At 45.0% G+C, this 144179-nt stretch overlaps 3 protein-coding genes, 2 long non-coding RNA genes and 1 other non-coding gene across 11 annotated transcripts in view; 3 read left to right on the forward strand and 3 right to left on the reverse strand.

The window, feature by feature from the left end:
* The window catches only part of LOC119378020 (uncharacterized), a 7185-nt gene extending 180 nt beyond the window's left edge, over nucleotides 1-7005 (reverse strand). The window contains exons 1-10 of the mRNA XM_049411968.1: nucleotides 6326-7005; nucleotides 5638-5706; nucleotides 5427-5543; nucleotides 5261-5357; nucleotides 4825-5059; nucleotides 4065-4431; nucleotides 2958-3128; nucleotides 2647-2833; nucleotides 2025-2168; nucleotides 1376-1474 (exon numbers count right to left, since the gene is read on the reverse strand). Of these exons, the coding sequence (XP_049267925.1) occupies nucleotides 1376-1474; nucleotides 2025-2168; nucleotides 2647-2833; nucleotides 2958-3128; nucleotides 4065-4431; nucleotides 4825-5059; nucleotides 5261-5357; nucleotides 5427-5543; nucleotides 5638-5706; nucleotides 6326-6646 (1807 nt within the window). The 5' untranslated portion in view covers nucleotides 6647-7005. The remainder of the gene's footprint in view (nucleotides 1-1375; nucleotides 1475-2024; nucleotides 2169-2646; nucleotides 2834-2957; nucleotides 3129-4064; nucleotides 4432-4824; nucleotides 5060-5260; nucleotides 5358-5426; nucleotides 5544-5637; nucleotides 5707-6325) is intronic.
* A 2176-nt stretch (nucleotides 7006-9181) lies between these two features.
* On the forward strand, nucleotides 9182-15729 carry LOC119386458 (uncharacterized). 2 transcript variants are annotated; one of them, XR_005182278.1, is made up of 4 exons: nucleotides 9182-9308; nucleotides 9642-9772; nucleotides 14510-14662; nucleotides 15638-15729. It is a non-coding gene; the product is annotated as an uncharacterized LOC119386458 (long non-coding RNA). The 2 variants fall into 2 exon arrangements; XR_005182274.1 differs by lacking the exons at nucleotides 14510-14662; nucleotides 15638-15729 and adding an exon at nucleotides 13625-13662.
* Nucleotides 15730-37870: 22141 nt separating this feature from the next.
* Nucleotides 37871-96626, forward strand: LOC119394939 (polycystin-2). Its single transcript, XM_037662238.2, has 16 exons — nucleotides 37871-38188; nucleotides 58528-58641; nucleotides 64504-64634; nucleotides 67527-67777; nucleotides 68868-69092; nucleotides 71576-71738; nucleotides 72439-72504; nucleotides 74134-74364; nucleotides 75318-75439; nucleotides 77050-77170; nucleotides 78039-78137; nucleotides 80381-80511; nucleotides 82173-82412; nucleotides 85350-85497; nucleotides 88022-88126; nucleotides 91104-96626. The coding sequence occupies exons 1-16, from the start codon at nucleotides 37942-37944 to the stop codon at nucleotides 91122-91124; spliced, it is 2415 nt and encodes an 804-aa protein (XP_037518166.1). The 5' UTR covers nucleotides 37871-37941; the 3' UTR covers nucleotides 91125-96626.
* On the reverse strand, nucleotides 47471-48280 carry LOC119394946 (uncharacterized). The gene is made up of 3 exons (XR_005184205.2): nucleotides 48241-48280; nucleotides 47919-48129; nucleotides 47471-47615 (listed from the first exon to the last, which is right to left on the reverse strand). It is a non-coding gene; the product is annotated as an uncharacterized LOC119394946 (long non-coding RNA).
* Nucleotides 96627-126628: 30002 nt separating the features above from the next.
* Trnas-gga (transfer RNA serine (anticodon GGA)) lies at nucleotides 126629-126702 on the forward strand. Its single transcript has one exon. It is a non-coding gene; the product is annotated as a tRNA-Ser (tRNA).
* Nucleotides 126703-139092: 12390 nt separating this feature from the next.
* LOC119378124 (potassium channel subfamily T member 1) overlaps nucleotides 139093-144179 on the reverse strand; it is a 613885-nt gene continuing 608798 nt past the window's right edge. For all 5 annotated transcript variants that reach the window (XM_049415516.1, XM_049415515.1, XM_049415514.1 and 2 more), the window contains exon 28: nucleotides 139093-144179. This exon is cut by the window's right edge. The gene's annotated coding sequence lies outside the window, so the exon portion shown is untranslated.

The following is a 144179-nucleotide window of genomic DNA, read 5'->3' on the forward strand; positions in this document are numbered from 1 at the left end:
TTGCCATCACATATCAATCCTAAAGAAGCACCTGCACAATTAAAAACTTGCGGATATTGTTTTGTGTTTATTTTGAATACTTCTACGAAAGAATACGACGGCTATTTATGAAATTTACTGCGCGCGGAAAAGAGCGTTTGCAGGCGGGTTAACTAGATGGCACCACCATATCAACACTCGCGAGTACGGGAGTGTGTGCTTGCGTCCGATTGCGCCGGTTTGCGCGTCGTGTCAAAGCCCCTGAAACTTCGTTCGCGACGTGTATCTCGTAGTTGTCATAGTGTCCCATTGTGTGCGTCTTCTGTCGCCGCATACCACTGGACTTCATGTGACAGCCCTTTTTTTTCTTTCGAGCTGGAAACTTCAGTGCATCAGTGCAAACCAGGACGGACGGCAAAGAAGAGATGAGACAAGCCCTGAATGTACGAACTAGTCGCAACCGATTTTTTTATACTTTTTAACGGCGATAAAGCTTCGTGGGCCGTGTAACTTTAGTTTCGATTGAAGCTTTCGGGAGATGTCTCACTCACATTCGCCGCTGCATGCTGCAATCGACATTGTTCTGCTTTACGGCTCTCTGCGCTGAAGTACGGCAGCAATGAGCTGAAAAAGAACGTTGATACAGGTGTCTCGCCATTGCAAGTCGAATCAGCGCGCGACCACGGCCTACGGACTTTGCTTCGAGCTGCGAATCTGTCGAGTGACCTTTGTGCCAGCGAACGGAGAAGCTTTCGTAGGGAGTGCCTAGTAAAAACCATGCACAAACAGGTGGAAATTTTAACTGTTATCAACCGGACCAGCTGCACAGACAACCGTACACTAACACACGGCTTCACGCATCAAAACACAGCTGATGTTCTCTGAACAGCGCGTAGCTGGCTTAGGTTGGTAGATTAAAACTGATTACCACCGTCAAATATAGCGAGCGTCTCAGGGTCTGGCAACGCTGGCAACGATCGTTTTGTTCCATCATGGCGGAACCCATGCGGTTATAGGTTCCAATGCATGGGCCCTATGGGGAGCTTTTCCTCTAGAGTCAGTATATTAACTCTATGAGTTCAGGCACCCTGACAGTCAAATCAAGCACGAACTCAACAATATGTTCTGATCAAATTGGGAAAACATTGCACGCAAGTGACACACACCTTGCACGCATCATCATGGTGCTGAATGCGACAGACTTCGGGGCAAATCTTATTAGGAGACTGTGATACGATTCAAGTCCATAAGTTTGTCCAGAAGAGGAAAGCTTCCTTATATCCTTCAGTAGCCCCTGTTCTGTAGCTATGCTCACGAGACGTGCGTAAGCCGGGGTGCCTAAAAAGATGTGCTTTCATGAGTGTCTCGCCAAACCACACACAAAGTATACACTTACCTGGTGTCAACCACTTTCCATTTTGCACATCCCCGTGCAGACACCTCGGATAAGGGCTGTCATGGCCAGCGTGCATGTTTATGACGTGGTTCAGCATGCCTGGAAAGCCATTAAAGTTCCCAAATAGGTTGTGCATTTGCCTGATAATGCGGAAGCTTTTTCAAAGTAAACTCATTTACTGCGTGTAAACAATTGTGGAATGCTTTACTTAGAGTAAGAAGTAACTACAGTTGACACCACGAGCTCAGGACCGTTTTTCTCTAAGTCAGGACCGTTTTTCTCTAAACTACCATGAAAATAGTTTGACCAAAAACAGCAGGCATATTTATCACATAAGTTTCTGTACTTATGGAGTCACAATACAAATTGTATTGGCAGGAAATGTTCAACATTAGTTTCCTGCTTACCTTATTGAATTATGCCACCTATTAAAAAATTTGGAAGTATGAAAGTGAGTTCACAAAGAAATCCTTCAGGAGTGTGACGTACGCGTTAAGATAACTACAGCAATCGACAGAAAGCAAAAGGTTACAAAAAGAGGTAAAAGGGCTTTGATAAATGAGATAATACCTCATTTACAGTATTAGCAGCGAAATCGACAAACATTGTTATGTTTAAGAAATGGTTTGGTAAAATCACGTTCACTTACTCTTCCACATGGCTACCAGTAGATCCCAGTCACCTTCACTAACGGCAACACACCAGTACAGATGGTTGACCACTGGCTGTATCCAATCTTTCAAGGCAGCACAAGCAGATTTCTTGGCTGCAACTGTGAGCTTTTTCTTGACACCTGTATTTTAAAACAGTAGACTGCGTATTATTGTGTCACATAACACCAGCAACTTAGCACTTTACTAGCTGGATAATAAAATGCTTACAAGAGGGGAAAAACATTGCAAAATAATGAACTCAGACTTTTTACTGTACACTATGGTGCACTTGTGTGTGGAGAGTGCTAGGCAGTATGGAAAGTACAAGAGTAAACAAAAAAAGATCCATGCTCCTTCCCCGACTATACTTCCTATTGGTAATGTTCAGATAAATTATCCATCAGTTGAAGCTGGGCTCGAAAGCTACCCAAATTTAAATGAATTTGTGCTACCGTTGTTCTTATGGGCCACCCAAGCTGCACATATATTTACGAAAGGTCATAACAAGCTCATGTATACTTGTATGTGAAAATGCTGCTTTCCAGGGCCCATAAAAATTAATGCAACACCATTTGGCTTTCTAAGGGCACAAAAAGTTTGCCAAGTGACCTTGCTTACCTTTACCAACATGCCACGCGTCGTAGGTATGTTCAATACCCGGCTCACATGTCCTCATGTACTTTTTGATGCCCACGTGCCTGTCAGTAGTTAATGAACAAATAGTGACGTTCTGGTCCTTTAGCTCCCCAAGTCCCTTCTTCAGGCCAAATTTTTCCATGGCATTGCTGGATCTCACCTCGCTGTTCTAAAGTGTGCAATAAAGGCATATTTTACAGTGCATTAATAGAACATCTAGTGCAGTGCTAGTGCTGCAACTACATATTAAAACAGCAAGAATGCACAGCAAAGTCACAACTAACTAAACTCACCTCTCCAAGCTGCACCTGAACGAAATGGATGATTTTACTAGTTTGAATGGCCATGAAAGTGTAAGTCATGAACTTCGCAGAAAACCCGGGAGAGTCGCACCGGCCGTCACCAGCTAATGCTACTGGTCCATGAAGGCTTTCGATTACAGCCTCTCGTTCAGTGTCCCAAACCTATAACACAAGCACACCAAGCTTCTAAGAAAAGTTGAAAATGGCAGCATTTATTCATACGTGATCTCTTTTCTCATGAAAACAGTACCACTGCTTGACACAGCACAAGTAGTAGCCCATAATCATGGTAATAGACTTTATGTTGGTGCTGTTTTCATCTGGAGTGAGCCAACTAAATGAACTGTCAGCTACGTTTTCTGACTGATTAGCTGCTATGCACACTCAGCAGCTATGCATTGTCCTGCTGGGAATAGAGTTATGGGTTTCATTTTCTGCAGTAGCAACAAAAATAATCATAATATTGCTCTACTGATCCTAAAAATTGAAGTGCCTGAAATGTGCTCACCACTGAACCTCACCGAAACTGACTTTGATGAAAAGCTGTGCTACATTTGTAGCAGTCAAGGAAGCACCTTGTAGATAATCTTCAACCGATTCACTGCGCATTTCCTATTCTTAAATGGAATGTATTGCAATACTAAGTGTGACAAAATGCTGGCTGAATTAGCTATATCATGCCATGGCAGTGTCTTCAGCAAGGCGATCCTCTGCAGCGTTATGCAGTGCAGTGAAGTTAAATGAACGCTAGTTGTCCACTTGGGAAGCGTGTACAAATGTGTATGTCGTGGTTCAAGCTGGTTGAGGCAACACACATTGTGTGAGAAGCCCCTAAAATTAGTTATGTGTAATTGTACACATAAGCGTGCGCAGGGTTCCCCTTCAGGGGGGGCGAAGGTTCGTCGCAGCGCCCCCCTCCCTATTATGTCAATGTATGCGGCTGCCTTTGCGCCCCTCTTCTCGCCCCCCCTACAATGTATAGGGCTGACTTTGCGCCCCCCCTTCTCGCCCCCTTGGCCCCCCCCTGTGCACGCCTATGATTTTACACACAGCCGCTGAAAGTGATACTGTACAAATTATAGTGCGCTTGGTACCTACACGTTGTATGGCGGGCTGGAACAGTGCACCTTGGTAGCTGTAGTAGGTCCTCGTAGATGGCACTTGAATATTGGCTTGCTTCAGCAGCCTCAGAACTTTCTCAGGACTCGCGCCTGAGAAGCATATAGCGGCACACAAAAGCATGCCACCCAAAGCCCTATTAGAAACTTTTGGTTGGCTCAACCAACAACTCTTGTGCCCACAAGCACAGGTGGTCTCAACTTGTAGAAGGGAGCCATAGAGTGTAGTTTCAGCTTTACACGATGCTTGGCAAACTGTGCACATGCTGAATAGCTCCATCAAGCAGCTTTCAAAAACGATGTACTGTTTTTCAGCGCTAGGTGGCACAGAATCACAACCACTTGGTCTGCAAAAAAACAGCATAAGACAAAAATAACTACTTGTAGGGAAGATTACATTTGAATAGGTGGGAACAGCACAGCAACCAGTAAAGAAAATATGTCTACAACAGTAACGTCATGGATCTCATGTTTCATCACTGATCTCTAGGTGGCAGTTGCGACATTGGCCACAGCATGTGCACTTCACTGCGCACGATGTGCAAAAATACTTGTTCACATGCATTTATATGTTTGTTCAAAAACACCAGTTGGCCAAAATTATTCTGCCATTCCTCACTACAGTATGCTTCATGAGAAGGCTGTAATGCTTGCACAAATATTTACAATTGTTTCAATAACAAATTTAACTGTTCCCTGGACAAATGCTATTGAAAGTACATCAACGCATGAAGCCTTACAGATGTGAGTCATGAAATGATGGCTCATATGTTTCGTCGAGATCCTTTGCCGATGGCAGTGGTGTCGAGCATCTTATTGGAGATGATGGAAGCGGTGCTCTTATACGGTGACCTGATGAGTCAAGTATCTCTGCAGTGTCTTCCAATTCATCCCCACATCCCGCAGTTGACCAAGCCTGGAAGTCCGTCTGTGTCCCTTCGGAACGAACTTTTGGAGTAGTTGCCACCTGCACACCTGAAGCAGAATGCTGGCTTTTTAGTGCCCTCCTACAGCCACATAACTCAACACGTCATTTGGAGTGGCATGTCTCATCACTAAACAAACTTGACTTTTTGGAATGTGTAGAAAGCTTAGAATGCAGGAATTTTCACCACGTTGAAATATAACTACAAAGTGCGTATATTTTTCAAGCAGCTATGTTAGCATTTAGCATACCTTTCGACACCATGTGTGTAGCTTGCACCCCATCAGTTTGCACAGCAAAATGACGCATTCTGCAGTAACTGTGGTCACTTCTGGCACTCTCTTTAGGCTGCAAACAGCAATAACAAAACGCCGTCAACATGTTTACTTCAAGTCTCCGAGAGTTAATTCTGCATACCTTGCAACCGGCAGTCAGATGAGTGAGGGACATGTCACCGCATGCTCCGGTGTCTGTGCCAACTTCTGCATTGCAGCCAATGGCGAAGTCCGACTCCACGAAATGAATGCTGTTATCCTGTTCAGAAAGGTTAAAACAGCACAATTCTTGCAGCTACTTCCAGTTTTCAAGAAGAGTTCACATGTGAATACACAGCAGGTAAAAAGCCTACCGATGTGTTGGTGAGTGCTGAAGGATTGTGTTCCACTGTCCATGATGCTTCCATAGGGCATACAAGCATCTGCAAGATTAAAAGATAGGCTGTGATTCTGCACAGTAATTCATAACCTTGGCCAACGATTCGTCATACAACAATCTCACAGCCATGCTCCAGCTGCCTCATCTAGAACTGCATAACTGGGTGGTCAGGCTTTGTGTTCTGCGGATATGCGCACACTCAAGAGATCGAAGTTTGACGGTTGCACAGTGGCAACAAATGCAAGCGGTTGCATACGCAACAACGTCGCAGGCTGTGCCTAGTGTTATGTCGAAATTTAACGATGAACAGTTGCAAAAGTTACGTTACATTTGTTAACATTATTCATCACCCGGCGTGACGGTTCTTTTTTTTGCGAATAAGTTTGAAGTACAGGCTCTATAGTACTCGCGGCAGCGTAAGTACGATAGTGCCTGAGCCTCTGTGGTAAATATACTCGACTGCGCGCAGGGTGCCTGGTTTCAAATCCTGCAAGAACCAGGGTTTTTTCCTCTCATTTTGCGTGATTGCGGTTACGAAACAACGGCAGTAGCGGCGCGGAAAACTACGCCACAAAAAAAAAAAAAAAGGCTCTTGTCATATGTTAACAGCTTTCGCGGTAAAAACTGACTAACCACACGGCAGTTCACAAATTTGTACTCACGGCAGCGTCTGTTCCTGTGCGCTCTTCAGTAATAGCACGTCCAACCCCAGCAGCAGATGCGCTGCCTTTCGGAACTGCGTCGGGGCACAGCCGCCGTCGCTTCATACCACGTTGAGTCTCGGAGCCAACACGTGTGAAGGCGCGCTCGTCGAAATGCAGCGAGCATACCCGGCGTGCCAGTGTACTTCCACTGCTTCCACAGCCTAGCGCCTCCAACCACATTTTCCGTCGATCATCGGCCGTGGGAAAAGAATGAAACGACAGTCCCCCAGTTTCGCTGCTGCTTGCGCAGCCGGTTACCGCGCACTTATATCGAACCATGAGGAACGTGCACACAATCAAGTTTACTCAACACAATGCTGGCAGGTGACAAATACCAAAGACGACACCAGCAGTTGATGGTAGGTACGCAAACACACCTAGACACCTCGAGCACATGGAAAATCTGTGTAAGAAAGAAATGCAAAGCACAGTGTATTGATGAAGGCTGCGCCGGCTGCGCCTTGAGTAGGCCGTTCGGCAGCGCCATCTGTGTCGCAGTTTCTGATAAGTTAAAATCGATGCACAAATTGGTGTTCTTTTCGCAGCTGTAACGAGCATTAAACACAGTAAAATGAGTAAATTCCACATACTCAGTGTGTCGCAAGCGTGTACTATATATTATTTATTTCCCACCAATCAAAACGAACAGCATAAGTCACGCACGCTACCTCACTTCCTGTAACAGAAATTGTCGTTGTACGACGCTGCAATCGGCGCGGAAACCCATTTCGGAAGCAAATTAAAATATCAAACGCTTCGTTCTCGCCGCTTTCGTTGGTGCCACAGCCGTCACCAAGACCCATAGAAAGCAAACGGCCGATAAAAACAACGTGCGTAATTGAGGGTGCAGGGCCCCTTTAAGATGACTAGACACAGCAGTTACGGCAGTAATTAAGTAAAGTTAATTAATTAACTTCTTAATTAGCGGAGGCAGGCGGTCGGGTCAAATGGGAGAATTGCTGTCCTTCCTGCGAAGAGGCCATTGCTGCTTTGATATTTTAGAAATAGGCCACTGGTAATTACTGCGGAGCAATGGAATTCAACCAAATTCACCGGCGAAACCGAAACGCCAGCTCCGAAAGATGGCATTCTTCAGCTGTGTCCCTGTCACACATGGAAAAATTGAAAAAAAAAAACTCCTTCCCAAGCGATCACCATTCGCGAACAATCACGCAAGGAAGCAAGTGAGCACGGAGAAACGCGGCATTCATCGCGAGCGGCTACTCCTTGCATAGATTCCTCGCGCGTCTCTGCTCGCGACGGCACGTGCCTGGCCTCCGCGATTATCTCCGGCAACGCGCCTTTGCTCAACGGCGCGTTGCCGATAATCGCGGAGGCCACGGAAGGTGAAGCAAAATGGAACTATGAAGCTGCGCCATAAGTTCACGCGTTGGCCGCGTTTGCCGGCTAGCGAGCGGATCTGCGATACTGAATTGGTTCTAAAAACGTTGCTACAGAGCACCAGCTGTACTATTCGAAGGCAGTGGGAGACATAAATGCAGACGTTGTCGCAGGTGACGCGGTTGTCCATACTCTGCAAACGGTGCGAAAAAGACCATGTGGGGGCCCATGGGAACCCTATCATAGGTGTGCGCGAATAGTGAATTTTACAACCGAATCGAATATGAATCGAAAAGAGATGACACTTAGAATAACACAGAGCTGAGCTAGTTGGTAAGTATTCATGCTAAAAAGACAGAGCGTGCGAACACGGACACAAGAAAGAAGTCAGCACACCACAAACGCCGTTTGTGGTGTCCTGACTTCTTTCTTGTGTCCATGTTTGCACGCCCTGTCTTTTTAGAAACAGATGACACCGAATTGAATACCAATATGAATAGATACTATTCGAATAGTTTTCGATTAGTAAGGCAACAGTTTTAAAAGCAGCCCTAGAATGGTAATGTAACCATTTTCTAAACAGCCCAAGAGTTCCAAGGCATTTCATTCGAAACAGGCATTCACAAGCTTTATCAAATGAACATTACGATTACGTTTAACCGACAAAAAATACCAAAATTATGTAAACTGCAGTCGCAAGCTTGTATACAGCATCAGCTAGAGCCTTAGAAATATTTTGTAACTGCAGGTTGAAATACAGAAGTGACTACAGTATTCAGCGTGACACTTTGTCAACAGATTTTAAATAAAACTCAGATATAAATATCAAACAATATTCATGAGTCATCATTATCATTAATGTCACGCTGAATGAAGATAGTGGATCGATCACTTTGCCGCTTGGGCGACACTGAAGTTATAAGAAGAAAAAACACCTTCGTTCTGTGATCACTCTAGCACCTGTAGTCCCGTAAAACCTTGGGCTGCATGCATTTTGTAATTCTTACGATTAAAACAAGAACTGTTACGCCTCTCTGTTCCAACTTTTCGTTCTTTTGAGGTTTTTTTCATCGATGCTTATCATTATAAAAAAAAATATTCGAAAAGTATTCGGTTTTTCTAATATACCCTCTTCGATTCGAGTACCGAATCGAATAGAACGCTATTCGATTCGTCATTAGAAATTTTCGAATATTCGCACATCCCTATTATTTCACGTTACAGTCAATTTCACGTGCGAGTGCAGCGCCACTACATTTCGCGGGTCAAAATATCATTTCATGAAAATCGTTTTTTACTATCATCTTTTCATGGAAAATTTTGTAAAAGCATGGGCAATGTCGCCGTATTATTAATTTTACTGTAAGTTTTGATATCATCTTCGCGTAAGTGGTAATCATAATAAGGTTTTTTGCTGACAAGTTGCGAACTTTTTCTTCACTTCGCGCGAGCATCCTGGGGCTCGCGGTTCACGCGCACGTAACTAAAAGAAGAAAAGGAACCGTTCCATTCGCGAGCGCCATTGACTGTGGAAGACTCAAGCTCGCATCGAAGTAGCCTTCATTCATATGGAGCATATGAACGTCTGCGAAAGATTGTTGTAAGTATTTCGGCGCTCAAGTTTTCCTTATTTTGGCATCTCTGGCTTCTTCCTTGTGCCTGAACACCTTATTTGTTACTCGAAGGTCTTATTTGTTATTTTCCGAAACAACCTCGCGATGGCTACACGTGCCGTGTTCATTTCGTGTCTCAGCCAATCTATGCCGGTTTAGAAACGTGAACGAAGAGGTCCTTTGCTTGTCATCAAAGCGCATTGCGGCAATTTTCTGCCGCTCGTGTGGCTTCACTTCATTTACGTAAGGGCCTCTGATACGGTGCTGCCGTTAATTGTTGTCTTTCCGCTTTTCCACATGGGTCCGGCTTTCCTTTGCAGTGTGGAGCGAGTGGGGAAAAAAGGGTTTTTTACGAAGCTGTGTCTAACAACAAGCAGCGCAAAAGAAGCTCCATCCAACAAATATGATCTCTGGAAAACAAATTCACCTCGGACGGGCGAAGCTTGTTACCGTAAGTGAAAACACCTCCAATCTTTTTTTTTTTTTACGCAAGGAATTTAATCACATGTACGAGATATGTTTGCTTTTCATGAGAGTTTATATCAATAGAAGCCTTAGCGATTTAGTGTGAATCACACCTACACGGAGGTGTAAATTGACCGATTATATTTCTTAATTATTATTTAAATACGCCTGATAAATTTAATTAATTTACAGAAGTAAGTGGTACTATAAAGTGCGTCGGCAGTTATGCAATTCAGAATATAATTTTTAAAGAGGAGGAAAGGAGTTGTCAATAGCTGATTTGATTGAACTTTGATTATTGATCATAGGTATGTTCGTGTTGAAGCTGTTACAGTTCATTTATGTTATGCAAATATATGACCCGTGAAGCAACTTAGTGCGGGAAAGGGGAATACCCACTTCATTGGAATGATCAGTAAGATACATAAGGGGGGACCAGAAATCAGCTCGTCTTTGAAGTGGCCCTTATGACATTTATTTTGTAAAGCAAGGCAAGGCAAGACCCATGCGAAGAAGAGTTAGGTTAATGGTGAATTTCATAGAAGTTACAACTGATGCGCGACGATCTGCCATAAGAATAAAGTGGCGCTGCTTGAATTTTGGATGGACTAAATGATACCAGCGAAGCAATCAAGACCCGAATCTCGGATAGCAGATATTGAAGTTTCCAGCGAATCAGGGTTTTGTAGAGAAGATTTAGTGATGTTGGAGCGACGTAGAAAATTGTTCTGAGCAAACAACAAAGCGAGCGGTTAGCGTCCTTTTTCCATGTGCAGTGATGCCTGATACTCGATCGAATAAGGAGCCTAGCATCTACCCCCAAGTAGCTGTCGTGCAAGCTCACGCCGTCCACATAACAGCTCGCCAATCAACCACTCTACACAGAAATGTGACTGTCATTTTATTCTGCTGATCAGTGCATTTCATGAAGGGGCCCAACAACACTTCTCCAAGTTATCAAAGAAAGACTCGCTAAAGTATTTTTATTCCTTCACGAATCTCCTTTCGTCTTACGATTGTTTTGAGGACGAGGATATATGCATCCGAAGCACTGTCGTAGCGGGCTTAGTACGATACAAGTAACCGGCTCAGGCACGTAGTATTTAAGCTAGCACGGCTGTAGCACGCGGATGCCTTATCACATGACTGTAGCATAAAATACAACATTATGCAGACAGCCATCGGTCGAGACCAGAAACACAGAGGTGAGGTTTTGTTTTGTTTCCTTAGAGGGCACTTAAGGGAAATATTAAGCTGAGCTAGACTGAAACGTTACGCTTTCATAATAACAAGTTTGCTATTCTTAACGAGAAGAGAGCATTTGTAAGCGTTAACACGACAAAACTGAGAAATCTTTGGTGCGGCTGTTGTGCACTGTGGTACTTCAAAAAATTACATCAGAGCCTCTGTTCTGATTACACAGCTGCAGCCACATGTTCCAGGCGAAACTCAATAAGGTTGATATTTTTTTTTTTTAAATCGGCAGATACCACGCGTTGTGGGAATCGATTTCACGCGAAGCAGTCAGCGACTATTTCTATGCTGTACTTTATGGCTTTGAGCCAAGCGTTACGAGGTGGATCGACGTGTTTTTGTAAGAGTAGTAGCTATGTGCAAATCGTGGGCCTACCAGGCATGTCGACAACACTAGCGTTTAGATGGTAACTTATGGTGCGACGTAACGTCAGCCCTGACGTTAGAGACATGCATACGTCAGTATTATCGAAACCAAGTGCACTTTATGGTGCAATCATGTGAATATCACATGTAAATTTAGTTAATGTATTCCCCCGGGGTTGAGCAATGCTTCAATATAGCTTCCTGAACCATAGGAATACAAATGTAATGTTTATTAAACTGCTAAAAAGCGGAGCCAACACTGGAACCACAGACGTTAATCTGATATGACGCCTGTATCGTAGGATTTCTTATGTAGTGTTTATTGCTTTCCTGTAAAATTAGATAGCCGGCACCACAAACGCAACTGACGTTGCGCCAACATTACGCCTGCATAGGTTGTTTTTCCAAACCCGTTTATAGACCTGGCGTGACTCTGTGGTGGAATACCTGATTGTCATGTGGAATGCTTGGGTCGAATCCTGCTGGGATCCTAATTCTTATTCTTTCCATTCCTCGGGTCTACGCTGCCGATATCAATTTTTCTTAACGCTCTCTCATTTAAATTACCAATGTCTGTTCTCGCCGTTCCTGGGTCGATATAAACTGTCAATCACCTGTGGCGCTTACCCGTACACTGCGGCCCGTGGTAAACGTAGGCGGCTAGACAGACAGACAGACAGACAGACAGACAGGCAGACAGACAGACAGACAGACAGACAGACAGACAGACAGACAGACAGATAGATAGATAGATAGATAGATAGATAGATAGATAGATAGATAGATAGATAGATAGATAGATAGATAGATAGATAGATAGATAGATAGATAGATAGATAGATAGATAGATAGATAGATAGATAGATAGATAGATAGATAGATAGATAGATAGATAGATAGATAGATAGAAACGCTTAAACTGCCAAAGGTTCGCTAAGAAATGCTTCGCATGTAATAAAACAATACGCAGTATGTGAGAGTTAGTTATGGCTTCTTATGCACAGCACTCGAGCTGACCGCACAGGAGGTTTTGATTTCGGTCAGCAGAGCTGACCGAGCTTGCACTCTCGCATGGTTAATGGCAATGTTTTCATTTTGAGTTGTGCAGGGCTGTCGGTGCTGTGTCACGGAAGCTCAGTGTCAATTTTAGTTACCACTTGTCAGCGGCGAAATGGAGGCTTCATATGACGTCGTTGGGTGCCCAAATGATCCACGTCATCAGAACAAGAATAGTGAAAGCCGCAAACTGTAGCGCTTCCTCTCGGACCCGCTGACTCACCGAATGCAGTAGGACAGGTGGTGACATCAGCTCCTCGTTTTTTTTTTTTTTTTTTGTGCGGCTGATTCGAATTGAACGGTGGCACCAGGAACTCTCGGTGGCAGTTTTTTGACACAACAAAATCATTTAGTGGCGCTCAGTGAGCGGTGATAGCTTCCTAAAAAGATAATGTATCAGTCTAATTAAACCTAACATTTCCATTGACATAAACATAACTCTTCATTCATTTATCTTGAAACATACAAAAAAGGTATTACAGAGGATACTTTCGCGATCACGAAAATAGCCAGTGCCCGTGACAGTCCCGCCAGCAGCGTAGTTTGCCAAAGGAATAGAAAGGTGTTTTTTTTTTTTTTTTTTTGCTGCCTTTGATACGAAATTTCAATTCTCTGCTGCATGCAGAGTGATATTTGGCTCGGACTTTACAGCATATTCACTAGAGTTTGGCGGCGTTTTATTAATAATCACAAAAAAGGGCGGGCATGTAAGCACGAACACAGCGGAAGCGAACGAGACAAAGCAAACGCCGTTCTCTTCAACTGTGTCCGAGCTTGAACGCCCCCCCCCCCCCCTCTTGCGTGACGAATGCTTAACAACTACATCAACACCTTATCGTTCTTGGATTCTTTTCCGACAATGTCCAAAAAGTGTTGCAGCATCGCTTTACATGAGTAATTCTTTCTGGTCCTTTCTAGCTCTGTTTCATTTCAGTTGACTAAGCAAGTGCACTGTTTTCAGACAGTATCATGAGAAACTAATTAATGAATTTCGTGTGTATATTAGATAACGCAAAGTTATGCGCAACTTTGCTATAAGTCTTAGTATCTTCTGATGCAGCGCGGAGCAATAGCTTTCTCATTGCTGTCTCTAATGTTGTTCATTTCCATGTTTAAATTTTACCAACACCTCGCGACCTGCTGTACTTCTCTTATTTTTTAGCTTCCTAGAAATAGTGCACGGCCATTTGACATCGTAACCAACAACTGTCAACCTATTGAAGAATTAATGCTCATTAGGGCAGTACTACAGGTTCACTGATACAGGTAAGAGCTCACTTTTTTTTTTATTTCCCCATGTATTGTGAATATTTGCGACAGATAAATTGCTAGGAACTCTTTCTCAGGTCCAATACCTCTTGGCTTTTCACGTGCTGCAAGTTAGCTTTCAGCTTTGACTTGTTCACTGGCATTTAGCCAAGGAGCGAAAAAAAAAAAAAACTTAGTAGGGAGCGTGCCTAGAGTCCACAAGCCAACCTCCTCCGAAGCTGCTCCCTCCACGTGCTCACTGCTCACGGCGCAATTCCGAGACCGCTCTTGTTTCTTTTGTTTCTTTTCTTTTGGCTTTTAGGGGCGGAAACCCAAAGGAAAGAGCAGGGTGCCTTCTGTTGCTTGCACGGTTTTCGTCGTCGTTTTCTTTTTTGTCTTATTATTTTTGTCAGTACGTATATTGTCCTTATTGCCCATGGGGCTGGAACTGAATACGAAGAAACACACTTGAATGGAATCCTATCGCCACAATATCACAAGAGCAGCTGCCAGAAATGCAGGTGATATGTGAGACACAACTTTGGGTAAATGGCATAGCTCGATTTGCATACAGTTGACTAAGCAAATGCACTGTTTTCAGACAATATTCAGAGATCGTCTGGTCATATCAAACAACACAGTTAGCGCACCTTTTACTGTAAATCCTAGACCCTTACGACGCAGCGCGGAGTAACGGCTTTCGCATTCTTGTTACTAATGTTGTTCATTAGCTTGTCTACGATTTAGCAACAACCCGTGACCTGCTGTTTCTGTCTTTCTTATTTGTTTTCACGCGTAGAAATATTTCAAGGCCCTGCAATCTAGTCAGAAACAATTGTCAATGAAGTTATCCTCTGTGAGGCCAACGGCTATCACCTATGCCTTTTAAGATGTGACGAGTATTCCATCGAACAAGGGTTCATACGGGCATTCCACTGATTCATTTACTCAGGTAAGAGCTTGCTTCTTTTTATTTCTGCATGCATTGTGCATTGTTGCTTCTGATAAATTGTCAGCAACAATTTCTGAGGTCCAATACCTCTTGGTTTTCCACGTCCTACAAGTTAGTCTTCAGCTATGACCTGTTCGTGGCATGGAGCAAATCAAGGACGTGGTGATTTTGCTAATCATTAAGTCTCGTCTACAGCTTCGCAACACTTGCGAAAGTGAAAACGCAATCGCAAGGCCATTAGTCTTGTAGGCCACGTGTTGAGTGGTACAATGGCGTGATTCTGTAACCAAAAGAAAATTAGTACATGGTTCCCTTCTTTTCAGCGCACACTGCTCGTCGGCGTTTACTTTTGTTTCTAATTATTTTGACAACACATATAGTTTCGTTTTTGTCATGGCGCTGGAATTAAATACGAAGAAAAACACCCGATTTGAATCGTAGTAACAATGTAACTTAAGAACGGCAGTCAGAAATGCAGTGGATGTAAGTAAAATACAGCGTTGGGCGCATGGCACAGAGCGATTTGCATACAGTTGCACATGAAACACTACGATCTGCAACACGGGTTATGCTCTATATGTTTTCACAACATGTGAAACTACCAGGAAAATATCAAATCACCTGCGTCACAATTAGAAATACGGCAGAAATCTCAGCTAGTTTATAAGGATTCGTCATAAAAGAAGGTAAGGCTTGCGAACAAAGACACAAGAGAATAGAACAAGACAACATAAATGGCGTTTCTGTTGTTTTGTTCTCTTTTGTCTTTGTTTGCGCGCCTTATATTCTTTTCTTACAAAAACAGTGTGTGTACAACAAACAAAGCTTCAAACAATTCATAAATTACAATTCTGATTGTTTCCTGCTCGCAAGGCGAGATTTGTTAGATGATGTGGAATAATACGAATGATGAGTGAATGAGGAACCCACGATATTAATGTCTGAGTGTCTTTTTTCTTCCTTTTTTTGATGCAGGAAGTACAGTGGAAAAAGCGTTTGGGTACATTTACAGGACGCAAATCTTTGAGCAGCGATATTCTTCAAGTGGGAACAGCCAGAGATCACAGACTATTTTTAATAATATACTGACAGTATTTTGGGACCAATAAAGGTTCTCTTTCCTTAGTTTTGCTGTATTGCTGGTTCATTCAACTCGGAGGTTTCTTGGGTCTCTGGTGAACCTAATATTACTTGAATTCACTGTTATTTCTCGCAGGGAACTGAAGTACAACCTATTTGCCGCATTTCGCACATTTCTTGAAGTGTATCACACCACACTCGCTGCTTTTACGTGTCTTGATTCCTTTGTTGGTGCCTTGTTTTACTGTGGTGTCAGCAGGCGTCATTTGTTTTTGAATATTTATACTCAGCAAAGTGGTTGCTCAGGCTTGTTAGTGAGGAATCTTCGAGGGTGTACATCGCAACGGCAACAACACGGTCTTAGCTTTATAAGGTTTCTTCGAGACAACAGCCACTTTTCACTTTGCATATATTTGAATGTGTCCAATAATAAATATCGCACGGAAGTCAACGTTCGTCTGCGTCTCTGTTTCGTGTGTACACCATCGAAGAAGCTTACACCGACCTTCCTCACAGAGTAAGTGACATTGTCGGTGTTGAAGGGAACTTACCTTTGCAGCTAAGTTGATTCGTCTCGATAGTGTACCAGGCCCTGTTGCAAATTTTTGTTATTCGAGCACACTCCATTGATCCTTCCTGTGAAGTTTCTATTTGCGTTCGCCGCCGTGCACAATGCGATCAGAAGAGGGACATGGAGGCGCCCCTCGGATTTCTTCGTGAACCTCTTCAGTTTTAGATGCGAAGCAGCTTATGAACCAGGACTGTCCCCCCGGCGTGACCTGTGCCCCGCGTGCCACTAGCTGTATGGAAGAAAGAAGAGAACGAAGTGCTGGCACGAAGGAGAGCTCGCTCATGGTTTGCAGAAAGCAACGTTTGCCTGAGAAAACGGTGCCACTAGATATACGGAAGAAAGAAGAGAACAAAGTTTTCGCAGGAGCGGAGAGCTCGCGCATGGTGTGCAGAAAGGAATGTTTGCCTGACATATGGACGTGCGATAGAGCGCTCGCTTCACTGCGGCGCGTGCTCTAGTATAAATCATGCAAGGTACCCACTACGCCATAATCATGCAAGGTACCCACTTCGCCATAAATCATCGTCATTCATGCAAGGTACCCACTACGCCATAAATCATCGTCATTCATGCAAGGTACCCACTACGCCATAAATCATCGTCATTCATGCAAGGTACCCACTACGCCATAAATCATGCAAGGTACCCTTAGATGCGAAGCAGCTTATGAACGAGGCCCGTCTCCCCAGCGTCGCGTCGACGTAGCCAGTGCCCCAGCCTATCCTGAGTGGCAGGCTCGCGAAGCCGAAGCGAAACGGGCGCGTTGACATCGCATTCTCAAACTTCAAGCTGCATAGGCGGAGAGTACGGGGGGGGGGGGCTGGGGAGCTTGCCCCCCCCCCCCCCCCCCCTCGGACAGTCTCAGGGGGGGCAAAGCCCCCTCTGGCGCCGGCCCAGGATATTTTTTAAGAGCTTGGCTTAGGTCCCCGTTCATTTACAACATACTGTTGGCCGTCGTCTGGAAGCTATTTCACATGAAGCTGTTTATGCCCGCTTCTTTTTCATTTCAGGCATTTAAAGTTCGGTTCATAGGCCAGTGACAAGTCAAACATTCAGTGAAAAATGCCCCTCAAGCGGATTTGTACGTGCAGAATATGTTGTGTTGATGAACGACTGAAGCGACTACTTAAGATATGACATTAAAAAATTCACCGACGATTACGATACTGCCTAATTCGCTGAACGCAGCTTCGTGTTCGGGCAACGCCAGCTGTGTTTGAAGTTTTGACTATCCGAAGTTGTAGCAATGTAAATTCGTTACATATTGCCACAGAAACTGCCAGCGCTCGAGTGATACGCACACTACTCTGTGCATTGCAGGTGTCGCGAACCAAGTGAAACGCCGACAACCCCGTTACGACAAGCGAAGCCAGCCGCAGTGCACGTGCCAGCCCTGCATGCGCACGAACTCCGACCGAGGGGCCGGCGCGCGCGACGGAGGAAGAAAGCGAGGTTAGAGGCCATTATCTCGTGATATCGACAGACTCCGCGTTCGCTCTCTTTCGTCCTCGTTCGTGCTATCGGTTACGCCGCCGACGCCAATGGCGATGCCGCTCAACGCAGGAACGGACGCCTAAGAGCTGCGCTCTAATTGTCTTGAACTCCGTAGCGAATGGTTTTGAGAACACAAAAATGCCACTGAGAATACGAAGCAATCCCGACAGAGTCAGTCAGTGAATGCTTTCGCACAAGCTTACTCGCCAATAAAAAACGGATAATTTCTTGGTTGCCTACAAATTGGAACCCTTCGACACGCCTGCCTATAAAAGTGCCGAGAAAAGATGGTACGTATTTTTTATTTATCAGTAAAGGGTTTTACTAAAAGTTCGGTAACCAATGAGCAACTCCATTACTCGTCCAGAAAAGAACCTTTGGCGGAAAGATCCGTAACCGCAGCTTCGCGCAAAGTGTAGTGGTAGCAAATGGTATTTGCTACCATCTGAGAATTACTTTCGGCCACCTTGAATTGAATTCACTGGCATAATTAAAGCTTCCCGTGCCAGCGTTAGCCTACTCTCTCCTGTCTGGTGCATGTTTTAACAAAGTAAAGCCTATTAATAAAGAAAATTCCGCAGATCCCACGCATTGCGGGAATCGATTTAACGCGATGCAGTCAACGAGTGTTCTCAGCCTACGCGACCTTTTTCGCTTTGAGATAAGAGTTACGAGGTGGATCGATGTCTTTGTGTAAATTGAAAAAAAAATATGACTGATCCCTCTGTCATAGGAATCGGTATAACACGAAAGTGAAACGTGCCTTCACAGACGTAGTTGAGCGTTTGTTGGGCATTCTTTCACCCCAAAGGCGAAGGAATGAATGCTGACAAATTGTAATGTCACACGAAGAACGGCAAGCAGCTCTAAACTTGCAACGCGCTGCTCAAGCAGAAAGGACGCACGGAACGAACATACACATGCAAGATGAGCGCGAACTGTCACAGTTGTAACTGATTTCTGTGTGAGCAGCGCGCTCCTTTCGCAAAAGCGGCCGCTGCAGTGAGCGAAGTGACCTTCGTGCTCTCAGCGCAAATTTGCGGTGAGAGCACAAGACGTACAAACTACCGCCACCACGAGATAAGCGCGTGCACAAGCGACCACGCCCTGTAGAGACGTGCGCTCATCGCGACGCGTGGGGCGGCGACCTTTAAAGCGCGCTCTTCGAGTCATTCGCGCCATTTCGCTAGTGATAACGAAAACACGCTGATGTACCACCAATCTCTGAGTACCGCCACCGGCAAATGGTCTATATAAATAGCTCGCTGTTAGCATGGCGCAGAACGTGCCATCTGTGGCCTAATCGTTTAGCGCCGCGCGCTGCGGAGCGAGGAGTCGTAAGTTCGACTCCGGGTGACGAAACTTTTTCTTCTAGTTTTTGTCTTTGCCATCTGTTAGTCTTTATATTTTACAACGTCATATCCGTGGCGGAAATACGTCAGTGGAGCTGTAGTGGACCCCGGCATAAAACACTTTCGTGTTAAAATAAATCTGTAGTCTCCCACTTACAGATCTTCATTATGATATCGCGGTGTCGGCACCAAGAGACTAAAGTTGCATTAAATGCTTGAATTTGGTAGTTGGACTCCCCTTCTCTCTCTCTCTCTCTCTCTCTCTCTCTCTATAAGATATATATATATATATATATATATATATATATATATATATATATATATATATATAGATATATATGTGTGTGTGTGTGTGTGTGTGTGTGTGTGTGTGTGTGTGTGTGTGTGTGTGTGTGTGTGTGTGTGTGTGACGCTATGAATGAGAGACGTCCAGCGGCACAGACGCCATACTTTTATTCTATCCACGCGCCACTTCTTCATCGTCGGCTTCTACCAGCCATCCCTGCATGTCTGCTTACGTCACAGGATTCCCCCTCCCCCCGGAAGAATGCGCGAGTTACGAACAACAAAGCATGAACAAGCAGTCCTAGAAGCAAAAAAATGTCGAAATGCGCAGTAGTTCCATGTCACAACGAAGTTCCGTTAACTCGCACAAAACTCGCAGAAGAGGGCAGCAGTCCGGTGATATGTAGAAAAGCTCTGGTGGGCGAGGCTGGCTGTTGCGTTCAGGAAAGCTCAAGCATGCCTTGCACATGGAGAGTGACGATGACTGGGTTTGTGGAAATGTCACAACTGAGTAATAACGGAACTTGAAGCATCGGAAGCTCGGATGTGGTGGACGTCGCATTCCTTGTCCTGACTGGCACACAGGCAGTGCTTTCAGTTTCCGTGCTCGTTGACGGAGGTGAATCGGACGATGCTCGAGTCCTTGCGAGGGACAAGGGGTGATTACTTGTCTTTCTCGGTGTCTTCTGAGATGTGGGTGGTGTAATCGCAGGCGCAGTCTTGATCTCTTGTGCAGAACGCGTCTCTGACGACGGTCCTTTATGCGAAGATGCCTTGCATTTTGAATTTGTCTTTGCTTTAAAAGGCTTGCTTTACGACGTCGTCCTTTCAGCTGTGATTGTGCTTTCGAGGAAGTTTTTGTTGGTTGTTGTGCTTGTCGGAGGATGGATTGTAGTCCTTGAGGTTCGTCGACTTGTCTGTGCTGGTCTTGCTGATGGCGCTGTGGAAATTGCGGATGGTCATCATCGTTGAATGAGCATACACTGGTGGTTGTCTCAGCGTAATTTATAGGTGGGATACAAGCATGTTTCGTGCCAACGAAAGTAGCAGCTGCCTTTTCGTTTTTATTGAGACTTGTGTTGAATGATGACTTCATACTGTTTCGACTTTCGATTGGGCCAACACCTGAGAATGAGATCGCTGCAAACATGGCTTGAACTGCTTCTGATTCCGAATGACTGTCGCTTTGCGAATGAATTGAGCTAAGTTCTCCTGAAGCATGACCTCTTTTGGTATGGCAGTGGCTTGGCAGTGTATTTTCCCGATATTTCAGTTGGTCTGTCGCGTATGTAGCGATCTCGTGAGGCGCGCGGTTAGAGTGACGAGCACAAGAAGAGCTACTTGACGGAAAACCAGGTGGTGGCCTACGTAAGCAAGATGAAGAATCAAGTCCATTGGGTGGGTGAATAATGGCTTGATCTTTGTACTGCAGTGAAGAGGTAAGCGCTGGCGATATTAGCGCGGACGGGAAACCAGGTGGAATGTTGGATCTTGTAGGAAAACGGCCGGGATGTCTTTCCGTAAGCAGATGGCTGACTTCGTCTGACGGGAGTCGTAAATTTATGCTCTGTACTCGAATGCGCGAAGGCTGCTTGTGACTGTCGCGACTGAGTTCGAATGTATCGAGATGGCGGGTTATAATCGTGCCTTCATTATATTCTTTAAATCGGACGATCATTTCCTCTTTGATTTTTTCCCATGATTCGTTGTTTTCGAATATGTGTGTCAGGTAAAATTTGAATGCCTCACCGGTGACGTATTCGTTGAAGTTGGTGATCATCTCTCGTTCGACCATGATGCAGTGGTAGCGTGGACCTCGAAAAGGTGGAACCAGTCCTCTACGGGTCCATCGTCCGCCGATCCTGTGTACTTCGGGATGTCGAGGTCTGCTGATGATGCTGTCATGAAGCTGGTCACTGTATGCAGCGATGATCTGCGTAGATGGTCCGTATGTGGTCAGGGCGTCTAGTTGAGAACGTTCATAATGCGTGGCTGATGAAGTGGCTGCCAGGTCCTCATCATGTCGACTTGTGTGACGCTATGAATGAGAGACGTCCAGCGGCACAGTTGGTTGGTTGGTTGGTTGGTCCTCAGTTACTTGGCGCACAGACGCCATACTTTTTTTCTATCCACGCGCCACTTCATCGTCGGCTTCTACCAGCCATCCCTGCATGTCTGCTTACGTCACACACACACACTAGTGATGCAGAACTATCGATGGTACTATCGATACTATCGATAGCTGAGTCACTATCGAACTATCGATAGTGAAAGATACTATCGATAGCGCTATCGATAGCAAAATTTCGATGGTACTATCGATAGTATAAAATCAACAGCGCGGACTCACTGCAGAATAAACTTTGGTTTTCCGCGCGCGTGGTACATAGTGGAGCCGGAAGAGCAGGCTGAAGGGCAAGAAAGTTGACATCATTGCGTTCTTCACCAGAGTGCTTTGCTGACACATTATCATAAAGTCAAACTGTTAAGCTATAGCGGAAAGGAAGCCTTTGCATGTGGTAGGACTGCGCGGCTTCAAAGTGATATTGCATTTTATGATTTCAAAATAAAAAAATACCAAGAAGTTAATTGTAAGGTGCAACTGGATACGAATTTATTGATGCACATATTCCGCCATTTTGACTGCGGAAATAGTTAATTGCTCTGCCAAAAATTGCTCATAAATTAAGCGAAGCACAAATATTTTGGCAATATGGCCGGCCAGCAACCGCATTATTATTCACACTACTATCGATAGTATTGTCACGTGGTTGTGACGGTGAAGAATGCTGCAGCAAGACTGGGAAATACGGAGCTCTTTCTTTGGGCGAACTTGTGTCCAGAAAATCAAAACTCAAAATACAAGCGATACATGCTGCGCACTGATAGTGGCGGGAGCAGTCGTCAGCCGTTGAGTAATCTGATCATCGGTGGAACGCGTCGTCCTTTATACATCAGTCATCAAACCTTCCAGCGTTATCGCTGGTGCTCGCGTAAGCTCTCGAATAAACTTGACTATTCGCGTCCGGCGCGTAATCTTAACAGAATGATTTCAAGCAATTGTGAAGCTTCTCACACATTACGGCGCGGCCTGTGTCAAATGTTGCTAACAGTCTTTGTGGGTGAAACCCGAATACGTCAAAACAAAGCAATAAACACGCGTGGCAGTAATATCATAATATCGCTATAGTAATATTAACGATGGTACTACCGATTGCACTATCGATAGTCTGTCGATAGTAGCACTATCGATAGTTTGTTTACACTATCGATAGTTTAAAAAAAACTATCGATACTATCGATAGTCAATTTACCGATAGTTCTGCATCACTAACACACACACACACTAACACACACACACACACACACACACACACACACACACACACACATCACACACACACATATATATATATATATATATATATATATATATATATATATATATATATATATGGGGGAGAGGGAGAGAAATGTGGAAGAGCAAGTCGGGCCCCCGCCCCCTCCGGTAAAATCAAAACTCTCCGCCTATGTCAAGCTGCAACCTTTGCAGCAAGAGCCGTTAACTTTATACTTTATGGACCACAAGGCCGTTATACTCAAGGGAAAACGTTCCCCTGAGCTTGAAGTCATATATGACGAGTAACAACATCAGGGGAGCCGTTCCCCTGAGCTTAAAGTCATATATGACGAGTAACAACATCAGGGGAACCTCAAATAGAAGGACCATGAACAGTGATGAAGAAAATAAAACATTTACAGAAATCTAGGTCGACTCATGGCTGCTTCGCATACTACTCAAGCTACCCTTTACGGGGAGGTGGCGGGATTTTTCCTTCATGTTGATTGGATGATGCGGAACTCCGGCTGCACTGTGCTACTTTTCATTTTTAGAGATGTTACAAAGGAAGACTATTGGATTCATTTTTTTTTTGGTAAATATATCTGGTGGGACTTCCCTACCAACGGTATACAAGAAAATGGAAGAAAAAAGAAAAAGTGCTCAAGGTCATGGCACGCGCTGACGAAGGGACGCATCTTCTTGACCCTTGTCATCCCTATCCCTGCGTAGCTTTCAGCGCGTAGTCCGAAATGAGAGAGAGAGAGAGAAAGCGTTTTAACCGTGCGACAAATCCCTGTAGCTCCGCTCGTAGTTGACGGATTCTAAAAATTTTTGCGGCAGTCGATTCGCAAGCAATAAGCTCTTGTAATGAAGCCGTCCGACGATTACTTGGAAAAGTGTTGCAGGGCCCCTTTAAATGCCGGAAAGACTCCACATACTGATGACCGTGCACTGAAACCAATATTGGCTGGAACTAATGGATTTAAAAAGCTTTAATTCAAAGGCAATTTTCGACAGGAACGCTCTTCGTAAATCAGTTTTTGAAGATGCTGTTTTGAAAAGGCATTGGAACATATGCTGTTTTATTCAGTTTTTTTTTCGTTTGTTTCAAAGCATGTATTACATATAAGTACTACAGATATGCGTGTTACAAATGTGTATGTCCGAGTGAATCTGTTTAAGGAAAGTTTTGGTGAGTATGAGTGAGCCCGCGTATCAGTGCGAGTGAGCCCTAAGCGCGAAATATATTTCTTAAGCGAGTCTCAGTGACTCACTTAAGTGGAGCGGCTCCACTTTTTTTTTTTGCCTACCTATGCTAACCAGCCCTCTCCTCAGCTTGTTAAGTTCAGTCGTTGCGACCAGAGATATACTTCTAACCGCTTTAAATTCATTCAACTCCGCAAGCGCAAGCATTGCATGCGCTAGCCGCATCAGCAACGAACACAAGTTTTAGCCAAGACGATATACGTATTAACAACAACGACTTCCACTGATTGGTGATCTCTGGTGGCCAAAGATGCGGCAGATACAGTACTCCGTAGCAATGGATGCTAACACTGCCAGGTCCATAAATTTCATTTCAATATTTAACGCTATAGCGTTAAAGAGCTCGTTTTGAAGAAATTTTGGTGTCGGCGTCGGCGTCATTTGTTGTGAGCGAAAAATCATCATCTTGTCCGTGACAGAAAAATCGAGAAAGATGCAAATAAAATAAATAATAAAAATCTTTGGTTCGAGTGAGAATCGAACCCTGGCCGTCGGCGTGGCAAGTAGGTGGTCTACCACAGAGCACGCTATTGCTTGAAACTGTTTCGAAAAAAAAAAAAACACTATATGAATTTCATGGCGTGAGAAGAGTCTCCTTAACGCATGTAATATTGCGTGGCAGAAGCGTGGAATCGCGCCAGGCGTCAAAACATGCGGATTGCGCAACGAGTGGGTGTTTTATAGACCCAATCATTAAAAAACGCTCGGACATTTTTAATGTCTTAATTTCGTGGAGGGGAGGGGGGGGTGTACCTGGGCCTGTCCTTGGCCTGTCACAAATATACTAGACACTCGTGTCCTGCTTCTTTGATGTATAACATAAAATTCCTAGATACTTCGCCTGACGTTTAGCATAATCATAATGCGCAGCAAACTTTAAATTTCGGGCGAATACAGAGAATTTTGAGGGTGATCATAAGGGGCTTTCAGGAGTGTTTACAACGAGAATTGCTTTCTGGCGTCCTGGAAGAAGGGTACCTGGCCGAGTTCGCAGTTTGTGTAAATGAGGAGAGTGCTAGAAGCCAAAGTTTATAGTGACTAAATAGTTATTAATTTGATTTTGCTATACACATTTTCATAAGCCCCGCCACGGTGGTCTAGTGGTTATGGCGCTCGACTGCTGACCCGAAGGTCCCGGCATCGAATCCCGGCCGCGGCGACTGCATTTTCGATGGAGGCCCGTGTACTTAGATTTAGGTGCACACTAAAGAACCGCAGGTTGTTGCGATTTCCGGAGCCCCCCACTACGGCGTCCCTCATAATCATATCGTGGTTTTGGGGTACGTTAAACCCATAATTATTATTACATTTTCATAAACAGACAAAGCAGTCTCGGATAAAAGGTGTAACTCGGCAGCTTGACAAGCCCACAACCTCATTACATGTTCACAGCAGCACAAAGCACGAACATGCGAATACAGGATATTTGCTTACTTATTTAACAATATAGAACGGAACAGCTAGACAGGGAAAAGTGTAAACAAATCACAGCTCACTATTTACATTTACGTCATTATATTGTGAAAACAACTAATAGACTAAGATATGCCCGAAGAATGTGTACGTAATCAGTATACAGGCGGAATGGTTGGCAATTGCCGACTTATTTCCTCCCGCGCACCAGGGCCCCAATCTTTTGGCGTATGCGCACTATAATTACGGGTAAAAATGTGGTTCACCAATGACATTACCGTGCCTATGATTGCCTGTTTATTTCACTTGTGTCTAGATGTGCCGATTTCTACTTTTAGCATATGAAATGCTTCTTCGGGGTGGTCTTTTTCGAACGCACATTCGGTTACTTATTTCCAGGAAGAACGGCAGCATTGTTCGACAGAAATGCGCCTCGCAGTGTGGCCTGGCGAATTAAAGCTAGTGTTGTCCACGTTAGCTGACCTTTTGCAGGCCCCCTATCTGACTGACACTCGTAATCAGGACCAGAGCAAAATACCTCGAAGTCTTCCTCTTCGGCTTTGCACCCTCAACTCTGTGTTACACTGAAGGCTGATGTTTAAAATTGACATCAGGGTGCTGAATTTTGAGAAAATTCGTGTGCTGTAGACTGCAGTGGCTGCTGCGTTATGGAATTTTGTTCGGGGATGTCTAGAAGAATGTCTGTTCATTTCGGGACAAACATGCTGTTCACCGTCATCGGGATCACGCCCTCGACCATGCTGTGTATTGAGGTGAAGCGACAGTCTCAGAGTGTGTCCATTTTTATTCTGTTTTATTTAGTGATGCGTCACTGCATGCGTCATGGCGGGAAATTCGGATTCCTTAATGCCAGTACTCGACGTAATGGCGGAAATAAGAAGACTGAACGATGTGTCCTGAAATCCCATTAAAATTAGATCGACTCCTTTTCATTCGTGCGCCACGGATAGAAGACACGGTAGAACGCCAGGCCAGCCTTGTGTCAAAGTTTCCGCGCTCTGATTTATCATAAGTTGGCACTAACTCGCCTAAAGCTATAGACCTTGCCATTATTTCTTGCCTATATATGGAAGCCCATTTCGTTCCCTTCACATGCGTGCAGCTTGCTTCAGTGAGTGTTGTGATCGCGTCCAATTATACACGCAGGTCAAGTCAGCACTCTGCGTCGTCGTGATACTCTGCATGCATGCGGGTGTTGCTTCGCGCCACGCGCACATGCGCTTGGCCGAATCGATGCTGCAGCTACTCGACCTGCGCCACTCTGGTGCGATGACGCACGCCTGGTGCGTCAGCCAGCGAGGCGAGTCGCACTTGACCTTCAGCTCGCCGCGGCCAGTTTTTTGGTGGTCACCTCCAAGCGTTTCCTCTGGGAATTGCACTGCGCGTGAGAGCCTATCATATCCGCGGACTCTACGAACCGCGCATGCCAATGCACAAAGCTCGAGACCTCCACCCACACTCGGCCACGGGTCGGATCTCAAGCGTGCTACGCTTCGGCGAACGCCACGTCCTGCGGGGCAGCGGTCCACCACACGACGTATACCTGCAGTCGCCGTTGTCGTGGCAGTCGAAGCGTTGGTGTGCAACACGAAGGCGGAGCGGCTGTGCGGCATTGAATTGACGAGCTAGCGCATTGCGCGCGTGGTCACTTCTTTTTTGCTTCCTGCAAATCGAAACTTGCCGGCTGTCCGGTCATCACAAAACGAGAACGCCGGTTAGAAAAGTTATCAATTTTTAAGGCAGTCTTAATTGTAATTGTGCGAACAAAAACAAGCCTGGGTCTACCTCACTCCTTCTTCTTCGCCAATTTTAAACCTATCAAGAGCTGCGTATTTGATCACGCTGCTCATTATTACTTTTCTGCAGACGACTTCCCTGAGCGACGTGTGTATAGAGAAGGAAAAAAAGTTGTCCTGGGAGTAAAAGGATCCGGTTGCAATGGTAATTTATACCCACGGTAAGAAGGTGCAAGAATCATCATTCATCACAGTCGTTTCATCCCCTTGTGCCCTGTGACGCTGCGATTGTTTGGAGACCAAGGTTCACTGTATTCCGCTCGCGACACACGCCTGTGGGATGGCGCTAAAATGTGGCATTTCTGTAGAAACCGAGGTGGTGCTGCAGAGAAGTTAGAAAAAAAATAAGGGCTGGGGTGAATATGACACCGTCTTAATTGCTCTAGGGTCCTTAGACTAGTGTTCCTGCCCATAGCTTCCCCATGTGGTTACTCAAGACCGTTGAAGGGAAACTTGTGCGCAAAAACCAGACAATTCACAAGACGAGAGTGACAGGACGGGCGCTACACTGAAAAGGGCCTTCATGTTGTGAATTGTCTGGTTTTTGCGCACAAGTTTCCCTTCAGCTATGCACCATCTCGCCGAATTTCAAGTTTTGTTAAACTCAAGACCGTGATGACTCGGACCCGCTAGATGGGATCGGTAAGACATGGACTTTAGATTTTACAGGCAGGTTTCATATACTTGACGTCAATAGTATGGCAACCTCTCGCCCCACTGGGAGAATAAATAATCCCTAAGTGAGCACTCCGTACAGATGGTTAACCAGCGAAACAGAAACGTGCGACCCGGTGTTCATCACATGGGTTAATCCCGATGGTTCATTAAAGTATTTCTCAATTATTGGTTACGTCTGACCAGAAACCTTAATTGGCGCTTTGCCGTCCGTGTGTTCCCTTCATTTTTAGTGGACCAGTGGTAGCCTAAGTAGTGGGATTTGACCAACAACTGTGGCACATACGATTTTGCCGCGGATGACTTCTTCATTTTTAATGGTGAGTAGTGGGGTCTTCCCAATTTCAATAGCACCTACGCGCAAGGAGTTTTTGTGTACATAGGACGTAGGCATTTTGGTTTCACCGCCATATATAGCTTCGCTGTAAAACGAAAAGGAAAGATGGTGGCGAGGGAGGGAGGATGTCAGCGCCGATGAAATGAAAAACCTGTCACCTACAGCATTTTATTGTCTGTTTGCAGCTGCGTTTACATTGTTTACACGAGAAAAGGAGACTGTTACGGCTTCGAGAAGCAAAATGCATCTTGTAGTTTTATAACACTATCACCGAACACCCTGTGTTGACAGGCCATACATACGTATACTGTATAGTCCTGTAACTTCCTAGAAGATAGGTGTTTAAATAGGCGAGAAGTTTTGTAGCGTTAGCTACGCTTGCCTAGCCGGAGCCGATTTCGCGTGGATCCTCATGAGCCGTGCTGCGCATGCGCGAGGATCAGTGATGTCACACAGCTGACTCACCGCTCTCCACGCTCTCCGCCACCGCGCTCTCTCCGCCACCGCGAACTCACGTGCTCTCCGCCACCGCCGCGCGCGACTCGCCGCTGCTGGTGTGCGCACTCGAGAGGAGTGACGTCGTAGTCATGGTAGACACATTGGCGCCAGCGCGTGCGCAGCTATTCGCCTTCGCTGTGCAGTCGCCGTCTCACACTGCGCTAGAGCCGATTGATAGCGCCTCTGACTGGCGTTTGCAGGTGGGTAACGCCATGGAGAAGGAGAGCGCAAATGCTGCTCAACGGCGCAGAAGAGGCGAGAAGCTTATCTCATCGGATCCCGAAGTAGTTGCCTGGCAATTAGCGGTTCAGCGTACTAAGAATGAACAGAAGAAGGCTAATAATCCTAGACAACCTGGAAAGCTCAGAATAATCAGCTGAACCTTTGCTAACGCTACGTGTATCCTGGCATAGCCGAGCTAAGCCACTGCAATTTATTTTTAACAAGGAATGTCGCCGAATACAGTGCAAGCTAAGGGTAGGCTGCCAAACTTTGGTTTTAACGACATTCTTCATTCGAAAACGACTCATTTATTTCCGATGAGAAAGTGACATTATTACGCATAACACGTTACCTTATTTATCAATAATATTTAATTTTTGCCAGATGATGGCTGGTGTATGTGGCGCCGGGTACGCCTTTTCCCACAAAACATTTTTAGTTCGCATTCTAACGGCATGACAGCAGTTCGGACGCTTATATCAGGTGTCGGCATTTAAGGGGCCCTGCATCACTTTTCCAAGTAATCATCGAATGACTTCATTAAGGGAGTTTATTGCCTCACGAATCAACTGTCGCCCAAATTTTTAGAATCCGTCAAGTACGAGCGCAGTTACAGGGATTTGTCGCACGCTTTAAGCGCTTTCTCTCTCCTCTCGTACCAGCGAGCGCACTGAAAGCTACGCAGGCGTACAGGATGACAATGGGGAAAGAAGCTACGTCCGTTCGTCAGCGCGCGTCATGACCTTGAGCAGTTTCTTTTTCTTTTTTTCTTCGAACGCGCGACTTACTTTCAGTATAGAGGTAAGTAATGACACCTCTTGAATTTCGCCCATTGTGAATCATTGAAAGTACAGTGGGTGGAATATATGGCAGAATCTCGTACACGGTCAGAGTTTGTTCTGTTTTCTAACGTTCAGTATGAGCTGACGTATTTGGCCAGAAGCTAACGTCGAACAGCTGGCTTTGGGCGAATCACGTGAGCGGTCACCAGTCCTCTGAAAACCGGACAAACACCCGACGGACGTGCACAAGATCCTGCCTGTATTCAGTGCTTGCTGGGCCACCATTTAAAAACACAGTGATTTTAAGATGAGATTGAGGCTTCTTCGAAACCAGCCACTTAAATATCATAAGAGTTTTAAAGCTTACTCGTATATCTATGCATTAACTGCCATAGGCGTGCGCAGAGGGGGGTGGGGGCAGAGGGGCAGACCCCCCCCCCCCTAGTCACCTAAGAAGAGGGGGGCGCGAAGTCCGCCCCATACATTGACTTAATAGGGAGGGGGGCGTCGCGATGAACCTTCGCCCCCCCCCCCTGAAGGGGAACCCTGCGCACGCCTACGTAAACTGCTAGAAATGCATCTATTAAGCACTTGCATGCTCTGGTGCTAATCATTCGAATTTCTCGAAAGTTGCACGAGAACACGTATACCGTTATCAAGAACTGCACCAGCAAGGATGTTTTAGTGCTCCGACGCTTCAGTGCTTCACAACGTTGTAAGCCACGCCGCAAGTCTTCACTATCCGCAGATAGACACTTTTGTTCTAAGGCATCATTCCAGTTACTGGCACTCGTACACAGCGGTACATGAAGGATGCCTGCCTTAAGACACTTTGCATATGAATGTTATATTCCCAAGCGAAGCTCTCTTTGTGGATTCGAATGAGGTGCAGTGGTTGCACCCGGTTGCGTGCACTTACTTAGATTGCTTCGGAATAAGAGAAGTGAGAAGTTAGCTATACCCTTGCGCGCGAGCTCGAGGTCCACAAGGTGGAGGAGGATTCATGAACAAGAATAATTATCATGCTCCTATTGGAATGCTTTACATTAGGGGACTTAAGAAGTTTGCGCAGTCAAGCGGAACGCTATCGTTGTGTGCTCCTTTAAAACGGTTTATTAAGAAATGTGTGCAGAGCGATGACATGTCCTTATTTCATCTGACATGGTGAAATAGGCCCTCTGGATGCGCAGAGTTTACGGGACGAAAGGAGCCAAATTCCTTACCAACAGGAATGGCTGACACCCTCAGCTGGCGCAACGAGGCAGAAAAAAAATCCTTTAGAGGAGACAAGGTTAGACGAAGAAAAAAAATGCCACATAACCCCGACAAAGCGCGCAGGAACTCTTATAGTATAGAGCCTGTTAAGCACAAGCACACAGAAATTTGTTTACAACTCAGTTCTCCTGAGCGTGCGCGATCAGGATATTTTACCCCGAAAATAAGCGATTAGCAGTATTGTTAATGCGGTTTAGGAGCTCCTTTATCGCCTACCGTAGCGAGGCATTCAGGAGGCGCGCGTCTCCTCCCAGCCACAGAAGTCACACTTTGGCAAAGAGATCGAATGTTTAATAAAGCGTCTATAACCCAAGCGGCAGCGAATTTGGTTTATGTCGTCTTATAAACAATGACAGGCAGTTACGTCACGTATATATGATGGAATGGCATACCGTTAATCTCAGACTAACTTTTACTGATCGTTTGCTCTAATTCAAACACCTCATCAAAGAACTCTTTGTGAATGGGCTAAATAGGCAGTAGATATTACTTTGTATCCGCCTGCTTTTTTTTTTTTTTACGTCTACTTGCTTATGTGTGTCATTTTTCTTTGTTCTTGAATTCATGCTAATCGTGTATATGATCCTTGTATATGTTCATATCTGTTGGCTTATAAGCCTCGTTTTGCATTTCAATGTATTACTTTTTATCCATCTTTTTTTCAGTTTGTCCCCCTTGTAAATAGAAACAAAAATAATGTGGGGATAACCCCCCCCCTCCTCTGACCCCCCCGTGCCACGTCTATACTCTCAAGGAAATAACGTACGATACTCTAGTGAGGACCTTTCTGCGCATGTGCATACTGCGGGACGTCCGGTCCAGGCACGGCGGTCATCACGAACACACTCATTCCTGAGCGGCAAGAGAAGGCGGGTCCAAATAACAAGTAAACGATTCCCTTGTAGTGACGGGCTAAAACTGCGTTTTCTCCCCCCCCCCCCCCCCCCCCCCTCCCCCCTGGTTTCTGGCAGCAGGAACTACTGTTGCACTTCTTGTTTTTGATATATATATGTATTCCTGCGCGCTCAGGCACCAGACGTGGCTTTCCAAATGGACTTCACGTCGACCGCAATCGCGCCTAATCTACTTCGCGCTCCGGGCTGTACACGGACTCGCGGTCTGGTCGCGCGCGCGCGCTGCTTGGCTTGTCATGCGCCCTGGGTCGATCCATTAGCGGAAATGGCGCAGCCAACGGACCCTGCGCCGCAGCGACCACGGCTTTGCACTCCAGCCGCGGGGAGCTGGTGCATAAGCCTCCACTGTGCCAGGATAGCCTGTTAGTTTGCCTCACTCGTTGTCCCTCAGGTGGAACGGTCACCTTGGGCCTGCTGGTGTTGCCGCCGTGGCGTGGCACTTCTTTCTTTCTTTCTTTCTTTCTTTCTTTCTTTCTTTCTTTCTTTCTTTCTTTCTTTCTTTCTTCGACCACGTTGCGTTTTCTCTATTCGTGTAAACTATGCGAACCCCGTCCTCCTCCCACCCCTTCTTCACCCTCGTCCTGCCCCCTTTCACGCCCCCAGCTCAACTCGCAAGCGGTTCTCGAAGTGTGCGCAATGAAAGGCGTATACGTGTACACAAACGGACACAGTTCACTTCCCGCGCTGTTGGAACAGAAAATGGAGGCGGGCTTGCGGTAATATTCGTTAAAAGTGGAGCCAGATGCGCCATTGGGGATATTATGCTATAGCGGACTTGTTTGATCTCTTTAAAACGAGTGCACCTGACACTTGTTTTAAGTTTTTTTTTTTTTTTAAGCCAGGAAGGCTATCATTTGGCACCCTCTTGTCGCGCGTCGCTGCGTCACAATTATTATCTTGTTTCTTCCTCTCGCCACGACCAGACCCCCATTTGTGCTATTTAGTACAGAGATGGCGTTCACTCCGTACAGTGGCTTTTTTTTTTTATTCTGTTTTATAGAGGCAATGTTGACGGTTTCCTTTTCGTTTTTTTTTTCTTTTTGCTCAGCGTTCAACATTTAGCTTATAACACAAACTTGCGGTTGCACTTATAACTAACAGGTGTCAGGAAAGATATTCCAGGTCGTGCACAAATTAAGTACACGGGACTCCTTGTTACTAACGCACATTCTACGCAATACAGCGGGCGCCGACGTTGGCACAGTCACAATACCTGAAAGAGCAGGTCCGTATTTACAAAGCATTTCGTTACAGGCACTGTTGAATCGTGACAGTGGACGTGCACATAGGCACTTCGCATATGGACGAAAAGTTCAGTGAATTCGTCGCTTTTGCCTGCATAGTTGCAAGTCTTGAGAAGCCTGTAGTGTCGAAGCATATGATATATACCAAACTCGCCCGCATTCGTTCGTGTGTTCTTATTTATTTATTTACTTTCTTTTTCGTCTTCCAGCTCCTGCACTCCCCTCGTTGTCGACTTCGGCGCAGTGTCCGCGATTGCTTAAGTGAGAAAGCGGTCATTTAATGTAGCATTTGATTCAACGTTTCCCCTCCCGGCTGACACAAGGTTGAGGACACGTTAGACTTTCTACACGCGAAATCACATCCCCTTCACTCCTTAACAAATCTTCAATATTTGATACCGTCGGGCGAACAGGTATTTGTGCAGATATCTCAGTGAAATACCGACTCCTGAAACACCAGCGCGACGCGCTGTATCTTGGAAAGGCGGAGAGTGGATGAACTAATTGTCCAAGCAACGTAAATTAACTTGAGCGGTTTAATGTCCTAAAATGGTTCAGAGTGATATGAGGGACACCGCAAGGATACGTCATCATTCATCGCACCTGGGTTTTTTTGACGTACTTACTGCACGAGTATTTTTGCATTACACTTTCCCATCGAAGCGCGCCCTCCACAGCGGGCATCGAACCCTCGACCTCAGCCGCGCGACGTCATCGACCACTGAGCTATTGCGGCGCCAGCACCTCAAGGAGGACACGGTTGGGAAAGCGTTGTCCGTGGTACATTTTATTACAGAAACTAATTTGATGAAGTATGTCGAAATAGTTCTTGTTTTTTTTTCCTTTTTGCTTCTTGCGGAATCTGTCCCATGAAGTTTACAAACGAAATCTTGACGCATTTGCAGAAACGCGCGATTTTTGATTGATTACTTCAATTATACCGAAGCCATTGATGACTGCATATATACGCAAGTTTATGCTTTGCTTTTCCTTTTGTAAGATACCCATGTACCGCGTGTCTAAAAAAATAATGGTTATCACAGTTTGGGCTACATACTACTCATATGTGATGAACATTTGCGTGTCCTCCCGCCAGTTCGACACTCCCTGTTCCATCATATTTAGGCTACAGACAATAATTAAGATTGGGCGCGCAATGAGCGCGGCACGGCATACTACTTCTCTAACAAAGGGCAGGATACACTCTTAACAAAAAGAAACATATCCACGGGGTGAATGATGATGAGTGGGGCGAAGCTACGGAGGGAATCATCTGTAAACCGTGAAACTCTTCCGTGAAATGCGCCCAGTACATTATATAAAGAGTGTGAAACATCGTGTATATATTAAACATCAAACTTTTATTGTACTGTTGGTTTACGTGGTCCCTTCATTATCACATGTGATCGGTGAAATGCAAGGAAGAAGTCCGCTCCCGAGCGAAAGAGCGCCAAGAGCGACCGCATTCCCCGCTCGCCCTGTGCGAATTAAAGGCAAGGCTAGAGGGAAGACAGGACGCGCGTTCCACGACGCGAGGTCGGTAGCATGCCCAACGAAAGCCAACGGAACGCGATCGTGCAAGTGCACCGGCTTCGCATCGCCTCATGGTTCCATTTAGCGTCCCAAAACCAAACATATTGCTCAAGGTGTGCCTTGCGTTTTTCGTAGAAATAATTTCTTTATCATGTACATTAAGACGAAAAGTTGAAAGCTCACTAGAGTGTATCGCCCGCAAAGTATGTCTTTTAGTGTGATTTAACTCTCGTACGGCAGGGTCCTCGCGCCGTTGCCGGTCCACCTCGCCCGTTGACGATCGGGCGAGGTGGACTACTACTACTACTACACTTTAAGAAAAACATCTGGCGTTCTTTCGTTCTGCTTTTGCAAAACATCTGGCGTCTTTCGTTGGTTTATTTCATCAATCAACGGCGTTTTGAACAAAATTTTTATTGTTTAATCACGCACAGGAGAAATCTCACCAGGCACTACCTTGGAGGTAAACAATGGCTGCTAATGGCAATGAGAGACAGAAGAAGTCGGCTTTTAGCTAACACTTACACTTCTACTTCTACTAACGTTTCCTACTGGAACATGCCAATGGCTGCTAATGGGGAATGAGAGACAGAAGAATTCGGCTTTTAGTTAACGCGCACGCTGCGATTTTTTTTTGTTCAACAACGCACAGGAGAAATCTCCCACCGGCACCACCTTGGAGGTCAAAGCGTAAGACTTGTTACTCACTACTACGACCACGACGACTACGAGGGACGAACGGGTGCCGCCTTAAGGAGCTTCGCCCCTAAAAGGGTAGTAACTGCAGCATTTACTACCCCCTTGGAACGTTCACTACTTTTCGCTAAGGTTTTCTCCTTCAGAGGCAGTAAATATTGCCGTTACTACTTAGCGTGTCAGGGTTAGTAGAGGTTACTACTTGCGTACGGGACGGGTTAGTAAACGTCACTACCCCTTTCGGCTGCGATATGCTATGCTGTAATTGTGAGAGTGTTATGAAAAATATAGCCAAACTATGATTTTCCTAATTTTGTTGGAATAACAGTTTTATAGTACGTCATGACACACATACATGCAAGTAATAAAGTATAGCAATCCGGTTCCAAAACATCAAATGTAAGTCTGAGTTCATGGTCAGGTCACTTGTACAACGTATGCTACCTAAAGTATATCCTTCGGGTTGCTGAGAGTGTGTGTCGCGTGAAGCCTTCGTATTCTGCGCGTCCCCATATGTGTGCGTGTTGTTTATGGTTTGTTCATGCCTCTACGTACAAATTGGTATCTGAGGACGTCATTGTGGTGCTTATTTACCAGGTCACAAGAAGAGAAAATACCATGCGGTCCCACTTTTTTATTTGAACTCGTCAGGGTAGCAAAGTTACTAACTTTGTATTACTACTTCCCTGTAGGTTGTAAGTGTAAGTAGTAAATGTCATGGTAGTAAATTGACTAATTTGAGAGTTACTACCTTCCGTTGCTACGTAGGTAGTAAATATTGTGACAAGCGCTTACTACCTGAAAGTTAGTAAGTATCACTACTTTTTTAAGAGCGTAAAAAATTGTAATGCTTGGATGCTTTCAATTCTTTTTGAAGTTATTATGTCGACTTCTTCTTCGGACAGGTTCTTATATCGCTCGCCGTTTTAATTCCACGGCAATAAATGAAATTCCGTCGAAGCTTAGCGACAACAAAAAATTTTAAACACCACTGCACCACCTGTGGCCTTTAAAACAGGTACAGAGTTACGCAGCCCTTTTAGTACAGGTCAAAACGTGCCCTTAAAAAAGTACCCATATTATGTTAAAATGTGCCCCTAAAATATGGGGCACAATTTTTGCTTTCAAGATAGACCACCATTTATCCTGCATGAAAAAAAAAAGAACAAAAAAACTTTGTCTATTACCAACAGCGAGGCTTCATAGAGAAGCGTTTGTCACTTTCAACAATTTTGAGAAAATAGCAATATAGGTATCTTAGGTATTTTATCTTAGCTTAGGCAACATGTTAGGTATTTTTGGCAGGGCAGTTGGAACTGTTGTGTAACTACTAGCAGTGGCTCAGTTATTCTGCTGCGCGATGAGGTCGTCAGTTCGATTACCTACCGAGGCGGCCACATTCCGATAGAGCCAGACGATATAAGCGATGTTTTAGCGTGCTCGGGTAAAAACGAAAAATTATGATGCTGTTGCTACAAAACATTTCCGGAGCTCTGCACTTCGGCGTCCTTCAGTAAATCCTTCTAATTTCATTGTGACCAGTGAAATCTGAACACGCATGAAAAAACAAAATCTTCAGGGGCGTATAGCCAGAAATTTTTTTCGGGGGGGGGGGGGGGTTCAACCATACTTTCTGTATGTTCGTGCGTGCGTTTGTATGTGTGCGCGTGTATATATGCAAGCAAAACTGAACAATTTCGGGGGGGGTCGAACCCCCCCACCCCCCCCTGACTACGCCCCTGAAAATCTTGTCATACGTTACATAACTGAGGACCATTCGCTGCGACCAGCAGCGAGGATATGTTTGCGCAGCAACAAAGTACTTGCGATCATAAGCGTGCGCAGGGTTGCCCTTCAGGGGGGGCGAAGGTTCGTCGCAGCGCCCCCCCTCCCTATTATGTCAATGTATGCGGCTGCCTTTGCGCCCCCCCTATCGCCCCCCCTACAATGTATAGGGCTGACTTTGCGCCCCCCCTTCTCGCCCCCTTTGCCCCCCCCCCCCCCTGCGCACGCCTATGCTTGCGATGCTACGGAACCGACGTCAAATCGATTCCAACAAAACACAAAACGAAGCGCAGCTCAACCTTTCCCCTCACTCAGCCGGCGAAATAACAAGACCCCCAGCCCTAAGCGTGCAGAAAAAAACTCTCGCACTCTGACTAAATGGACTCGGGTCGTGATCCCACTCCCTAACAAACAACCCCGAACACCGTCAACCACTCTCTCGAATGACGTCACCACAATCCTGGCCAATCGCTCGTCGAGGGCAGCCAACCTCGGAGGAGCGAATGTTGGGCGCTCTCTACCCCCACCTTTCGTTTTTCGGTTTCAGTACTCGTTGCTCTTCTGACTCGACACGAGTTGCGCCGGCGGAGCCGAGAGCAGGGCTTCTTCTAAGATTAGGGGACGTTCGGTCTCGATCACTGAGTTACCTTCGCGTCGCACGGAGATCGACAGTTATTAGCCGGCGTTAAAACGGGGTATGAGCAACCCAGCGAGTAATCTGACCGACTCATCTCGGCCGAACAGCGGGCGGAGGCCGCGCAGCTCCGTCCGACCTACCAGCGCCGGTCGGCCGGCCTGGAACACGGCGCAACTGACGCGCGAAGAGTCGCGAGACCTAGAAGCCTTCGGCGCCAACGACCAGTTCGAAATCGTCGACGACAGCGAAGTCGTTACCGTTCCCGAGCAGAAAGGATGCCTCGTGAGCTGCTTGAGAGGCCTCCGAGGTGAGTGCTGCACGTTCGCTCTCTTCCCTGCGGCTGCCGTACGCCCCGGCCAAGAAGCAAACGGTCGTTCGCTTCTTGGCCTTTTTGAGCGGCGATAATACGCTGACTAGTCCCCAGAATTTCCGCTTTCTGTAAGAACGAAAGCTGTGCGACAGTGGTGCGACCGTAGCGCAGTTCAAAGCGGCGCGCTTCCATTGCTGCAATTTACTCGAGGTCCGCGGTTCAGCTATTGGCTGGCGCCGTGTCAGTGACGCCCAATCATAGCAAGCGGCGCGAATTTCGAAAGGGGAGAAAAGCGGGTTAGATGACGCGCCAATCGAGAACGGAGAACGCTGCGGTCATTCGTGCAGTTATGCATAATGGCTGTTGCACTCAGTGTGGCTTCAACAAGCAAGATGGCATGCAGGTCTTGTCTGATTATGTGTATTGTAACCGGAAAGCAGAGGATTCGCAGCAGGAGCTCCCCTTCGTCAGTTTCTAGTATGTACACAAGTCTCGATCGCCATTGTCGCTCTACATCTATAGTATGAACACGACAACAGGAAGGCTGCTGTTGTCGAATGGACTTCAATCTTATCATATACTGGAGCGTACGGGACAAAGGGGTAAAAATGAACGTGCGTGTGAAATTTTAGTCAAGTTTATTTTATCCGTAGGATAAAGGTTTATCCAGAATTATGAAGCATCGCTGATATCTTGGATCGGTGACCAAGAAACTACAATATATTCATCAGGACTTGAACGTGTTAGATAAGTGGAGCACAAAGACGGCTAATCGCAGCGTTATACGGTGGCCGCTTCGTCTGCGCACGCGGCCACGCGCTCTATATTTAATGTTCGCAAGAGATCGCAAGTCGTGAGATAGGGCTTGCGGCATTGCAAAACAAAAACAAAACTCGGCATCTGGTGCGATACTCTACCAGATACCAAAACTTGTCTGTTTTTTGCAATGACCAAAACTATAGGCGGATACAACCCATTTACTCCTGAAAGGCGGATGCACACAGGCCTGCACCAGTGGGCGCGCACTGCAGACTGACGTCATGAGCTGGAAGGCCGGTGACTTTTAGCTTAGCCTTAGCTAGTGCATGGGCAGGTCTATTTCTTTAGTCGCGGAGGCTATCCGCTGCCGCGCTTCGGTCATGTGGGTGGGGCCTCTCCAGACTTCTTAAGTTGTGGCAAACTATAAGTTACATCAATGAGAGGAGGGAAACCGCGCATTAGGGACGGGGCGAGGCTGAATGAGATATTGTTTATTCACCTGTAGTATAGGGCCTAACATCAAACCCGATCAATTTATAATTTAGGCCCGTATTCACAAAAAGCTCTTACGCCAGCATTGTTTGTAAGAAAATATTTCAGCCAGTCCTGACGCTGGATATATCATTAGCGAAGGCCGCGGGCAAATCGCAAAGATCAATTGCGAACAGAAAGTCTCGCGAATTCGATCCCAGTTTCGGGCTTCTTCCTGCTTGTCAAGACCACGATCTTAATTATTATCAGGGACGCCGTGCTGAGCTCAGACTCTTGATTGAGTTGGTCACCTGGTGTTCCTCAACGTAAGCACATGGGTGTTTTTTTTTTTTTTTTTTTTGCATTCTGCTCCTGTAGAAATGCCAGGGACGGGATGGGGACTGCGACCTTTCGCACAGCAGCACTGTTCACGTAACCGCAAAGTATACAATTTGTATGTTCCCAAAGAACTCTGGCCATTTATATAGCAATTTTACGTCTTTTTCCCCCCTGCTAACGCTTAGATATAAAAAATAAAGAACGGTCGTATCGTGCATTAGTGCATGCAGTATTCGCGAAATGTCTTTTTTTAATGCGATAGTGTTAAAGAGCTCATTTCGCAGAAATTCCTATATCGGCGTCGTTGGTTGTGAGCGAAAAATCAGCGTTGTCTGTGAGCGAAAACTCGAGGTAGATACAAATAAATAAATAAAAAGTTTCCCCTTCGAGTTGGAAGCGAACCCAGGTCTCCTGCGTGGCAAGCACTTCTTCTACCACAGAGCCACGCCCATGCTCGAAATCGCTTCGGAAAAAAAAAAAAAAACACCATATGAATGTTAAGTAGCGCGAGGAGTGTCATTAACACATGTAATATTACTTGGCAGAAGCGTAGAATTTCACCGGGCGTCAAAACATATGAGCTGCGCAACGAGTGGGTGTTTAAAGTTCTACCCATGACAAAGCTCTCAGGCATAATTAATCTTCATCAGCAGCAGCACCAGCATCAACAAAGCGACCAGATGCGCAGGTGCTGCCTTACGGACGTGGGTTAGTGGGTGCTTTGCTAATTGGCAAAAGGAAGAATTATGGCGTAGTGGGCGATTCGCGACTGTACTTGCAGTAGGCATTCTAGGATAGCTTGAAAGGGCCAATGTTACGCGCGCAGACTTTCCTTTCCTTGCGGCTGAGGTGTCCACCGAGGAGCGAAGCCGCGCTAGCGATTGAGAAGGAGGTGCGAACGTGGCCCAGTTACGCTATCGCGTCGTACTCTTGAAGGCGAAGCTCAAAATTCCCCCAAATTTTTCATGCATCCCGCGATTTCGGGAACTGCAGGCACTGTGCAAGCCGTTCTGCCGACGTCGTCGTCGCTTGCATCTTTGAGATTTTCCCCGCGTGCATTTGGTTTACTCATTGATGGTCTCGCTCGCATCCCTCATTTTGAGGGATATATGCCGAAAACATTAAGGCAGCGTCGCACTACATGGGTGCCGAGCCTGAAGGAAGTGCGGAGCTGGGCAGCCTTCTGTGTTTCTCTTCGGTTTTCTAGATCTTTCCTCTTATGTTTCTTTCTTTTCCGCATTTTTCTGTCTTTTTTTCTCTCTTTATTTTTATTAATTTCTTTCTCTTTCTTTATCTATTTCTTTGGATGGGACTGTAAAAACTTTATTTCATCTATTTCTTTCTCTTTCTACTTCCTATTTTTCCCCTTTTCTTTCTCGCTCTTTCTATTTCTCTCTTGCTTCCTCTTTTTTTTCTATTTTAATACGGGGTTTTGCCTGCGTTACGCCAAGCGATGACAGCATACGACAGCCCGGGCCCCTAAAGTGCTCCGCACTTATCATCATCAAGGCGCTCCAAGAACAGGAGGAAGAAGACTTCCCCTTGGCGCGAGAGCGCGCTCATTTATCATCATCAAGGCACTCGAAGAACAAGAGGAAGAATACTTCTCCTTGGCGCGAACGCACGCTCATTATGCTACATACGGCTATGCTATTTGTGGTTTTTCCTGCGTTACGCCAAGCTGCGACAGCATACGATGGCAGCATACTATGACAGCATACGACAGCCCGGGCCCCTAAAGAGCTCCGCGCTGAAAATACAGTCTGCATATAATGGGAAGGGATAAGTATATATAGGTTGTAAGGCACGTCCGTTGTCTCCCCTGTTATTCATGCTGTAGATGGTGAGGATGGAAATGGCGTTAGAAAGTATAGCAACATTGGTTTTAATTTGTCACACAAACAGGCCGGCGTGGTGAGATAGCAGCAGCACCCAGGTTTATTTTATGGTTACGATTTATTGTATTATTTGCGGACAGCCGAGATGATATACAGCGTCTGGCTGCGGACATGAAAGTGAAGCTCTAGAACTTGGATTTAGTGTTAAAAAATGTGAATTTATGGTGTTCATTGATCGCAATGATCAGGTGGTATCAATACAGGGCCAGCAAATACCGAGGGTAAGAGAATACAAGTACCTCGGTATATGGGTAAATGAGGACGATATATATACGGAGGGGCAGGAAAAAGCCACCGCAGCAAAGAAAAGTAGTAATGCTGCAATAATGAAGCACGGCACGTTATGGGGATACAATATATGTTGCGTTTTCTTTCTTTTTTTTTTTCAAAAAGAGCCAAATGCAGGAACCGAAACTGGACTAGGGAGCGTAAAGCGCGCCTAAGTATCTTTAACTTCTAAAAGAGTTGGAATCAAAATGGGGCAGTTCCTGATTGTAAAGTGAACACAAAAAGGCAGTTTGTAATAAAAAATGTGCCAAATCCTGCATCAGTTTCAATCAAACCGAGCCACATTCATTAAACCAACGATGCGTCAACAATAGTGACCAAAACAACCAACATGGTCTTATCCAATATGTTTCATTTGTGTTCCTAGTGCTTTGCTATCGTGTTTACGTTCCACAATTAGTTTTTCTAGGGCGAGTTGGCACTTACTGAAGGGCATGATGTTGTAGGGCAAAACTCGAATGTAAAGAGTAAGAGGCCGACTTTACTACTTCTTTTTGCCTCTTTGTTTCTTTTCGAGTTTAGCGCATGTCCTTCTTTCGCTCCAAGACGGTATATTTGAAATAAGACATATGAAATGAAGATATTGGGCACCGATCTATTCCTTGAAGAAGAAGTGATCCGAAACAGCACGACATTAGCTCAGAAGAAGAAGGCACAAGGGTCTAATCCTCAATGAATATGCAGATGCACTTGCGGTGGCATCACATAATGGTCCCATAATCTCGATATTGCCGACGGTGGCGTTCGTGTCAGCAGCACGATTTGAAAAGTTTGCAACGTCGGATACCTTTGCCAAATCGGCTTTGGCAACATCTGAGTTTCCACACCTTAAGTATCCATGGAGAAATCGTTGGTGCTGCACTAGAAGGGAAGAAGTATCAATTACCAGGATACGATGCCGCGTTCCCCCACTGAACTTCTACCTACACAGGTCGGGTCTGGTACAGTCACCCTTATGCCTCCACTGCAACGAGAGTGAATCTCTGCATCATTTCTTTTTAACATGCAGATTGTTCACAAATCAAAGAAAACGATTGCTAGATCAACCTCTCCGAAGGATGGGCTTAAATTTATCCCTTCCGGTGATTCTTTCCTTTGGTGCAACTGAAATGGGCTTTAGCCACAGGAACGTTTGCGCAGCCGTGTGCGAGTTTTTACGGGCAACAAAAAGAATAGAATGTTAAGTTTATGCACCATTTCACTGTTTCAACCTATTCAAATGTTTTTTTTTTTTTTAACATCTGGATTGTACCAGTGAATCTAATTTTTTAAAACATTCATTCCTAAACTTATTCGTATTGTAAAACAATTTAATTTCTAAAATAAGGTACCGCCTGTTTCATGGCCGATCCCGCGTGGTGGGTTGCGCCAAGTAACTGAGGACCAACCAACCAACCAAGAAGAAGAAGAGCTTGCGGGTATGAGCCGAATAACAAGCAAGCAATCAAGCAAACAAGAAGAGCTGGAGCACTTTTCAAGGCCTTCAATTAGATGCCAAGAACAAGAAAACGCTGCCGTTCAGAATAGTGCGCCTTTTGCCAGGAAGGACCACTCGCTCTTCAAGTCTAGTCGTCGCCATTACGCCCATGCGACGAAGGACGGCACCAACGGAAGCACAAGGATGATGTTAATTTGATCGCAAGATATTGCTATACCGTACATTCTAATCCTTTTAGACTTCTTAGTTCCGAGCTAATTCAAGCCCAAATGAAATGTTCCAGTCTATAAGAGCCAAATACAAATTTTACTCCTGAATACCGACGATAGTGGGCTATAAGATTTTAGCCGCAATATAGATTCAGGGGACAGGAACACACTGGCAAAAAATTGTTGGAGCAGGCCCGACCATATTTTCAGTAGCAAAAAAGTGCGTTTTTCTCAGTTTCAGTTAAAGTGCGCTTGGCTCTTTCTGGAAAAAAAAAAAAAAACGCCACATATATTCGTATGAGGTGCTTCGAGGTTTGTGGAAAGGTGTGGTGGTTCAAGCGCTTAGATTTGGGAACTCATTGGTGCGCATGAAGTCATAGGTGCAATAAGTCCTGGACGTGAAACAAAGGCCGGTGAGCCGCCTCGCATTTGATACTTACGGGAAAACGACAAAGTGGCGATATTGGACGGCCAAGCCTTGAAGCGAGAGGAGGTCAGAGCGAAATTGGGCAGGGCAAGTGTACGGATATAGAAAAAGCGTTGACTGTCAGTAAAGAAAAAGAACTAGGAGGCTCACCAGCAAGTATGCACGGTAGGCAGTGTAAGCGATATGGCAACAAAGAGCGTTAAGCGAAAAGTTAGGGACGCGAAGAAGATTTATTGGATAGCAGCAATAAAAAAAAAACGGCTTTGAGTAACTAGCGAAAGGGCAAAGATAAAATAAGGAGCGAGGCATCTTATAATAATTCAAGGGGAAGCGCTTTACTGTTTGAAGCGAGGTCGCGTTGCCTAGAACACGTAGTTATAAAGCGAGATTCAGTAAAGAAGAAGATAAATGTAATTGCTGTGGCTGAGCTAGGGAAATGACGGAGCGAATATATCAGACAGTCTATATGTGAATATATCAAACAGGGTGTACGTTTGGGCTCTAGCTTACAGAAGCCTTGGGTTTTGCGGACAGCACTGTAAAGGTAAATATAGGTCCACGATAGAAATAAGTAAAAAATGGTTGGAGGATTGGCAGCGGAAAAGTAGGAACAAAGAATGCCCCTTTGTTCCTTTTGTATTTTTTCCTCTGGTGGTGGTCCTGCGTAATGATTATTCAAAGTATACTAACTACCCCAGCAACGCTTTCTGCTAAAGACAAAATGAAATAGTGGGGAAGACTAAGGTTACTTTGCCAGAAAGTTGGGATGTGAACTTATAGGTTTTTTTTTTCTAATGAAGAGAAAATTAATTGAGGAGGACTCCACACTAGGTCAATAATACTAAAACGTTAATTGTTTTCTAAAGCTTAGTGGCGGACAGGTCACCGCCCCTTTATAAAGGGGACGCTCATAGTATCCAGCCATACACTCATAGCAAATGTAGAAAGACGAACATCAGCAACCGCCGTTGAACGCGATTGGTTACTGGCCTAGCAACGCGTCTGGACGTCTGCCGCATGCGGCGTCCTAGCTTGCGATAGATAACCCCGCAAAGCAGCTAGCATTTCCCGTTCGGGTTTTTGACAGCGGAGCTGTTTAAGCCGGAGGTTAGGCCCGTTCTGTGTGTGCAGAAAAACTTCGCCGAGCGATGACGTCACCATGCGTCGGCTAGCAACGCGTTGGAGGAAGCAAAAGAGGAGAAGAAGAGTGGAGTGGAGGAGGAGAAGTATTAAAACGAAATAAATCCTCTTAGCGAGGCGGGATTTGAACCCGGGTACCCACGGTCTGAAGACGAGCGCCGTAACCACTCGGCTATCCAGGCAAGCTAGCAGAACAGACATTTATGGGAACCATATGACCGCATTAATTTGCTGTGGTCGAGAGAACGAGAAAAATACAGAGAGAAGGAGAAAGAAAAACAGAGAGAGAGAGAGCCTCATCTTGGCTTTCCTGCTCAACTTGGCTTTCCCAGACTTAGCTGACCCTCTCTATGCTCATGTTAGGGTGGCTAGCCACCCTACTTACGTGTATACACCTGGCTATCTCTAGGCTATCCGCCTCGTGCGCTGCTGCTTTCAGTTGTACTGGTGGCGCCACCAACGGCGAACAGTGGCGAAAGGTGGATAAGCCGTGGGCAAAGCGCCCGTTACTCGCCGTTTTTCTATTCATTTTTCATTCTGGTTTGATATTTGTACTGCCGACGCTGCTCCACCAGACAACCATGCCGTCTGTTACGTCGATTGTTCTATATTATTTGTTTTAAAATGACAGGCCCGCTTTTTATGCGTGCGCGCGATGCACTGCGTACGTTTCTTACGTGCATGTGTCCAAGTTGTTTGCGTGATCGGTTAACACAGATGAAATAAAAACTGTTGCAGTACAAAACAGCATTCTTGTTTTATTGAACACCCAAAACAGTACAACAACAATGACTATTGCGGCTGTATGGCTGCTTAAGAAACGCACATAAGACACGCGTTTTTATCTTCGCCCAACACTCGTAGCACTCAACTAGGCCAAGAAAACCAAAATCTAACTTGCTCAACGTTTTAACAGCCGTCACACAGCTGCATAATAATGCGTGAAAGTACTTTAGCAAATGACCAACAAACATTCAAACAGCGTTTTTTTTTCTTTTTTTTTGTTCACAGACCGCGTTAACATATGAGAAAGTTCTAACTGCATTGCAATCACATATCTCGGAATATCTAATCACTTTCACCATTGAAGCCACAATCCTCTAACACATGCGCTTTAAATTGAGCATGGCATTACTCAGACGTATATAGGAAATGCGCACGCGTGGCATTACTCAGATTTATACAGGAAATGCGCACGCGTGTAATGTATCTCGTTTGCTAGATTCTCCTTTGGTACGTGCAGCTCAACATAAAATGCGATTCTGGAAGTAACGTTCGTGGAGTAGCGAGCATATAGAAGGGCAACTACTTACAGCTTCACTTACCTTTGCAAAAACGGTATTCCAATTGCAATTCAATATTAACCGACGCAACAACGATAACAACACACTTGTTGCACACAGGCGTACCAGGTTGACGCGCGAGGCCATGGCAAGCGCGGTATTTTAAGTGTAGCACAATCGTGCGCGTACAGTACGCTAGAATATTCTGGCACAATGTCGTCAAGCTTGCAGTCACTTCAGCGGTTCCCACGATGTAGCACCAGTTGACGTCCTCGCGTCATCAAACTGCTACGACGCCGAGAACTACACACACAGCTGACTTGGAAAAACGCGGTCTTGCAGGAGGCCATCTTGTCCAGCAACCAACGGACAAAAGTACACAGCTGAGGCGTCTGAAACATTGCTGTTGATGAGATGGCAGCTGAACGAAATCAGGGCTCATCGTCCGACGTGTGGCCACCACCTTAACACAATATTAACGTTGCAACGTTCAAGGAAGACGCGACGAAAGCGACGAGCCCAGCCGGTCTTGTCGGGTGCGCTACTGCCATAGCTACTGCACAGTGCAGAGCGCGCGCTCACGGCCACCGAAAGAAATGAAAGAAAGTGGAGAGAGGAGTTAGCTTGGAGCATGGCCAGTCGGTGGAAGCAAGAGGACGTGTTGCGTCGTCGGTGTGGCGTATTGTCGACCCTAGCAAAAATTCTGATAGAAAAACTGATAGGCTATCAGTTTATTGACAGGTGTATAAGTCTATAGTTGTATCAGTCTATAAGTGTATCAGTCTATAGGTGGATCGGTCTATAGGTGTACCAGTGTATAGGTGTATCAGTGTATAGGTGTATCAGTCTATAGGTGTATCAGTCTATGGGTGCACCAGTCTATAGGTGTATCAGTCTATGGGTGTACCAGTCTAGTACCATTCTACTGCATATAAGCCCACAAGTGAATCGGTGCTTAGCCGACTGGCAGGTGGGCCACTGCATTAGAGCAAGCAGGACACAGATGAACACAGAAATCAAACAAAATCTTTTATTTGATGTTCCATTGACTTCTTAATCTTTTGATTTCATCAAATCGTTAATTTTGTTTGCGAGCGCCTTATTTAGTATCTTCTTCTTTTGCTCGACCTCTCCAATTGGAAAATTGCTTTTCAAAAAATGGTTGAAGAAATCTGCATGATCAAAAACAAAGCAAATTATGAGCACTTGTTAGGTGACAATTATATGCACTCGAAACAGAGGAGTTAATATGACAAGGAAATAAATACGAGTGCTATCAGTCTGTTTTTTTTTAATTAGTTTGTTGATACTTGCATAAGTGTCCAGCTCCAGTAGACAAAAATACGAGGCTTGAAGCCTTAGTAAGTAGTTATAACACAAGTTGGCAGTGGAATCTCGGCTAATCTTACTATTATGCACAAAAATGCAGCCAACTACTTTCATAAACTCCAGTCAGACTGGGAAATTTTACCTACCAGAAAGCACAGCGTATTTTTCTTTATCCAAGGGAGGTTTTGCCTCTCCCTTTGTCTGGTTAGAGGCTGTTCCAATTACACTCCGCCCAACCAAGCCTGCCGTTGAATAAATGGCAACGGCCGCCTCACGAACAAAGCGGGTTTCGCTTTTTGTGCTCATGAGGCGGCTGTACAGGCCCTCAGGAATGGTGATCCCTTTGCCCAGATGCACCTATAAAACAAGTTAAAGATGATGTGCACACAACAATATGTCAATGCACATTTTCTCATTACAGCAAAGCATTATACCTTTAATACAAAGCACACTAGAGTTTTACAATACCTCTCCGTCAGTGGGCACGTAATCGGCCTCCCTCGCATTTGTCTGGGCCACTTCAGGGCTGCCCGGGGTCGCTGTGGTGGTGCGCAGTGGCTGCACGGTAGCGGTGCGCGGCGGCTGCATGGTGGTGGTGCGTGGCAGCTGCACCATGGCAGCACATGGTGATGGCAAAGGCGCAACTTGTTGTTCTAGCTTGCGGCTGCAGCCCTCGCACAGAACGAGGTTTTTTTCTGCAATAAAAAAGTGTATGCAGAAACGTATGCAGCAAAAGAAAGTTAATCGCACCCTTAATTGTCACAGTAGCTTCCTAGGTCTCAGACTGAAGAGAGACCAGGGTGTGCAAGGCCAAATAACATAAAATAGAGCATGCAGTTGAGATATATGCTATGAAAGTACAATAATAGGTTGGGTGTCACATTTCAAAACCATGATGTGATACGGGGGACGCCGCAGTGGAGGGCTCAAGAAATTTTGACCATCTGGTGTTCTTTAATATGAGCACCATGCTGTGACAGCATGGAGAAGCATACTTACAAGTGATTAGAAAAACATGCCCGCATCACTTCTACGTATGATATATGAGCTTACATTGCATTCTGCTTTCAGCAAAATTGTACGCTATAAGAAAAGTGCAACTTACTGATATATACAACACTAGCAGCAGTGCATGACAATAGTTTATAAGGAAATAATAATCAAACCTGTTTTGAAAATTTTGCTGCATAGGGCCTTTTCGAGCATTCTTATTTGGTCCAAGAGTTTTGAATTTTCGGCCTTCAGCATATTCACTTCTTCTTTGAGAAGTTCTTTCTCGGTCTTTTTTCCTCCCTCAGCATCACCAAACAGGAGGTCTCGCTGCTTCTTCTTAAAATGGCTGCTCACATCCTTCATTTTCTGTTTAACAGCAGCTTGACGCTGCGTTTCCTGCAAGTGCATAGACAATTAACCCAACATTATAATTTCACAGCTTATAGCTTGTTCGCAACTAAAAACAGGGCGTATTTGCGTCTTGAAGGAAGTTTCAACAGCGCGGGAATAAACACGAATGCACGAAGAGAGAGAGCTGACTCGGACAAGCGCTTGTCTGTGTCAGCTCTCCCATCCGCGCTAGCAAAAATAATTCTGAACCAGTAACTTGTACAGAAAAAATGACTATAGGCTGCGCTCATACAAAGATATAAGAATAAAATAAATAGCTCTTCGGCATATTGCACCTTTACCCCCACCTGCAATAGCAAATACGACCGCACCGACGTCCGTGCGGTAGTGGAGCAGCGATGTTCTGATATATCTCCAATGGGGGGTATATCAGAGGAATGCCTCGTAGGAGGCATTGATCAAAGCATCGCTGCACCATGTGTGATACGGCACCACGTGCAGATCAAAATTGGCTGTCGGTAATAATTAGGCCGCAAAGTAGCACATCAGCTGCAATGTGAGCGATTGCAACTGACTGCACTTACTTCTTCAAACGATCCATCCACTTCGTTTTTCGGTAGCCTTCCTTGCATCGTCCTCGGTAGCTAAAAAAACATGACGCGTGGATAATTTCAGAATGACTGCTTCCTCATCTTTGTTTTTGTATTTGGAAAACAAAGAGGCGGTCATGCACTTACCGTAAAGCCTAATCACTTGAGCGTGGTAGTGGTCGCAGTGTGTTTCATCTTTCTAGAAGACTTTGTACCATTTGCGAGGATTAAAATCGCTCGTATCGTTCGGCTTGAGGTGTTTACATGCAGCCACTGGGACGATTCGCTTTGCGTTGTCGTCGCGGAAACGAACGTATGCGAACATGCTGCCGAAGAAATGCACATGGACGCACGCTACCACTCAGCAACACCGGCAACACACACAACAAAAACGTACGTACCTGCGCGCTGTTCATGACGATGGCGGTACCATTTATGGGTCTCAACAAAATGCAATTTCGTTTTTAAAAAACTAAGAAAATTTGCTTCATGATTTTACAAGTTTACACGGTAATTTTTTTTAACTCACCGTAAATAAAAAATAAACAACAATGAACATAGTGTCGCCTGGTTAGGGTGGCTAGCCTGGTGTCGCTCGCGTTGGTCCGTTGGTCGCATCATCATCATCATCATGGCCATCATGGCCATAATGGCAATCGAGTGTGACCTGAGGAGCCCTACCTCGTTGCACGTTATCTCCGATGTTACATCATAGTTTATCATCGTTTCCGCGCCGCGCACCATCTTCAAGGCACGGCAAGCAGGGTGTGAATGTGAAGCCTCGGTCTATATATCTTGGACCCGCTTAGATTGTTCATCGCGGCCTCACTTTGCGTGGACTCCATGAAGCGCGCTATTTGAAGTTCGCGTTCAGTTCGACGAAAGATGGATTCAGCTCAACCCCAGCCTGGATCGCATTATGTAGTACCTCGGTCAACGAGCCTATATCAAAAAGCGGCGGAGGCGCAATCTGCCAGCTAGCCACGCTCTAGCAAGAACATTCCTCAGTCTTTAGCTGGTAACGGTGGTTCTGGAGTAGCGGTGTTCGACACTCGAAGTCTCAGTGATGCACACGGTGACAGCGATGGAAATCCTGATCCCGACGACACGTACGACTTCGAGGAGAGTTCGCTCTCAAGCGATTCCGACCAAACTGCAGATTCGGCTCGCGACGATGCAAGTATGAGCGACCCACGAAGTCTCACTTATGCACATGGTGATAGCGAAAAAAAGTTGTTCTTCTACCGGAGGATGTGGAGTGCGTGCACATGAATGTTGGACGAGTTTGCTATGTTGCTGATGTACCAAACTTGTTTGAAAGAGACTGATTACTGGGTGTCAGTGACAAATGTGGTCAGTCTAATTTGAGTGTAACATGGTAGGGCAATCAAAAGTTGACTTTTCTTGACCATTTCTATCGCTGTTCTCTTCACAATTGAACTTTTACTATGGTAGGCAGTTTCTTGTGTTTTTTGCGGTCAAGTGCTTTGGCCTTTATTAGTACATGCTTTTTGATGTTCATAAATCTTGGCAAGATTACATGCAAGTATTAAACAGGTCTGTACCAGCCCTTGGTGAAAAGACATCCTGTGGATAACAGACGCTGCTATAAACATCTCACCCAAATCTTGCAGCTGTGCACGGCAAGGAGAGTTTGAAAAGCGGAATGCGATGTTGCGAATTTCTCAGGTGCCCTCTTTTCATATATATATAGATGCCTGTGCTCACTTTCTTCGGACTTTCGGATGCCTGCTGTATGGTGTAAAACAACAGATAGCAACAGATAGATATTGGCCTATAGCCAACATAAATCAAGAGCCACAGGGTGCTGCCACATGCTGGCACTGCTGTCCATAATCTGCTAACATTACATAGTCACACTCGTGCATGGGAACTGCAACAGGAAAAAGCAGTCGTGCTTCATCAAACAAGCTCTAGGTCACGATGTGTGCTGACATCACGTATTTCCTCAGTGCCATTCCTCCCTATAGCTTCCAACACACCTTGTCGGGATGGCCGAGAGAAAAGAGAAAGCGCTTAAAGTGCACAACAAACCCTTGTAATTCCGCTCGCTTTGAAATTTTTGTGGCAGTGGATTTGCGAGGCAATAAACTTCGACCCTGAGGTCATTCAATTATTACTTGGAAAAGCGGTTCATCCCCCCTTTAAAGGATTTCATCCAGTATGGATTATGGCACAGATGTAGTGCCTCATCATTAAAGGCAAAGCACTATGTGGGGGAGGCAGCTAGGGCTAGCTTGGGTCGTGAAAGCAAGAAACCGCAGCACCCAGACACCGAGGCTTTCAACTCCGCACCGTTTCAAAAAATTATTGCATTAGCATGCTCATTTCACACTAGGACACAATTGTACTCTAAATATGAAGTTTAGTGTCCTGGGACGTTTACTGGCCCTATAAGCTAAAAATTTAAAAGTTATGTTGGTATTGCTGTGTGATGAGAAGTTTTGTTTGCATTTTTGTTTTAAGTTGTGTTTGTACTGCTGTGTGATGAGAAGTTTTGTTTGTATTGTTGTTTTAAGTTGTGTTTGTACTGCTCTATGATAAGTTTTGTATACCTAGTGTCTTAAAATTCCTAAGATACCTGAATGTCAGAATAAACTGTGTTGCTATCTGGCACCTGCAACCCCATTTGTACATAGAATAAGAGATGTTCATCTAGCCTGAAACCTGCTTTGCAAAGCTCAGTGTGTTCATTATGCTTAACACCACCATGAAGCATTATACATCATTATTCTACGCATTCAAAAGCTACCAGTGGCACTCATTGAATGATGGTAATATGTCATACGATGGTCGCCAAGTGTTCAATAGAAAACACTGATACACCAATATGCATGCAGAAATGACCAATCATATATATGTGACCAGTGTGTTTAAAAAAAAGAATAACTGTTAAAATGACACTACTGCATTTTATGAAGATCCCATAAACCAACAAAGGACTAAAAACCTATAGACTAATATACACCATAGAAATGGCCAATCAGACTGATTGAAAAACTGTTAGCACTGGTGAGACCCTGTATCAGTCTGATACAAGACTGGTAACACTGACAAGAAACTGTATCAGACTGATACGGATGTCTATCAGAACTGATAGGACTTTGTATCAGTCTTATACAAGACTGGTACAACTGATAGGAAACTGTATCAGACTGATACAGACCTCTATCAGAATTTTTGCTAGGGTAGCGCTAGTTTGTTTTTGCGCAACGGAATCGCAAACTTCATTCAAAATGCATGGGATCCTATGGGGGTTTGTGAGAGGGCACAACCGCCTGAGCCGAGCGGTGGCGCCACCATACCGATGCACGAGGCGGTGTTCATTCAGCTTAGAACCACCAGTGCGAAGCTGCCATAATTCTGTGGCCTGCTACCAAAACGCCGGATTCGTGATTGCGATAACCTAGGTTCGATTCTCGCGTTGGTGGAGCTTTTTAAAAAAGTATTATTGCAATATATTAATCAGGCGAGAATCCACATTTTCCCTGCTTAATATAATATCTGGTGTTTTACTACAGTAACATTTGCTGGCCCAAACCATGCCCTGTAACGTCCAATATGCGCCGTTTCGGTTTCAAATACCAATAGGGTGGTTAGCCAGAAATTTTTGTCGGGGGAGGTGGGAGGGGGGGGTGCAACCATACATTATGTATGTTCGTGCGTACGTTTGCATGTGTGCATGTATGCAAGCAACACTTAAAATATGGGGGGGGGGGGGGTAGCCAATGGCCAGGTACACCCCCCCCCCTTTCTCGGGCCCCTCCCCTGAAACTCTGTGGGGACCCGGAATAGAGTTTTAGTACGGGGCCCCAAAGGGTTCAACCTCCCTCCCCCCCTCCCCCCCGTGCACGCACACATACAAACGCACGTACGAACATACATAAAGTATGGTTAACCCCCCCCCCTCGAAAAACATTTATTTCTGGCTACGCCTCTGACGTGTTTCGCGTCCCCCAGCGTTGGCTTTATTTATCGGACTGACGAAATGTGACGTGGTTCACGAACATCATACTGGAATTCCGTTCGCATCAAAAGTCACTGAAGTAATCTTCAGGTATAAATTCATAGCCTAATTGGGATGTTAGACGAGCGAGCGTGCTTTTCCCAGAAATAATAATAAATGTTGCGGTTTTACGTCCGAAAACTGCCAAAACCACGACATGATTATGAGTTTAAGAACAGCGCAACAGACAAAGACTAATGAACACACGTACACATATCGCTGTGTGTGTCATCTTCGGACGCCGCAGTGGAGAGCTACGGAAATTTTGACTACCTGGGGTTCTTTAACTCGCGCCTAAATCAAACGCACGGATTTCTAGCATTTTTCCGGCATCGAAATGCGGCCGCCGACGCCGGGATTCCATCCCGCGACTCCGCGATTTCACCGAGGTCGTCGGTTGGGCAAACTGTGACTTGAGGACTCTCGCTCTGCATCTGTGCCTGCATGCGCCGAGGCAGGATCAAGAAAGCTTAAATTTCCCGCGTGATGCTGTTCTACCGTACCGCTAAATTTGGCGAAGTTTGCTGTGGCGAGCAGCTGATGCTGTGGACATTATTGTAAGAAACTCTATGCTGTGGACAGTGGGATGAGTGCACGGACGGAAAGCGCGGCATAAATGATGCTGCCAATGCTGCCCTTCGGAACATCACGCAACTCGATATACGGCGCGTTTCTTGATCGTGTGTAAGTAGGGATCGCCGTGATATGGGCAATGAACGCGAAGGGAAGCATGGGATAAACGCTGCTCACTCTCACTGGAAACGTGCGCGGGACGTCATTGTGCTGTGATCAGAAGTGATCCACGGGAGCGCGGAGTTGAAATCTGGGATAATGCAACAATTGTTCCGCCTACGTTATCTCGGGGACCGACCAGTCGTGAGCGATGTGTGATAAAGGAATATCCTGGGAGCAGAAAAGAAAGAAACGCTTATCGTGTGAATGAGCGACTCGAGAGTGTTATTACCGCGACCACTGAAGAAGCATCTGCAGCAACCCGCCTTGCCCCTCTTTACGATCGGGGTTTTCGAATAGCGTACGCAAAGCTTTGCGTTGGCTTTTCGCGCAACTGCGCATGCGTGCTCGCGGGCTCCCGTACGGAAATAGCGGGCCGCAAACGCCAACTTAGCGTACGCTATTCGAAAGCCCCCTACTAATAGGCAAGCAGTTACGAAAAACCCAAGACAAGGGGACTTGTCTGATTGTCTGACAGCGAACATTTGCACAAGTCCCCTTGTCAAAATGTTGTCTGCAGGACATACTCCTGGCTGAATTCTGCTGTTCACTCACTGCAGATCATGTGTAGCCTCCATGTTGCTGTCGCCCCTTTGTTTTATTTGAACACATTGCTCCTTTTGATGCACCTATAACGCCTATAGTTTCAGTACTAGCCTCAGAATGAAACCTGCAGTGTCCATGCCTTATTTACATGCCCTTGCTTCTTGTTGCAGCAGGTTGTTGGCAACGATAGGTCGGTCTATCGGAACGTTGGCCAGCCTGTCTGAGGCACCTATTCCTGTTCATTCAACCATCATAGCACACCATGTTTCCTTCCCTCGGCGCCCACCTTTATTTGTGTACAGCTGTAATGAAACAGCCTGATGCACATAATCACAGATTAAATATTTCAAAATTAGCACACTGCACTAGAACAAGAGGCTATGAAATCATTGATAGGCTTGGGATAGTTTTTTATATGTACCAATAAGTGATGAGAGAAACCTGCTGATTTCAATTTTAACAATTAGGTTTATACTGAAATATTCCAAATATTCCAAATCTAAGAATTCGTAATGGCTGGCCAAATTGGCCAGACCCTCAAGAATGTGTTTGCACGTGCTCAGTCAGCACAAAAGCTTACCTGTGTTTAAAGCTGGGCTCTCTTGCCAAACATAGGTCTTTGCCCAAGCATAAGCCTCACCAATTGTGTCATGATTAAAGGTGATTGAATTACTTTGCTTTTTGTACTTGACGGTCCATTTGTTCCCATGCTTCCCATGCGTCTGTATCAGCTTGCATGCAGACATATCTGGCTGTGGAAAAAGCAGTTATTGTTGTTAGAAAAAATAATGCATGCAGCTAACACTTAATTCTGAACACAGGCCACCAGTTGAATGAGGTAATGGGGTTTTTAAAAAGTGAACAGAATTGGTGAAAGTCTAGAAAAATAATAGTGGGGGAAGACAATACTGCATTCAATCCAGTGATTACAATAGGGCCTATTATTATGCCTCCCATGCAGGATATAGCATCAATACTTACCCAGTTCCCTCCCAGTGCATGTGGTATTTAAAATCCTGTATTACTATGTTTATTTTTTGTGTATTGCCACTCTTGGGCTTGTAAGATATTTTTTAATAAAATGAATAAACATGGGCTAAGGGATACAAATAGGGTGAGCATACAACCAAAGAGCTATATATCAAGAGCCGTATATACAGGACTGGCTATTGTGGCCAGTGTCAAGATGCTTTAATGTAGACACACAACTTTTTCACCCCAAGTGCTTATGTTGATACTTGGTTGTGCGAAGTTCATGTGTCTTCCTGCATGAAATGCACATGACAAACACTTACTACTTATAAGAAAGGAAAGAAACACTAAATTGAAGTGGTTCTGGGACGCAATTTTGTGTGTGTTCTGTGAACAAATGGACATTTTCGCCGCACGAAATTGGTTGAGGCTCACGCAGACGTCACGAATGAAGGGCGTATGCTCAAGCCTCAAGCACTTGCGTGCAGCAAAAACATTCGTTCACCTCTAGAACACGTGCAAAATTGTGCCCTAGTCCTCGGAACCTGTCAATCCAGAGTGTTGAGGTATAAAGACCTTTTTCGCAGAGTGTATGTAGAGCCTTCTGTTTTTGGGTTTTAGGTATGTCTAAATACAAAGGTACAAAGGGACAGGATGTTTGCTGTTTGCTCAAAGTTCAGGATTTCTCTAGTGACTTTCACAGACAATTAAAACAGGTGATCTTCTTTTGGATACACTAACTATTAGAAAAGTGAAGCCGCTCACAGAAAATATAATGAAAAAGAGAACTGCTCAATGTCATGTGGTGAACTTAAATATGGAAATCTTTTTTGGCAGTCATTATTAACACTTTTTAACCAAATCATATAAATGAAAACAAATAGACACCATGCCAGGCAATTCCTCTCTCAATTTGTTCTATGCTTTTCATTGACAAAGCTAAAATATAGGAAAATCAATTGTGCACACAGATACACTTCTAAGGAGATGTATTGCTTGCAATTACAAGTTCTAGTCAACACTGGCGTAGCTGGGGGGGGGGGGCTTTAAATTTGGCATATGTGTATATAGTACATGCACACATACAAATGTACACATGAACATACATAAAGGATGGTTGACCCCCCGCACCCCCCCATCCTCAAAAAAAATTTCTGGCTATGCCTCTGCTAGTCGAGGTACATTTTCATTTGAATTTTGGTCATTTCATTGCCCACTCGAGGCCTATCAGGGCTTTGAATATATTTTGGTTGGGAAAACATCCTCTCAACATCACCGCAACCCTTTACAATGCGGTGTTCACTAGCTCTGGGGGGTGGTGTTCTGTCTGTAGGCCAGCATGTGAATGCTGTTCTCGAGGCTTCGTTCCAAAAAAATTCTTTATACTCACACTTCAGAAAATATGCTTCGTGGTGACCTCCAAGGAGAAGTCGCATTTAATATAAATTTCATAAAGCTATTGTGTGTTTTACCCCAAAACAATGGACCCTAATTATATATTGCATACAGTGCAAGACCAAGTCATCCATTCTATTCCGAAAAATGCACCACTGTATAGGGTAACGCCTCTTGGATGCAGCTTTTTAAATTTTTATCTTTTTCCTTGTGCAGTGTTCATCCTTTGTCCAATTGTGAATGATAAATTTCTCAGCATGTTACACACTCTGTAACACTTGAAGGCAAAAGCCTGCTGCACACTTGGTAATGCATTAAGTTATGCAGTCAAGGACAAGACTTCCTGCTAGAGGTAATGCACAGGGCGAAAGATACGCAATAAATTACATTGACATTTTCAGTCGATTCCAATGTTCCTCCTCCCTCTACTGTAGCTTTCTGCACCTCAGCTGGTGTTGCACTGCCTCTGAGATTGGCCCAGCTCTGACCGATCGATGTCAATTGATGACATCATCATGTGAAGTCATGTGACGTCATGATGACATCACAAATTGTGGCAATCTATGATGTCATGATATGACATCATCGCTATCTTGTAGGTCACAGGGTTTTTTGGACTCAGTCTTGTGATACCTTATGAGACCTTACAAGACCTTTGCGAGCCCTTAGAGTCTCACAAAGTTGCACAAGTCTCACGGAGAGGAGGGCCAACATAGCCACCGTTGCCTTAAAATAAAGGATGGCTGGCTCACTTAGAGAATCCTTAGATGAACATGTATCTGCATGCATTTTAACGTATTTCAACTGAAATAACTTTGTCTCGCTGCCTTTATGGAAATAAAGCTTCCTCATTCTACTGTTTCTTTCCCAGTATGAATATGTGCTAGCAGCTTTTGAAAGACGTGCCTAAAAGGTAGCACAGTAAAAAAAAGAAGAGGGATTAATAAGCAACAAATTTCTGTAGGTGGAAAATAAATTCCTGCCAAATTTAAACAAAAGTAGATGCCAAAAAGTGCAGCCATAAATTATAGTTATTATTCAGCTGTATGTTCTCATCTTCATCAACTGAGGAAATATTTTTCTATGTTTGGGCTAGCTTAGCCTTAACCATTGTATTTTTCTCCCTCTCTTTCCTCCTTTTCTTTGCAGGACTGTGGTCCACCCGTCAACTTGGCGGGGCCAAAGCAGACCGAGAATGGTACATTCGAACGACCCTGCGAGAACTGTTGATTTATGTTGTCTTCCTCGTAGTGCTCTGCATATGTAAGTTACACCTATTGGCTCTTGAATAAGTTGTTCACAAGATGTTTATTTTAGGAAGTGTTCATGGGACATTATCCTACTATGTAGAGCTGTTTTCATAACTTTTCGTGTCTGGGCGATGGAAGCTTCAGGTCGTGTGTCAGTGAAACTAAAATTCCCACGAGAGAGAAATGCTGAGGTTCACATTGTTTTTTATTTTTCTATTTAGGTACTTTTTGCAGTACACAGCAGACAAGTCTTTTGTCATACAATGTCTGCTCATCTGTTTGATCTTACTGTGGTATACTAGTTATGTAGAGTAGGGGTCTCAAACTCACATCAGCTACCAGGCCACAGTCACGAAATTTAGTCCCACAAAGGGCCGGGACACTGAAGAACATGGCAGCCGGTGGGGGGGAACAAAATGTCAGCTAACGTTGCCATTTGAAAGAAGGCATTTCGCATATCTCATATATGGGTCATTTCTGAAGAGGACTTGGCATCGGTACTTGAGAAATATATTTATACTGATCTCCGCAATGACTAAAATCTGGATGCCAATTTTGAAGTATAGAGTTTGTGTTCCACTGTAATGTGCCAACACAAGGTGACCGCATGGGGTGCCTCACAAAAAAAAATGTTTAGGGCCAGTCACGTCTGTGTAGCTTACCTGAACAAAGCGTTATCAATCACGATAGGCATAAAGTAATGTGAGCACCACTTAGCATTGTCACAAACAGTCACAAACATTGGTGTAAATCATGGGGGCATCAAAGGGGTCCTGACCCCCCTTGTGTTCGGGCTGGGGGGACACACCTTGCAAATGTCCCCCCTTGAGATTTAGCTTTAGAACATCACATATTTGAATTACTTGACAGTTAAGTATAGCGCATTCAACTTTTTTTAGTGGCTGATTATTTTTTAGTGTGTAACTGTGTTCAGTACCCCTCAGCCGTGTCAGACTATAAAAATCACAAAAGCCGCTCAACTCGTTCAAAGAAGACTATATATAATGCAGTTGCTGGAGTTGGGACCCCATGCTTGTTTTTTTTTTTTTTATTTCAGATCATGGTTTAATGCTTATGTAAATAAAAATATGACCCATACGTATAAAAACAAAATGGCCACCACTGTCTGATGTGTTCCCCCTCGTGATTTTTTGGGATTTACGCTGCTGGTCACAAAGTCTTAAAAAAATATGGGACGAAAACTGTCGTGCCGGGCTGCAGGTCGGTGGGCTGCGTGTTTGAGACCCCTGATGTAGGGAAAATATTTAATTTGAATCGCAAGCTTCTGGCTTAATTACTGTTGAAACTCGATTTAACGAAGTGATGACAGCGCTCAAATTATTTTGTTAAATTGGGAAGTTCGTAAAATCGAAAAGGAATTTTTTGGTACTTAGAAATCTAAAATTGTAACATAGCGACACCTGAAAAGTACCACAGCATTGTTTTTGCTGCCAATCCACTCCTGCGCTTGCAAAAAGTTCATGAGGGCAGACTGAAAGCGGCCCCTACATGGAGCCTCCCATGTCGCCCGGACATAAGGGGCACCATGTACAGGCGATGCAGGTCAGGTAGGCGGTGACGTGACGCTATGACAGGCTATCGGTGTGCTAAGACAGAGAACGAATGCAGTGATTGTGTGAGGAGGCCGAGCGAGAAAGTTTCAAGGAGAGGATCTGTGCTATTAAACCATTAAAGAGGCCCTGCAACACTTTTTCAGCATGGTCAGAAAACGCTGCCGATCGGTAGTTGAGGCTCTTGAGAACACTCGAGCCTAGCATTTTAGTGCAGCACACAGCCTGGAATTTACAATTAATTCTCAAAGTCAGCTAGAAATGGTTCTCTCTTCTTTCTACAATTGATGCCATATACCAAAATGACCGTGACATATACTGAATTTCACGGCCATTGGCTGATTTGAGTATCATCAGCTGCCTAGTTACAGCAACTGCTGCAGGAGGCCGCCACGTGTCTGTGTGCGCGCTCGCTATTACACTGAAAGTGAGCCGCGCAATCAAAGAAAAAAAAAACAAACAAGTGCTAAAAGTCATGACGTGTGCGTGACATAACTTCTTTCGCCCGTACCACCCCTCCCTGCTTAGCTTCCAGCGCGCTCATTGGGACGAGAGAAGAGAGAAAACAATTACAGCGTGCAACAAATCTCTGTAACTGCGCTCGTACTTTACGAATTCTAAATATTTTTGCAGCGGTCGATTTGTGAGGCAATAAACTCCTTTAACGAAGCCATTCGATGGTTACTTGGAAAAGTGTTGCAGGGCCCCCTTTAAGTAGCAAAAGCAACCACCGTCGCCCCTAACACCATCTGGTATACGTGAGAGAGCTACCAACTACCAAGTCCATTGTCCTGTGCATGAGTGCAGCGTGTAGCCTCGTCAAAATAAAGCTGGGGCTGTGACTAGGGCACCTAGATCTTTTAATACGATGGTGTTACAGCATATGCTCAAAGAAAAACCCATCTCTGTCAAAATTAGAAGCAAATTGCAGACTTTTTTACTGCACCTTTTCAGGCAAAACTTTGTTAAAATAGGTAGGCAAGTTAGTTCATTAAATCGAGTTGAGGACGACACTGAACCGTATGGGTATTTGCCACGGAATGGAAATTTCTTCGTTAGATCACGAACTTCATAAAATTGGGTTTTGTTGGATCGAGTTTTAACTGTATATCTCGTATGAGCTCGACTGTAACAGTGAGCACTTTCTGTTCAGGATTTTATCGCTAAGCTACACTGTGTATCGTTGGCTGTTGTCATTGTGCAATAGTTAGCGATTAAAAATAAATGTCCCATTTGAAACCTTCACTGCAATATCCGATTTAAGAATTAAATTGGTACTCATATAGTCCATAAAATAAAATCAGTTCAGTGTACTTTTAGTTCAGATGCCTTCAAACCAGTGATACCATTGTGTAGAGAGAGAAAAAAAAAGTTGGGTGGTTTTTGTTCATTCTCTTTCTGCTTGGGGAAAGGCAGAGAAAAAAAAAATTAAGGATGGAAAGAAATGTGCTAGTGGCATATCAACATAAGGGAACTACCAATTTTTGTTATAAAGTGCTCAGAGACGCAAGATTCGCAATTCACAAAAGCAGCTTTAAATGATATCTGTCAGGCATGCTTGTATATATAGTTATGTGGATCTAAATATCAGACAATTGAGCTGTCTACACTTGTTGACGCACTAGGTAAGTTCTCAAGTGCTCTTGAGAGAACTGAGGTGGGCTCGTTTCTTAATAAGCTTGGTCACCATACTTCGAGCACCTATCGTAAAATCCTGAGCAAGCGCCCCGACTCGAGCAAGCGCCCCCTTGCCCTTTTTCAGAATATTTGAAATATGCGCCAATGACCGAGCAAGCCCCCCTCGTTTCCCACCACCATATTATTACACGATAGCGTTAAAAAGCTCGTTTTGCAGAAATTCCGGTGTCGGCGTTGTTGGTTGTGAGCGAAAAATCATTCTGTCCGTGACCGAAAAATTGAGAAAGATGCAAATAAAATATATAACAAAAATCTTCGGGTTCGAATGAGAATCGAACCCAGGCCGTCTGCATGGCAAGCAGGCGTTCTACCACAGAGCCACGCTATTTCTTGAAACTGCTTCGGAAGAAATTACTAGATGAATAATCGAGAAAGATGCAAATAAAATAAACAATAAAAATCTTCGGGTTCGAGTGAGAATCGAACCCAGGCCGTTTGCGTGGCAAACAGGTGTTATACCAAAGAGTTACGCTATTTCTTGAAACTGCTTCGGAAAAACTCTGTATGAATGTCATGTAGTGGAAGGAGTCTCCTTAACGCATGTAATATTGTGTGGCAGAAGCATCAACAAAGTGAACAGCTGCGTAGGTTTGCATGTTGCCTTACGGTTGCATAGTGGGCCCTTCACTGATTTGCAAAAGGAATAATTATGGCGTAGTGGGCACTCAACAACTGTACTTGCAGTAGGCATACAAGGATAGTTTGAAACAGCCAATGTTACGTGCACAGTTGAGGCATGCACCGAGAACCAAAGCTAGGCTAGCAATGGAGGTGATGCGCACGAGGCCCGATTAAGCTGTGGCGTTCTACTCTTGAAGGCGAAGCTCAAGCGTCTTCCATGTTTTACTGCGAAAGCTGTTATGAGGTCATTTCGCCGGCCGTTTTTGGCACCGTAGTTGTCCGCCGCCGCCGTCGGTGTCCGTAACCAGTATCGCTCGAAATAAGAAAAAAAACGAAATAAGAAAAAAATTCCAGGATGGAACGAGGTTCAAACCTGGGCCCTCTGCGTGAGAGCCCAGTATTCAACCTCTGAGCCATGCCGGTGCTTGAAACTGCTTTGCAAAAAGGTCCTATACAGGCTTCATGTCGGGAAGGAACCACATTAGCATATGCAATATAGCGTGGTAGAAGAGTAAAATAAGCACCAAGCGTCGCACAACGCGAATTCTGTAACCAGGCGTCACACAATGGGAATTGCGCAACGAGTAGGTTGTTGAATGCTTCCAACCCATTACAAAGGGCTCTGCCATAATTTTTCATCGTCATCAGGCACAGCATCAACAAAGTGCGCATAATGCCTTACATGCGTTTAGCAGGTACGACGACTCTCCGCAGAATGACGAAAAATGGCACAGTGCCTGCTGCCCTACTTCTCAAAAATTACAATGATTTATAGCGTAGTGGGTTCCTCTCAAGTGCACTTGTATTGGTTGCCAAGGAAGCCCATAAGCGCATGATCCATTTCCTCGGGGTCTCAGTAAAATTACAATGATTTATAGCGTAGTGGGTTCCTCGCAAATGCACTTTTATTGGTTGCCTAGGAAGCAAATAAGCGCATGATCCATTTCCTCGGGGTCTCAGTAAAGTTCTTCGCCCCCCCGTCTCTCTCCCACGTCAACGTATGTTATACAGCATGACGGGAGAGGGAAATAGCAACCGGGCGTCACCCAATGCAAATTAAATAACTGGTGGGCCGTTTAAAGCTTCCAACCCATTACAAAGGGCTGAGCCATAATTCTTCATCGTCATCAGTCGTCGCGTCAACAAAGTGCACACAATGCCTTACAGACGTGTAGCTGGTGCCTCGCTTCTCCGCAGAATGACGAATAATGGCTTAGTAGGTGCTTCCCAACTTCACAAAAATTGTGATTTATGGCGTAGTGGGTACCTTTCTAGTGTACTTGTATTGTAGCCCCAAGAGAGCTTACAACAGGCTCTAGAAATGCCGCTCTTCCAGCTTTCGCTGTGACTGTGCTGCGGTTTTAGCGCAGGCCTGGTGTTTTTTTCCAACCTGTTCTCCGCTACAGAATTCTGCAGCAGAGGTTCCTAGGAACCAAAGTTCTGAGAGTCTTTAGATAAGTGCACGATTTCTAAGTACTTTTATAGTGTGGTGCCTCGGGATTGCATTCCGAGTTGTCACAAATTGTCGGAGCATTTGAAGAATGATTTCCCTCTTGTCATAACACATGAAATTTCACACGAGGATTCTCTCCAGTTCAGTAAAAGCACTGAATGCATGAGTATTCAATAAAGTGATTCGAAACACAGGTGTGCATTCTTCTTAGAGGCTATTCCGCCACCGTCTTGAATTTTGGTCCACGACTGAGCAAGGGCCCCCCCCTCCAAATCTTGTCCGATTATCTTTCACCGCAAGGGGGGCGCTTGCTCGGGATTTGATGGTAGATTGCTTCATGCAACTTATTCATCAAAGATGTCTGCTTATTGTTTCATTCACTATTAGTACAGGACGAGGTCATGGAGTTACAAAACTGTCGAGGGACCTTTTGTGAATATCACCTACATTGCCAGTATCATTACCATGTTAATTGTGGCGTAACACCATTCACACCATGTTATATATAGATGCTGATTATTCCTCTTTGCAGTGACCTTTGGCATGATGAGCCCTACTATGTACTACCAAACAAAAGTTATGAGCGACCTCTTCTTGGATTCTACCTACAAAGACAACACCAGCAACCTCCGTGGCTCAACCAGCCTTGATAATTTTTGGTCGGTACGTACGCTCTCATGCATTGTCATGAATAAAACAGTGCAACACATAGGACAGGAGGCACAGCATAGGCTTTGTGGGGTAACACGGGCCACGTTTGGGCCGATTGGTTGTAGTTCGTAGACCCCTGACCTAAACCAACCTACGAACTAAAATGAAAGCTTAGACTGAATAAAAAGTCTAGTTTCCAAATGTATCAAATAACTTCCATGAAAAACTTTATTTCTATAATATGAGTAGGGCTCCATGTTTTCAGATAAATCCAAAAAGATCCGCTAAACACTCGCTGGCAAAATTTTTGACAGTTAGGATTTATCCGGTAAACTCCGATTTCAACGGCCAATATTACCCTGTTCTGTTCTTTATCGAAAGGGCATGTTCTAAGCAGTTATTGATACATCGGCCGGTTTGGCTGATATCACCTTTACCTCGCGTCAACAGTATCTCGTAGACCACACCCATTGCACATTTAAGAAAAGGCTTGTCACGGACGGAGCAACGTCAACATATATGTTGACGTCTCTCGTTACATATATGTAGGGACGCCGGGAGAGTGAGACGACATCTTGATATACAGTCCAATGGCGGCGCTGGGGTGTGCCAGACGACATTGAATATACGATTCCTGGAAGCTGCGCCGTAATTTGGTCTTGTGTGCATGGCCATGGACATGACCATCAAGTTGCTGAACACTGTATGTCCATGTAGGTGGTTCTCTTTTCATGGAGCTTTAGAAGATGTTCTGGACTATTGACGTGTCTTTCTTGAGAAGCGATGAAGGCCAAAGAAATGAAGTGTGAGGAGCTCCAAACTCTTGTTTCATCGCCTGAAATTGTGCATGACATGCTGATTAAGCTGAGGTGCCTTAAGACGAATTCGTGTTGTGTGCTTTCAGTCATTAAAGAACTTGAGGCAGAGAGTGCCCTGGTACATCAGTTTTACCCTATACTGGGTTTCGTTTGCACGTGCGCTTCAGTGAATGACGTGAGCCATCTGAGGTCTTCACATCAGATGTCGCAAATTTGTTGGATCTCCTTGACGAGAATGACCACTCAACGACTGTCGCAGGCCTTCGTGGATACTATGCTGCTGTCGCAAAAAAGTGGAGACAGACAGTTGAGGGGAACCTTTGCGATGCACTGCATGCAGCACAGCGGTGAATCGTTTTGGTACAGTGTTCAAATTGTGAATACAAATGTGAAGCATGAACTACCCCGCTCGTTTGAAACCCATGCGCTGATTTCTATGTTAGTGTTTCTTGAAACTGACGACATGGCTCAGCTCATGAGTGATTTTGCGAACTATCAGAGCTATAATATCTGTAACGTTGTTCAATCCCTGTCGGTTTGGATTGTCGATTGGCCAGCGCACCAAGTGTTCTGGCTCTCCCTGTTTCTAGCGCAAACTTTGCAAGGGCATTTTCAAAGCTGAGAGTCATCATCCGAAAGGAATGCACTTCCATCAATGACAGAAACCTCATAAAGCATATTGCTTATGTCTTTTACAACAGGCTTTAAGGCTGTAATGCGCACAAACGTAGGTGTTTCGTATTCAAGTATTTGTGCTTGTGTGTATATGTGTTTGTGCATTGAAACCTTTCAGACAACTAAAATACTTTTCGTGTCTTCTGATGTTTTCGTATTAAGATATGATTTGATCTAAGATTTTGGAGTGTTGAGAATAATTTAAACTCCGAATTTCAGAGAATTGGGGATTTCCGAGCAATAAACTCCAAAAAAACGCCGAATTTCTGCAAGAAAATAAAGAGCTCTGAAAAAGACCCTTCGAATTTCAAGAAAAACTACGAAAACACGGATCCCTAAATATGAACAGATACATCACAAAAAGCTGGCAGCAATACTAGATGTTTTTGGTACGAAAAAAAAAGAAAAAAGATGCTGCCATTATATCTCGTGAAAAATGACACAGAACCTGGAATGTTCACAGTTCAGCACCACTCTTGTTCACTGCCTCCAAGATCTAGCAGCATTTGTGGTGGGCTGAAAATCACCGATGCCATGTTCTGGGATCCAAGTCATATCCACTAACTACCCACTACCCATATTGATTGCTAAGATGCTACAATACTAATTTTTTCTAACTACACAAGTACCTGCCTTGCAGTTTTCCTAAGGTACTATATATAACCAATTTAGCAAAAGGGAAATGTCATTCCAGTTAGTCTTTGAGGACCCTGAGTAAGCTAATAATCTTATATGCACTTTCTGTGGAACAGTAGCAGACTGTGGTACTATGCCATAACCTGAGTCATGGGCCTTTTTGCAGGCTCATCCAATGAAATGAGCGCACCCTGACAGCCCTTATTGCATTAACCAGGTGCTACACAGTGTCATGCTGTTGCTAACCTTTGAAGTAAAAATAAATGCTGCCTGCATTAAAAGAGAGCGTGATTAATTAATCATCATATGCAAGTGTAACTGAGGTGACATACAATGATTTATGGGTCAATAGCTACTGAGTGAGGTAGGAGAAACTAAACTCTCTAAAACGTTTGTGCTGGTTCTCCTCTAAGGTGAATCCAGAAAGGCATCATATTGGACATTGTGCGGGCCTCAAGAGGTACTGGAAAGCTCTGGTGTTGTGCATGTATTTCATCTGGAAACAACTTAGGTTGCAGAATTTACATTTCCTTTAAGGTGCCAAAATAGTAGTTGTTTACTGGCATAGAATTAACACTTAGTGAAAAGTGAGCAGTGCTGTAGCACTGGAAGAGCTTTGTTCATTAGAACGCCGATTCGGACCTTTGGTGCTTGCTTGTATAACAAAGGAAATGACTTTTGAACAAGACAAAAAGTTAGATGGCACACGTGGGCACTGATGTTCTTGGTTTGGCTGAATTAATTTTTTCCTTGTCTGTCTTTTTCACAAATGCAGTTCGTGGAGGATGTGATGCTTGGTGCTCTGTACTGGGAGAACTGGTACAATAATCAAAGCACATTAGCCGATGATCGCAACATCCTATATGAGAATCGGCTTCTGGGGAGCCCCCGCATTCGTCAGTTGCGTGTGCGCAATGACTCGTGCAATGTCCACTCGGACTTCAAGAAGGCCATCACCCAGTGCTTCGACAACTATTCTCCGCACTTTGAGGACAAGGGTCCCTTTGGGCTAATGAATGGCACTGCGTAAGTATTTCTACTCTAGCCTTTCGCCTCTCTGTGGCTTTTCTTTTACAGTCCTACATATTTCTCTAGGCATAGTCACTCTTTGCAAGCTTTAACAAGTACATTGTGAGGGACATCCTTGTTGGTGTTATTATTATTATTATTATTATTATTATTATTATTATTATTATTATTATTATTATTATTGACACCTTATTAGGCGAAAGAGACACTTTAAGCACTGTGTGTGGGGTAGATAACCAGTGGTCTATTGGAGTTACAGAATAGATACTAAGAGAAGAGAAATGCAGTTGAGGACAACAGAAAATTAGATAGTGTCATGAAATAAGAAAATTTGTAGGCATAAGACCGTGACAGCTGGTACAAGGTAGGGGTTATTGGGGATCGCTTGTAGAGGCCTTAAAGGGACACTAAAGAGAAAGAATGAATTGGTTTAGATTGATAAAGTGTGCTCAGAGAACTCTTGTGTAGTTTATTTCACCACCACAGGTTTATTATTAGAGAAAACCAAGTTCAAAGTTTCATTTTTAAATTTCGTGCCGAACTTTGTAATTCGTGACGTAAAAGATTTTCAAGAGCATTTAACGTATTTTGGCGCCACTGGCTCTACGAAATTTCCACAAACTCGTTATGTAAAGTCTCTGGCCCCCTCAGAGGACAATGTACTTCGATTTAACCGATTAGGAACTACGTAGGCCCAAGCAGGCGCCGTCAAAAATATGCGACGTCATGGCAAATGGTGCGGGAATTCCAAGGTGGCGTCGCCACCTGTATTTTCTTTTTGCGCGTTTTCTCGCTTATTAAGCTTCTCGCAGCAAGTGCAGTGTTTTTGGTATCGTGGAAGACTGCTTGACTAATGCGAGAAATATCGTTTTGCTCTTTTGTGTACCTTTAATCCTGCAGTAAACATAAATATGGTAACGATGATAATCGTTTTGCCTTAGCTAAGGTGTTGTCCGTACACACCTTGTTGCCTGCACTGTGCTGCACGCAGCAAAGCAAGAGTCAAAGCATGCATTATTATTACTACTGAGAAATGCAGGCAAGCGTGGGTCAGATGTTGAAGCTTTTTTTTGCTCCCTTTTCCTAGCTGGACATACCACACTGAAAAGGAACTGAATGGGGCAGACCACTGGGGCCTGCTGTCATCGTACAGCGGTGCTGGCTACTATGCTGACCTGGGTATCACAAAGGAGGCAGCAACACAGGTCATGGCTGAACTTAAGGAGAATCTCTGGATTGGGCGCGCCACACGGGCCGTCTTTTTGGACTTCACTGTCTACAACGCAAATGTCAACCTCTTCTGTGTGATCAAGTACGCACCTTTTAGTTCCCTGTCTTATATGAAGATAAACTGACCGTGTCTTTGCCGCATCTTATGTTAATTTCATGTGATGCATGGCTCTCTTACCTGGTGTGTCGACTTCACATTTTGACGAATAGGCACTAGTGTGAATATGTAGCAATTTCTGTGCATGTGCACTACATGTTGCTGGCATTAAAAACCAAGTGCTTACAGTACTCTCTTTAGCACATTGTGAAGGTTCACATTTTATATTTTGTAAAGTGTTCAGAAGTAAATGTGGGAAATGAGTTTTATGTGGGAAATGAGTGTAGTTATGGTTATTGACCACAAAACTTCGGCACTTTGGTTTATACACTATGTGACACACGAAATTTTTGCAAACAAGTAAAGTAAGCAAATCTATAATTAATAAAACTTTGTGAATTTGCATTATAAGCATATTGTGAGTATGGCATATGTTTATGTTAAAAATTTGAGGACATATGGTGTATGCAAACAACGCAACTTTTTAAAATCTTCTTGAGCACTTCTGTTGCAAGGTATTTATAGTCAAGTTCTAGGTATTCATAGCCAATTCTTCATTCAGAGCCTGCTGCCTTGATGTAATCGACAAGCTAACGATATGATGTGGTTGATTTCATATAGTAAATCAGCCTAGAAGCTGGCAGAGCAGATAACAGCACAGCTGTGGATTGGCGAAAATTAAGTTGGCTTATTTCTTCTATAGTGTGCTACATCCTACATCTCGTTATGGATAGCAAAGAAAATGATTAATGGTTTGTCTGCTGTTTTATGTGTGCTGCAGACAACTGTGGAATATGAAAATCTCACGTTTGTCATGTCAGTCGTGTTGCTAGATTGCACATCATCCCATGGTAAAGTAAAAGCATTACTAACCGTGTGCCCGTTATGGCAGTTCATTGCTGGGGCAGGTGCTATAAATCACTCCAGCATTGGCTCTTATTGCTCCGACTGGGTAGGTAGAAAGGTTTCTAAGTCACCATCTGCATTTAAGAAGTTCCTTTCACCTGAATGTAAAGGTTCCTCTCGATCTTCAGTGGTCAAGGCTTGGACATGCAGCATATACTGTCTCTTGCTGCACACAGCTTTAGATATTGGCTGTACTGAGACATTCCCACAATGCGATGATGATATGGATATCATCTAGCAGGCCGGCCTTCGTGTTCTCACCCTTATTGACTTTTGCAAGGCTCTGCCGCAATGAAAGCCGAGTATTATAATTAGGTCACTGTAAAATTTATTACAAACTCGGTAATCATTACATACTCTGTCATGACTACTGCACAGGCCAGGTCTGACACTGATGGCATTGCCCAACCATTGTGGTGACTTGGAGGCTCGGCCACTTAGGTACTTCACCACAAGTGGTATGGTGAAATGTGGTGAAATGTTGGCTTTACCATTTTATATAAATGGCCCTTCATGCATTATGAATGAAATTTAAAAATTTGTACCTACCTTTGTAAAATTTGTATCAGTAATAATAACCGTGCACTCAAGAAGCTCCTTTATTGCACTATCACTTTCTTGCAAGCAGACAGCATGACTAAATTCTGATTTTGCATTGTTTGCATGGCCAGCAATGCTGAGCCATTTACTAGAATGCACTGAAAGCCTTCCTTCACCACCTAACCACCTAGACCAAAACTTCCACACTTGGGTCTTCTTTGCCATATAAGCTATACAAGCATATCTCACGACTGTGAGGCCTTGAGGCCACTATTGTCTGCAGTGTGGTGAATATTTCTTCAATCATAAAGACCCTCATTGCATTCCACAGGCAAGAAATGGTAATCCACGATCCGAAACAAGGGTTTTTGTTGCTTGATAAAGCACTGCTTGTATCATTCAAATGTGATTTTCATGGGCTTGCATCAAACACTGGAACTCAATTAGCACTGATAAAGAGGAAGGTACAGTACCTGCATCCATGGGCACAAGAGTGTATTGAGATTGATCGGATGTGTCTGCACTTCAATGGTTGTCTCACACTGCCTTCGTGTTACCAGTTGTTGCTCTGGTCGTGCGAGTATGCTGCATGTGCTTATTTTCATGCCTCCTCTGCACTGAATGTTCTTCAACCAGGATGGCATCAAGAAAGTGAAAATCATTTTTGAACTGAATCAAGCCAATTACGAACCAAAGGGCATATTTATTGCCACTTATGCAGAACTCTTTTAAGGTGCAGCCATCCACTATACTTAGCCTAAAAGGCACGGCTTGCCATGGTGGAAGATGCAGTGTTTAACCTGATGTGGCATTGGCGCTGCCTCTTTTCGCAGGAGCTACACATATTTTTTACATAGAAAACCTGTTTTTACTTCCTTGCTTCTTTTTCTGGTGCCACTACCTGATACAAATTACCCGAGTTCTTTCTGCATATTGCAGCGCAATGGCTGAAATAGGTAGTTTCAATTTTTAGAACTATAGGCCCTAGTGTGAACAAAGCTTCTCTGCGTCTGTGTGTGCAGGCTGGTGTTTGAATTTCCTGCGACGGGAGGCATGATTCCATCATGGAGCTTTCGCACGGTTAAGCTCCTGCGATACGTATCGGTTAGCGACTACTTTATCATGGCTTGCGAGTTCTTCTTCACGCTGTTCATTCTCTATTACATCGTCGAAGAAGTCCTTGAGGTGAGTGTCTTCGTGCCAAGGCTCGTGCCTGGTTAGTGCTTGAGTAACAGTTCAAGCAGTTTTTGCAATAAATAGCTGTTTGTGCTAGTGCAGGCGTTTATGCCAAAAATGTCTAGCTGTATCCTTAGGACAGCGCTCGATAAAAGAAATACAAATATTTAAACATTTCAAACTGTTCTCATTAACTCGGCAAAAAAGAATGTCTGACAAGGGATGAGGGAGTGCACGGTGCTGTGCGTCTCGTGCAGATGTAAACAAGCTTCTTTGCGAGGCATGCAGGTGCAAGACACAGAAACGCGAGCTTGCACATGCCTGCAAGTGTATGTGTGGTCTTAGATGGCTAATTGTGTAAGGTAGAGAAGTGCGCTTGCAAAGAGGAAAAATGGTCTGCATATTACTGTAAAAGCTGCTAAAACAAGGCAGCCATATCATTCATTTCTTCGGGCTCTTGTGGTTGGTGATACTTTAGATATCTTGTGAGGTAGAAACAAGCTGGTATACTGATTGTTGATGAACAGTGCTACTTGGAACACACGAACAAGTATGGAGTTCAGTGCATTTTCTTACAAGCATGTAATGTGTTTCTTTAATATCTCTTGACATCCTAACAACCGTTTGGTGTGACAGTTGTTGTATGCAGGCATCATGCAATATGCCTGCATATGTGTATATATTTTTCTCTTTATTATTTCTTCCTCAGATCAAGAGCAACAGGACCAGCTATTTCAAGTCTATATGGAACATCCTTGACATTCTTGTCATTCTGGTGAGCTTAAAGCAGTTCTAGTTAACTTCTTTTTCATTTTTGCGTGTGGTTATATGCTCCAAGTCGTTAATAAAACTTATGTGTCTTTCTTCGCCACCTAACCACCTAGACCGAAACTTCCACACTTGGGTCTTTGCCATATAAGCTTTACAAGCATCTCACAACTCTGTGGCTTGAGGCCACCATTATCTGCAGTGCAGTGATATTTCTTCAATCATACAGATCCCCATTGGAGGCCACAGACAAGAAGTGGTAATCCACAATCAGAAACAAGAAGTTTTTGTTACTTGACAAAGCACTGCTTGGTGTCATTATGTGGCATGTGGTAACATGATGAGCCCTAATGGGTGCATGATGAGTGCAGTTACCCTGGAAACTGTGCTGGTCACTAATGCATACTTTATTTTCCAGAAATAACTTATGCTTGGAGATGAAGTGCCACATGTTTGAAATATTGCTCTTTTTGTGCACAGTAATGTGATGCACTGCAGTTGAAAACAGTTGTTTACTTCTCTAAGGCCTGGTAGCTGCCCATGAACAAAATTCAGTGGGAAATTAGCATTTGCCAGAAATTCATTTGCAAGCTTGCTATATTAAGTCTCTGTTTGCCTAAACTAGTTTCCATCGATATTTACAAAAGCTGATTGGACCTGTTAGCTGCTGTATGCCTTGGGATGCATGTCAGCTTGTTGACGTTTAGTAGTGCTTATCACATAGCATTTGTCTTCTTGCCAAGGTAGAAAGGGGGAAGGAAAAGGTGCTAAAACATAGCTGGCTGCATGGAAATTTTACTATCCCAAAATGTTGGAATGCACAAGCTACATGCTAAAATGTGCACTCTGTTCAGTTCTACCAAAAGCAGTAGCTAAGGCATAGAGGAATATAAAGTTTCTCTGAAGAATATGAATGGTTTAATTGGAAATCTGTACATGTGTACATTTAGCTTATTTGCCTGTTCTTCATTTCAAAAGGCCAGCTTTTGGAGTGTGAAATAGAGTTTTCAGAAGACCACGCATGATTCATTTGTGACATCAGAGGCAGTTTCGGAACGCTAACCTGTGCTTTGTGCTCATAGCACCTTTATTTCCTTTGGGACGACACTGTCTACATACGAGTAGTATAGACATGATATCTATGAATGAGTATGCTCTTGAAGTGGACATTTTAACGTCTATAAAAACCTCTTGTCACAAATGTTTATTCAACACTTCATAATATACCAAAATATCTACATGCCATTCAAGTCATTTGAAGAGGTCTTCTAGGAGCTTCGTGTTTTGTGGGTACAGCCAGCATTAGGTGTAACCTAAACTTTGAATACACATCTGTAGTTGCTTGTCATTATTGACTGACATGGGAGTTTAAGAAGCAATGAATTGCTTAGACGGAATGTGCATCAACCTAGCACATTCTAGGCACCCTTACCTTCCTCCAGAGAAGCAAAAAAGCACGTACGATGTGTTTGTACTGTGTGTGACATTGACTGTATGTGTTTCTAGATTTTGTGCACTAAGACTGTTTTGAATGTTTAGCATAAGCTTGCCATATTTATGTAATGCTTCTAGCAGCCAGAGTCTGAAAAGAACATAGCAAAGCGACTCATGACATGCCGCATTATGCTCTCCTTAGATCTCTCTGGTGTGCATTGGATTCAGCATCTATCGTACTGTTATGGTGAATAAGCTCCTGGCTGGTCTGCTGGACAAGCCGGACGAGTTTGCGGACTTTGGTCGTCTGGGTTTCTACCAGACGCAGTTCAACAATGCTGTAGCACTGGCTGTTTTCTTTGCTTGGATTAAGGTCTTCAAGTACATCAGCTTTAACAAGACCATGACGCAGCTTTCATCCACCCTTTCTCGGGTAATATATGCTGCTGCATTTCATATAGATTTCTGCCTTTGGATTCTCATCTGTCTTTTTACATTTCCTTTTTGTCTTGGCATTTCATTACGCAACTGCGGTAAAAGCTCATAAATTAAATTTCATGGGGATGTTTGCAGAGTTCCATTTAAATGAAATTCAAGCTAACTAAAGTGATAACACATGATGAGAGGAGCGAGAGCACTTCTAGAAACATCACTTTTATTTATGAAAGAAGTGCACGATTGTTTTGCATTTATTTGCTGTGCACGATTGTTGTACACTAATTTTTTTCTTCAAAAGTGTTTGCTTTATTGTGAGCTTGAACTATTTGGTTGCACACTTGTTAATGTAGTAAATATCTGTAACTGGGACCATTTGGTTTCCAGCTGGAACCAGTTGATCCCAGTTAATGCCAGTTGACACCAGTTGAATTCCCACTTATACATTTTCACGTGGATAGTACATTATTACCATGCCTTGAAATGCTCAAGAAATGCTTATCACACATGTAGCTTTTTGCATCAATTTCTTCCGTCTTTGACATTGAATAATCGTGTACTTTTTTTTTGTCCTGTAATTTTTATCATATGTTCTTTAAACATTTTTGTGTGCTGTGACCTTCACCTTCATGAATTCTTACTAACACAGCCAAGTAAAAAGCAAATGAGTTGCCAAATTACCTATTGAATTAGGAAGACAAAACAATAAGAGGCCACACTCTTTCATGTGGTGTCAAAGAAGCATGTTTGACATGCTTTAAAAAGATGGTGTAAACCATTTGTTCTCCTTATGTAATGACACAACTGCTAAAACTGGCTCTCGAGTTAAATTCCTGTTTGCATTGTTCGATACCCTCACATGAATGGGAGCATTGCCCACTGTAAACGTTCTCATTTATCTTTGCATTTTGATGTTGAACACAATTGTGCATTTGCATTCTTTCTTCACAGTGCTCCAAGGATGTGGCTGGCTTCAGCATTATGTTCTTCATTGTGTTCTTTGCCTTTGCCCAACTGGGCTACCTTCTATTTGGAACTCAAATCCAGGGTTTCAGCTCCTTCGTTAATGCCGTGTAAGTACAATGCGGGATATCCCTTCTACGACTATCTTGTCAGTCTTCTCTGTTTTCTATGTTGTACATATTAGATCTGTACATATTAGAACCACGAAGGTGCACTGAAGAACTAAACAATTTGTTTTGAACTTGTCTTTCTTTCTTTATTGTTACGTGGTAAAAAATACTTGTCACATGAGCATGGTAGCAGGTCGTATGTGGCGAGTTTATCCGTTACCTTGCCTGTGAACCTCTCGGGGTGTTTGAGAATGACAAAGTTGTACTTTAAGAAAGAAATTGTTTTTTTATGACTATATTTGGTACAGCTTTTGGTGCAGCAATCAGCCTATGTTCTTGTATCAACAGCTTTGATGTAGGGAATGGAAGCTCCTGCTTGTGGCTTTAATTCATCACTAGCAAAGTCAAAGAGGCAGCATATTTTTCTCGGTAATTTAGATTGCATAATTTGAATTTCAGACTTTAGATGAACTTTCATCTGTATTCTATTTCAGCAAGCACTGCCTTCTAAAGTTTTGCACTGTACATACCTGCCAAGTCTCCCGGATTACCCGGGAGACTCCCGGATTTTGAACGTTTCTCCCGGTTGTACGGGTCATAGAGAAATCTCCCGGAAATCCAGTTTTGCCCCGCGCGTCCAGTGCTTTGTCTGGCCACATGAGCAAAGTTGTCTGGCCACGTAGTAGAAAGGATTCTTCTTCTTCTTTTTAACGATGGTAGAAAGGTTCAACTCAGTTTCATTGCGCATGAAGTAGCTGTGCACTTTGCGCCGCAGTCCAGCACTTAAAAGGGTAACCGATGTCTGTCGAGATAGCGCGGTCGCCAGCGCTCGCGACCGTCCCCGTCTCAACGGCGCCCCTTATGGTCCCTTGCTCGACGAAATAACTGGTAAGCAAGCGACGACAGGCCTCACATGCGGAACGATGTTATCGCATGTGCCCTTCGCGCGACGGTGACGGCCGGGTCGTTTCATCTCTGCTTCAACAGCGTTCGTCCCTAGCGCTAGCGCGCATTTACTCGCACGTGAAACAGACGATGCGTAAGCGATGTTATCGGTTTGGACTCTCTACAGATCAGCGGCGACCGCAAAATCCCGCTGACAGTAGGCAGTTTTAGAATTGCGTACGCTAAGTTAGCGTTTGCGGCCCGCTATTTCCGTCACTTACCGGGAGCCCGCAAGTGCTTAGCGTACGACGCACGCGCAGGCGCAGTTGCGCTAAAAGCCAGCGCAAAGCTTTGCGTACGCTGTTCTAAAACTGCCTAATGTACATATAATTGCTATCGCAGTACCCCCCCCCCCCCCCCCCCCGTTTAGTACATCTCCCGGATTCCGTTTCTCCAAACTTGGCAGGTATGACTGTATATAACAAAGGTGCAGAGTGGTTTCTGTTTGGTAGGAAGTTTGTTAGGGATGCAGGGACAGGTTCTTTGATCTGCCAAATATTTGCTGCGATTATGAAATTTTCACTCTATCTGTATAGTGCATTGCTAGCACATTCCACTCATTATAATTGCCTTTTGTGCATCTTTAGCTGGCCAGTACTGAGCAGTGATTGAATTTTAGTGAAAGCATTTGGACTAACTTTTGTGTTCTTGTATTAACCAAACAGGTTCACTCTTCTGCGTCTTATCTTGGGTGACTTCGATTTCGAGGAAATGGAAGCTGCCAACAGAGTGTTGGGCCCCATTTATTTCCTCAGCTACGTCTTCTTTGTATTCTTCGTGCTCTTGGTGTGTACCCTCACCTTTCTTTCTTTCTTTTATGTTCTGTATATTTGCTGCAGTTTTCATTGCAAGCTGACATTGTCGTCCTGAGCTTACTTGGTTTGAGTGGAGCACGTACTGTTATAGCCTGTTCGATTTATATTATAGTATTTCTACAACTTGCTTACTTTGTTCTAAGCATTGCTGTAGATATATGGGTGCTTTGTCTGTTTGCATAAGTGGCGAACTACTTCTATAGGTCAGTTTTATGAAAGAACAAAGTGCTATCTTGGCATCTTTTACTAATTTCATAAAACTGTGCATTGCCAATATACGAGATCTCATCTGCTTAAGAGATACCGTTGGATGACATATATAAAACTTAATATCCTCTCATGTACAGACGTTTTCCCGTTTAAATTGTACGCAAAAATCAGTCTGATGAAATCATTTATGCTTATAGTCAAAAATTTCTTTTACAAAAGTGGTGTGTCATGTGCCCATTTAAATGCATTATGTTATATGGAATTATTTTCGGAGTTGCAATAGCTTTGTTTGATATTTGTCTTCTATACACTATGAACCGATTAGTGACTTATGACTTTTTTTTGGTCATGTGCATGTATGTGTTGTTTGTTGAAAATGGGCATAAGAGTTGGTCTATCAAATCTCTTCCTGTATCTAGTACATATAGGCCAGTGCACTTATTGTGCTAAGGACTTGTTTCATAGTAAGTGAAATTCTTGCATTGCAGTAATAGAGCATATGAAATGGTAATGTTGATTGTTCGTTTTGTCATAAGCCTGTGTTATCTGAGATGTTATACTGTGTAAACTCAAGTTTTGTTTTTTCGGGGTTCTTGAGTTTTCACCACATTTCTTTTTCATCCTTGCAGAACATGTTCTTGGCTATCATTAACGACACCTATGCCGAAGTAAAATCGGAGATCTCGCAACAGAAGAACGAGTTTGAGCTTGTTGACTACTTTAAGAAGGTAAGCTGTTCACTTTTTCTCATCCTTTTTTTTGTCCAGTTCATACTCTGAGGGCCCTACAACAATTTTTGGACATGGTAGATTGACTTGCTTAGTCACTAGACATATCGTAGACATCTTAGCAGTGGTAAGTGTCTTCCTTCAAAAAGACTGTCTGCAATTTTATTAAACTTGCTCAAATTGCTATTGTACGTATTGCTTGCATGTTGCCTCGGGCATCATGGCTAAGCAGTTCTTTCAACAAAATCACAAGTGAGGACTATCATCACTGATGGGGATGGCGGTACTATTTTTTGGTGGCATAAAATGGTACCATAGTGTTGTTGATAATGAGAATGAAAGTAGGGGGATCCGAGGGGCTCAGTTTTTCGGGTGGTCACAACCATACGAAGTAATAAAGAAAAAAGCCAGATAACAAAAGGAAAGTTAATTATGTTCAATTAAAATGTGGAAATAGCAAGGTAAAGGGAAATGAAACCAAACGTATCTGCTACGTTCAACGTACAGTGCTTTACCAATTAATCTAGCTCGATAGACATCCTCCTGCAGTAGCAATATTAAGTACTATGTCCTTCTGAATGTGGTAGCTGTTCAAAGGTTTCACAACACAATCTCTCCGTCATGTTGACTGACTGTAAAGCTAAGTGCAGTGATGGTTGAAGCATGAAAAATATTGGTAGAGCATTGCAGGTTCTAGTGCAGTTTACACAACAAAAAGCAGGAGAGTGCTACTAAGTCATGGCAGTGGCAGCCTTTGATTGCTAATAACTTTGTTCATATGAGATGCCTTCAAAGCTTTTCGTCTGAAAAAAAAAAAAAGAGAAGATTCGGAAAGAAATTTGCTTAATGGATCCTGAACCACTTTTCCAAGTAATCGTCGAAGGACGTCAGTATAGGAGTTTATTGCCTCATGAAGGCCTCACAAAAATTTTTTGTATCCGTCAAGAATGAGCAGAATTACAGGGATTCGCCGCACTTTGTACTTCTATCGTCCTGACGAGCGTGCTGTGGCTACACAGGGAGGAATGGCACGGGGTAAAGAAGTTACGTCAGTGTGTGTCATCACCTTGAGCATGCATGATTAAACGTGATTGCTCTCTCCCGCTGTGATTCCTATGTGCGCTATTGTAGCTACTGTGTATTGTTAGCAGATCGTGTAGCACAGCGACGGTATGTTGCAGCAACATGTGGCAAGAAGCGCATCTGATCCAATCGCCATTCTTGATTTATGTCGGCTATTGGCCAATAGCATGCAGTCCATTGTGTGACATCAAACAGCAGGCGCTGGCGGCTCCAAAGAGAGTGAGCACAGGCCTGTGTATGAAATGAGGCCACCCGAGGAAATGGCAACTTCGCGCTCTGCTTCTAACTCTGCTTGCCGCACACGACTGCAAGATTTGGCTGAGCTGTTCATAGCAGTGTCTGCTTTCCGCAGGATGTGGTTTTTCACCAGGCCCAAGGGTCGGTTCATGACCCCTTTAATAAGAAATGCTGCAAATAGAGGCAGTAAACAGTGGCAGGCTGCGTATCTCAAAAGCAGTAAAAAATGCTTTCCACATCTATCTATAAGCCAAGGGAATGTGTTACAAGTTGCCGTAGTTAACAGAGGACAAAAATGGATGCTCATACTGGGAGGTGGTGAAGGAGCAGTGATTGCCTTGTGGCAGTCACTGCAGTTGCTAATTTGGCCACATTACTCCTATTTGCTGTTAATTTCTCACAGTAGCTCGACAGTTTTTTCTCTTAGCATGACGAGGCCACTCCACACCAGAATATTCTAGGTTAGGGACAAAATGATTTCTCTCGTGAAATAGTAACTTGTCAGCAAGCTCATATACAGTCATATGAAAGGCATTCTCACCTGCTCATTCACTGTTGAGGAAATTCAGTGCATTATGCTATGCCGTGCATATGTTAGGTAAACGAATATGCTTGCTCATTATTGCACTCATGCTTGTTACTGAAACTCTTTTTGCATAGTGCTGTAATGATGAACTTAATCACCTCTCTTTTTATAATGTGTTTATGTCAAGTTAATCTACCTTGTGCTGTATGCTGCATTTGCTAGCGGACGCTTGCTGAAATGTGTCTTTTGGCAGGAACAGATATGCACTCAATTGATACATATTACAAGACTGTATAGATTAATACAGAATTGGTTAGCCTTTTTCTTTTGCTGAAATCGTAAATTTGTTTGCACCATGTTACATTGTCTTTTCAAATGCATTGTGTCTTGTTTCCAGGGTTACAACAGCATTCTTGGCAAGCTGGGCAAGCGGGATCAAATTGTGGACATTCAGAATGCACTCAAAATGGCAGACACCAACCATGACAACAAACTGACCTTTGATGAAGTCCGCAAAACACTCAAAGCGTAAGCTATTTCTGACTTGGCAAGTAGATAGGCTGGCAGTCTATTGTGCCTTCATAAAGATAAAAAAGATTAACATGAAGGAACATAAATACAAACTCCCATTATTTTTCAAATCTCAAGGGCCTTCTATCTCAGAGCAAAAGAAAAGAGATGTAGGGGTGTTCGAATAGTGAAATTTCATCTCGAATCGAATTCGAATTGAATAGTGCTGAATAGTGGCCAAAAATATCGAATATTGAATAGTATATTTACACGAAATGTGTACCGCCAGTTACGGGAGGACAAAGGAAAAATCAAGGACGCTACAGCGTGCTGACAGATTCATTATGCACTTGTTCGGGAGTGGCTTTTCTTTCAGCTTTTATGGGCGTGCAAGCATGTTGATAGAAGAGCTGCCATTTCAGTCAGCAGCGCCACTCCTAACCTCTTAACGGCTAACAGAGGGGGGTACGGTAGCTAGTTTTCTTTCCCTATGGTCGAGAAATAAGGCTCATCTGACAATGGTAAAGTTGTGCTTCGTCGCCATGGATGCTCCGGGCCCAAAAGTCTTCGGGCGCCCATCCACAGCAGCATTTTAACTGCGTGCCGGAACGACGGGAGTTTCTGAACTAGTGGTGCGGTGCGGCAGTGTTGACTGCCCAACGTGAACAAATTTTTACATGCAAAGCCAATCACCGAGGGTTTCGCAGGCCAAAGTCAGGTTGTTTTACGGCGCTTGCAGCATATGCGACCGAACTACGCAAGAAGTCCACGCTTTCATTTCAGGAGCGAAGTTATGAAGGACTTGACAGTTCTCTCGTGTGTTTTTCTACATGCGGAAATGACATAATCTCTAAGATCAACATGTGCTCGCTTTTGAACCAGGATGTCAGTGAAAGTTTAAGAAACGGCGATGTTAGCGTTAGTTTTAGCCACCCTACCCCAACCAAGTTGCACCATTAGCCTTTGTCGCATTTTAGATATTCGTCTGGTCGAATTATTCGAAACATCGAATACTAGCTATTTGAAAGTCGAATCGAATTATTCGATTAGGATCTATTCGATTCGAATTCGAAACTTGAATATTCGCACACCCCTACTTTTATGGCAACATGCTTTGCTGACCTCTCGTGTGCTAGCTCTCTTAGTGCTCTAGCCAATATCATATGGTGACATTCTTCACGAAGTATGGCATCGCGAATGCGTCTTGTTGGAATAGACAGTTTATTATGGGATATTGGTAAATGGTGAGAAAAGCAGCTTGAGAACTGGCTCTAACAACTCTGTCAAGTGGCTGCGTGAGTCAGCTGTCTGTAAACAAGTGTTGGAGAGGCAAGCAAAGGAATTTATCTAGCCAGTCATAAATTCTTTGTTTTAAATTACTTTGAGCTGCCTGTTTTGGAGCTTATCTATAACGAAAGTATTACCTAATTAGACATTGTGACTGATCATACTTCGAATCAAAGCACACTTCGTCACTGTGACAATTGTCAACTCAATAAAGGATGGGGCACCTACTATAAGTACTTAACCTGTGAGAAGGCTGCATCTCTGAAATTGATCAAAGAAAAGAGAGAAAAGGCTCAAAAGTAAAAGTTGATGTAATTATGAGTACTATATGTGTCTCACCCTGTTCTCAGCCCTGAAACTGAATATATATTGATCACCGCGTTTGTATGCAGGCAAAACTTCAGTGATATGGAGATTGAGATGCTGTTCTCCAAGTATGACGTGGACGGCAACCGCGAGCTGAATGAGCAAGAAACAAAGGAGATGATGGCACACCTTGAGGGACAGAAGGTTCTGCTTGACGAAGAGATTCAGCGTGAAAAGACCTCTGGCAATGACAATGCTGGTGGTGGCGGTGGCAACGGCAGCGGCGGCGGTGGTGATGGGGGCGTCTCTTCGGAAGAGTTAAATATGTAAGTAATGAGCATTGTGCATTCCATCTCCAGAGTAGTAGTAGTAGTAGTAGTAGTAGTAGTAGTAGTAGTAGTAGCAGTAGTAGTAGTAGTAGTAGTAGTAGTAGTAGTAGTAGTAGTAGTAGTAGCAGTAGTAGTCAAACTTTGATATAACAAATTATCGGTTATAACGAAGTCAATGAAGAATAGTCTTGCCATAAATGCAGTGTTATGAATATATGCTTATAACAAATTTTTGGATACCATAATGATGCCACTTTCGTGTCATATTCGACTTCCTTATAATGGGGTTTCACTGTAATAGTAGTCGTAATTGAAGTGTACAGGTGCTATAGTCTCTGCTGCCTTTTACTTAGCTCAGCTCAGTTTCCTGGGGGGGAAAAGACGAGGGCATAGGTGGATGAACGAGAGAAGACTGTCGCTAATAAGGACTCATGGTTGTAAGCAGCAGGCAAAGAAGGCATTAAGAGCTTTGACATCAGCTTCAAATCGTCCAGGAACCTAACAGGGTGCCTGAAGCCAGTGTGGTAGTGCCAGCCGGGGAGGAGAAGGTGTCACATTGAGCCCATAGGGATGCGAAGGCTTTGATACAATGTGGAAGGAAAGCCCTCTCAGTAGAGTAGACTCTCTGCCACACAACGTACCAAACAAGATGGGGATGTTGCTATGCCCTTGCTGTATCTAGGCATTTATTGTTTTCCAGCAGAAAGAAAGTGGGAAAGGAAAGTGAAAGGCAGCAACTTTTGTGACTTTTCAGTGAAAACCTCAACTGTCTCATGGCCATGGAGAAGGTGCACAGTAAAGGAGATGAAAGGACAGATAACAATTACAATAAAACATGTAAAGAAAGGGATTAGATTACATTACCTTATCTCTCAAGCATTTGTTTTTGCATAGTTGGTTTATCAGCTAAAAGAAAAATATGAATTTTGAAAAAGTGCTGCAAAGAGAGAAGTTAATGCATACAGCCACCCATCCAGTGTCCTGGTCGCGTGCATTTACATTTCCCTCCATGTTTCATTTTTTCTACCTGTTGCCCAATTTGTGTTTGCATGCTTTTGCTGTCATTTGCAATGTAGTGTATCAGTTTTCATGCAGTATTACTGGTATTATTTCGTTTTCTCACACTGGAGCTGTTTCACCTTAGTGAGGTCGCCAGTTTTTACACCGTTATACAGCACATTGGGTGTATCATAGGCTTTTGAAAAAAGAGATGATTTGAGACATATAACTTAAAAACTAAATTCACACATCTATGTGCCAGTCTCTCCTTTCTCCTCTTTTCAGGATGCACTTTTGCATAGTTATGACCCAAATACCTTTTTTAGCGTGCTAACCAATTGGAGCAGTTAAAGGTGATATAGTAGCACGTTTTGTAAAAATTCGTAGGGGTAATATATTTATGGATTTCTAAATGATTGCCACTAAAATTGATTATATTTCACAATTTCCTCTGGCCAAAACATTATACTGCTCTGCTCTGAATTTCCTTTTCAGTCTAAATTACGGGTTTAGAAATTCACAGACCTTGATGTGTTGTTTGAGTGTAATAGCATGCAGGTTCATTTAAAGAAGCAGTTTTAATGAAAGCAAGAGTACCATCTTCTGCAGTTTTCTCATCTTTTACCCATGCTGGAGTCTTTGCCCTCACAGGTCTTGGAAAAGTTTACATGAACTTTGAGAAGGCCTCTCTAGTGCCACTAAATAAACAATGGTCAATTAAAGTCCTGGAAATTAAGAGTTTTTTAATGCACTTTTTAGAGTGCTGACTGGTGTGCCCACAAGCTTTACTCAATTCGTTCCTGCAAAAGTTTAACTTTGATGTGTCTTCTCTTCTGCCTGTGGCAATCATTTTAATATAGCCTGCTGGGAGGCTTAATAGGTATAGATGAGTGCCTTAACAACTGAAGCTGCCATGTGCATGGCACCAAACTTGCAGACTTAGACAGGAGAGGACAGGACGCGAGTGGTTTTGGTATAAGGGCATGCTTCTAAAGGCTAACACACTAAGAACATAGATAAAGGCTAAGAACTAAATGCAGCTTTGACTCAAAAGGCAGTAATTGAGCCATATGGTGCTATTATGTAGTGGTTACAAACAAGCACCAAGAACAAAAAAAAAGTTCATCAGAACTGCCAGGATAAAGAAATGGGGGGCCTAAAAAAATGGAAGGGGCAGAGGTGAGGTACAGGAGTAGTAACAGCTGTGGCTCTGCACACATACATATACAAGATCTGAAAGCAATGTACAGCTTCTTTGTGCATTGTTTCAAACGTTTTGTGCAACTCATATTACACTCAAACCTACCTCGATATTGATGCAAGCCATGAAACAGTCTTTAAACTACGCGCGCCCTCCAAGCGAACAACGGCGCCAGTCGCCGCACGTGATCGGATCGCGGGTGATTGTGACCAGGAAAGAGAGGAAGGAGAAGTGAGGAGCCGCTCGATCAAGAGGGAGAACGCTTCTTGTTTTTGACAAGTTATCTCACAAGACTACCTGAATTGTTCGTTACAATATAACGAACATGGAAATAACTAATTATCGGTTATAACGTAGTAAAAAGAGGAATAGTCTTGTCATAGATACAGTGCTAAGAATGTATGTTTATAACGAATTTTTGGTTATAACGAAGTTAATTTTGTGTCAGATGCGACTTCTTTATAATGAGGTTTGAGCGTACATGTGAAACACTACAGAGTCTTACTGCATGTAGGTAACATATTGCTAGCTGTTGCCATCAGCTCTTTTGACAAAATGGCTGTATATTTGTTTTTCGGCATGTGTAGACTCATGCTGGCAGAGATGCTGTTTTTGATGGCATTCAAGCAGTGGAAATTATGGTAGAAGGCTGGTAACCTAGTGGATTTGTACAAGTGTTTCACATATGATCTCAATTTCTTTGATACCTGATGTACACTACCTATTGTACGCAGTCTGACCCGGCGTGTGGATCGCATGGAGCATTCCATTGGTAGCATCGTGTCCAAGATTGACGCTGTACTGGTCAAAATGGAAGCCATGGAAAAAGCTAAAGCCAACCGGCGGGACACCATGAGCAAAATTCTTGACACCATTTCAGAGGTCAGATACTAGCCCATTGACTATCCTTATTAAAATCAATTCCTATGATAGGAGATTATTAGAGTTTTTCAGTTATCAGCAGCTGATAAAACTTAAGCAACTCGCACTTTGTCTGCTGGCGAGTAGATGGTTCAGTGTGAGGAATGCTCAACAGCCTTTATTACTCTTTTACTGTTGTGCTACTCTGACTTGAGCAGGGGCATCGTTGTGCTATTCGTTTCATTTGTTACACATACTGCAGCCCCACAAGGGCTTAAGAAGCGTTAGCGTTGTTGTCGGCCTTAGTATGACCACACAGTCTGGTGATGATCATCTGCCACCGACTTGTCGGCTGATCATCTGCATCGAGTCAACATCGGTGTCATGTCAGTCTAATGTCAATGTGCCTTTAACAGTGCATGCGCAGCAGTTTATCACAGCTGTCATCAGCGGTTAGATGGTGCAGCATGTACTGCAAGCCACATGCTTGGCTGTGTGCTGTTCATTTGGAAATCTGACACTAGAGAGCACGGCATTAAAAATCGATGTAGCGTGCTTGGTGCAAGAAATGTGGGAATTGGTAGTCAGTGTAGTGTCAGTGGCAAGGCTGTTTGGGAGTGGCAGTAACAGGGTGCTAGGTTGCAAATAGCTTAACCTTTTCAGGGTCAAGTCTTTTTTCCAGTTGTCACCCCTTGGGGTTGAGTCTTTAAATTGCAGGTTTCATATCTTCAGAGCAACATATAATAAATTTTTTTTTGTAGTGATTGTAAAGTGAGAAAAAACTCACAGGGTCCCTTATGCCTTCGTCTAAGGCAACTTGAAGGCACAGGCAATCTGGTGTGGCTATTTTACTGTGAATTTTATGTCAGGTAAACGCGGCAGTTAGGAAGCGAAAGCACAGCTCATGCAGTTCTGTGATATTGCCGCAAAGACAAAGTGAGCATGCAGATCGTGTGGCTCGAGCCACGCTTGAGAGGTCACATGATTTTTGATACCACGTGCCGGCATCCTAGAAAAATGTGCATGCTAGATTTCTGTCACCTTCGTACCAGTCAGGATTGTCACGCCACACACATTTCGGAAGAGTTGCTCCTCGGTCGAAGTCAGAGTTCAAACTGGCTAGTGATTTCAAGCGACTGGCATTCAATAAATCTCACTGTGATTGGACATTTAGGCAGTAGTGCGAATCGAAGGAATCTCCGCTTGACTTCTTTTCAGCAGAGAAACCAGTGTGCTCGGCCATAGTGTAATCACTGTGTATGTGAGTGCACGCAAGAAAACTCTGGCTGTGCGCCTGTCAGAAAAACCAAACGAGAAATTTCCAGTAACCTTTCATCTTATCACCACCAAGGGGCAAGCAATTTTTGCAATTCTCAGAAAATATGCAGCCGGGGTAGCATCGTTCGTCTACGGAGGCATCATTTGTATATACCAGTGCCCACCTGCGGACAGCTTAACTTGCATTCTAGTAGGAGATAAATAAGCGAGCATCAAGTGAAGAGATTAGAAAGCAGATAGACATCAGATTTTGTGAGCACAACAAATGAAAACCCCTTGCGAAACAAAACTAAACTACAACCGAAAGATTTGATCTTTTGGCAGTCCATAGAATTTTTGAAACTATGCCAGCACTAGAGTTCAAAACAATATATATTTTTCTATTTTATGTTTCTGCAGGTTCCATGATTGACACTTGTATGATCAACACAATAAAAACCAGAGTGTTAACGAGACATAAAATTTTCAGATTTCATTTTCAGATTCAGACAACCAGATTCCTAGTACTATTCTTCGCTGAATTTCATTTTTTAGAGCTGCCATGTTGGTCTAGTCTGGATACTAGAAAAACGTAGTGCTCTACAAAAGCTATGTACTTTGTTGTTTATCTGAATCTGTTGTCATATGATAAGGCATTTTGACTACTGCTCCAACCAGAAGCTCCATGGGACATATGCACAGTATGATCATTAAGAAAAAAAGCTAATGAGTATGATCATTAAGAAAAAAGCTAATGATATAGGCTATGTATATGCTATGTCAGTACAATACTTTGTCTTTTTGTCTGTGCACTTTTGCACTGGTGACATGCATTACATCTGCCATTGCTTAGCGCACTTAGCGCACCATTGCCTAGCATGTCTGTGCTTGATCTTGTTATTGGGAATGTTGCCACTAATGTAGTGATGTGACTTGACGTACAGTAGACTCTCGTTAAATGGGACCTGAAGGGACCAAAATAATATGTTCCATTTAAGAGGCATACCATTTACCGAGAGATGAACTGGGTTGCAGCATTCAGGTACGAAACCAATCATATTAGAGGCAGTTGTTCCATTTAAGCAGCAATTCCGTTTAAGAGATTTCCATTTTTTGAGAGTCCACTGTACTTGAAGCATGTGATCCAAATTATTTGAACCTCTGCTGTTCATATTTACGTCAGCCTGGCTGGCAGAAGTCACTCCACATACGCAAGGAAATTAGAGGAGTGGCCCCTTGGGGCCGTACTTGATATGAGTAGCTCAGATTTTACTGTTTACCACTGCAGAACGAGGGTTTGGATGAGAAGGGCAAGCGTCAGCAGATGGAGAAACTGGTTCGAGAGGAGCTTCAGCATTGGGATTCTGATGCCTCACTGCACACTCCACGGAGGGTGAGCGTTTCCATGTTAATTTGAGTACGGCAGTACCTTTATTTTTTATATTAACCGTGTGATGAAACCATTATGTTTAGTAGCCATGGTAGTATCTATTGGATTGCTTCAAACGTACAACAGTAGCAATTCACTAATATATTCCTGTTTACTAATAGCATGTTTCCAGGCTCTAATGATATTCAAGTCCAATGATAAAGCATTTTGATGGCTTTGTGCAAGAAAAAGCTAGATAAACAATGTGACCGACGACTGCTCTGATTTCCATCTTGGTATATTTTATGAAGACAGATTATTTTATATACATATTTCCACTACAATGCATATCAGCATCCGTTAAAGGGACCGACAACTGGGAAGAACGTGTGATTAGATATTGGTAGAAATGAAAAGACCGTGAATTATAGTGACAGATTCCAGCATCCTTTCGCATTGTGAGTAGGACTTATATTTCTAAATCGCGCTTAAAAGTTACAAAAACTGGCATGTTGCGCAGCCTAGCGGAAGAGCCTTGAAGCTCGATTATGAAGTCGGTCACTTTGCTGTACGTAGTCGCGTAGTCTGATGCTGTCATGCGCGCCATAATTGGCCCTCAAAGTTAGAGTATGCATATTATTATCTATCCTCGCTCTGTTCTGTGCTGCCAACGAGGTAAGAAGAGTTGCACGGCGAGAAGCGGCGCTGCCTTCGCGGCTGCCAGTGGCCCATGTTGAGCCGCGGCGCATGCGCGCGGTGTGCACGCATGCGCAGTAAACCGCCGCCCTCGAACACAAACCGCTCTCGCGCTCATTGTTTACAGCATGTGTTGTCAAGTGTGTATAAGACTTCATATTCGCCGCAGATAGAAAAATTTTGATTAAAAACGTTTCACGGCGTCTTCCACATAACCATTCCATGGCTAGAAACTCTGACCAGTTAGCTTTTCGTTGCGCTAAAGAAAATAGGTGCCCTAAAAATTGGTTGTCAGTCTCTTTAAAACAGGAAAAAAAAAGAAGAAAAAAACGCTAGTCTGCACATCACATTATCAATGCAATTACACATAACAGGTGTTCGATCACTCCACACTCTAAACTAAGCTAAGGTTACAGGCACATAGTACACCTGGAAACCCAGTTCCAGTGCGCTCTAATTTTTCTAAGCTTTCTTGGATTTGAATCTATGCTGATAGTAAATATTGGAAAGGCACTTAGACATCAATGTCAAGATATATGGCAAATGAAAAAAACACACAAAAGAACTTGAAAGTGCTAGTGTGTAAAAAACAAACAGCACATATGACACAGGCAGCACAAGGAAACAAAAGCAACTCAACATGTTTGCTGTGGCCCTTGTGAAAAATTGTCACAGTGCTACAATTGAATTTTAGCACAGACAGCTGTGTTCCAAGTGGGTGGTCTTCACAGGACTCCATGATTTCCCTAGTTGTCGGCTTAGGTGTCTAGTCCATGGTAGCCACGAACTATTCAAATAGAGTCTGATGGTGGATTCCTAGGCGTTATTTGCACTAATCTCAGCACATTGTACAGTGCTCGATGATTGAAATGGGACATCAAAACTTTCACTAATACCGATTGGTATGCACTACTACTCGAGATTGCCGTGTCATGTCGCTATGAAACTGGCTACTAGAGATAATACTGGCTCTGATGTAAATGATAGAGTCAAAATTATGCTGATATGATATGAGCTGAAGACTGTGGAACCAAAAGTACATACATCACTTAGCCCCAACTTGTTGCATTTCAGTCTGTGAGACTGTACATCAAAACGCATGTATACAATGAGCACACTAGTTCTTTGAATGCAGTCATCATATTATTATAGACATGTATTCTGCACTGCTACTGAGATAACTGCATCCGCAATATATATGAAGCCTTTGCCATACATGTTGCAGGTGATTCATGTCTCTATCGCACTAACAAAGAGGTTATGTACCTCCACAGTTGAGCGTATCATGTTCTTTGACAAGTCAGGGCACCTGCACATGAGTTAGAAAAATCTTTTCCTTCTCCTCCTGTTGTTCCCCTTTCCAGAATGCTTATATATTTGTGCAGCAAAAATAAATGCACCTGTTGGTAGTGAGCACTGGTCCTGTTTGGTCTTTCTTTTCGTCGTTTTATTGCGCTGTTTCACTGTGTATTACTATGATCGCGTACCAACAAGCTCAATTTCATACGGTTTTAAACATATATCAGTAGTTGATTATATTATCCGGGGCTTACCTAATAAAATATGTAAAAAGGATAATGGAGCTAGTTGCACTACTAAATTAAATATTGAATAAATATGACAGTACGTAGTAGTTTTATCAAAATAACTAAGAGAAGACTGCTTTAAATGTAAAACACAAGTTCACTCGATATTTCACTGGAATGGTCTGTAAGCTGCAATAAAAAAGCTTGAAGGAGCCCCAGGCAGCTGCCGAAGTGTAAGTCTGCAGTGCCTTGGAGGAGCAATAGCCCAGAATATTGTGCTGGTTCATGCTGGTCCAAATACTTCTGTGCAAATGTAAAGAAGAATGTGGAAGCTTGTGCAACTAAGACGTGGTCATACCTGTTACAGAAACATTGCGACACAATGTTTCTGTATAATCAGTGTGACATGAAATGTGGCATAATGCAGCGCAGACAATATATCGGTATGCACACTTGTGGTTAGTGCGCCTGGAAGTGTATCCCATTGTGTTGCGACATGGCAGATTCTCAGGTAGCATGGTCATAGGTGTATGGTTGCCTGTGTATGGCTTACATGACAATGGCAACGTGATCATGTAACGTGTTTTTCTGATCACAGCGTTCTGTTTATGTGCTTGCATATACTATATAACAATATGTCAGAGGGGTTCTACCCCATAAAGAATGCTACACTGCTGCAAAAATTTCAGCTGTGCATATGTAACAGGCACTAAGACATGTCGATGTCCTTTACAGGGCTGCAATGAGCCTAATGCTGTAATCCTTTTTTCTTATTTTAGGAGAGGAGCAACACACCTTGAGGAGGCTGCACTGCTTACTACAAGCTGAGCGAGCAGCTGTGGAGTGGGGGAGATGACGTCTGTCCTGTGCAGAGCAACCGGCAGATATTCGCACGAAGCATCAATCTCTCATGAGCCTTGTTGTGGCCAGCTCTCTTGAGTGTTCCACGTAACAACATTGTTGCTCTCAAGCATAAATGCTTGTCTTGCCAGCTTGCAAATTACTATACGCGAGAAAAGTTAACTGAAAAGTTTATTTTTGCAAGAACTTTGAGTACTACCAGTTATTACGTGTTATCGGTAGCTCCTCTGTTAGTGGTTCATCTGTTTCAGCATAGCTGACAGACGTCATATGCTTTGTCGTAGATATATTGGTAATGGCCAAGAAGAGTGCTTGTAGTGCCATCAGTATTACATTTTGCCCGAAAAAGTTGCTGTGGCTCTGAGTCACATCTGTATACATTTCAAATGGGCTCCTGTAACCCCTATTGTTGGCACGTTGACAGAGTTTACATGGTTGATGCATCGTGCAATCAGGCTGTGGTGTGCTTTTTGCTGCTTTATCGAGAGAGCACCCGATTTTGCACTACGAAGCTGTGCTGTTTGTTTGGATTAAACTAGTGTAGCTTTAGCCTGGGCAGACGGCATTGCTGTGTGGTTTGTAAAAGCACAATTCATTCCCAACTGTAGTGCATCCATCGTGCAATTCTCGTTTAGCTGATTGACCAAAAAAAGAAAGCACATCTATTGTGAAACAACTTGTGTGAACTTTGTGATAAAAAAAAAAGATTGTTCTCTTCAAAAGGACCTGCAAGTACAGTAAACATTAGTAAAATAGCGTGTGTTACGCACCATCTACAGCAGTTCAGTAATTGCATGCATTCCTGTTTTAGATGAGAGGTACGCTGACATGATTGAGCACTGTTTTGCAGCTTGAGTTTTGAGTGGTAGGCTGGTACATGCATTGACCTGCGCTGGTTTCACTTGTGAGACAGAGTGTGCAGTGCTGTTTCCAACTTTGCATGCATATTCCCATTTTTCCCTAGCATTTGCTGTCTTTTGCAGTGTTGACAAGTTAAAAATGAGAAGTAACTGTAGTTGTGGGAGGTCTGTTATTGAACAGATTTTGGCTATGTAACTGTATTTGAAGCCTTGCTTGTAGGATCCCCACTGACTGTTCCTGTTGTCACTGAAAATCGGTCTTCCCATATTCGTCCTGTGTTGAGACTCAAAACTGCTGACCTTGAAGGTTCCACAGGCACAACCACCTAACTCAATACCCTCTTCACCGTGTTATTTATACGCTAATCCTTATTTATTTATTTACTTTGTTTACTTAATTATTCTGCATGCAGAAGGGGTTTTTTGAGGGAAGGAGAGTTCAAAGTGCAATGCATCAGCAGATTGCACAACCAGGCAAGACCATATGGCAGGCTCCATGTGATAAACGCATATACAGCTACATTTATTTTCATAGGACCACTCAATGCTGTACCATCATAATTTGAATGTTTAACTGAAACTGACTGTCATAACAGAGAATATTTTTGCATTCCCATTTTACATGGTCAGAAGCTATACACTGAAAATTGCTGTAATTTGGCAGTTAAAAAATGAGCTAGTTCTGCTGGTCAATGATTTTCTCCAGTCATATCTAGCACTATAGCAAATTGCTGTGGGTGAAAAATAAGGCATATCCACTAGAGAGATAAGCTACATTCTCGTCATATTTATACGTCACACTGTGGAACAGCGACGTAAAATGACGCTTTGGTTTGGGGACATTTGCCTCTTCCCTTATCACACCACAGACAAGCAGTCAATTTGATTGATGACTTTTACCAGGCTCCAAATAGAAATACTAATTGATTTGTGCATCACTTACCACTATATGCCTAACATGAAGACTACTCTTTTATTTTGGGCATTATGTATTTGCCATTTATAGTACACACAGAATTGTGAAGAACCTTTCAGCTGCATGTAACACTTTAATCTTCAGAAGAAAGCCCCCTCGCTGTAATTTTCAGTTATGAAAAGAAACAGCACATAACGCATGCACTTTACTGTTTCTAATACAGCTCCCTTATGCCGTTTCCTTATTTACTTCTTATTTAACTGTTATGTGACAGCAATACATAAATATATATTTCTTAGAAGCTGTTGCAGTATCAGGTTTCGCAGAACAAATAAAAGTACTATATCAAGTCTAATATATGAAGTTGCTCTGTTTCCTAATGCATCATGCGTCTATTACATGTAGGATTTCTGGCTTTGATCAAGTTGTATTGGGCGTGTCGCATAAGCTGCTGAAGTTTCAGCTTGGTTTTGGTAAGAGCAAACGCTGTTCACTCATGTTCGAACAGCATGACAAAGGAGACTGGTTGCATACAATAGCTTCAATAAGTATTCGTTGTTCTGCACATTCCTATGATGATGACCAATGCACGTGTGAAAGGTGGCACTTCAATGCTATAACTGCATTATGTTACTGGTGGCAGAAATGAATTTGTTCAGCACATAACCACAATTTTACAGCATTTATCCCTTGCTAGTGTCCCATCTACATCCGCATTTTGTTTCCTAATATTTTATTATCGCATGTAGAAAAAATGGTTGGTTGAAAATGACCTTGCAAGCTTCCTTTGACATTTCAAGTCTTTTAGAAATTGAATTGTTTGGCAAATACACAGATCCATTTGCTGGACATATAATCCAGGAGTTCCTGAAATAGCTCAAAGTGCCCCAGACTAGCTTGCTTGCATAGAGATGCTGATCGAGTTGATCTTCAGTCAAAACACAGGCCATGCATGCTTTCCATCATCACAGTACAGTGAGCCTGAAGAATGCAGAGCAATTTTAACTGGATCCTCTGCTATGCAGCAATAAAATATATACTGAACAATGTTACACAGAATGCTTGACTGGCCCTGCTAGCTTAGCAGCTAAGGTGCTGCTCTGTGAAACTCGAGGCAGCGGGTTTGATTCCCAGCCATGAAGGCCACTTTTCGATGGGAGCAAAATACAAAAACACCCGTGTACTTAGATTTAGTTTTACGTTAAAGAACCCCAGGTGGTCAAAATTAATCTAGGATCTCCCACTATCATGTGCCTTATAATTACGTATATCATAGTTTCTGCACAAAAAACCCAGAATTTCGTTTTACACAGAATGATTTGCAGTATTCTCAGTGTAATCTTGGACAGCATTGTGTTGTATATCAGTGTTGCAGAACTTAAAAGCGGCTGCTTGACTCCATGACATAAGCATCACATTGGCTAACTTGCCCCCCAAGAAAGCTTCCCAAAATGGCCGGCATATTAAGTTGCATAAGACAGAAAGCATAAACACATGCATATATATCTGCACAAACACGTGTGCAGAGGTGCATGCCTTGCAAAAGCAGGTCACACTGTTTGAAGCCATGCTTAATATTTTATAATGCGATATGCCTTTGTTCTTTTTTCTACCTTAACATAGAGCAAGCTTAACCACCTGTGGCTTACCACAGCGAGAAAGTCCCAAGTTACTCTTGAGGATGAGGCTCTCATGCACCAAGGGTGGAGCGTGGATTAGCATTTTTAGTAGTGTGGATTTTAGGACATAGCCTGTCCGCAACTGCAATGTGTAATTGATGGGTCTTGGGTGTTCAAATGCAGGTTTTGCAGCATACACACATCTTGACCATTCAAGACAACACATTGCAGTCCTGTTGTGGAGAGAGAGAGGAGGGGGAAAAGAAACGTCATTTAAGGAGATAAGGGATTCAGTCATTCACGGTTGAGCACCTCGGTCCAGGACAAGTTGCCACTAGCTTCTCAGCTTCTCAGTCCAGGACTAGGGATAAAGATCCTGTAGATCAGCCAGCACTTGTCTTTCAGGGTACTTCCACTCAGCGGTTATTCCAGGGGTACTGAGTTGGTATTGGGGATAAGGGTTAGGTACGCTCGTATGAGGTGGTCAAGCGGCACTGCAGGAGGTCCTAGTATTGGAACAGCAATAGGGAACAAGATTTGTAATAATACCATGAGCAGGTTTAGATAGGACCTATAGGGTGGCTTGCCGGGAATCCCTTTACTATTGGAGTGTACCTGCAAAAGCAAAGGAGTTTGTGTTTTGTTCTGAGGTCATCAGAATTGAGAAGGTTGCGTTATAACAGAGCCTGGTGCTTAAAATCATGAGAAAATGCACGGGCATGCTTATTGTCATGGAGAGAGGTATGCGCAAGGTTTGTAGCAGTCATAGTATCGATGGTTGAAGCGCCGTGGCATGAGATAGAGGTGGTGGCAAGCAGGCAAGTGGTGCGTGGGTGAACTTGCCTGTGTAAGTAGGCCTGACAGGCTTGTTAGGGTCTGTCGCTATGGTGGTATGGGTGGTTTTGGAGGTGAGGGAAATGCATGCAGTGCATGAAAGATGGCAGAAGCAATCGTGTCTCCTTCAAGTAATATAAGTGGGCTCAATCAGGCGGCCACGAGGCATGTTTCGGAGGTGGGCTCGTACACCATGCCAACCATGGCTTGCCTGTGTGTAAAGTGAGCCATTCATGTTTATGAAATGGCAATCTTCAGTCCCATCTCTAAAGATGTGCATGGGTGTCCACACCTGGGCCTCACCGCAGCCTCGTCCCTATTCTAGGTCCATATAGCATGGGATTTGGATTATTCATATGAGGGAGCAGGGCATGGTGTCAAGAAAAGTGGTGTAGAGGGAGTTGGCATGGTGAGGAATAGGGGTATGAGAGGCCAGCAAGGACCAAGGAACCATGGGATGTGCAGTGTTGAAAAATTTGGAGAGGGTGTTGTGCACCTCAAGCTGTAGAAGTCGCGTGGATTTGATTAGCCCTAGGGCAATCATGTATGCGGTATGGAGGAGGACGTCCAACATTTTTGTTAGTGTGTTGTGCAACTCATTATCGCAGTGCACTCTGCTCAATTTCACAGTGCTATGTGGGTGGCCTATGCAGGTGCTCGCACACGCTATAGTAACATTTTAGTCCTAGCCTATGGTGTTTGGCACACTGTTAGTCTGTGTGATAATTGTGATAGTAGGTACTCTATTATTTTCTGAGTTGTCGAAAGCACCCCTCCCCCCAGATTGTATTTGTGCAGACACAGTATTTTTGTCAACTTCAGCTTTTATGCAGAACTAGATGACAGTAAAACAGCAAAGTATTAATCTTGTTCACATTATCCCACTGTTCAAAATATCTCAAATAATTGCTCAAAAACTTTTGACTGTATACTTCTGCACCGGTTATATTCAAAAGATAGATGATAGATGAGTATGTTACACTTATGATAGATGAATATGTTACATTGCATAATGTGTTCTTACTAGTTAAAATACTGTTAATAGAGTAAAATCTAAGCCATCTGAATATCTGATTGCTTCATGTTAATTTGCTCTGTGACTCCTGTTTGAATGGTGCACTTTGCCAATTAACATTAATTTTTTTTTTGTCTTTGAAAAAAAAGATTCACACCAGTAGAGCTTGCCAAAAGCTCTTTTGGCTTGTGTAGAAATGCTGCTACTTGTTCGTGACATGTCACACTTTGCTATGTACCACATGTATGGCTCAATAATTAGGCTTCCGGCATGAAAGCACTTAACGCATGAAAACGTGAAAGCACTTTATGTATGTATTCTTCAGTGCCGTGGACCATTCATATTAGGTCTACTGCTTCTAATGAGTGGAACTTTGACTTCTTGGCATATACTGTTAATTCATAAATGGCCAGTTCAAGTTCCTCCACCTTAGTTGCTTACCGTCAATACTATATTGATGATTGTCCTATCCATGACATGATACTGCAGACTGTTCCAAGCATCACATGTTATACTGGAAATGTTTCTTTGTCATGTAAGAGAGCTTTAGCATGTCTCTATATGCATTGCTGTTTATGAAATACTGGCACTACAGTGACATGATTGGCAGCTGTGGCACTGATAGTTCAACTGCAAAACATCAGTTCTTGTGTTTCATGCTCTCACTGAAGGAAAAGAAAAGAGCCATTTTCTGTTATTAAGTTGCTTTTAATGTCGTTATGCCAGCAGCATATTAACACAAGTTTGTCATTGCAATAACAATTTTATCACGAGATGTTTATACTAACAGTGCTGTTGAAAATTATGTCCCCAAAGAGGCCGTCCAGTTTCAGTTTTAAGTGCTGCTTAAAGCAGTATTATAACGTGTATTGTGGCATAGGCACCTCATTCAGGTCGCAGAGTAGTCAAGGCTCAATGTGCATATTGTTTGCAGCAGTTGGTTTTGGATCTGGCTTCACATAAGTTGCTTCCTTCTGAGGTTCTCAGATGTTCTCAGGTATAGTCGTTCTCTTGCAAGTTCTTGTTTGACCTTGCTATGGAGTCTCGGGATGGGTTTCCCTGCTGTCACCTTCCAGTTTTCTTTGAGTCATCTTTTATGAATTCCCACACTTTGCTCTGTCTACTGAGTTGCAGTTGTTCCGTAAGGTGGCTTGGTGGGACTCCATACTGGTTGGCAAAGCATTGCTTGCATAGCATTCATTTGGTTTTCGTGTATTTTGTGTGGATGCATGTGGATGCTCCACACGCCCAGCACCTTTCCAGTATGGTGCTCAGCCTCCTTTTCTGCAAGCTTTGTGACTGCCTCCTGTGCCTTGGGAGAGGACCGACCATCCCATATCCCCTTTGTATTGCTTTGTTAGGTACCTCACTGTGGATTTCTAGTGCCATTCTACCTACTTCCTTCTGTCATGTTTCTAGTCGTTAGCTTGTCACAGATGAGTGGCATGTCACACTGCTTGCAAACGTCACAGCTGGTACTACAGCTACCTTCCAGAGCTTTCTGGTGACCTTCAAATTCGTCGAAAACCCAGAGTACCTTGAAGCCCACAAAGGCATAGTTTCAGATAGCTTTTGATCTCAGCACAGCATCATAGTCTTGAGTGCAGTTTGGGGCTAGAGGCAGTGTCACTCCCAGATCCTTGTAAATGGTTATAGCATGTTCACTGGGGCTACCCTGGTGCATGAGCTTCATTTTTGAATTGTGCATGGTCTCTTCTTGGACCGTCACCATGCATGCTTGAGTAGCAGAGCTGAAGAGTTTATCAAGGGTTTGTGCTTCCTCTAAACACGTGTCCATCAGCCACTGCAGATCTTTTGCATGGATGGCCATGAGCATGATGTCTTCAGCTTAGAAAAAGGCAGACAGGCAATGTGGCCAAACGGCTTCCCAGTTCTAGTAGTGCATATCAAGACCCGTGTCACATTTCACCAGTTTCTTCTCTCTATTCAGCAACGAAAAGTGTAAAGAGCAGAGACAAGAGAGGGCAACCCAGACATGGCTTGTTAGTAGTCTTACTGGTTGTGCAGTTCATATGAGGACTACCACTTCATTATTCCTGTACAATGCCTTTAGGATTTTCTGTACATTTGCACTAGGTTTGCAGGTATAACTTGCAGGTACACGATATCCAGGAAAGCCAGTGAAAGACCCTTTTCTTTCTCTGCAGTCTCACTAGCTTGTGTCACCACAAACAGATGAACTTCTATGCAGCGTCCCTGTTGATCAGCATTTTTCGAGCCGGCGGGGAAAAATCCTCAGCCCAGATATCCATGCATCTCTGCACAATATGGCAGAAGAATCTGTATAGCACCGACGTAACAGCGATTGGCAAGTACATGCCCTGCTTTGTTTTATTGCTGTCTTGCTTCAAGATCCACGTTTTACCTGGGCACTTCAAGCTTTTGGAGACTTCTGCATCTGTTAGAACTGTGCCACCAGCTTTCTGTAAATGCTAATACATATATGGACAACCTAAAGCTCTCTATAGAAAGCGCATGTTATTTACACGGGTTGTAGGCTTTTTAGAACATGATATTTTGTGAGATCTTGTGTGCATCTTGTGGATCAAAACACACGTATAAAAGTCTGTTACTACTAACAGCATATATTTCTATAAAGTTAGAAGGTGAAAAATTATATACTCACAAGAAAATGTTGGTTTCCTCCAGCTCCACCTTTAGCCAGTATTCTGGTGGCTTTTGTTTCATGCAGACAGCATGGTGCAATCGTTGTTTTGAGTCAAAAATATTCCATTGGAAATTTTGAAGTCTCACAGCATTGGTGCACTTGTTTCATACAAAATGTATGATAAAAAAAGAACTGGCATAATGATAGCGCTTGTTTATTTTATGGCAATGTCTCTTAATTGGACATTATTACTGTGACCTTGATTTAATTATGACCTGTTGCGCTGCTGAGCACAAGATTGTGGATTTTAACCTGGCTGTGGTGGCTGCAACTCGATGGGGACAGAATGCAAAAATTTTTATGCATTGGGTGCACACTAAAGAGCCCCAGGTGGTCGGGATTAATCTGAAGCCTTCCACAACTCCGTCCCTCAATCCACTGTGCAGTTTGGATTTTAAACACCACAAATAATGTTTTTAAAGATTTAACCATGTTTCAAACATTCTACATCATTTCAGCCCTCTAGGTTCTCTTAAATTGGACTCTGGATCATTTCATCCTGTTTTACACGCTGTGCATGATGTTAGGTTATCGGGTATGGGTAGCATAAATGGTGCTTCAAGTCGATTGTGTTTACGAAATCAAAACTGGGAAACGTGGTGTTTTGATTTTTAATATTGTTCCTCGAACTGTGCTTGCTATCAGACTTGCATCAATGGCATGCACATGTGGCTTTCTTTTTGTGAACTTCACTGACAACTCACAATTTGATTGCTCACTGTCTACCAAACAATGTGTTCCTTTGGTTGAAGGGGTCATGACACAGTCGTCCAACTATACTCAATTTTATCATAATTTAGAGCAGAAGGGCTGATACGGTCACACAGAAAAAAGGAGGCAGATTTAAACTCGAAGCTTTAGTTTGATACACTGCCTCAAAGTCTCCCCAACCAACACTGCTTACCATTTTGGCATGGATTGCGCGATGTTGAAAAAGTGCAGGGCCACCGCTCTGTTGTCTACTCCAAAATGGCTCAAAACCCTGTTGGACATAATGCATCACATGCTGTGGCACGCAATGGTGCAGAACGGATTGTACTGTTACATTCTGCCTGCAATTCTATCACTTGCACTAGAATAGCGACAGAAAGCAGAGGATGTCCTTAATAATTATATTGGGTCAATCTCCAACATGTGCATGTGAGAATGAAATGACGCATGGCAACCATGACGAATACTGGATACTGGAATTAATGCTGCGACTTCAGTACACAGAAACATGGCCTCAAAGGTTTGCTTCGATTACTGCTTTGAGCAATACATTGGTGTGGCTTCAATTTTATTTCATCACCATTAGTATTGCTAGAGTGTTGTAAAGCTCACCTGAATTTAAAAAAAAATGCAAATATAAACTTTCTGCTGCACTGAAATACTGTGAGCTTCCCATTGGATGAATATGGTTTAACATGCAGTTCAACCTCAAAAAGTTTTGTGTGATGGCCCCTTTACATTGCCTGATCCCTATGTTACGCACTCCTGTCATAACCTGTTTGGTATAGTGGTTGTATTTTAAAGTGCCTGTGTATTGATAATATAGCTATATTCTCATTGTTCAAGCTTAAAAGATAGGAAATGTTTGTAGTTTTCTTGTTGAAGTCAACTAACTGCAAAAGGGCTTTCACATTACTGTGATCATTGTTGTTGTGTAAGTGATGCAGCTACATGTCCCAAATGCTTGTCTAGTGCTTAGCACTTTATTGTCTTGTAACCCCACATGCTTGGAAAATCCTAGTCAGTAACGCACAAACATTCCCACTCAAAAATGTAGCTCAGACTTATGTACATAGTGTTGATTCCATAGTCATGAGCAACCATTTCACACCAGCTGTACATGTAGGTACAAATTGCATTGCTGACAAATAAAGTGGTTCTTCACTGCAACATTTGTTGTGCATGTATATTTGCCGACATTTATTGTTATAGCTACACCAGCAACATTTCACAGGGCCTTCGGCAGTCTGAGTTACTATATACTACGAATTCCATTTGTGTGCCATAGCTTAACACAGTGAGAGCAAAAAATGTCCACAGGATTCGCACTCATAGTCCTGCAGGCTGGCAACTTGATTAGGCCAAATTGAGCTGTTCTGTGTGCTTTACTGAGGGTAACTGAAGAGAGTGCAGATAATGCGCCAGCTCTCTAACTTGCTGACATTAGCATATGCACCCACTCTGAAGGTCACCTGCGTGATTATAGTGCATATGTTTAAAAAGAAAAACTTGCGTGCTGCCATAGATCTTCCAAAGCTCCAGAGCTGAACAATGGGCCATATTTTATAACGTACGATTCTTTGTCCTCTTGTCTCTTTCACGACTGCATGTATTCTACAGTGCTGCAACATGGCCACCTATGAATGATAAGAATGTGGATTGAAAAGGACTCATAAAATACTTCTTTAAAAAAAAAAGGAGCAGTGTGAAGACTGGACACAAGAAGAGAATTGCACAACATAAGCGCTGACAAACAACTGAGCACAGTTTATTGCAGCAAGAAAATATATGAAATGAAAAGGTGAAAAGAGAATATGAGATGAAAAGGTGAGAACAGAATAGACATGACTCATTAGACATACTGTAATAGACATGACTGTAACATGACTCATTAACAGCTCAATGGTAAGAGGAGAATGCAACATCTACCTCATGTTAAAACAGTGCCAACTAGCCCAACAAGTACACCACCCCTGCAATGAAAAAATTGCTGCACCACTAACACTAGATTAATTGTTGCTTGTAACATTACAATTATTTTTTTCTTTCCTTACTGTAAAAGTCCACTTTGGACATGTCATGCAAACACTAAACGAATGGCCATTGGAAACTCTATACTTCCAGTAGGAACCTGGTCCAGTGCTCGGTACCAACTTGTCAAGCGGAGCTTTATAACTTGCAATTCATGGATGTCAAGGGAGCCTACAACAATGTAAACAGGAAAATGCTATGGGATACTTGCATTCTCAAGCATGAGAGCATTTCGTGAGGCTGCTGAAGGAGTTGCATATTATAAGGCCAGCATAGTACAAATAGTGTGGGAAAGCTGGATCCAAAGAATTAGTAAAAATTTACCGAGGATTGAAGCAAGGATGCCCTCACACTTCATTTAAAGGGCTCTTGCAACACATTTTGAAGATAGTCAGAAAATGCTGCTGATCAGGGATGAGGCCTCTGCGAAGATGTGAGCCAAACATTATAGCACAGCACGCAGCAGGGAATTTACAAATAGGTTTTAAAGTCAGCTAGACATCGCTCACTCTCCTCTTGACAAATGATGCCATAAACTCAATGTCAACTGCATCATAAGCTTGCGGACACGGCCATTAGCTGATCTGAGCATCGTGAGCTGCGGGGTGCCGCCATGTGCCCACTCGTTCAAAGAAAATTTTGGAGGCGACCTAAATGAGAGAAAGCGCCTAAATCCCCGTAACTTCGCTCATACTTGACGGATTCTAAAAATTTTTGCGACAGCGTATTCGTGAGGATAGTGAGGTGATTCAATGATTGCTTGGAAAAGTGTTGTAGTGGCCTTTCGCGGGCATAGAAAGATAGAGGAGTTGAAAACAGTGAATTGGGTTTATCTTGCATCTGCAATGGGCTAAGGGCCAGTGGCGTACCAACTTGTTCGCGAGTGGGGGGGCTGGTGTCGCTCACCCTGTCGGCCGTATGTATATATATATATATATATATATATATATATATAGAGAGAGAGAGAGAGAGAGAGAGAACTACATTTGCTCTCCATTTGGCGTGGTTTTTTAATACAGAGAGATAAATACTTTTCAAAACTGCTGTCTGAAATCAAGGAAGTAGCTGCACAAACAGATTGCTCAGGCTGGGCTGCAACTCAGCTGTGCTTAATAACATTCTTGAAAAAGTATCGTCAATTTTAAAAAGTACAGCCACATTTAACGTGTTTTTCATCTGAACATTCCATCTGCAAACTTGGCAGCCTCAACTTGGTGCTGTAAATACGATGAGTATGAAGAAGCTGCTATGCCTCTAATACCTTAAATTCTCGCTCATTAAACAAAGCATGTGGCTGACAAATGAAGGTAGTTCACAGAAGTCGTCAGAATAAGCCGAGTCTCAATTTTTTCACTGTAAGAGTCTTGCCGTAGAAGAAGACTAAGTTCAGTCGATTAATATTCATGGAAACTACATTCATCATCATCATTTATTTACCCTTAAAGGCCCTTTTCAGGGTATTACATAAGGGGGGGGGGGGGACAAAAAGCATCAATAACAGCATGGTCATTATTACATAAGGGGGGACAAGCGCATCAATAACAGCATGATCATTATTATGCAATGCTAGAAAATAAAAAAAATAAAAAATATGTTTGCAAAATACAGAATACATGATTACAATCTCAAAAGCGAAGCAAATACAGTGCAATAGGCAGAACAAGTGGTATAAATGCCTTTACAAAAAGAATAGTACATGAAATAACACTGTGATGGTGGCAGATTACGAGTTGAGAAAACATGAAAGTATGTGCCTAAATTTATTGGAGTCTTGCTCATTTACTATTTGTTCGGGCAATGCGTTCCATAGCTCAATAGCAGTTGGTAGGAAGGATTTGTTGAAAGCTTTAGTGGTACCATGTAAGCATTGAACACTGAGGTTATTAAACAGACGGTGTGAAGTGCGGTTGGGCGGAAGAAAAATGGTGTCTCTGAGGTGAGGGAATTTATAATACAGTTTGTGGAAAAGGGAAAGTTGTGAAATCTTACGGCGAAGAGATAGACTAGGTATGCCGAGGGAAGATTTGATGGAAGTGATACTAGTGTGCCAATCATAGTTTGAAGCAATAAAACGTACCGCACGATTCTGTACTGCTTCGAGTGAGTCAATAAGACAAGTCTGGTGAGGGTTCCAAATCGCTGAGGCATATTAGAGTTTTGTCCGAATGAACGTTTCGTAAGCGAGTTTGCGGACAGGGATTGGGGATAGAAAGAGTGATCGCTTGAGGAGGCCAAGCGATTTGGAGCAGTCTTTTATAAGGTTATTTATGTGCGCAGTCCATGTGAGTTGATCCGTGATTGTAACTCCGAGGTAACGGTAACAGTCGACTTGGGTGAGCGTCGAAGATTTGAGAAGTACTGGTAATTTAAGGTTGTGTGCTTGCGGGTCACACACATGTACTTGCATTTGGAAACGTTGAGGGACATAAGCCAGACAGAACACCAATTTACAATTTTATTTAAGTCTTCCTGGAGGATAAGCTGGTCATTGGTGGAGGATATGCGCCGATAGAGGACGCAGTCATCAGCGAATAGTCGAATGGATGAAGAAATGTTGGCAGAGATGTCATTTATAAAGATCAGGAACAGGAGCTGGTTGTATATACAAGCTTATGAATGACTACAAACTTATATACTAGATGTCGTTCATTGCCCTCCTACTATTCATGGCTTGGGCGGGGAAGAGGGGAAGTGGCCCTTTACTCCTCCCCCCCCCCCCCTCCAACTAAATACGCCTACGTAAACTGTGTAAGCTCAAATTTTCTTTGAAAAGATGTGGGCGATTATAACGTTAAACTACCCCACATTGTTCCTTCCGTATAGGTCGTTGGCCCTTAATGATTGGTAGAAATTTTCTCGGTCATGCTCACAGCGCCTGCTCGTACGAAGATGCAACAAATGACGCGTAAGTGAATGCACGACTACGTAAAAAAAAATTTCAGTGCAGCATGTTGTTGAACATTGGTTCTTCGCTACTCGTGAAAAATTTTCGGCGTGCCATAAAATCGCCTCCTGTTACGCGACGTCACAAGTCTGCGAGAACTCGCGGCGTTAAAATGAAGTGTGCACAATAAGCAGCGCATTACTATGCTGAACAATAACAAATTTTTTTGGAACAGCCGGCCAGTGTGTCATTTGGAACGTAATTCAAGAAGGCTGCCCTCAAATTACATTGGCAGCGGCTACTTATAGCAGCTGGTGAGATGGATTCATATGCATATAATAGATACTTTCACTTGTAGTAAAGCGATGTTGAGCTGTAAATTTGTGCGGGTATACTACTCTGTGAACTCATCTTTGTCGAGAGAAAGGGAAAGATAGAAATGAACATTATTAGGAACAGACACAAGCCTTTGCAGGGGGGCAGTCTTCTTAGTCCAGAAAACCATGGACACTGATAATCTCCATGGTCAGGTAGAACAAGTTACAGGGCAAACTTGAAAGCTGGGCTTCCGAATGTGCTCGAGTCGACTACCTTGTTTATCGCCTTGTTACAAGCCGCCGTGATTGCTGTAGGCTGCCATATGATAAGCAAGGTGAAGCAGTTTAATCGGAGACTAAAGCGGGAACCTATTTTAGATCTCCTGGCTCGGCACAACTAAAACACTCGACACTTCTGAACGCTCTTCAACACACGGCAGCTTGGATATGGAGCAGCGGCGATGCTATTCGTTTTCAAAGAAAGAAACTATAAATTCCCTGAAACAGCTGGGAAGAGCGTTTGATCGGTCTATAAAACATTTAATGGTTCCCGTCCGTATTTCCGTCGCCGATTACATAAATCTCAGGCCAGGCAGAAAAAAGAAAATCATGACAGATTGCTCTAATGTTATAGAGTCCCTGCTGATCGGTAGCTTCCTCTGCAATGCCGGAGCGCAAAGTGCGAAAGCGTCGCATAGGCAGCCCGTACCGCAGAGAGCCATACAGTCTGTGGTCATGAGACACGGAGGACGGCCTTCACAGCAGAATCGTAGGATAAGTTTTGTTATATAATTGCGTGATTGGTGCGTTTTAGTAAAACTTTGCCTGACTTGTTAGTTTCCCAGTCTACAGCTGACAATGACCACTGTCAAAAGTGTGGGGGGGGGGGGGGGGGCTCCGCCCCCCCCCCTTGCCTCCCTGGCAGATACACCTATGCTAAGGGTGCAACAGAGGGTCCTAGGGTGTGGGTATGCGAACAACATATATAGTTCTACTCGCAGACAATGCCGCACATTTCGATGTACACACTCTGGAATACGAGTGAAAATGACCGATGCTTTGTATTAGTTTGATATTGCATATCTCTGAACCTTCGCTTAGCCTCAGACTTCATTCCAAATGGGTGAAAAATAAAATAAAATTAAATAATTTGTCGTTCTATTTCCGCCGACTTCAAGCTTAAGGCTAAGTAATTATCTTTTTTTAAAATCCTGGATTAGCTAAAAATCTCTAGAGAGAAATAAAACTCTCTCTCTCTCTCTCTCTCTCTATATATATATATATATATATATATATATATATATATATATATATATATATATATATATATATATATATATATATATATACACACACACCACCCACCGCGCCGGTTCACACTCGAATTGACCTCACTGAAATGCGCGCCTGAGCAAGCACGCGCAACGCCAACTTGCCGTGCGTCCCGCCACCTATAGAAATTTATGTCAAATGGAGTCTGAGAGGTAGCCATGTGGTTTCAAAGATCGCCAACTGGATCCAGTGCCAGCGCAAGAACACAAGAGCCCTTGCTTAATTTTGTTTTCTATGTGCGTCATTGATGCCAGAAACGCGCGACTAGAAATGAAACGTGTGTGTGTGTCGAAAACGGGAAGTTTGAAAATAAAAAAATGATTAAATTCAGTATTCCCCTCCCCTTTGCTTCCACCCCGCTCTCAATAATTCCACCCCTAAAAATGTCTGGGGAGAATCCTTATATATATATATATATATATATATATATATATATATATATATATATATATATATATATATATATATATATATATAACGTCGACAAATAAACAGTTTTTTAGAAGCGTATACCTTTTTCCTAATTATTTTACAGCAACCGAAGACAGACTCTTCATAATCTATCTACGTATATATATATATATATTATGGTGGTGTCGTCGTCGCTCCCGGCGCCGTACGCGCCAAACACCACCGCGGGTTCGAGCACTGGGAGCTTCATGCAGGTTGCCGCGTCCTCGTTCGTCCCGCGCCCGTGTACCGTTCGAACTGCTGCGCGCGAGAACTCGGCCCATCACCGCGAAGGGACGGCGAGCCGTCGCGCGCAGCGAGGGAGACCCTAGGCGACACTCTCCAAATCAGTTATTTATTACGGGGGATTTTAATACAAGAGAACAATAATTCGTTACAACCAATCGCACGTAAGATAGTTACACAGAACACCAATTAGCTAATACAATTGTTACCAAATGTGGCCGCAAATGGCACACCCACAGAACAAGCAAACAAAGAACCCGGTTTGGAGAGCCGACCTACCCTTCGGCCAGCGCTCCCGCGATCTCGCACCCCTAAGAAACGGAACAGACATACGGACACTTGAAAGAAACACACGGTGCACGATCGCGAGGCGCTGCCTCGGGACTTCGAGACCGCGGAGGGTGCGCGCGCCTGCTGAGGCCGGAGCCCCGACAAAACGACGTAACCGCCGGCCGGCGGCGAAGAACAAAGAACAAAGGATCGCCGCCGGCCGGAGCGGCCAAAACACGTACGCACCCTTCGAGGTCCCCAAGTGGTCTCTCTCGAACCTCGTCGCGCGCGCACCCGCTTCTCGGCGAGCGCGAGCAAGGTCCAAATCCCGCCAAAATTGGGCCAATGGGCCACCGTGTTTAACCTTCGAGGGCGGGGTGGCAGCAAAGTGACAGCGATTTACGACTAGCTGCCACCCATCCGGTCGAGAGGAGAGGGACACGAGAATTCTCCAAGGGAAGATGGCGTCGAGCCACTGGCGCAGACGCCTGAATTCCCACATCCCTCCCTCCTTAAATGCCCCCTACCAACTGGAGCTCCGGTGTCGGCCAAGTAAGCATACACAACAAAGTCGCAACGGCACGACACCTGGGCGTTCAATTAAATCAACACGCGGCGAAAATACTCAGGAAGTAGACAAACGTTAGCTCTAAAGCTCTCCCAGTTAAAATGTCAACACCTTATCAAACGCGTACATCCGACGTGCACAGAAACCACAATTAAAAACTTAGCACTCGAAACGAAGAAATACAAAAACAAACATCCGCCGAGGTAGTAATAGGCAACAGTACAAACAGTAAAGAAGACATAAAAAGTCGATACGATCACGAAGAGTCTCTTAGATGGACGACCCGAATGGTCCCGCTCGCCTCAGTCCCGTCTTCGCGTACACGGACCGCAACAGGCGTCGGTCGCCGGCCGCCACGTCGACGCCTTGACTGCGACAGGCGCGGCAACCGCAGCTCGATCCACCGCCCCGCCGTCGCTGCCTCCGGCCACGCAGACTTCACTCGACGACGCAACGCGGCAGAGAACACATCAAAGCACTCGCGGAGCACAAAACACCCTAGATAAATGAACTACATGACATCAAAGAACGAAACATTCAAGCAAACACATACGTAAAAGCAAAGGCGAGGGCTCAACAGAATCTAAACATTGGTTGCATAAACGCGAAATCAAGAATGGGAAGAACCAAGGAAAGAGAAGTTGCCTGCAAGGAAGTCTCTAGCCGAATATCGAAATCCATAACCTGATGAAGCGAACGAAACTTTTATCGAGGAGTCCTTATTTGCCACCGTAAATCAAATTAACGTGCATAACATCTGTACGGCCGGTCTCTTGTCATTGTTTCTCCGTCTGATCAGTTCATCCGGATAGTAAGCGTGGTCTTCACTAGCGCGTTGACGTATGACCTCGACACTAGCGGATAATCCTCCCACGGACGCACACTGCCCATTCGCGACACCGACCGAAATGGGAGTCCATGACGTGCTGTCTACGAAACGGACAGACGCGGAAGGGACGGCGATAGACGAACGTTCAAACTATGCCGCGCGCCGAATCTCAGAGCAAATTAACCTTAATGTAAGCATTACCACTCTGAAGACTGGGCAATGAAATATAACAAATGCAGTGGTGCGAGACCTCGTACCTCTGCGCCGGGGGTTGCCAATCTGTTTACACGCCTCGGTCGTCGACAGCGGTAAAAGAGGTGGCAAGCGAACTTGGGCCGAGCTCGTCTGGACCATGCGAAGTGAACCCTTCCCCCCTACCCTTTGGGGCAGCAGCACCCGGTGCTGCTTCGGACCCCACGCGCTCGTTGCAATACCAGCAACGTCACAGCGCCCGCGCCCGTGCAATACCAGCACGTCCCGGCGCATCGCCTCCCGGAGGCCGTCGCATCACCAGCGACACGCGAAGAAACTATTTACAAATATATACAACTGGGTCACTCCGCGGTCCGTTCACAGCTCTTCGGGCCACTACAAAAACAAAAAAGAAAGACAACTCCAGAGCCCAGATGGGGATGGTTTGCCTTGTCTCCCCCCGGCCGGCTTTCCGTCAGGACAGCCTCCTCGTCATAGTCACGGGGTTGCAGGGATGCGTCCCCCTTCTGCGCACGCGACGGGGGGGTGCCTGAGGCGCTCGCCTCTTCGCGGACCGGCCTCGTTTTATGACCCGTCTTTGTCCGCTCGGCGGGTGTTCCGCCATTTTCGCCCTTTTGCTGGCATGTGCCGAAATCGTGACCAGCAGCAACACGGGGCGCGAAATAGTGCGTCAACTATTACAGAATTATGCTAGAGGCGCGTAGGGGCTCAGAGAAAATCCGTTGGACTCACCGAATCGCTGAATCAAAGGCAGAGCAGGGGAGGTCAGTCTCTCCGGAACGACATGACGAGGATCTCAGGTTATCCAACGAACTCCCGCCGCCAAGAACGAATGTTGTATCTCGGCGGAAGCCTGCAGCACTCCTTTCCTCGTCCGCGCTTCGCAGCAAAACATTGAAGCGGGTGCCCAATGCTTCTTGAAAGGTGGCACTTGCCTCTTTCCGTACCACGTTACCTCAATAGAGACCAGGCCTAGGGTAATTTACGCTCGAACGATTCATAAGACAGGCAACTCTCAAGAAAAACGGCGGATGGATGCAAAGAAAAGAGAGAGAAGAAAGATACGAAAGTACACGGAACTCGACGCGACAACTGCACTCCGCGTAAAAGCTCGGTTTTTCAGCGACCAGAGGCTGATTAGGCCCCTGGCCCCACGTTGGGCGCCAGATATGGTGGTGTCGTCGTCGCTCCCGGCGCCGTACGCGCCAAACACCACCGCGGGTTCGAGCACTGGGAGCTTCATGCAGGTTGCCGCGTCCTCGTTCGTCCCGCGCCCGTGTACCGTTCGAACTGCTGCGCGCGAGAACTCGGCCCATCACCGCGAAGGGACGGCGAGCCGTCGCGCGCAGCGAGGGAGACCCTAGGCGACACTCTCCAAATCAGTTATTTATTACGGGGGATTTTAATACAAGAGAACAATAATTCGTTACAACCAATCGCACGTAAGATAGTTACACAGAACACCAATTAGCTAATACAATTGTTACCAAATGTGGCCGCAAATGGCACACCCACAGAACAAGCAAACAAAGAACCCGGTTTGGAGAGCCGACCTACCCTTCGGCCAGCGCTCCCGCGATCTCGCACCCCTAAGAAACGGAACAGACATACGGACACTTGAAAGAAACACACGGTGCACGATCGCGAGGCGCTGCCTCGGGACTTCGAGACCGCGGAGGGTGCGCGCGCCTGCTGAGGCCGGAGCCCCGACAAAACGACGTAACCGCCGGCCGGCGGCGAAGAACAAAGAACAAAGGATCGCCGCCGGCCGGAGCGGCCAAAACACGTACGCACCCTTCGAGGTCCCCAAGTGGTCTCTCTCGAACCTCGTCGCGCGCGCACCCGCTTCTCGGCGAGCGCGAGCAAGGTCCAAATCCCGCCAAAATTGGGCCAATGGGCCACCGTGTTTAACCTTCGAGGGCGGGGTGGCAGCAAAGTGACAGCGATTTACGACTAGCTGCCACCCATCCGGTCGAGAGGAGAGGGACACGAGAATTCTCCAAGGGAAGATGGCGTCGAGCCACTGGCGCAGACGCCTGAATTCCCACAATATATATATATATATATATATATATATATATATATATATATATATATATATATATATATATATATATATATAGGTTAATTCGTAGCGCACCCCCTTCCCCCTTTAATGTTAGTCGAGTCCAAAAGACAACATACTTCACAATGGATGAAAAAATGAAAATGGAGCGATGACACGATTCGCACAATGGCCTGCCTTGGTCCCTGGCTTTCCGGGAGTAAAGATGGGAAGTAAACAGCTCTTAAAATGCAACATCAGGGGCCTTGGGCCGCTGTCGTAGTAAAAAATCAGTAAATTGTTTTGTGTACGAATACAACCGATGAGCGAAGCTCCTTAGAAACGGGACGCAAACGACTATGTACGTTTTGAAACTGTTTATTTGCTCCGCGCGCCTTGTTTTTTTTGCGCAACGCGCGCCGAACGCCGCGCGCATTGTTTTTTATTGCGATAGCAATTATAGTCTCGACGGGTTTTTGCCGTCGCCGTCATGTCCTCCCGGTATGAAGTCCAAATTGATAAGATCCCCCCGCGCATTCTATGTTCTACCGCGGGTAAAAGCGCGTGAGCGGGGGCGACGAACGCGGCCGAAGCAGAGTTCAAGAGCCGGCCCATTCCCGTCGCTCGGAGGGCGCATGCGATAACATCACCTAAGGTCCTTTAACATCACCCCGCTCGGTAGGCCGCCTGCCGTCGAAGCAGACAGGAAACGCCCCGCCCGTATTTATCGAGCCTTAAAAGACGCGAAGACGCGATGGAGGGGGTGGGGGGGTGGTATCGCGCGAGGAGCAACTTTGAACTTTGAATCTAAGGGCGCGGTCGCGATCGCTGGCGCGCGCGCGCTATCTCGAAAGCCATCACAGCGGGCGGCTCGTACCCTTCTACGTGCTGCGCTCTCAACGCGAAGTGACTATGCGGAGAGCATCGCTCCCTGGAGCGGCCGTATTCTCTTACACCAGCGTTTACGCGAGATCCGATACAAAACAGTTAGCTGCCAGCCTCACTTCGTGTACGTAACACTACAATTTGTTGCTATCGCATTCATTGCTTCGCCCTTGCGGTGAAACTGACTTTTTTTTCTTTTTCTTCTTTTTTGCGCCGCGCACGTCGTTTTATTGTCTTTTTGCGCCGGCGCCGCATCTATGTTGCAGGGAGCTTCGACGGCGACGGCGGAGTGCGGACCTAGAGCTTTGCCCCTAAAAACCTCCGTGGCCATAACCCTTCTCGGTTAACAATGACGAAACAGGTCCGACTGAGTAAAAGTGTGGGGCAGACTCTGCGCCCCCTCTTAGGTGATAGGGGAGGGGGGCACTGCACCCTCTTGCGCACGCCTATGCCTGTACATATATGGCACAGGGGGCCCCCGTGTGTGCTTACTATCAACATACAATAAAATGTACACACACGCGCAACCATAGGCGTGCGCACAGGGGTGGGGGGGAGGCAGGGGGGGCGGCCGCCCCCCCCCCCCAAATCACCAAAGAGGGGGGCGCGAAAACTGCCCAGTACATTCTAGTACTTCTAGTAGCCTAAGAGGGGGGGGGGCGCAAAATCTGCCCCATACATTGACTTAGTAGGGTGGGGGCGCTGCGACGAACCTTTGCACCCCCCCTAATGCGGAACCCTGCGCACGCCTATGCGCGCAACGTTTCTGCTGTAAGGTTATATGTGCTTGCAAGCATTACAGAGCAAAAATACTTATAGTTCGCAGTTATGCCCATTATTCTAATTGTGTTATACCCATTATAGGGCGCGCGACCACGCCCAGCCGTTCAAGGTATGCAGTTTCTGTCCTAGGGGTTGCAAACCCGTGTAGCATCTAGCATCGCGAGGGGGGGGGGGGAGCGAGGGAGCGCTGGTGTGACTTGGGCGAGTCAAACCAGCGTCACACCACTTGCTTGAGGGCGGGGGCATCTGTGACCCTTTTGTACCCTCCTGCCGACGCCCATGCCCCCTCCATGCGCCTTTCGCGCGACGGAGACGGCCGGCGCGTTTTCTCCCTGCTTGAGCAGCGATCGTCGGCATGCCCCCGCACATAGAACATACGACGCGAGGGGGCAATCTTATTGATTTAGACTTCATACGGAACCTCATGGCGACGCCGACGACAAAGATGCGTCTGGAGTGCCCACATTATTGCGGCCGGAATAAAAAAACCCCAAAATAAGAACGAATTAAGGTTCGTATGTATGCAGCAGTATATATAGTACACACTATAACGGGGAACGATATCCTATGACGTATCAGCAGTAATGTCGCTGTGCTCAAAGCAGACGTGTGCATCACTCGATCGTATTTCCATACTATTTTGCGACTTAAATGTCGTAGTAATTTCATCCCTTAATTTCGGCGACTGTCAACTGCGTAGCACCAACGATATGTCGCATTTGTCTTCTTTCGCACCTTGTATGTGATAACGCCAATGAACATCAACGGTGGCCACTCCGCCTCAATCGGTGCGCCCCCATGCATGCAACATGCCAGTTCTCGCCACTGACCTCCATAAAAAGTCCTAGTGGAGATCAGTGGTTCTCGCATTACTCTGGCTTGTCAAAGTGAACGAACTGGAGCACTATGACGCCGTACGTCACGATGGCGCCCAGCACGCGGATAACAAAACCGCGCGTCAGGTCGAAAACTTTCCAAGCGGTCAGCTGGACGTAAGGTCTCGAAAAACGAGAGAGCAGCGAGAGCACCCGCAAGTGTGCCTCGGAAGAGTCGGCGTCTTCCGCGTCAAGAGTCAGCCTCTCGACCTCGGACAGCGCCAGCTGTCCCTCCTCGTTAACCGCTGCTGCCGACGCCGAGAAGAGAACAAACATGACTACGCCAAATCCAAAGCGGGCGTAGACCGCCCAGCGCGGCAGCCAGTACACTCGGTGCGTGGGGCTGGCGAAGTTGTTGAGGTTATGGTCGAAGAAGTTGTACAGATTGTTACAGATGTCCGCCACGCAGGCCACGCAAATCCAGAAGACCATAGGAGAGAAGACGTCTTCGAAGTGCCCGGCTGCTTGAGCGAGACGCGAGTGCAGCCGCTCCACGCGACGCAGCTCGTTGCAGAGAGCTTCGAATCCACTCCAGTTGGTCGTACCGCGATGACGGCGCCACTGAAGGGACATCCTAAAGTCGCGCAGTCGGGCCTTGAAAAGCGCACAGCAGACGGTGTATGTCACAGCTGCGTTGAATATGTAAACGTCCGCGCTGAGGGCGTACACGACCGATTCGACGGCCCACAGCGCGTCTGCTCCAGCTGGCTGCAGCCGGCTGGCCTTCAGACCGAACCATAGCTCGGCAAAGTACGCTTCCCGTGCCTTGGCGTTCATGTCCGGCAAGAAGCTGTGGGCGGCAGCAAAGAGGACGTTGCAGAAGGCGAACACTCTTGCAATCCAAACGAGCACGCTTATCTTCCGTGGCTGCAGGCTCGGAGGGTTCAACTGCGGAAGACATCGGTAGAGGGATGCTAATTGACACTTGGTTACGGTCACGGAGGTATCACGTCGGAACATCATCGACGCAACAACGACGCTGCAGCCGACTCGAAGGCACGCGAGAGCTCGGCGGATCGCGGAGTGTTCCTTACGCTCGATAATAATGGTTAGGAACAAAAGAGCCACGTGGTGCGCTAGGACCACCGCAAGCAGAACTGCCACAGAACATGCCTTGATCTTCCGTTTGAAGTTGTTGGTAGCTCCTGCGCACGAGAGTCCCTGTAGCGCGCCGTAGTTGCAGACCACGGAGTTCAGCAATGATTCGACTTCTGGCGGCAATGAGGCCTCTTGATCCCAGTGAAGCATTGCCTGTCGTGGCTTCATAACTGCGTATCACCCGTTTTTTTCCTGTCAGCGGGGCTCTAAGATTGAACTTTATGAACGGTCTTTCAAAGAAACGTTAGACGTCATTCCGCACTAGAAACCTTGACTGCAATATGCGAGTACTTAGACGTGTGATCTATAGGCCAGAAGTAACGAACTAAAACGCTGGTCGTTGTTTGGTCTTGCGTATGCGACGAGGGAGTCAACCCTCGGTTGGCAGGTGGGAGGTGCGGCCATAATGACGTCCATCAAGCAAGCAATGCTAGTCGATTATCATCGTTTATTAATACCGCAGTCTCGTATTGATTACGCCTTGTAAGTGGCGAACAGGCACGATACAGCGAAGTTGCCAGGCAGGCTATGATTGGCAGTAGCGCGTAAGCAAATGGCCAAAAACCTCATGCCGTATGAAAGCACCGGCGGCTTTTCTTCCGCTTGTGCAAGTCGAAAATGGCGTATGTGCGGCGTACTTAAAACCGCCCTGCAACGGGTGTACTAAGAGACAAAGGCGCAGCCAGAATTTTTTTTCGAGTGGGGGTGGGGTTGACCCCCCCCCCCTGGCTACGCCAGTGCTAAGAGAAAGCGAGGAATGGAGAGGGATGGAGGTCGCCGCACGAGCATTCGGTTTGCTAACCTGCATTCGGTGTAACGTAATGGGGATTAGAAAGAGTAAAAGAGGTAGTAAACGTAAAGTGATGAGTGAGGTGGTGAAGCTTGAACGAAAGAAGGAAAATTATTCGAGGGGCTTGCTTCTTTGTTAGACACAACCAGATGAATCCAACAGATAGGCCAAGGACTCATAAAGGACGTTAATTGTTGTCTTTCTCTGTAGTGTAATAATAATGAAGTAAACTGAAATGAATCAAAGTGGACAAAAAAATCACCCTTGGAACTATGGGCCCTATAGAAGCATACTGTAGTAGCGCAAGCTCTAGTATCAACATAGGTTAGTAGCAACATAGGTTCAGCCAGCTTTCGTCGCCATTAATGGGGCACTTTCCATCACAGAAAGGCAGCTGATGTCGAATATAAGAGTTGCAGTGTACGGCTGTGCCTGGACGGCAACATCTTTGAAGGGAAGCAACGTAAAAGGCCGGACTATACGCGAGTGTCAAACACGCGCACGGAGTGCCGACATTTTACGAAGTTCACTATCAAGAAGTGGCCCGTTTTTAAAACGTCACATCAAACAAAGCCACTGCACGCTTGTACGTAGAAATCTGATTATGACCGTAAGACATGAATGATAACGACTTCCTGCTTCACAACTGTTTCATTCAGGGCCTTCCTATCGGGATTACAACAGTTCATTGTCGAACTATAATATAAGTTAATAATTCGGGGGGGGGGGGGGGGGGGTTACGTCGCAAAACCACGATATGATTATGAGACGCACGTCGTAGTGGAGAGCTCCGAAAATTTCGATCATCTGGTTCTTTAACGTGCACCTAAAATCTAAGTACACGGGCCTCCAGCATTTCGCCTCCATCGAAACGAGGCCACCGCGGCCGAGATTCGACTCCGCGACCTGCGGGTCAGCAGTCGAGCAGACCACTGCATTTTTGCATGCATTTTTCTTGTTGCTAACATGACCACAGGTGAAAACGAACAAGACTAGTGATGTAATTGCTCTGCACGCGTGCGCAGTAGCTTGAACTGTTGGCTTTGACTGTTTGAAAACAGGCCACGTGATAAACTCATTTGAAAGCCAGCGCTCTGTAGCTGTGTATATTTGCCAGCCGCAAGTCCTGCCTTTTGCGCCGTTTCCTTCAAATATGTTGCCCGCCAATTAGGTTGTATTCAAATTTTAGTACTTTTCCCAATTCAACTCTTTACTCCCTCCGCCTCGCCTTACCGGTGCTTTCGCACTTGAACCCTCACTTGAAGGTGGAAAAGCTGCGCGGGAAGCGAGCAATTAACGGCCTATTACTGAAGGCTTCACGTGTCGCTTTACCATTCTAACTTCGCTCCATCGTATTAAATTGTGGTCTGCGACATGCAAACTGCGTAGTTTCATTCATAGACGCTGTGAAGGATCGTCCGAATGCGTTTCGCGTTAAGATTTTTTTTTTTCTCTTTAGACGTGCAGTCTAACGCATTTACAACGAACGTCCCACATCTGAATAACTTGCATAACGAAAGAGTCTGTAATTGTTTGCGATAACATCTGGCAATAGCGTTCAAGCTGAACGACTGCGACGACAAGAAAAGAAAAAAAAAAAACGGACTGCAAAGCCAAGATCCGAACACTGGAAAAGGAACTCATCTTTGCCCATCGCCTATAGTGGAGTTCCTGTGCACTGCAGAATTTGCTTCGATACAGCTGTATGCCAAATGTCAAGCAAGCTTGAGGACACGAAAAACGACGTCAAGCTGGGTTCTGAGCAACTCGAAACGTTGGTCCCGCAGGGTACGTATAGAGGGGCCGTACACAAAATTTCTTCCTATAAACGAAAGAGGGAGGATTGATCGAGAGCGCGTTTCTTTTTTTGTTGGACACAACCTAATGAAACCAGCAGACAGTGACGCTAAGGAACGTATAGGGGACATTACTAGCATGTTTTAAATGTAGTATAGTAATTATGATATAAATAGAAATGAATTTAAGTGGATGAAAAGTCAACTTGCCGCATGGTAGGGAGCTTTCGAATAACGCGTCCGATGTTCTACCAATTGAGCTACAGCGGCGGTCGCTTTCCCATCAACTTTATTGGGTATTTATGTTTCTGTAATCCTCGGAGTGTTAAACGGAACTCTCAGTCCTCGGGCTAAACTTCAGTACAGGGCTTATACAAGAAGTTGATTTATGCTGTCGAAGATGCTATAAGTCGACCGTATACCAATGACGAAGCTCGCATGCGTGTTATAAAAGTACTTTCCGTAAGTTTCATACCTCTTGTCTAGGTTGGTTGGTTTATGGGGTTTCACGTCCCAAAGCGACCCAGGCTTTGAGAGACGTCGTAGTGCAGCACACCGGATAATTTCGCCCACCAGGGTATATTTAACGTGCACTGAAATCGCACAGTACACGGGATCGAACAAGTGTCTTTCGGGTCAGCAGGTAAAGCACCGTAACCACTCGGTCACCGCGGCGGCGCAAACCCGCTGTTCGAATTCCGCTCTGTCGCGAGAACATAAGGCTATCGACCGACTTCGAAGCCATCCGGACATCATCTGCATCGTCATTCTTCCAGCCGACAGAGAAAACGCAGCTGTTTTGCTCGATAGTGGCGACTATATCCAATAGGATCCTGGTACTGGTCAGTGACGTGAGCACTTGTACTCGCCTGACGCGTGATCTCACAGTAACGCTGCTGAGGGACTTGCAAAAGCTTTTAGCAGACGTCTTCCGTTTGGTACCGCCCCACATTTGATTACCGACTGCTCTGTCACAACGGATCAGCTCCTGCACTTTATGCCCTACGAAAAATGTGCAAGCAAGATGCTCCTATGTGGTCCATTGTCGACTACACTCGATCACCTTTGTACAAGTTATCTGGTTTCTTATACCGAATTATTTCGTCGATACCCATACGTGCGAAAGTCCGGCGACATTATTGTTTATTTAAAAGGTATACGAGACGTTGTCCCTGCTGATGATGACGTCAGTGTCATTCGTTGCTTTAAATTGCTACTCGCGGGCGTTTCAGTAGAACTTGCGGTGAAAGTTTGCGCTGCTGCCCTTGAATCTGCTAGATCGCTGCCCGACATGTCTCCAGTTGATGTTCCAGACCTGGTACTGTTTGTAGAATACATACTTTATCTTTCAACAGCATTCTTTCACCTGCAAACCCATGGTACGGCCATGTGTGTATCTGTTTCTGCTGTAAATCTTGTCATTGAGAACATTGAACTTCAGGCGTACGCATCTTGCACCCCTTATCCAGAGGCCTTTTTGAGGTATGTAGATGACTACTACTGCATAATTCACAAGGATGCTCGCTCTGCTTTCACTGCTCATCTGAACAGCGTGAAAAATGCAGTTCAGTTCATTGTCGAACAGGACTCAAGCGTTTGTTGACCGTTTAGTGATGTTAATTGTCAAGCGCGGTAAACATGGCCTGTATTTCAACGTCTACAGAAAATCTACACATATATATACAGGCCATTACTTGCATTTTAACTCGGTATATCCGCCCTCACACAAAAGGTCCGTTGCTGATACGCTGTTCCAGTGAGAACAAACCGTTTGCAGAAGACAAGAAGACCGCACGCGTGTTACTGCAAGCCTCTATGAAGATTTAAAAGCCTGTTGTTACCTTCCGTCTTCTCTGCCCTCGGTGCAGAAGAAACAGTCGCACCCAGAAAGAAAGCGTTCTACCTCGTTTCCGAAGGAGCGAACTGCCATTACATATGTCCCTGGCCCAAGTGAGGCAATCGCTCATACAATGCGCAGGTACGACGTGAGAACTGCGCATGTTTCAACGTACAAACTAAGGAAGGTTTTAATAAACGTAAAAGAGAAGCTGCCACATGAAAATTCTGCCTGTACAGTTTATGTCATAACTTGCAGTGACTGTGACTGCAAGTATGTCGGCATGGCAGGTGACTGCCATGCTACTTGCGCAGTTGTGCAGAAATTTTGATGAGAGGTAGTTCAGGCTTTCCAAAGGCAGTTGGATATAGTGGCATGAAAAATCATACATCAATAGCATTCCGCAACAACTCCTTGCGGCTTGCCTCAATCGACGGTGTGCTTCATATTCATACCGTGGTTTGGAGCAACCATCGCGATTTTTCGCTCGCTGCTAACGCCGATATTTCGCTCAACACCAATGCAGCCGACACCGGAATTTCTACGACACGAGCTCTTTAACGATCTCGCGGTAAATGTCTTCGAAATCATCATTGTCTGGTACCTTGACATGACCAAAAACAGAACTTTGCTTTACGACCTCATCATTCATATTGGTCTGCACAGCCTCTGTAAGGAATGCCGGACCATGACGAAAAAAAAAAAAGAAATCATCTTTCAGGAATAATTAATTCATATGTGTAGAATATCTGAACGCTTTAGTGACTTTCTTGACCGGTTTCGCGTTACTGATTAGTATTTGAAATAACCTCGTTGTCAACTTCTCAATTGTTAGCGCAAGTGCAATCTTCTTGCTGCCCTATTAAAAAAAAACATCGCCAGGCCTGCGCGGAACACGCAGCACAGTTGCAGCGAAAGCTGGAGGAGAGGCCTTTCTAGAGCCCGTTGTGAACTCTCTTGGGGCTTCTACTCCAAGTACAGTTGCGAGTACCCACTACGCCATAAATGATAATTTTGCGAAGTATGGAAGTATCCACTGTGCCATTATTCATCATTCTGAGGAGAAGCGAGGTACCCACTACGCGTCTGTAAGGCGTCATGTGCACTTTGTTGATGCTGTGGCTCATGACGAGGAAGAATGATGGCTGAGCCCTTTGTAATGAGTGGGACGCTTTAAACACCCACTCGTTATGCAATTGGCATTGCGTGACGCCTGATGATATTTTACACTTCTACCAGGCTATCACCTTTGTTAACGTGATTTCTTGCCCGACATGACACCTACATAGTGCCTTCTTGCGAATGTTGGGGATTTATCAGACTGCAGACTCCGCTAAAGGTTATATAAGGGTCTTTATTAAACTACGCGACCCGAAACAAAGGGCCCCAGGCCCGATTGAGTATACAAGCGGTTTTCCGAGCAGCTTGTCTCCTTGGCTGCCGGAGGTCGACTCTCGTCGTCTCGTCGACGTTCTCCCCCTCCAAGACGACGACGATCACGTGACCAGGCCGCAGCTTCCGGACGCCAGCCCCTGAGATCAAAGGGCCCGAACACAGCGGCACTCGGTCGAAAGGAAGAGGCGCGAGGACAGGAAAACATTTCTCCGTAACTATTCGGAGAAAGAGCCGTGGTCTGCACCGTCAGTTTCACGACCGACGCGGCGGTCTCAGTCTCGCGGGGTGCGAGGAAATGGCGTGCAGGCATCCCGGACCGAAACGCCGATAAATCTCGGACGGAGCCCGCGAAGCTGGTGTCACGTAACACCGCCACTGGGGCGCGAGTGCGCCCTTCCCGACCGAGTTCCTGGGAGCGGAACGCAACACGAACTACATTCAAACATCGGCCTGGCTATGTGGTAGAATACTCGACCGCCGCGCAGAGTGCGTGGGTTCAAATCCCGCTTTAACACAATTCCTTTTTTTTATTTTATTACAGCGAACACTGTTATGAGATCACAACAGCAGCCGATCACAACAGCAGCCGATCACAACAGCACCGATCACAACAGCGTCATTGTCCGCCGCCGGTGTCCGTAACCGCTATCACGCGCAATGAGAAGAAATATCCATGATCGCGTGGGATTTGAACCCAGGCCCTCTGCGTGGCAGTAAATTATTCTACAACAGAGCCACGCCGGTGCTTCAAAAGTTTTCGCAAAAAGACCCTATACAGGCGTCATGTTCATGTCGGGCAAGGAATTACGTTAACAGACGTAATATTGGCCTCGAGGCCCACCACTGGAAACGCCGGCGCCACCGTCGGCGTGACGTGCTTGGCAGGATCACGTGGTCTCAGCGGCCGCGTCGGCTGCTTGTGGCGCACTGCCGCGTGCTTTGAAAACGAGTTTCAAGTCCCACATGCGCTGCGGTCTGTTAAAAATTCGGAAGTTTTCTCTCATTTTCTACTCAATTGAAACCATTGTAATAGAGTGGCTGCCTCCGAAGGCGACGAACGCGGGGCTCTACCGCTCGGTGCCGCAGTGCCGCGCTTACGCAAAGGAGCCCAGTGTCAGCCTGCACTGGTGACCGCGGGACTAGAAACAGCGTGAAGCATGGGTTGTAAAGCTAAGAACCGGCCAGTAGCCATCCGCTATGAGTCTTGTGTGCAACAAGCACTTCCGCGACGAAGACTTTTGTTACTGCGTCGGGCCTGCGATGTTCGGTGAGTAGCAGACAGCGCGCACTGAGACGATGGCTCGCGCGCGCTTCCCGCCGACAAATGATGCTTATCTGCCACAGGATGGTAAAAGCGCTACATTTTACCACGTGCGATGCCATCTCAGAACCCTCCAATGCGACCTCTTGATCGTCGGCCCCGTGCTCAGCGTCCACAAAATCGGCTGCAGATGCGCAAGTCATTGTTTAGATACGTTAAATTAAAAAACGCACAGGGCCCCTTAAGCATTCGTTAAAGATGACTAGAAGGCGAAAGCCATCTTCTTGTCAGTCGATGTACTGATTCTCCCGCGCACACCTCCAAAAGCGTTCTGCGCCTAACGTGGTTTTGCACGGCCTCCGTGACCGATCACGGAGTCAATGCAAAGCGACCGTGACGTGTGAATACCTCATCATGTGACGTCACAATGTGGCGTCATAATGACTATACATATTTTGGCAATCTGTGACGTCATGATGACGTGATATGGTGACACGACGATTATTTTTTGCATCACTCGTGTTGACGCCGCCGACGGGCAACCTTCCCATTTGAGGAGGCATGCATTGCTTCATAAGCTACATAAATTTTGCATGGCCTCCGTGTTCGGCCCACCGGCCAACCCCATGTATTTTCTTGGAGCCTCATTTATTTACGTGGGAAAGATGCCACCCTGTTGGCGTTAGACACGACACTGCTGCCAAAATTGCTGAGGTACTCGCCAAATAATTACTATCCTGTTTTGCGGCTGCTGGTTGCTGCAATAACTTCTATTTTATTCACCGCTATTTCAAGTTCATGTGGGTCCTAGTTCACAGCTGACGTTTGCAGAACAAGTCCGGCAAACGTTACTGTATTTTCTTTCTTTTCCTAGGCGTCGCATGCTACTACATGCTCGGTCTCGTAGACTGGTTCATCTTCCACCAGCAATCTCGAAGGGGTGAAGCTTTGGTCTATGAATTTGTTGATGACAGAGAGCGGCAAGTTCACTGGAATGCAAAGGGAACGATAATTAAGGAGCATTAAAAAAGGCGTCGCATTTGCTCACGTTTTGTGTGAGCACCAAACGAAACGAATGCGCTGAATAAAGAAACAGAAGCAGCGGCATTTGCACGCTGATAAGACCGATCAATACGCAGTGCGAGACAACTTGTCAAATGACATTGAAACGTACCCGAATTTAGACCCGAAAAGGAAAAAAAAAAACACTGAATCGTCGGGACGGCAGATCATAAACTTGCCAAGCGCACCGAAGCCGCAGTAGTAATGAAATTGTTTTTGAACTGCTCTGACAGCGTCCGCGAAACAGTAGTTGTTTGTTTACTCACAAATTCTCATATTTTGCGGCCTAAAGTCACAGCGCGGTGCCAAAATGCGCTCGTAGCAAAAGCGAAACCATCAGTACGAACATACATGCAGACGCTCATACTAGAGCACCGTCAGTCGTCGCGAGGCACCGTCAGTCGGCACCGTCAATAGAGGCACCGTCAGTCGTCGCGAACCCGTGCGATCGCTGGCTTGAGGCTTCTTTCTGTTCTGATCCGTTTGGTTATACAGGCAGTCTACTCTAACGAGATATTTCACATAGTTTGCACTCAGCTAGCGACTACCTTTCACGCAAGAAGTCGGTTCAGGAGTCTCCAACGCGGTGACAGCGTGAAGCGGGTGCTCGGTTTTCTGCAAAGTGACAGCGACTGTAGACTATCTTGTGCTTTCAGTTCATCGAAAATGATTATTTTGACATTAAAGAACACGGCTCATTTCGAAAGTACTTACAGAAATGCCCTGGAGGGCTTCCGCGAGGTGTTTTTGTAGAGCGCCGACAGCAAAACCTATGGGGAGCGCGCCGGCGGTATCCTGCCTAGCACGCAATCGAGGCGCGTCCGATAGAGGGCGACTCCGTAACTCCTCGAGGCCAATAGCATGGTGGAAGAGTAAAATAATCACCAGGCGTTACACAACGTGAACTGTGCAACGAGTGTGTGGTTTAAAGGGGCCCTGCAACACTTTTTCAACATGGTCATAAAACGCTGCCGATCGGTAGTCGAGGCTCCTGAGAACACGCGAGCCAAAGACAATAGCGCAGCACGCGGCCTGGAATTTACAATTAATTCTCAACGTCAGCTAGAAATTGTTCCCTCTTCTCTCGACAAATGATGCCATATACCCAAACTCACGGCCATTGGCTGATCTGAGCATCATTTGCTCATGGTTACCGCGACCACCGCGGGAGGCCGCCACGTGCCCGCGCGCGCGCTCGCGATCACACTGAAAGTAAGCCGCGTGATCAAAGAAAAAAATAAAAACAAAAAGTGCTCAAGGTCATGACGCGTGCGTGACATAACTTTTTTCCCCCGTGCCATCCCTCCCTGCTTAGCTTCCAGCGCTCTCGTCGGGACGAGAGAAACGAGAAAGCAATTACGGCGTGCGACAGATCGCTCTAACTCCACTCGTACATGACCGATTATAAAAGTTTTTGCGCCGGTCGATTCGTGAGGCCATAAACTCCTTTAATAAAGCAATTCGATGGTTACTTGGAAAATTGTTGCAGGGTCCCATTAACTCTTCCCACCCACTACAAAGAGCTCTGCCATAATTCTGCATCGTCGTCAGCCACATCATCAACAAAGTGCACATAATGCATTGCAGAAGTGTAGCGGGTACCCCTCTTCTCCGCAGAATGACGAATAATGGCATTGTGGGTGCTTCCCTACTTCCCAAAAATTATGATTTATGGCGTAGTGGATACTCTGCAAGTGTACTTGTATTAGCTGCCCCAACAGAGTTTATTACAAGCTCAGGCCACTCTTTCAGCTTTCGCTGTGACTGTGCTGCGTGTTCCGCGCAGGCCTGGCGTTTTCTTTCTCATTGTGCGCGATATAGCTGCTACGGACTCCGGCAGCGGCGGCGGCGGTGGACAACTAAGCCACCGAAATCGGCTCTTGGTTCGGCTACCAAAGACGCATTATCTAGCTGTAATTACTTCAGATCCGATTGGCAAAATGGTTGAACTTATGCTAACGTCGTGGACAAAAATCCTTGGGCAGGTATGCGCCAAAGGAATTGGGAAATTCCCACTACCGAGTAAAAATGAGATCAAATTTCTTCGCGAGGAGAAACTCCGTCGGTCGGGTAGAAAAACTATCATCATCATGAGCGCAATAACTTGGCCGGCACGCACTCTTTTCGTCCTCTTCTTCGTCTTCTGCTTCGCTCCCAGAAGACGCGCGCCCATTTGTGCGACGTGGGTTGCAACAACTCGGATGGGCGAGAGAACGAGTACAGAGAGAGAGAAAGAAAGAGGTAGAGAGAAAGAGAAATAAAGGGAATAACGACATAAAAAGATAGAAAGGCATAGAAAAGAATGCACAGAGAGAGAGAGAGAGATGAAAGGAAAAAGAAAAGATAGAAATAACTGAGAGCAAGACCGAAAGTGAAAAAAAGAGAGAAATGGAGAAAAAAAAAAGACAGAGACAGAAAGAGAGAGAGAAATAGATAGAAAGAAAGAGGAAGTGAGAAGTTGAGAGAGAGAGAGAGAGTGAAAGGGAAGAAAGAGAAAGATAGAAAGAGCGCGAAAGAGAAAGAAATAGGTATTAATAAATAAAAAAATATAGACAGAAAGAAACAAAAAGAAATAAACAGAGACAGAAAAAACAGAGAGAAAGAGACTAAAAGAGAAGAAGAAAGAAAGAGAAAAATAAAGAGAAACAAGGAAGGCTGCCTAGCTCCGCTTTTCCTTCAGGCTTGGCACCACTCCTTTCTACACGCTGTGGCGACAGCGAAACCGCATTGGACGAACTGGGCAATGCGTGAATGAGAGCATATCTGTCTTCGTTGAGGGCTGCAGGTGGCTTGCACTTGCCATCACATTGCAAAGATTGTGGTTGTGAACCGATGGTGACGGAAACATTGTTTGTTCCAGCATAAACATCAGAACACGAGGGAGATAATGGAGGCTATGTTCATTAACAACGAAGGGGAGAGGTGCATAAGCCATCCGTCTGTTGCCCTCAGCGAAAAGGAGGTTCGATTTCTAAATTTAAGCTTGTCTTCTTGATCAACGCGGGAAAAGACTTCTTTGCACCTTTGCATTTGTTAGCGGTATTTGTTTGTTTGCTTGTTTTTGGACGCACGTGCATGCTCGACGTGTTCTGGCATATTTACATCACTTGGATGACTGTCACACGCGCAGCCGTTTCGTTGAAACGTGGTTGGCCTTTGTATTTATTCGTGTCGTTTCTTTTAATAAACTTTATTTGTGAATCAGTGATCGTGTCGCCATAGGCGTGCGCACAGGGGGGGGGCAGGGGGGGCGGCCGCCCCCCCCTAATAACCAAAGAGGGGGGCGCAAAATCTGCCCCATACATTGACCCCCCTAGTCACCTAAGAGAGGGGGGGGGGGCGCAAAATCTGCCTCGTACATTGACTTACAAGGGGGGGGGGGGGGCGCTGCGATGAACCTTCCCCCCCCCCCCCTGCTGGTGAACCCTGCGCACGCCTATGCGTGCCGCCACCTTCTTTGAACGTCGTCTCGTTCCTTTAGCGCTGCAAGCTGCTCAAAAATGGACCATCACCAACTAGCCCAGGTTTCCCTTCTTGTGAAGCTGCATGGTTGTGACGATGTGCCCCGACAACAAAAATCATCGTGTGTCGTCGATGACGACAGCTCTCGTCGACAGCCCGATAAGAAGGATACGAGGTAAGGCCAATTTCGAGCTCTTAATCAACGTTTATAGAACTCAGTTTGTGGCTTCGTGCTACAAATGGGTGGTTGTCTGTTTTCCCTTTCTTAACCCTTCCGCCACCTTGCGGGATTCCGCTAAACTGATTTGCAATATGTGTCTAGTTGCTTCGAGTTGTCGATGAATTCGCCCTCGCGCTGCCAATTGCTTGCTTCCTGGTTAGCTCAATTGGTAGAGCGACCGCCCCGGAAAGGCGTTGGTCCCGGGTTCGAACCCCGGACCAGGACGAATTTTTCGGCAACTAAGAGACCTTATTTCTGAGAAATCCGTTTCGATTTCCTTGTGGCTCTTGGCTACGAATGGGTGGTTGTCTATTTTCCCTATCTTTACTGTCGCAGTAAAAAGAGAGAAAAAAAAAAAACTGGAGGCGCAATCTAAAGTTTTTCTTTTTCCTCTTTAGGATCCCGTGAGAACACGCATATCTTTTCGAGCGCTCCTAGCATACGCTTTAAAAAGTGGCCGTCCACATCACTCTAGATGCACACTGACATTGCACAGCGAGTTGCATCGGCAAATTGTGGAGAAATAGGGCATGCACCTGGTGCAAGCACCGCAAAAAAAAAAAATACTACACAATGAGGATCGAGGACATGGGGGTAGTATTTTAAAGGAAAAAAAAAGAGGCTTAAAAAATAAAGAATGTTCAGATGGTTGAGCCTATTTACGGTTGCGACGTGGCAGGAACCCACTGAAACATACGCCATAACGCTCCATCTCACGCAGTTGCTGAATCCGATGCAATCCTAAAGGACATGGTGGAAACGCCTGTGTGATGGCCGACGACTCTCCATCTTCACTTTGGGAAGAAGAGTGTGGCACCCCTTCACGCTCCTTTTCACGCTCCTTTTCCCGCTCCATTTCGCGCTCCATTTCACGCCGTTGCTTCATCCAAAACAATCCTAAAGGACAAGGTGGGATCACCTGTGCCATGGTCGACGACTCTTCATCTTCGCTTTGGGAAGAAGAGTATGGCGTTGCTAATGCAGAAGTGCTGGCTTTACAACCAGAGTCCTGGGGAGGAAGCGCTAGTGGCCTCGCCATTGCGTCAGTGTGTGGTTCACCTTCGCGGGAAGAAGGTGTGAGTGGCATTGTCCCCTTTGAAGTGTTAGGTTCCTCAGTCACGTTTTGTGGACGAGGCCCGAGTGACAGTGTCCTTTTTGCTTTACTGGGTTCATCTGGTGAGCTTTTTGGAAGACCCCAGAATGAACCTGTCCATCTTGAAGTGCCAGGCTCATCTATCACGTTTTGCGGACGAGGGCGAAGTGCCGTTGCGGCTGGTGTGCTTGATTCATCTGTCACGTTTTTACGAGGAGGCCCGAGTGACGTTGTCCTCCTTGAAGTGCCTGGCTCAACTGTCACGCTTTGTGGACAAGGACCGTGTGACACTCTCCTCTTTGATGGACTGGGTTCATCTGGCACGCTTTTTGGACAAGGGCTGAGTGACGTTGTCCTCCCTGAAGTACAGGTTTCATCTGTAAGTTTTTGCGGACGACGACGGAATGACAATGTCACCCACTCCCCTTTCCGCTCCTTTCTTCCTTCCTTTCTCGTTGATGTACTCGGTTCATGTGGCACGCTTTTTGGATGACCCCAGAATGAACCTGTCCATTTTGAAGTGCCAGGCTCATCCATCACGTTTTCTGGACGAGGGCGAAGTGCCGTTGCGGTTGGTGTGCTTGATTCATCTGTCACGTTTTTACGACGAGGCCCCAATGACATTGTCCTCCTTGAAGTGCCTGGTTCAACTGTCACGCTTTGTGGACAAGGACCGTGTGACATTGTCCCCTCTGATTTACAGAGCTCATCTGGCATGCTTTTTGGACAAGGGTTGAGTGACGCTGTCCTCCTTGAAGTACAGGTTTCATCTGTCACGTTTTGTGGACGAGGACGGAGTGACAATGTCGCCCACTCCCCTTTCCGCTCCTTTCTTCCTTCCTTTCTCGTTGATGTACTCGGTTCATGTGGCACGCTTTTTGGAAGACCCCAGAATGAACCTGTCCATATTGAAGTGCCAGGCTCATCTATCACGTCTTGCGGACGAGGGCGAAGTGCCGTTGCGGCTGGTTTGCTTGATTCATCTGTCACGTTTTTACGAGGAGGCCCGAGTGACGTTGTCCTCCTTGAAGTGCCTGGCTCAACTGTCACGCTTTGTGGACAAGGACCGTGTGACACTCTCCTCTTTGATGGACTGGGTTCATCTGGCACGCTTTTTGGACAAGGGCTGAGTGACGTTGTCCTCCCTGAAGTACAGGTTTCATCTGTAAGTTTTTGCGGACGACGACGGAATGACAATGTCACCCACTCCCCTTTCCGCTCCTTTCTTCCTTCCTTTCTCGTTGATGTACTCGGTTCATGTGGCACGCTTTTTGGAAGACCCCAGAATGAACCTGTCCATCTTGAAGTGCCAGGCTCATCCATCACGTTTTCTGGACGAGGGCGAAGTGCCGTTGCGGTTGGTGTGCTTGATTCATCTGTCACGTTTTTACGACGAGGCCCCAATGACATTGCCCTCCTTGAAGTGCCTGGTTCAACTGTCACGCTTTGTGGACAAGGACCGTGTGACATTGTCCCCTCTGATTTACAGAGCTCATCTGGCATGATTTTTGGACAAGGGTTGAGTGACGCTGTCCTCCTTGAAGTACAGGTTTCATCTGTCACGTTTTGTGGACGAGGACGGAGTGACAATGTCGCCCACTCCCCTTTCCGCTCCTTTCTTCCTTCCTTTCTCGTTGATGTACTCGGTTCATGTGGCACGCTTTTTGAAAGACCCCAGAATGAACCTGTCCATATTGAAGTGCCAGGCTCATCTATCACGTTTTGTGGACGAGGGCGAAGTGCCGTTGCGGTTGGTGTGCTTGATTCATCTGTCACGTTTTTACGACGAGGCCCGAGTGACGTTGTCCTCGTTGAAGTGCCTGGTTCAACTGTCACGCTTTGTGGACAAGGACCGTGTGACACTCTCGTCTTTGATGGACTGGGTTCAGCTGGCACGCTATTTGGACAAGGGCTGAGTGACGTTCTCCTCCCTGAAGTACAGGTTTCATCTGTAAGTTTTTTCGAACGACGACGAAGTGACAATGTCGCCCACTCCCCTTTCCACTCCTTTCTTTCTTCCTTTCTCGTTGATGTACTCGGTTCATCTGGCACGCTTTTTGGAAGACCCCAGAATGAACCTGTCCATCTTGAAGTGCCAGGCTCATCTATCAAGTTTTGCGGACGAGGGCGAAGTGCCGTTGCGGTTTGTGTGCTTGATTCATCTGTCACGTTTTTACGACGAGGCCCGAGTGACGATGTCCTCCTTGAAGTGCCTGGTTCAACTGTCACGCTTTGTGGACAAGGACCGTGTGACACTTTCCTCTTTGATGGACTGGGTTCATCTGGCACGCTTTTTGGACAAGGGCTGAGTGACGTTGTCCTCCTTGAAGTACAGGTTTCATCTGTAAGTTTTTGCGAACGACGATGGAGTGGCAATGTCGCCCACTCCCCTTTCCGCTCCTTTCTTCCTTCCTTTCTCGTTGATGTACTCGGTTCATCTGGCACGCTTTCTGGAAGACCCCAGAATGAACCTGTCCATCTTGAAGTGCCAGGCTCATCTAGCACGTTTTGCGGACGAGGGCGAAGTGCGGTTGCGGCTGGTGTGCTTGATTCATCTGTCACGTTTTTACGAGGAGGCCCGAGTGACGTTGTCCTCCTTGAAGTGCCTGGCTCAACTGTCACGCTTTGTGGACAAGGACCGTGTGACACTCTCCTCTTTGATGGACTGGGTTCATCTGGCACGCTTTTTGGACAAGGGCTGAGTGACGTTGTCCTCCCTGAAGTACAGGTTTCATCTGTAGGTTTTTGCGAACGACGATGGAGTGACAATGTCGCCCACTCCCCTTTCCGCTCCTTTCTTCCTTCCTTTCTCGTTGATGTACTCGGTTCATCTGGCACGCTTTTTGGAAGACCCCAGAATGAACCTGTCCATCTTGAAGTGCCAGGCTCATCTATCACGTTTTGCGGACGAGGACCGAGTGACGTTTTGGTTGAAGTGCTTAGTTCATCTGTCACGTTTTTTCGACGAGGCCCGAGTGACGCTGTCCTTCTTGAAGTTCCAGGTTCTTCTGTCACGCTTTGTGAACGAGGCCCGTGTGAAATCTTCCTCGTTGAAGAACTGGGTTCATCTGTCCCGTTTTTTCGACGAAGCCCAAGTGACGTTGTCCCCCTTGAAGTGCCAGGTTTATCTGTCACGTTTGGTGGATGAGGCCCAAGTGACGCTGTCGCAGTTGATGTGCTTGGCTCATCTGTCATGTCTTGTGGACGAGGCCCGAGTGACTTTCTCTTCTTCGAAGTGCTGGGCTCTTCTGCCACATTTCGTAGACGAGGCCCGCGTGACATTGCCCTTGCAGAAGCGACGGGCGAGGGCATCATGTCAATCGGTAACCCACCGTCGACCATTGTGGAGTTTAGAGGCCTGCAACCTGGCGGACCGAGCTTTGGTGCGTTGGATACCCAGTCGTCAGAGTCAGAGTAGACAGCCGTGGATACGAGACTGAAGCTGTCCTCATCGACTGGGGAGCATCGTACAGTCTCTATTTCATCTTGATCAGTGGAAGACTGATAGGACCTCGAATTCTCGGTATAATCAAAAGAAAAACCTTTTGTCTCGTCGTCGTCGCTGGGCAGTGATACTGACACGGTCTCGGACGTGGAGGTAGACGCTGGTGGAGAATCTGCTCGAAGGTAGCCGCGACTCGGACCTGGACGGGGCGAGGAAGCTGCCGGCTCACGCCTACCTCGTGGTTGCGATGTTTTACTTCCACGAGCCCGTTTTTGGCCTTTAGATGTTGACGGAGCGACGTGCGAACGTTTCGGTGGCATGGCTACCAAACTAGCTCGACGGGCGAATTCCACTCACGCGGAGGCCGCTCCCGTGCACATGCTGCTGTTGTTGATGATGATCACAGAATATGGCGCGTGCCCACAATGGAGGATTGGCCGAATGGCCATGAAGCGGGCAGAGAATTAGATAAGGGACTGTGGTTGAGTTAGGAATTACTGATAATTTCAGTACTTAATGATTACTTTTTCTTTTAGCATTTTTTACCTGCTCTGCTTGCTTCCTGCAAATTTTTCTTTTTCTATCCCGGCAAGGCTGACTCTTAAAATACTTAATGAAAGCTTTGCCGAAACCTAGGGTGAAAATGTAATGCGTGGCGAAAGGGGTGGCAGCTTCGCTGTCCCACGGTTTTCATGGCGTGGAACTGGCTTGAATTTTTTTATTTTTGTAAATTTTATTCATTTCTTTCTGAATACGAATTCGTTACATGTGATTCACTTGCATTGGGTTTCATACTTCCTTTCTTTAATGCTTATTTAGAGCTAGTTTTGTTTCATTTCCTCCTTCGTTTGTGCACATTCCATGTGGTGGGCGTGAGTCAGTTATTGAACAAAAACAACAACCACAACACCTGCCCTTCTGAAGGCCTTGCCTGTAGCTTGCGACGACGTCTGCTCTTTCTACTGAAAAAGTCTCTGATATTTATGCACACCCCGTCAGGGACGCATAGCCAGGGTGTCGGAACGAAATGTTTTTCGTTTCGGTTTTAGTTTCGTTTCACCGCAAAAAGTTCCGTTTCGTTTCTGTTCCGGAACGAAAAAAAAAAAAACGTTCCGTAACGGTTCGTAACGGTTTTTTTTCTTTGTATAAAAAAAAAGAATGTATGAAAAAGGTAAAGCAATCATTAAAAAAAACATTGGATTTGTGATGTAGTTACTTGCTCTCCTCTTAAAGGGACACTAAAGAGCAAAACGATTTTTCTCGCATTAGTAAAATAGTCTTCCACGATACCAAAAACACCACGCCTGCTGCGAGAAGACGCTTAATAAGCGAGTAAAACTCGCAAAAAGAAAATACAGGTGGCGACGCCACCTTGGAATTCCCGCACCATTTACAGTGACGTCACGTATTTTTGACGGCGCCTGCTTGGGTCCACGTAGTTCCGAACCAGTTAAATCGAAGTACATTATCCTCTGAGGGGGCCAGAGACTTGACATAACGATTTCGTGGAAATTTCGTCGGGCCAGTGGCGCAAAAATACGTTAAATGCTCTCTGAAATGTTTTACGTCACGAATTACAAAGTTCGGCGCGAAATTTAAAAATGAAACATTGAACTTCGTTTTCTCCTCTAATAATAAACCTATGGTGGTGAAATAAACAACACAACAGTTCTCCGAGCACACTTTATCAATCTAAACCAATTCATCGTTTCTCTTTAGTGTCCCTTTAAGAAAGTGGGACAAGGGTAAAACACGTTCTTCAGAGGAGCGGTAGTAACTGTACCACGTATTCCTACCAACTAGCACAAACCAGTATTCATTTCAGTCATAGTATTTATTTTCTCACAAGAAAAATACGAATTTTTTTAGTTGGCTTAATTCTTTGTGTCAAGGGAGTGAGCACGATCTCAGAAACAGCACGTCATTGAATGTACTCTCTGATGTGCGAGACCACTGTTTTGATAAAAGGATCGCCAGGCCTGCGTGAAACACGTAGCAAGTCACAGCAAAAGCTAGAAGAGCGGACTTTGTATATAGAGCCCGTTGTTATCTCTTGGGGCAACTAATACAAGTAAACATGCAACGTACCCACTACGTCATAAATCGTCGCAATTTTTCTGAAGTAGCGAAGTTCCCACTATGCCATTTTTCTTCATTCTTCGGAGAATCGCGGTACCCGCTACACATCTGTAACGCATTATCTGCACTTTGTGCTGTGGCTGATAATGAAGAATTATGGCTGAGCACTTTGCAGTGGGTGGGAAGGAGTGTTGCGGAATGGGCGCTTCCATTCGATTCCAATTCCATTCCGGGGAATTAGAACTTGCCGCACTTCCATTCCTTTCAATTCCTCGGAATTAAAAAAACTTAGCCCATTGGCACTCAGGGAATGGCCTGGCAGTCCGATTCCATTCCTGTAATTCCTCAACGTAGGAAAGGCATCTTGATAGTTTTATGGAGTTAAGAATGAACGCCCCATAAAGTTTATGTCATCAAATGCATTAAGAACTGCAAAAGTACGCAAAACACGTTGCCAAGGTCGAGGAATAGTAGCTTGGTGACATATATCGTGCAGTACAACCACCCTACTAATTGCCGCAGTTCTCCCGCTACCGATAGCATTTGCGTGGTCAACATGTTTGAACGAATGGTGGTGTTTCAATATCGTTTAAGCTTAAATCTGTTAATGCTAAAACGACGACATAGCGTATTTTTATGCTGACAAAAGCGCCTTTGCATTGAATACGGAACACTGGGCCGCACTGCCCGTCAGCACTCACGCTTGTCAAGCGCGCCTCGCAAGAATGGATGGGGTGAGGAGAACTTTCTGTGTTCGCCTGTGCGCAGGTATGCAATGTCTTCCTTGTCGCAAAGGTTATTTACGTGTGTCAGGTACTAAACTGCTCGTGAGATAAAGATCAGGCTGTGCATAGAGTATTCGCCACTTTCGGGTGGGGGTATCAATGGGAACCAACGCGCAGGGGTAATTTGTTTCTCCGTTCGGTATCTACTGGGATAATGCATTTGTTTGTACACTAACTTATGCCTCCGTTTGTAGTAGGCGCGTTGCTTATAAATGTACCGTGCTTGTAATCAGCTAAGCCGTTTTAAAAATACTGCTTTAGTGTTAACTTGCGAGGCTCTGACTTACTAACTTTTGAAGCTTGAAAAACAGCACGTAGACGAAAACGTCCTCTATTTTCGGAAAAAGACGTAATTCCATTCCCATTCCATTCTTCCGAGCGTTGTCCCCATTCCATTGCGGGGTCGCGAAAATGTTGAAGATTCCGGAGTTATTCCAATTCCGGAGTGGTAACTCCGCAAACTGGTGGGAAGCATTAAACCACACACTCTTTGCGCTATTAGCATTGTGTGATGACTGGTTGTTATTTTACTCCTATATTACATATGTTAACGCGATTCCTTGCCGGACATGACGCCTGTATAGAGTATTTTTGCGAAGGAGTTACAAGCACCAGCGTGGCACTGTGGTGGAAGACCCGACTGCCACGCAGAGGGCGCGGATCCTAGAAATTTGTTTCTCATTTAATTTTTTCTTATACCACGCGATAGCGGTCACGTACACCGGCGGCTGCGGACAACTATGGAGCCAAAATCGGCTGTTGTGATCTCATAACAGCTTTCGTTGTAACAAACTTCAGCGCCGACAATGCCCTCTCCACTTTGGCCTGCTTGACAGGCGCGCAAAAGTCCACTTGCGTTAATATAAACATCTCTGGTTGCCACTGTTCTCGTTTTTCGCACAATTTCAACATATCTTTGCTTTGGATTTCCTGTCTGAGGTACGCGCTGATACTATACCCTGAGATATGCTCACATTGCATGAGCTCAGTTGTTCCGGACTGCGAAATTTTCTCGTGAACCGAAAACGATTGAAAAAATTTCGGTTTCACTCCGGAACGAAATAATAAATAACGTTTCGGTTACGTTTTCGTTCCAGTCAAAAATATCGTTTTTTTCGTTTTCCGTTTTCGGTTTTCGTTCCGTTCCGACACTCTGCGCATAGCTATTTTGTGCAGCAATGACTCGCGCGATGCAACGCACCACGGCAATTTCTCAGAATTTCGGCCGCATTTTTTTCCTTTCCCATATGCAGCTGATCCATAAATGCTCTTTGCATGTCTCTTTTACCTTGTGGTATTTCAGTACTCGCCCAATTAAAATGCACACCCTTTCGCATCTTCTCAACCCAGTCACTCTGTTGCACCCTTCCCATAAAAAAACGGTCAAACACAGGTCACTGCTCCAATTCTAGAAGATGCGTTTCAGTAAGGGCCTTCATGCGAATCACTTCGTCATTCAGGTGAGTTTGAGTTTCTAACCATTTATTCCGCTTATGACTAGCCTGTATGCGGATATAACGAATTGTATGATCTTCGTACTTATTCTTCGTGGGGTGTTCTTAAAGCTCTTTGTGTTTCATTTCTCCCCATCGCAGATGTGTCTCTTGTCTTGTTTGTTTTGTTTTTCCTTCTACGCCACGGCACATACCCACTCCTGGGGATTGGCCAAGAGTTCGTTGTTTAAAATTTAGAAGATAATTCTAAAAATGACGAATGAAGAATGAGAATGTCTCTACCTTCCCGAGTGCGCGGGGCCCACTTCAAAAAGTTACTTCCCGTGCAGTGAATCATTGTCCAGCCGGGGTATAGCTACCATTTTAGATATCGAAAATGCTCAATTAACCAAGATGTTATTAAAAGATTAAAAGAGGCCGGTCTCAAGTTTGGTGAGATTCTCTCGAGATCTCAACACCCTTGCAACGTGTAAATATATTCGCTTCATTTTTCATCATCGTCATGCTGTTCGCCGTCGTCGTCTAAGGGTTCTTGCAGCGAAATCCATCTCACCAGTTCGTTTTCATATCCCCGTATAGTCGCCGTCTGCCCCCTAATCACTGGTTGCGCTCTGCGCATGCTTGAAGCTTCCCCTTTCCCCCCTTCACGTCAGGAATCTGTGCCTGAAATAACAATGCCTCCCCCCCCCCTCCCTAGCTCTTTCACGTGCTTCGCAAGCCCATACTTTCACTTCTCTAGATTGCCTATAGCCGTCTACAACTTAAGAAGGCAGGATCTGAAGGACTCGCCCATATGACATATAACCGAAGCGCAACAGGTGATTGCCTCCGCGACTAACGAAGTAGTTCAGCTCACCTACGTACTCGGCGATGGTCTCCGACGACGGGGTCACCAACCGTCCGGCCTATGACGTCAGTCTTGAGTGCGCGCTCATTGGTGCAGGCTTGTGTGCATGCCGCGTTTATTCCAACGGGCACACACAGTCACAATCAATACACTGCACGCTACCACTCTTCCTTGCGCCATTTGTCTAAGCAAAACACAACCGTAAAAAATTACACTTACTTCTAGACGTACATGGAAATTAGTGGCGCCACCTGTAGGAACGCGAATGTTCTTACTTTAAAATGATGCTCTTGAAAGAACATGATCATGCCTAGGAATACTCATGTACCGCACTGTAAAACGTGGTATTGAGCCTCCACATGGCACACCTCAAGGAGCGCGGGTGCAATATTATCATCAAAGAGGTCTTAGCCCTAAAGACGTTCCTAACATTACTTCCCACGCAGCTCAATCTTATAAAGTTCTGATGGGTCCCAGGTCACTGTGAAATATATTTAAATCGATTCGCTAGTCCGAGCATAGGTGAATGGTGACTGGACCGATAATTTCGGTTCTTCCGGTAGTAGCATATATAACAACTTTTACAGGGGCGTAGCCAGAAATTTTTTTCGGGGGGGGGGGGGGGGGGGTTCAACCATACTTTATGTATGTTCGTGCGTGCGTTTGTATGTGTGCGTGCCTATATACGCAAGCAAAACTGAAAAATTTCGGTGGGGGGGTTTGAACCCCCCCAACCCCCCCCTTGGCTACGCCCCTGAACTTTTAGATATCGAAAATGTTCAATTAATCGAGACGTCACTAAGACAACATGGACAGAATTTCCGCACCTGAAATTTTCGAGGGAAGTTAAAGGAGTACTGACACGATTTTGAAGTGCAGCAAAACGGACGTTTTTGGTTTCCTTGGCATGTAGTGTTAACGCTTTCCCCACACCGCATCCGGGAAACACGTATACATATTTAACTTTGATTTTAAAGTTTTCGTCTCCCAACATCTGCAAGGCAGCTTCACCGCATGGAGAGCCCTATGACGTTTCAAGTCAGCTCACTTGGTTTGCGAAATCTGTGTTCTGCATGCAGCCTAAATCACAGAAATCGCTGTCGGAGGCACTGGACGACAGTTCACTCATCATGAACCACGTTCGACTGACAGCAAAGGACAGCAGGTGCATATTTCGTGGGTTGCAGTCTGCCCGTGACGTCACGGGCCGACTTGACAAGTCACTATGAAGCCGCCGTCTCGAAACCGAAACCGTAACTGCTGGTTGAAAGAAGCGGTATTAAAAATATATGCAATGCATCCCCAGGCACCACGACACTCTTTTTAGGGTTATCGACATCCGTGCTTTCATTTAGAGCAACAATCCGAAAAATTTTAAAATTCATGTCAGTACTCCTTTAAGTGGCTTCGATCAAGACAGTCGGAAGTAATGCTTACCAGATTTCGCTGCCGTGTCGCGCCAATTAAACTTATATTCCCACATGGGTGGTCTGACGATATCGCCTCTGTGCCGATTCTCCTTAGAGACAGAGACTATAGAACCGTTATTTTTTATCATGTCGCCGGTATATATGACAAAAAATGCCCCCACCTCCCCGAAGGGAATCGTGAGGAAATGCGAATGCATTTCTTGCACCGAGAGTACACAGCGTAGTAATTTTAATGGCGTAAAGCTGGACACATCGACGCGCTCAAGTGTCTCCATTTTGGGCGCCTCTTTCAACGAACGCTTCCTACGTGCGTTCGTAATTCACCTAAGGGATGTTGCCACCGCCTTCAATGCAGCACAAACGCGTTTAGAACGCGCTGTTTTCAGGCTGTGCCAAGGCAGCACAAACGCTACAAACGCGTTTCAAACGCACTGCATTGAGGCGGTGGCGCAGGGAGGAGAGAGAGCGAACGGCGAGAGAAGGAGCGGCGAAGCACTGCACCTACCCTCTCCTACGCTCTCTCCACACACGCGGGAGCTCCGCCGAGCTCCCAATGGAGCTCCTGCGATGCGAGCGCCCTCACACGCCAGAGCGCGCTCCTCCTCTCCACTCTCTCCGCTACTCCGCCCGCACCACCTGCTCCGGTTGCTAGGGGCGAGGATAAGCGCGCGCGCCCGCAGCTGTTGCTATTAGAGAGGGAGTGAGAGTGGAGAGGCGCGCGGACAACGCCGGATGCCTCACATAGCCCGACTAAGAAATGCATTCGCATTTAAAAAAATTCTTGAAATTCTGCTTGCTAAAAAGGGGTTAAAATTAACACCAGCAATCATTCTTGCTTTCGGAGCCTCGGTACTGGGTGTTAGCCACTGGGACGTCTTTGATGCTGTTTGTGGTTTTATACAGACAAGAAATTGCATACGATTTTAATTACCAGTTTTATAAATATTTGTCTTGCAGTGTAAAAAAATAGAATTAAAGAAAGGATTCGTGTTAAATCTCGGTGTAACCATAATAAATACTTACGTTTAGGTTAACTGTTAATCTGTCGCTTTTGAGAGCAGTGTGGCACACTAACAGTAGTTTGTACATTATATTTATATATATTTTTCTTCAGTTTTCTCTTTTCATTTTCAAAAAAAAAATCACTATGTATTACCTCATGACAGTAACTGCACGTTCAGCTGCTACATTTCTGACAAGTCACACAGTGTGGGTACGAGTCATCTTGCAGGAGAAACATCATCATCCCCATCGCTCATATACCATCATTAACATGTGGCACAGTATGTGGGACACCCTGGACGTTGCCGCTATAACAGAGGGAGGCAGGAGTTGGGGTGAAGTTATTTTAAAGAATAAAGAAAGTAAGTTTAGCTTTCTTTTTTTTAAATATCACTTCAACCTGAATATGGAGAGGCGCAGAACCTGTGGGGATGACGCCATTCAGCCTGTAGTTAAATAAGGTGCACTAAAAACAGGAAGTAGGTGTATCAAAATGTTTTATTTTACACATGGAAACATGATACATAGTTAGTACATGATATGATAATCTCTTAATCTCACTCTATCGGAGGATGGCCAAAAATAGTCATTTGGGTAGCACAAGGCAAAGGTCGACACATGTTTGGTGTGAAAAAATGCAGCGCACAAAGCGCCGGGTCTGCCGTCGACATGCAGACTGTCACGTAGAGGAATATATGCATGCTACGTGTATTGCACACACACACAGACACACGCGCGCGCGCACACACCGAGCTCAGGATAACGAGCGTTCAACAGCGTGCGCATCACATTTGTAACTCATTGTGTCTCAGAACATTTACGATCCGAAACGTCTGGTCCGTTGATAGTTTGTCCACACTCGGGGTCCAAATAATTGTATGATACCGTGGTGATCCTGATCCTCTCTACATAGTTCAACGGACGAACTGATTTCATTCATGCGCACAAGTGCGATGCTCCTGCAAGGGGATATAAAAGTCTGCAAGCACCACGAGTGGCAGCTTCCATGAAGTTGTTGATTTCAAGTCACTATTTTGTTTTTAAATAACTCCTCGCTTGTATGTCGCCATCGTAGGCACACGCAAGCTGACGAGCATGACTGGTACCATGCTGCTGGTGTGGCAGACCCACTTGCAGAGAGTTAATCGGAAACTGCGATTCTACAATGGCCAAACAACGACACAAACACTTTCGTGGTCGCATAGAATGCGTACCTATTGACCACGCGGAATGTTGAATGAAATCCGGAGCATTATTCCGCATAATGATAGCTATAATAAGTTAATGTACACTCGAACAACGTTGGAGGTCAGAGTTAAGAATTCCTGTAGAGTGACAGCGCAGCGCAAATAAAAAAGAAAGGATGAAGTAGCCGTATCGTATCCTTTTTATTCGCGTCCGCTCGTGTTGGCGCTCCTGTGGTGAATCAATACAAACTTGTCCTGATATCGGTTATTCTGACACAAACAAAACATGGGTAAGGTGTGAACAGCCGGTAAGGTTGGCGGCTATGACGAAGAACCTCGATCCGTCTGGAATATCACAACTCTCATCCAGCCACTACCGCAGCTGACCAAGTAAACAGTCAATGAGCCAACCACCGAGTGCCAATAAGAAGGCATAATTTGCCTCAAAAAAAAGGCGCACACAGAAGAAGACGAGGACGACAACACGGGCGGCACTTCCAATTAAACGTGTTTGTGGCAGGAAACAAAGAATGCATACTGAGATACAACACATGCGCTTAAACCACAAACATATCTAACAGGGCAACTAGCACTCAAGAAATCTAATTCGCCATGTGGTAAGAAGGGGGTGGTGCCTTTTGACCCGGCTACCTCAAAGTTATTAAAACGAAACGTTGCAATGTTCTGCCTGGAATCGGCCCTCAATAAATCGTGCGTTCACACGATGCGGCTTGCTTTTGATAATCAAGCGCATCGCCTCAAAAGGGCAGGTTTCCCTGGTACATTATTGACGTCAGTGGCGGAGACCCTCCTGCAGAATAAAGGCAAGAAGAAAGCAGTGGTAGTTGGTAGCAAAACGAAGACCGTAATATGGTGCCATATATTCACAAGGTTACCCACAACCTCAAGAAGGTGGCAGGCAGGTATGGTGTACCACTCGCCTCCTCAGCCCCGGGTTAAGCTGGGTCAGCTGTGCCCCCGTACTTCTGACCACGGGACAAGAACGCAAGGCTGTGGCAAGGAACACGGTACTGTGTATACCGAATGTGAGACATGAGTGGTGTACAAGATCCCCCTGACATGTGGCAAGTGTTATGTTGGACAGACTGGGCGCTATGTTAATATTCGGACCAGGGAACATGATCTGAATTTAAAGAAAGAAAATTAATTCGCGCATTTGCCTGCGCACTACAAAGCTTGCAAGTGTGAACCACGATTTGATAACGTGGAGATTCTTGGTAGAAGCAATAAACAAATGGCTCGTGAATATTTGGAAGCGTTTTTCATTCAGAAGTTCAGTGAAGTGTGCATTAGCGAACCACCGTTACAACTACACTCTTCGGAAATTAGATTTCTTGAGCATTGGTTGCCCAGTTAGATATGTTTGTGGTTTAGGCGCATACGTTGCATTTCAGTATATATTGTGTCCTGACACAAATACATTTAGTTGAAAGTGTCGCCAGTGTCGTCGTCCTTGTCTTCTTCTGTGTGCGTCTTTTTAGCGGCAAATTATGCCTTCATAATCTCTCACCAACTAGGCCAAGAACAAGTTCTTCTCGAGTGCCAATATATCCCTATGTACAGTTGTCAGTAGAGCGCTCTGCTGCCTTAATCTAACGGGAACATAGCAGCAGGCAGTGAGTATACGGGGAAGAGGGGTTCCGCTGTGGTAGCGAGCACACAACATAATAAATACGCAAAATTTTTAAGGACAAGCAGAAACTGCTTCATGTACGAAAGGACGAAGAAAACTTCCAGGAATGTACTTCTGAAACGGTTATTTAATTTTTTTAAAGAAAAAAATTCCCGCTCTATCTCGGTAGAGTGTTGCGGCGCTGAAATATCTTAGCCATGTCATCGCAGGACCGCTATCACTGGACGCCTACACTGCATGGTTTCAAGGCCTGTAAGTCACGAACACGGGGCCAACTGCTGGAATATGCCCCTATTGCAAGCTGCGCTTAGCAGGGAAAAAAAAAAAAAAAAAGAAAAGCGACCGGCAGAAGTCCTCGCCTGCTTCTAAAAATTGAATACTTTGTGGTTCTACAGTCTATTAGAGCATCACGTCGTGCTTGTGTTTCGTTAATTCGCCATGCAAATTGCGGTTGCGAATTCAAGCGCACACAGCGGGATGTGGAACTTAACAGAATCATTTAAGGACATCAGCGGATTGGGATGCACCGAAACTCGTCAAAATGTGGTCGGGCGTAGAAATAATTTCACGGGTGCAGGAAGTGCGTTTCACTGATATCAAACACTGCCCTAAACATACTAGAGCTCTGTACTTGCTCGTGCCTGGCATGCAAAGTTAGTTTGTGCTAGACGGTACTTAGCAACAACCGACTAGGTTAAAAATTGCTAAGTCGAAACAATATAAGCACCATACTAGTCCATGTACCTTGTCTGTCCGCAGTGCCACGTTAAAGGCTCCGTCCAAATGACACAATATTATCCAGACGTCTTACGACATTCGGTTTGTGTTTAGGTCGGCCAATACAAGAGGTCGGAGAAACGAAGGTGAAATCACATTTCGTTCTCATGAACCATCTTCATTCAGTACGCAAAAAAAAAAACCCGCTTCACTAAACGTATCTCATCACATCATCCCTAGCCCCGTGAAACAAAATGCACAAAAAACTACACAGAAGGATGTGTTTCTAACGCGTGTTTGAAGAGTGTGCGTTGGGTGTCTTGATTATAGAGCGCAAAAGACTGAAATACCATGATCGTAAATTCGGTGTCACTTAGGTTGTGCAAGCTAAAGCGTCGAAGTCAAGATGATAACGTGCTAACCTATTGTGAACGCTTCATGTGTGAAAGGACACAGGCAAACAACGCTAACGGGGCACCGATCATTAGAGGCAACCCACGTGCGCTTTAGAGAGAGCGAGAGATCATTTTCACAAGAAGGAACGTACTTCGCAACCGCTGTTTTATTTAGTCAAGCTCCGACTGCCATATGTATAGCTGTAGACCACAGCTCATAAGACCTGAGTAGCAGAGTAAGAAATATTTATAACACGCGCTCGCCTTTCAAGATTCGCATGTTTCTCACCTCTTCCCTGTAGCTGATGTCGTTGGAGGAATTAATTACTGGGCTCAGCACAGTGTTCTACGTATGTCACGATAGAGGAGGGTTTGAAGAGCATAAAGGATTAAAGAAAAAAAAATCTGTGGCAGTATACAGGTGTGCCCACAATAGATGCGCGAGATCTCGGACATCTAACCTGTAGCGTATACACGCCTCGTATATGTGCGCATAAATACCAAAAACTATGCCTGTATGAAAACGCGATGTGTCAGAGAGAAGCTCGAGGGGACGAATAAAGGTTTTTCTTTTTTTTTTTTCCTGGGGCTAGAATGAACACGCGGGAAAAGTAAACGCATTCACTTTTTTTGACTATCGTCTACAGATGCGTACCGTAGTCTTGAAGAACGTCTTAGAATGGGACACGTCTGAAAAACACGGGGAGGATGGATAGCTGCTTCGTGCAGAGTCGCGTGACGCAGCGGAGGTGAAGGGCAAATGGAAACACTGATTCACACTGGAAGGATAAAGTCGAAGGATCGAAATGGTGGGAAAGGAAGTATGCGTTAACTGCGGGCAGGACAGTCAGCGCGTTTCGAAGTGATCAAACAAAGGAGTCCTTTAAAAGCGTCACGTGTGTACAGTTGTGTAAAGGTTCGGCGCACATTGGACAACCATAGGTGCTTTGTTCGGAGGCTAAAACTGCTCCACTTACGCTCCGGGGTACTGCAGTGAATAATTCACCACATCATCGAGTAACAGCTCGTGCCGCCAAGTGTGGCACTTGCTTTTTCGGGTGACAAGGAAGAAAAAGTGACTAGATCCCACAAGAAAGCTTGCCGATACGTACATACCACAGTCACTCAAAGCTGTTGCTTTTCCTGACTAAAGCGATGAATGCAGGTGAAGGTTTTAAAACTGTTTTCACGCTACTGTAGTGTAAAGACAGGTACCATCCGTGTTCAAAGGTACTGCGGTTGGTTTTGTTGAGTTCGAAGGATGACTTCTTGGGTAAATTATCTGAGCTTGAATAGAAACGAAATTTGCAGGACCAGGTACACGTCACTTGGGGCCATCTACTGTACGACGTAGAAGTGCGCATGAGAAGCTCTCGCTTAAAGCGTTGTACCTTAAATTTCGAAGTGTAATTACAGGGCCTGAATTAATGGGCAGATCATCGAGACCACATTTTCGCAAACGTGAAAACATTGCTTCATACTCGTCTTGACAGCAAGGACTTCAACAACTCGGCGCCGAATCACATGGCGAAAGCAACATCACGTAGGCAGCGATTACTGTGACGAGGAAAAAAAAAGTGTAACCATTCGGAAACTTCACTCGCAATTAAGTAT

Source organism: Rhipicephalus sanguineus, chromosome 1 (assembly GCF_013339695.2).
Source record: "Rhipicephalus sanguineus isolate Rsan-2018 chromosome 1, BIME_Rsan_1.4, whole genome shotgun sequence".
NCBI classification, from domain to species: Eukaryota; Metazoa; Arthropoda; class Arachnida; order Ixodida; family Ixodidae; genus Rhipicephalus; species Rhipicephalus sanguineus.

What these genes read in the sequence shown, in the direction of transcription:
- LOC119394939 (XM_037662238.2), top strand. Translation starts at nt 37,942, where the DNA reads ATGAGCAACCCAGCGAGTAATCTGACCGACTCATCTCGGCCGAACAGC. An exon ending in TCTTCGGAAGAGTTAAATAT is followed by an intron (nt 82,413 to 85,349) that starts GTAAGTAATGAG and finishes TATTGTACGCAG; the next exon opens with TCTGACCCGGCGTGTGGATC. An exon ending in TTCTTGACACCATTTCAGAG is followed by an intron (nt 85,498 to 88,021) that starts GTCAGATACTAG and finishes TTACCACTGCAG; the next exon opens with AACGAGGGTTTGGATGAGAA.